Source organism: Archocentrus centrarchus, chromosome 9 (assembly GCF_007364275.1).
Source record: "Archocentrus centrarchus isolate MPI-CPG fArcCen1 chromosome 9, fArcCen1, whole genome shotgun sequence".
NCBI classification, from domain to species: domain Eukaryota; kingdom Metazoa; phylum Chordata; class Actinopteri; order Cichliformes; family Cichlidae; genus Archocentrus; species Archocentrus centrarchus.
The window spans coordinates 23,268,042-23,387,116 of NC_044354.1; the positions used below are offsets into that span (position 1 = coordinate 23,268,042).

Here is a 119,075-nt window from a genome sequence, read left to right on the forward strand (position 1 = left end):
GCTGTTGTGGGGCTATGGCAAAGTTGAGTCCTTTGGCTAGCACATTTTCTTCTGGTTTGGTGAGGACCCTGTCTGATAGGTTCTTCACCCACTTTCCTTGGTTTCCATTGCTTATCGTGTCGTCCTGTTTGTTAACAGATGAATGGTATGCCTTGGTTTGCAGAGTTTGAAATTTACGTAGTTGTCTTTCCTTGCCTTTGATGTGTTGTGCGAGCTGGGCTTTGTCCACAAATGTAAAAACTTCTTCTGCGATGGTAAGAGTGAACGTCTTCAAGAAACAAAAAGAAGTCCAGTCGCCTTTTTCAAGCTCCAGAGAGTAACAGAAGTAGTATTCCTGAAAACTAGGACGTCGGGGTAGACTGCCCTCAGTCCGCAGCAACGTAGGGATTATTCTGCCCTCGATAGTTGCTGTTCCTATATTCTGTGCACCAAATTAAACCATTTTTTTTTCTTTTACAGAACAGCTCATAACAACAACATTGGTAACAAGTGAAACTTTGGAGTAACAGTAACAGAAGTAGCATTCCTGAACACTAGAGGTAACCTGTGAGCCCTTACATAGACTGGAACCCTCCACCACTGGACTCGATTGTCTCTAAGCAGGGCTTCTTGGTGTGGAGTCAGAACTGATCCCAGGTAAAAAGCTTCTGTTAGGGAACTGGGTGACTGCACCTGATCCGATCGATCAGTGGACTGTGGTACGACTTGCAGATGCCTCCGGTTCCGTCGCAGCACAACTCCATTCTCTGTCTCCACCAAATAGGATTGTGCCTCCTTGCATTTGATGATGGCTCCAACCATTTTTTTTTTTTTTTTAACGTCACTCTTATATATACATAGCATTCCTGAACACTAGGACGTCGGGGTAGACTGCCCTCAGTCCGCAGCAACGTAGGGATTATTCTGCCCTCGATAGTTGCTGTCCCTATATTCTGTGCACCAAATTAAACCAATTAAAAGCCCTTAAAAAACAGCTCATAACAACAACATTGGTTAACAAGTGAAACTTTGGAGTAACAGTAACAGAAGTAGCATTCCTGAACACTAGGATGTCGGGGTAGACTGCCCTCAGTCCGCAGCAACGTAGGGATTATTCTGCCCTCGATAGTTGCTGTTCCTATATTCTGTGCACCAAATTAAACCATTTTATTTCTTTTACAGAACAGCTCATAACAACAACATTGGTAATAAGTGAAACTTTGGAGTAACAGTAACAGAAGTAGCATTCCTGAACACTAGGACGTTGGGGTAGACTGCCCTCAGTCCGCAGCAACGTAGGGATTATTCTGCCCTCGATAGTTGCTGTTCCTATATTCTGTGCACCAAATTAAAACAATTTTTTTCCTTTTAAAAAACAGCTCATAACAACAACATTGGTAACAAGTGAAACTTTGGAGTAACAGTAACAGAAGTAGCATTCCTGAACACTAGGACGTCGGGGTAGACTGCCCTCAGTCCGCAGCAACGTAGGGATTATTCTGCCCTCGATAGTTGCTGTTCCTATATTCTGTGCACCCAATTTAAAACAGTTTTTTTTTTCTTTTTACATAACAGGTCATAACAACAACATTGGTAATAAGTGAAACTTTGGAGTAACAGTAACAGAAGTAGCATTCCTGAACACTAGAGGTAACCTGTGAGCCCTTACATAGACTGGAACCCTCCACCACTGGACTCGATTGTCTCTAAGCAGGGCTTCTTGGTGTGGAGTCAGAACTGATCCCAGGTAAAAAGCTTCTGTTAGGGAACTGGGTGACTGCACCTGATCCGATCGATCAGTGGACTGTGGTACGACTTGCAGATGCCTCCGGTTCCGTCGCAGCACAGCTCCATTCTCTGTCTCCACCAAATAGGATTGTGCCTCCTTGCATTTGATGATGGCTCCAACCATTTTTTTTTTTTTTTTAACATCACTCTTATATATACATAGCATTCCTGAACACTAGGACGTCGGGGTAGACTGCCCTCAGTCCGCAGCAACGTAGGGATTATTCTGCCCTCGATAGTTGCTGTTCCTATATTCTATAAACCAATATAATCCACTGGGCCCATGCCTCTAAGTTCTCTTACCATCCTGGTATTGGTCAAACAGTCACACTTCTACAGCTTATGTTTTGGTGGCCCATGCTGCGGAAGGATATAATGGATATGTATCTGCCTGTGCTTCTTGTGCCCAGAAAAAGTCTTCAAGTTCACCGCCTCCTGGACTGCTGCATGGACGTCCAACTCCAGGGTGCCCCTGGTCTCACATCGCAGTGGACTTTGTTATTGGTCTCCCTCCATCATCAGGTAAATCAGTGGTGATGCAAGAAGGAAGCCTGAGAAGCCAGGAGGTCCTGATTTTCTGTGTGTGGCAAGTGAAATGTGCCACTGGCACACTGGCACTTGCCCACTCTGCCTCTTGAGCCTCCTGCACAGGTTTCAATGTAGATACTGCAACACAAACAAAATGCAGTGAGTCTTCTGAGACTTTTAAATACACCTCCAAGACAAGATGTGGAAATTTTGAATAAATTGACATTTGATATTAAAGTCATAGTGATTCTTCGGGACATGACAAGGTTCTGTACATCAGCTCTTCTGTTTTGGAGGACACTTGTTTTGTCATGGTGGCAAAATTTACAGTGTTTTAAACATCTGTAATAACGCTGACCTTCACCTGAAGGTCTGAGTATTACTATTAGTTTTATGTGAGAACTCTAAAACTTTAAGTATTTAAAAAAAGAAGTCAAATACCTTTAAAAGTCTTGTATTCATAAACTAACTGAAACCTAGCCACAGTTCTTACTTTGTTGTGTAACACAATCAGAGTCAAATACAATGCACTGTTACACATGCAGTTACCCAGTTATACATAATTACACAATAGTGATTTATTTTCAGTTGTGTATACAGTATATGTATGGTTTGATAACCGAACTATATTGCAGAGGGAAATATTGTACATTTAACAGCTGTTGCAACAGGTTACTCTGCAGATTAACGTTTTACATGGATTCCTGTTACAAACTAATGATATGATGCACTGTTGGAGATTAAATCATCCCAAAAGTGGATTAACATATGCTGTTGCATATGTACACTGTGTGACATATGCTGTTGCTTTACATATATTTTTCTGATAATACTGCTGCCCTTTTTGTTCAATTTTAAATTAAATTCTTGTATTTTTTTCATTTAATTTGTTAAAATGATGCAAATGGCTTCATTCACTGCTCTACCACACATCTCAAAGACTCAAACGGAACTTTCTACACTTTGTGTTCAGGTTGAAGGATACAGCAAACAGCCAGCCACAAGATTTTGGGATAATATTTGGGCATAACACAAATTGTGGGTTAAAAAACAAACGTAAATTACCATAAAACTATCATTTCAGTACTCACCAAATATTTTCAGTGATGGTTCTGTTCTTGTTTAACAAAATGTCGGTGTTTGCAGCTCCAAGAAGTTTGTGTTTGCACACTCAGGTTCCTTGGTGACATGAATCTTGTCAGCCTAAACAAAGTGCTTTCATGTGCCACGTTCTAGAATGCACTATGAAGCAGTTACATTGTGACATCAATTCTGAACATTCCATTCCACTCCTGTCTGTTTGAGCCTGTCCTCCTTCAAAAAACAACCTATTGGTTCGTTTCTGCAGGCGCGGTTTTACGACCAATACTTACGTTTTAAAATTAAGCGACCATTGTTGACACATCTCGCAACAGAAACAAGCAACCAGCTCTATGAAAACACGCTCAAAAAAAACAAAAAAAACAACTGGCAACCTACAGCACTGTGTAAAACTGGGACCGTTTGTTAAGTGTTGACATCGACTTCCGTTTCCGGGTCCAAACTATCACGTGATCAAAATGTCGCAATGCTGGGTCCCTGGTTGTTTTATACGGAAGCCGAGAGCGGCCATGGTACGTATAAACTTTTTTCTGATGGTTTTCTCGAGATAACGAGTTATTTAACTCGTTATCTCGAGACTTTGTTGTGTAACACAATCAGAGTCAAATACAATGGACTCGGACTGGTGTGACAGGCATTTGAAGAAAGGAATTTGAAGTAAGGAATCAGGTTTAACACACACCAATCATCCCGTTACAAAGTTCGTTTTCTCGAGAAAACCATCAGAAAATAGTTTATACGTACCATGGCCGCTCTCGGCTTCCGTAGTTTATACCGATCCAACCCGAGAAAAAAAAGAAAAAGAAATATTCAGCTGTCATTTTACTGATGAGAAAGAGAAGCGGAAACGGCTGCTGCAGTGAAACCTGTTTCTTAGCCTCATAGAAGAGAAGGGTGCACAGCTTATTTGTGTGTGTGTGCGCGCGTGTGCTTCTTGGCATTAGCATGTTGAATTAAATCAGCTTGGTGAGCACATATTTCACACTTGCAAAATCTGCAGAATGCCTTTGATACGTCTCCCATCAGGACCGCAGCTACTTTCTGAGGTGTATGCGAACACAATGTTATCCCCCATCTTGTGAGGCGCTCCTATGCATTGCATATAGTGCACCCACTTTTTGCGCCAGTCTCCCATCTGAGCTCGGATCCATTTTTTTAAGTGCGCTCTCTTTCTCCCACTCTTTATTATATATTTTTTTTCTATATTTTCCCCACTTACTGGAGCTCATTCTTATGCTGCCTCCTCATTCTGGGCTGTTATGAGAGTTTGTTTGGGTGTGCGCCCAATAGACATTATTACTTAGACGTCTGGTTGACTGGGTTGGCCCTCTGATGTGACGTAACTGTGTCCGCCATATTGGAGGAGGCAAAGCTGCGCTGTGAACTAATACAAATAGGATTTTAAAGCACACACACACACACACACTAAAGTTAATGGGAAACAGGTACCAAAAACAATGTATTAAAGCTTCTTAGTTTAGTACAATAACTTTATTGATCCCACACATCAATAATTCACGTTTCATCAGCTGTAAAGTAGTGCACAAAAAGAGTGTATATCACACTTTAATAATATATGAATAACAATAAATGTGGATTAACCCCCCTCCACACACAAGAAATAAACATCTTATTTTCATTAATTTTTTGGTATACATACACACAGGTTATGTACGCTATAGACACATCACACAACAGCTTCTTTAAAATTTGCCGAACCATCAACCCAGAGATGTAGACAAGGGCATTGTCAACAAGGGCACCAAAGCGAGTTGGGAGATAACTGTGGTCACGCACAATTGCAGAAGTGTTTGCAAAAGGGGATGGCAGCTCTTCGGTTTCTTCTGCTGTGGAGGAAGATGGTATTTCTAAAGCTGACAGAAACACAGTCGCATCCTGTACTGCCACATTTCCGGATGCACTTGGAGACACCCCACACCGCACCATCAGGCGACGGAAAATGGCTTGGAACTGGCCTACTGAAGGGTTATTGTTCCAGCCTCCTGAGAAAACATAAAAGCATAGACTCAGCACTTTCACATATTAACTAGTTGGACTTAACTTTATCTGTCTCAGTTGTTCTGATAGAAACAGGCTTAAGTGAACAACAAAAAAATATATATATTTTATCACATTACACAATGTGAAAATACAGTAAAGACCTGTTGTCGTTGTATCAATCTTTCAGACCACTCAGGTCTTCTGGTTCTAGTCTACTCTGCATCCCCATAACCAGAACCAAACATGGAGAAGCAGCTTTCAGTTTCTTTGCTCCTCTATCCATCCATCCATTTACTTCCGCTTATCCTGTTCAGAGTCGCGGGGGGCGCTGGAGCCTATCCCAGCTGACATAGGGCGATGGGCAGGGTACACCCTGTACAGGTCGCCAGCCTGTCGCAGGGCCAACACAGAAGGACAGACAACCTGTCCTTCTTTGCTCCTCTAATCTGGATCAAACTTCTAGAAAACTGAGTTCTATTAAATAAAGATTGAAAACCCATTTGTTTAGAGTTGCCTTTGATCAATAACAACTGGAACATATATTAATTCGGGTATGGATAACAAATTTTTTTAACTTCACTTTATTTTGCCACTGTAATGTAATGTTTTATTTTGTTTGTTGATTGTATTATATTTTTTATCATGTAAAGTACTTTGAATAGCCTTGTTGCTGAAATGTGCTATGCAAATAAAGTTAACTTGACATTACAAAATATAAAATCAATTCCTTCACCCTCAGAAAAGAAAATGTGGCATAGAATGGCATCTATTTATCTTCCAATCGGATTGGAGGTGATCTGGGAAACTGAAGACAGAGGGAACAGCCCAGTGGTGGCGCTGGGGGGGGTGCTATAGCTCCCCCTGGCAAAGTCACAGCACCCCCGTAGCACCCCTAAGAAGACAGCTTGTGTCTATGTGTGTTGAGAACTGAAAGAACAAATGATCCTTCATAGCACCCTCAGTAAAATGCTTAGCCCCCCGTAGCACGTGCAGAAAAATAGGCCTGAGGGGAACTTCCCAAAGTCTGACCTGCATTGACCCTCTGCTCAGCGTCCTCCTCAGTCATGCTGGTTTCCACGATTGCTGCAGAAGCCTGGACCCCCAAAGCTCGTTCATCATGCTGATGCTGCAACCTGTGACCTGCACGCTACGCAGCCAGGATAATTCCTACTGTAAATACATTTTTTTAAAAAACATGAAAAAAAACACGTCCATTAATTACTGGCAATCTATTTCTTAACAATCGTCATGACAAGTTAGCTTTTTATTATTATTCCCACAGAGGTGTCTGGTGTAAATATCTCATAAACAGCAAGAGAAAGACTGCAGTTTCAGCATAACCAAAGTCTCAGACATTTCTTTAAAACAAATCTACAGTAACAATACTGGTTAAAATGGTTGAAAACAGCAGCCCAACTGAACAAATGAATACAACTAGCAATGCCTGAATAAACACCTCACTGCAATTCTCATGGCAAGCCAAAGTTACCTACCCTCCAAACTCATTTTAATAACTTTGAAAAAATATGAATAACAAGACAGCAGCAGAGGAACATATAAAATGGAGACAGTCAACTGTAATCCAGGGTCCATCCCACTACAGACTTATACTGTACTCTGACTCACCACTGTCATGCACTGGGACTCTGCTAATGCTGTTTACTAGACTGTTAGCTGACTAGTGAGCTACCAGTATTTTACCAATCATAATACCTTTGGTTTACATACATCATTTTTTGCCCTCTGCCACCAGACTAATAAATCTTCTGTGGGGCATACCTGGTGTGAGTATGAACATGACCTCAGCTCTGACACAGACAGCAGGAATCATTAAACCAGAGATAAGTTATTAACTAGTTAGTAGTACTAATCGGAAGGTTGGCGGTTCGATTCCTGGTTGCTCTGGGCTGCAGGCAAGACACTGAATCCCAAGTTGCTCTTCGATGCAAGTGTTGGAGTGTTAATGTTAGACAGTAAGCACTTAGTTTAGATATACGTGGAAGTGTTTGTATGAATGGGTGAATGCAAACATGTATCGGGGCTTTGAGTGCTCGATTAGAGTAGAAAAGCACTATATAAGAACTAGTCCATTTACCATAGTTATCAAAATATTTCACTCTCTTGTGTGAATACTTCTGATATGCCAAACACAACATATATACAATAATATAGTGAGATAAGGTGGTGAGCTCTGTAATACGTGAGGGGCTCAGAGTAGAGCTGCTGCTACTCCACATCAAAAGCAGCCAGTTGCGGTGGTATCTGAATATGATTCCCCCTAAATGAGGTGTTTCAGGTATATTCTATTATATGCCTCGACCCTATTGAATTTTGTGGACTTTGCTTAAAAGTTGGGACTGTGCCAAGAAACAAACCGAATGAACTCAACCAATTCTGCAAAGAAGAGAGGTCAAATAGCTATTCAGGATTATGCAGTTTATTAACAGGGCAGGTACATATTTTCGCTGCACGGCACCATGCAGTTCAATTAAACAATATAATGCAATGTTTAAAGTTGTGCTTCATTTTAATGTTTTAGTTTAGTGTGTGTTCCCTGATCACACATGCACACATTTATATTTTACTTTACTGTTGCCTACTTGTATAATGTGGAAATTAGAAGCACTTGACATCGTGGAATATATTTTTTCAGTTGTTAATGAACTGGGATGTTTGCACACACTGTACACTCAACACAACTGATGACCACCTCCACGCATTCTGGCTCTGTCCACAATACAAAACTTCTGGAAATAAATAATATTCATGTTTGAGTGTAAATGCAGTTTTCAATAAATTCCCTGCTCAAAAGTTTTTGTCTCTTGCGCCGATTTCTTCTTTTAGCATTGTGACGCTCTACTTAGAACCTTCTTAAGATCCAATAGTGCAAAATGCAAATTCTTGCAATTTTTTAACTGGTCTTAAGATTTTGATCAGGAGTGTATATCACTGATATTTTTATCCAAGGTTCTTGAAAAAGTTGTTTTTAAGCAACTTCAAGCATTTTTAAGTGAACATGGAATGTGGGAAAAGTTTCAGTCAGGTTTTAGAATGCGTCACAGCACAGAGACGGCTCTTTTAAGAGTTTTTAACGATCTGCTTTTAACTGTGGACTCTGGTAGTCCTGCAGTTTTAGTACTTCTAGATCTGTCAGCTGCCTTTGACACTGTGGACCACGAGATCCTTCTATCCCACCTAGAACATGAAATTGGCATTAAAGGCACAGTTCTGACTTGGTTCAGATCTTATCTTACTGATAGAAGTTTCTCTGTCCATCTAGGAAACTGTTTTTCTACCACAGCAAAGCTTTCTTGTGGAGTGCCTCAGGGGTCCATTCTGGGCCCAATTCTTTTCTCATTGTATATGTTGCCTCTAGGGTCGATTTTTAGGAAACATAATATTTGTTTCCACTGTTTTGCTGACGACATCCAGGTGTATATGCCCATCAAACTGAACAGCAGAGATCCATGGGAACCCCTGCTGAACTGTCTAAGTGACATCAAGTCCTGGATGAGAAACAATTTCCTAAATCTTAATGAAAGCAAAACCGAGGTCATATGCTTTGGTAAATTTGACCCCTCAAGCTACTCCTCTGGCACTCCGAGTCATTTGGCTCCTCACTGTCGTGATGCTGTGAAAAATCTGGGTGTCATTTTAGATAGTAGTTTTAAAATGGAGAAGCAAGTAAGTGCTGTTACCAAAATCAGTTTTTACCAACTCAGAGTCATTGCCAAGGTAAAACCTTATCTCCCACAGCAGGACCTGGAAAAAGTTATTCATGCTTTTATTACTTCCTGCCTGGACTACTGTAATTCTCTGTACTTTGGCATAGATCAATCATCTGTGCGCCGCCTGCAGGTAGTCCAGAATGCGGCAGCTCGTCTTTTAACCGGTTTAAAAAAGCATGAACACATTACCCCAGTCCTGTCATCCATTCACTGGCTCCCTGTCCGTTTTAGAATCGATTTTAAGATTTTATTGCTTACTTTTAAAGCCTTAAACGGACTGGCACCTTTGTATCTGTCTGAGCTGCTTCACTGTCACACCCCTGTAAGAGCTCTGAGGTCATCGAACCAGCTGCTCTTACAGAGGCCTAAAACTAGACTAAAACAGAGAGGTGATCGAGCTTTTGCAGCAGCAGCACCAAAGCTATGGAATGATCTACCTCTCCATATCCGCACAGCTCAGACGATACACACATTTAAATCTCTATTAAAAACACATTTCTTTTCCTTGGCATTTGGCTGCAGTGCTACCTCCTTTTAGATGATTGTTTTATGGTATTTTTATGGTACTTGTTTTAAACGTTTTAATTTTTAATTTTCTTATGTTATTTATTGTTCTTAATGTTTTTATTTATTTATTTTTATTTTATTATTTTATTTATTTATTTATATATTTTTATTTTTATTTAGTATAGTCCTTGGGGTTACAGATCTTGTACAGCACTTTGGTCAACGTCGTTGTTTTAAATGTGCTTTATAAATAAACTTGACTTGACTTGACTTGACTTGATGGACAATGATCTGTACTGATCTCACTTTTACTGTAGAAACCTGTAAGGTGTGGCAGAAGAAAAATCAGAATGTGCACAAATAAGCTCAACAGAAGAGTGAAAGGAGGTCGGATACATGGTATACACCAGATATTCTATTTTCAGTATAACCAACTTTTTTAGACACAATTGAAACATGAGTGTACTATCAAAGTCACTGATATACATGGATGGACAATGACCTGTACTGACCCCACTTTTACAATAGAAATGGCAGAAGAGAAATAGAATAGTGAATAGTGAAAGGAGGTCAGATACAGTCACAGATGAGGGCTGATGCTTCTTCTTGATCATCTTCACAGCATCATGTTTAATGATCTTCCAGCAGGACAGAGACCATCTGCTGCAGATTGTGTGGTTTCATGGCTGCAGGAGTGTCTGGAACCTTCAGCCCATGCTTTAAAACCAACATCACTGACTCTTGGTCTCAGTAACCAGCTGCTTTGCCTTTTTTCCTTTCATCAGAATATGCAGAGATACAGCCGCCATCATCCTTCTCCACAGCATTAACTACATTGTAGAATTTTGTTATTTTATGTCTCTTAGCTTTAAGAACCTCAATTACATCCTGAAGGGCAAAGAGGAGAAGTGACGTAGATGGCAATAAGCCACAGAATTTATTGTATCATATAAATACAGTGAATACGTTACCTTTTCACTCCTGACTTCAAACTTTGCTTCATTTTGAGAGTCAACATAAACAACTTGAGTATCAATTGCCTCTTTAAGGCTCTTTCCAAACCAAAGGTGGTTCATGATGACCTTGGAGAGAAATAGAAAAAACAAAGCAATTTACAAGATGGGAAAATGATGATTTCGGGGTGGATTAGGGTGAAGACACTCATGAACAGAGAGGGCATCAGTCTGCATCAATTTGTGACAAAAAAAAAGTCTGCATCTTACAAAGACCTGTCAAAACAATAAAGAAACTACAGTTATCAGTGTATTATCACGTGCACTATTATGTTACTGTATAACAAGTCCTCCAATCCAAACAACAGTATCAGTCGTAACACCGTGCCTGCAGAAACGACCTATGAGATCATTTTTTTGAAGGTGGACAGGCTCTACTGTATGTTGCTGTACTTCTCCTACGAGTAAGGCTATTCCCTCTCCAGGCAAATCTTGGAAGGGCCACAGCTGCAGATGTCTCTATGGTAGAGCCCAGAATGAATGGAGAGTGTCCAGAGGTGAGCTCTGTATTGCTGTACACTGTCATAAACTATAACTATCAAATTAGGGGTGGGTGACATTTTGGCAAGCTGCAATGCATCTTGAGATATGATGTCTGCAGATGTCAAACCGCAGACGATGGGCGAACCATGAGGAGGATCACCCAGCTCAGTGAAGTCAAGTAATCAATGGGATATGAGACAAAAACTGGGTACAAGGCAATATTACCTCCAAAGTAAAATCACTGAGCATGATAATTTGGAAATTGAACCTTGAGACTTTTTTTATGGGTGTTTGAAACTTTTGAAAAATGCCAACAGTCCAAGTTAAGGCCTGTGGCTCAGGTGTTAGAGCAGGTCATCTACTTGGAAAGTTGGTGGTTCAAACCCTGGCTGCTCCAGTCTGCATGCCACAGTATCCTTGGGCAAGATACCGAACCCCAAGTTTATCTCCCATGTGCTCACTGGAGTGTGAATGTTTGGCAGAAAGACGGGTGTAGGTGCTTGTATGAATGGATGAATGAGGCATGTTGTGTAAAGTGCTTTGAGTGTTCAAGCACAGTCAAAAAGCGCTACAGTATATAAGAACCAATCTGTTTACAAGAACAAGAAGTATTTGCTCCTAATACAGAACAAGTAAAATCAATGCACATTGTTTTCCTAACTTAGCACAAAAAGTGAGGAAATTTGTGTTTGGTCAATTATTTATTTGCCAAACAGCTTATTCTGCTATAATACCTGTGTGGTGTGTTTGTTAGATTTGGATGACTGAAGTCTGAAGAAACAAGACATGTTGTCAATTTAACAATTAATTTAACAAACAGGGGCCTCAGCAGCATGTGGAAGAACCACACATAACAGCCTAGCACCTCCTCCTCATGCTGGTCACCAGTTTGGTTGCACACTGCTGTGAGGTGGCATCCCACACAGTCTTCCTCTCAGATTGTTTCATTCCAACCTTAATTTCATCCATGCTGTCTGCAAAGGAAGCACAGAAAATTGAAACCTGGTTTCTAATGGACTCTATTTTCCAAGATAAGATGTAGGTCACCTTTACAGATTCCCCTATAAGGGGACGTTAGGATTAACACAGCAGTAATGAAAGGATAGAATAAACACCAGTTCCCACAAAGTGTGCACTCAATCTGGTAGAAAATGAATCAAGTTACGTGATAATTTGTGTTCCCAACTTCCCTTACCCATCTCTCCTATTGAATACACACCTGAGACAGTTCAGACAGATGTGCTGATTACAGATAATTATGTTTGTTTCCTGAAACAAATAACTATTTAGCATTTTAAGCCAACCTGTTTCTTTCATGGGTGTTTGGGTTGTTTACATTCAGAGTTAATTGATCACATGCTCATTAAAGGAGACATCCATCACCTCCTCCTTTAAAAATCAAGTCTGCCAACTTTAACAAGACACTAGTTGAAACACAGAAGCATTTTTTATGAAGTAACCAGAAAAAAAATAATGCATTTAACTGAACTGATGAAAGATGTAAATCATTCACTTACTTTACACACTGTTACGCCACATGATGTTATATCTTCTTGGCATGGGCGACTTTAAGGTGTCACATGACCAGCAGGACTCCTCGATGCCTCATGAAAGCCCTGTTTGATAGAGAGCCCGTGGTTCATTAAACACGTATCTCCTTCCCTCCAACAACACCACCAAAAACTAAACACAACGCAGCAAATGAAGCATCCCCATACCATGGCAGAGTGAATTCTGGATATAGCCAAGGCCCTTTACAGTTGTGTAAATATTAGTGCTTCTGATCAGAAAGACCTCCCACAATGTTACAATACATCTGAAACTGATACCACTGACTGACCCCCACGCTCACCTGAGCTAAATCCAATAGAACACCTCTGGGAGATTATGTTTTGGTCCAGGTTGCACCTCAGACTGTTCAGGAGCTCAGTGATGCCCTGGTCCAGATCTGGGAGGAGATCTTCCATGATACCATCCATCATCTCATTAGGAGCATGCCCTGGTGTTGTCAGGCATGCATACAAGAACATGGGGGCCATACAAACTACCGAGTACCATTTTGAGTTGCTGCAATGAAATTTCAGCAAAATGAACTAGCCTACTGCATAATTTTTTTCACTTTGGTTTTCACGGTGGCTTTGAATTGAGGCCTCTGTAGGTTGATTTTTTTCATTTCCTTTTTAAAAATTTTTTTAGTATATGATTACCTTCCACAGTGTAACTCATTAGAAGAAGCTTCAGACATTTGGTTTCAATAAGCTAATTGGCATATTTTAAGTGGGTCAGGTTTATTAGGCACAACCTCTGGACCTTATAATTATTTAAAGTTTGTGTCACCACTCTGTGCAGTTTAGCACAAAAAAAAAAAAAAACTCAAAAGAATTCCTATATTTTTCTCTAAGGTTGCTGTAGTGGAAGCACCAGTTTACATATGAACTGCAAAAACAACTGTTTTCCGAACGAGATTCTCAGTGCCCTTAACTGGAGATGGCAACATTTTTTCAGAAAGATTTTTAATTTTTATGACAAATTTGCAGGCATCATTGAAAATGATGATGATGAAATAGATCAAATGATGAAAACAAGGCAGATTTTTTTTTTTTTAAATGATTCTACAAAAAAAATCAGCAGTTACAAAACAAAACATACCCAGCTGGATTCCTGGGCCCTATTCCAGGAAGCAGATTTAGCTAACAGCTCTGACTTTGTTGACCCTGCGATGAGAGAAACTCAAGGTTTTCTGTTCAACTCTGAGTCAGTTACCATGGTAACATACATTTTGAATGGTACAGTGTCTGAAATTCAGTCTGAGCCTCAACATATTTTCCACTAAAAATCACCTAAATCAGTCTCAGTGGGTCAACCCAGAACGGGATCTGCCCAGAGGTATCACAGGCTCCGTAACAGATCAGCAAACCATGTCCAAGCCCACTTGCAAGTGGGTTTGCTGCCCACTTGCACAACAGGATGGATGCAAAATAAATAAGGATCACAGATTCAGAATAGATCAGGCCTGGATCCAATTCAGCTCCAGTCATTTCCCAGGTAATCCCATCTGGATCTGTTTTGGATCGGTTCATGGCAGCATCTTTTGTCCCGACACAATCTTTATTCCTTATTTAAAATAGCTCATCCTTCCAAAACTATACTGAAATATCTAAAATCTAACTGATCAGCCTATAAACTAAGCATATAAATTACAGAAATTTGTGTTTGGTCAATTATTTCTTTGTTGTAACAATGCTTCATGGCAATAAATTTTACACAGCTGGAAAGCCTGTTTATTTTCCCTTAAATGGAGCCACATTTGTAAGGAAAATGCATTTGTGGGTTGAGCAGCAGAGTTGAGTATGTGGATTGCACCCACAAAAAACTTGCTAAATCTTCTCTGCCAATGCCAAACAGCTTATTCTCGCAACTCAGAGTTTATTTTTAAACTTAGAATTTGTTGAGCATGCTTCCTGGAATAGGGCCTTGGTGATCTATTCCTATAACTGTGACATGTAAAACAACCATAAACTGCAGCGGTCAGAAAACTGTTGCTCCATGACCTGCTTACCTGACTAACTTTTAACCTGAGCGCATCAGCAGAATCACACACACCGATTTAAGACAGTTACCTGCACTTTATGATAGAAGAATAAATTCAAGATAGCAGGACAGTTCATGGAGCACAAAATCTTATAAAATAAACAAAAAACATCAAATGGTAGAAAATGCTACAAATGAAAGTAAATACTGTATTACTCATTTAAAAAAAGACAACTGAAACATGACTGAAGTGTCAAAGTCACTGATGGACGTGGATAGACAATGACCTGTACTGACCCCACTTTTACAATAGAAATGGCAGAAGAGAAATAGAAGTCATGGAAACAGAACAGAAGAGTGAAAGGAGATCAGATATTGTCACAGATGAGGGCTGATGTTTCTTCTTGATCATCTTCACTGATAATCAGCATCACGTTTAATGATCTTCCAGCAGGACAGAGACCATCTGCTGCAGAGTTTGTGGTTTTGTGGCTGCAGGAGTGTCTGGAACCTTAAGGCCATGCTGTATAACTAACATCACTGACTCTTGGTCTCAGTAAGCCGCTGCTTTGCCTTTTTTTCTTTCATCAGACCATGCAGAAATACAGCTGCCATCCTTCTCCACAGCATTAACTACATTGTAGAATTTATCTGCTGTTTGACGATTGTGTCCCAGAGCGTCAAGAGCATCAATTAGGTCCTGAAGAGAGAAGGAATTAAGATGGAACAAAAGCAGCAGAATTTCTTATTTTATCGTATAAATACAGTGAATGTTACCTTTTCAAAGTTGGTTTCAAACTCTACTGCATTTTTTGAGTTGACAAAAACAACTGGAGTATCAATTGCCTCTTTAAGGCTCTTTCCAAACCAAAGGTGGTTCATGAGTGCCTTGGAGAGAAATAGAAAAATACAAAGCAATCATCAAGATGGGAAAGTGATGATTACAGGATGGATTAGGGTGAAGATGCTGGTGACTATAACAGTCTGCATAAATTTATTTTCTTTATTACTGAATGGCATTTTGCATGTTTACCATGGACACGTACCGTGGCCATTCCAGTTGTGATCATAGGTGAACCAGATCCTCCAATCACCAACGTGATTGACTGAGACTTCAGCACAGCTGGAGCTGTAGTGGAGGGAGGCTGCTCCCCTGAGAAATACAACAAAGCCTTGAGTGACAGGACAAAACTACAATCAGTCCCCATGAATATTCTATTCAATTTGTGATGAATAAAAGTGAAATGTCTGTTAAAATACAGCTGGGACTCTGGGATCCAACTGGGATTAAAGTCTGAATGTTCCAATGTGCTGGGAAAAAACAGAGTGATGTGTGCATTTATCCACATGGCACAGTGATGGTATCTTCATTAAAACAGGCACAGGTGATGATCTGAGAGTAAACTGGTGCCAGGCACAACCACCCCACCCCAGCAGATGTTTTATCTGATTTGAACATTGTCCTTCTCACAAATGTGTCACTTACATATGTCCAGTTATGAAAATACTCTTTGTGGCATTAGTTTTGAAAGAATCATCGCTGTGTTTCAGCATCTGCACAATGCTCTGCCCTGATTGCATATATTTAATACTAAATGTAAAAGCATCCTGCTGATCCCTTACCAGGAGAGATGCTATCAGGGCTTACACAGAAGTCAGACAGCTGGTTGTTGAGAATGATTCCAGTGCTTGGAGAGAAGACCTTGGAGCCAAAGCTATAAAGAACAAACATTAAAAGATTTTTTTTTTTAACTGGCTTTTGGAATATATCATTGTCATCTTGTATTTTTGCAATATCTATTTGATTTCGCCTATCTGAAAATGGCTAAGTGAGCAAGAAAACACAGGGGCACACATGCTGCTTGAAATTGCGACAAGTCAAAGCTAAAGGACAATATTGGAATATTTGAGTTCTCAAATCCAGCGAGGTCCCCGGAGTGGCATCAATTTTGGTGCAACCAAGTGAAACATGCTGTGTTTAAGTGAGAAACTTCAAGGTTTTGTGCTGCACATTTTAATGCATCTCCAGTATCAAACCTGCAGTACATAAAACATTCACAGACAACAAACCTGAAGGCTGCAAAAAAAAAAAGAAAAACTAAACTTGCTAGTCAAAAAAGCTCATCCAAACCTGGAAATGATGTCCAAAAATCCAGATACTCACATGTCATTGATGCTGCTGGTGACAGAAACCGCAGATCCATCTTCAGCCAGCACAGACACATGTGTGGTACCTGTGCTGTCCACATATGGGGTGAGGTTGTAATACTCATCATCATGAGTCTCGTTAGTGATCAAGCTCCGTATGTAGCCAGCAAAGCTGTCCTCTGTTATATTCTTTGCCTTCTGTATGACATACAGAGCATAAAAACAAATATATTACCAAAAGTACAAGATATTTAAGAAAAATACTTAGAGCTAAAAACTGACAGGATTTGGGTTCATCTGCTTTTAGAACTCTTGATTTGTTATTTATTTGTGTCAAATATTGCAGCACTTGTCAAAATTATGTTAAAATTAAAGTGCAAATTTACTGGGAAAGGTTTAGATTCAAAGAAAGTTTTCACAGGACTCTATGCAGACCTGTGAAAAACAAAGTGAACCCTTACTGCTTCCATAAGAATTTAGGGGGTAGGTCCTGATACTCAAATGTAGCTGATTAACTGATCATCAGCAAGTGTGAGCACCTCTATAAAAGCAGACATTAAGGCAGTTTGCTGGTATGGGAACGCCACAGTCAGTTCAGTTGTGTTAAATTTGGACTGCAGCATGGCGTGACATACATTTGCACAACCATTAGAAATGCAGAATGCATACAGTAATAATGAGTGGCTGCAAAAAAATAATTTAGTGGTGGCAGAGTGCAGCAGCCTGCACAACACAAAGTTTACTCAACCTAGAGGTAAGCCCATCGTATGCCACTTTCTCTGAAAAAGGATTTTAAATTTACAATTTCTCTGAAGAGTCAGACTTTTTTAACATTCCGATGGGCAGGCTAAAGCTATAAAACAAAATAGGTCCATTTAAGGTGGTGCAGTGGTTAGCACTGCTGCCTCACAGTTAGAATACCATCTGGAAGGCCTGGGTTCGATTCCACCTTGGCCCAGGCCTCTCCCTCTCTCTGTGTGGAGTTTGCATGTTCTCCCTGTGCTTGCGTGGGTTTCCTCCGGGTACTCCGGTTTCCTCCCATATTCCAAAGACATGCACTTACTGGGGTTAGGTTAATTGGCTAATCTAAATTGCCCATAGGTGTGACTGAGTGCGTGAATGTGAGTGTGAAAGGTTGTCTGTCACTCCGTGTTGGCCCTGCAACAGGCTGGCGACCTGTTCAGGGTGTACCCTGCCTCTCGCCCTATGACAGCTGGGATAGGCTCCAGCCCCCCTGCGACCCTTAACAGGTTAACAGTGCTAATAATAATAATATTCTCTTTTTGAAGCCCAGATCTTCACTAATATTTTACAGTATTTTTAGTGTTTTATGCTGTGGTATTGCTACTGTTACTCTAGTCGAGGATCTAAACACTTCTTCCACCATTTTTTGAGCCATAACTAAATTTAACAAATTCAAAGTAATTGAACTCTGTGGAACAAAATAAGGTGAAAATCTATGCAGGAATTTTCTTGGTAGTATTTGCTGATACTTACTTCATCTGAGTTGAACTTTGGATCTCGGATATATTTCTTTAATCCATTGGCAAATTTCAAAGCTTCAATATAACGGTGATAAAATAATGTCTTTTCATCAGCTGTCTTAGGTTCTGAATTCATTTTAAATCCTGAAAATATAAACAATTGTTATTTTTTTATCTTTAAAAAAAGTCCATTTTCAGTGTATCACGCTTGTAAAGATTGATTAGGATCCGTTTCGTCTATGAAACAGATGATAAATACATTCAGTTTAACATCTAAACCCATCCAACAAGCCTCATTTTGTGATTTCAAAGTGTAGGTGAGCAGCAGCTCTGCAGTCAATGTCTAACAGGAACCTTTCATGATGTTGAGGACGAGGCTAAGGATGGCTCCTCCTGAAGGGGGTGGGGGGAAGTACATCTGGTACTCTCCCAAAGGAACAGTCCACGCATCAGTCACTGTAACTTTATATGATGCCAAGTCCTGCAGTGTGTGTGTTCCTCCTGAGCAAAAACATTGAAACAAATGGTTTCAACACAAAACATTCCATAATCAAAATTTTAATGTATCCAGGCAGCTCACAGTGTAGCCTGTGAGGGATCATGGCAGAGCTTTGAAGAGCCAATTGATTTGTTCATTTGTAATTAGATCATTGTGTCTGGCAGACATAGAAAATGATCGGAAAAGAGAGCAGGATGAAACCTGTCTGATGATACCTGCTTGCTGTATGTCACGGATTAAATCTTCTGCTATGCTTCCGTTGTAAAACACATCTGGCCCCTGCTTTGCAATCATCTCCAAAGTATCAGCCAGTTTCTCAAATTTCACAATATCACCGATTTTAAGCAGGTTCCCGTTCTCATCTGAATATAACTTCCTAAAAGACAAACACAGTGAGAGAAAGCTGAAACATTCATTGTTTGCTCCTCATGTTTTTGAACTCACATTGTGGGTGTATTTCATACCGTAGTGATGTATTAGCAATGCGTGGGATATGTTGACCTTGAATGTAAGGAATAGGGAACCCTTCTCTGGCCAGTCGGATGGTCGGCTCAAACAGGATGTCCCACGGCAACTTCCCATAACGCCTGTGTGCCTCTGCATAACCTTGAATTTCCCCAGGAACCCCGATCCATCTGCTGTCTGGTGAGATAATTAATGGACAGTCAGTGCTGGAAAGTAAGACATGCATTACTCATGTTTGAGTATACTGCAATATGTTTACCTTTAATGCTCTGAGATTACATTTTTTTTATAATTTGGTGCTATATAATTAAAACTGATTTCTGATTTCTAGTCTACTACATTTCAGAGGGAAACTGTACTTTTTAAATGTTCTGTCCTTCTTATGTTAGAGATAATATTTTGCATGTTATACTTACCTTTGCTCTGTACATTTATTTATTTCACTATGTTTACATATTTACACTTTCCCTGGTTCAACAAAGTTTTCAGGATATCATATACACACTTCTGCAGGTCTACATTCATGGGTGTAGCACAAACCTCTGGACACTATACAGTAGCAGTCTCTGTGGCCCCCTTTCTTTCTTGATCCATATCTGTCACACATCTTCTGATTATTTCGACAAATAGTTGACCCAACTACTGTATACAACAATCTGTAGTGGACATACATGACATTTAATACAAATCTATGATTATGTCAATAAGCCTACATAGTTTGAAATTTCACCACATTTTAACCCTCATTGTTCAACATACTCCAGCCCACAGTTACTTTATAGTTTGAATTCTACTTTCAGACGTCAAACCATTTATCATTGCACATCATAACAACTGTCAATAATCTAATTATCTTTATTACTGTGAAATTTAAGTAACCGGCCAAAATTATTTTGTTTTTCTGTTCTTCTGACAAAGCAAGTTTTTTAACTTTGTGCTCTCATCTGATAAATTCAGTACTATGGAGCTCCTCAGACCTGTAACCAGTAAGCTAGTGCATGACATTAGATGGAGCAAGAAAAACAACGAAGGCTACATAGAAAAGAACTGGGGGAAAACAGAGGCAGACCTTTGAATAATGGTATTATGACAGAAAAGCAGCCTACCTTCCTCCCACTCCATGATCTTGGGACATGACTTAAGTAGGTCAGGGTTCACCCCTGCAGGCACAGTCTCTCTGGCGTTGATGATTGTCACGTAACCTTTGAAATGATGAGATATTATGAGTTGATTCCCCAGCAAGACTGAACTGCTGCATTAGAATAAGGAATGAGGTAGTTTGGTTACCAGAGCTGTCCATCACAGTGAACATGCACCCTCCTCCAATGCCCGCACTGTGTGGGTTGATGACGGAGGTGCACAGCAGCGCAGCAATGGCGCCATCTACTGCTGAGCCGCCCATCTTGAGAATGTCCCTGAAAGAGTTCATCATTGTCAGTTTAGGTGCCGCTGCACAATTAATCAAAGTTTAAATCTCAATCATAATTTTAGCATCCCACAATTAAACTAGAAGTGCACTCAGCACAGTACATACCTCCCCCACCCTAAATCTCTAAGTGCTAATAGTACACTGCAATAGAAATCCTACCCAACAGATACCCTTTATGTACCCTAATGGCATCCTCATAAAAAAAACTAAATGAAAAAAAGAAAACCAAACATTTGCTGAGATATGAATTATATATGTATATGTGATTTTTGTGTAGAGTTTGTAGTTTACTTTCCATCATTGTGAGTCAATTTAAAATAGAAAAATTCTCAAGAGTGATTGTTTATTCCTGACTACCAAATTTTATTGTGATGATGTGGCCACCCCACCCCCAACCACGCCGAAGAGGCTCAAGCCACTCAAAGCCACAACCCCCAAAGGGGTGGACCAACAACCATGCCACAATATCCAGCCATGTATACCCCGGAGCCAACAGGTACCCACATCCTGGAGAAGGTACCAACAACCAGTGAGGAGAAATAGGGAGGTGTGACCCCCACCCTCCACGACCATGTCTCACAGGGCCAAGGCTGATCAAGGCCTAGACCCAGGGCCAACTATGAAACCATACACACAAACACATATAGGCCACTCACACACACAAGGACATACAATGACACACTCATCCTCATCAATCCCTCCCACAAAGTGCGGGCAAGCGGGTACCTCCCCAGAGCCTGTGGCAACCCCAAGAGGCAGCTGACTCAGCCCCCGAACCACCAGCCAGCCCCAACCCTGGGCATGGTGTAGGGATCAGAGGTGTGGGAATACCTCCCCACCCCCTCCTCCCACTCAAAGTTTTCGGGGTGGGGATACATAAGACTGAAAGGTAGAAGACTACCTCCAGAAGGAGAGAGCCGGCTAAACAACTGGCTCAGTAAGCACCCCAGTTCCCCATATGGAACTGCAGTGCAGGGAAAGCAGGTCCAGGGCCCGCATTTACTACACCCCAGAGGACCACCACCCAAGGCCAGAATCCACTGCCACCACCGCAAAGAGTGGTTTCAAGAATGCAGGTTGGACCCAAGTTTGGGGTTGATTTTCCAGAATAAGCTGTTTGGCATTGGCTGAGAAGATTTGGCAATTTGTTCATGGTTGTAACCCACATACTCAACTTTGCTGCTCAACCCACAGATGCATTTTCCTTACAAATGTGGCACAATTAAGGGGAAATAAACAGCAGCAGAAGATTTATTGCCAAAGAGCACTGTTACAACAACGAAATAATCAACCATACACAGTTTTCCTTACTTTTTGTGCTAAGTTCACAATTCGTGAATCACCTTTTATTTTCTTCTTTCTGAAACATTATATAGGTATGTATACAGTATACACTATACTGTCAAAAGTATTCACTTGTCTGCCTTCACACACATATGAACTTGGGTGACATCCCATTGTTAATCCATAGGGTTTAATACAATGTTGGCCCACCCTTTGCAGATATAACAGCTTCAACACTATTGGGAAGACTTTCCACAAGGTTTAGGAGTGTTTATGGGAATTTTTGACCATTCTTCCTGAAGCACAGTTGTGAGACACTGATGTTGGACGAGAAGGCCTGGATCGCAGTTTTGTTGGGTTGAGGTCAGGACTGTGCAGGTCAGTCAAGTTCTTCCACACCAAACTAACTCATCTATGTTTTTATTGACCTTGCTTTGTGCACTGGTGCCCGTTGGAACAGCAAGGGGCCATCCCCAAACTGTTTCCACAAAGTTGGGAGCATGAAATTGCCCAAAATGTCTTGGTATGCTGAAGCATTAAGAGTTCCTTTCACTGGAAATAAGGGGCTGACTATAGCTCCTGAAAAACAGCCCCAAACATAATCCCCCGCCACCAAATGCAATGCAGACAAACAAGTAACAATCTCCTGACAATGGGCAAACCCAGACTTGTCCTTCAGATTGCCATACAGAAAAGTATGATTCATTACTCCAGAGGGCATGTCTCCAGTGCTCTAGAGTCCAATGGCAGTGTGCTTTACACCACTGCATTCGACACTTTATGTTGAGCTTGGTGATGTAAGGCTTGGATGCAGCTGCTCGGCCATGTAAACCCATTCCATGAAGTTCTCTATGCACTGTTTTTAAGATAATCTGAAAGCTAGATTAAGTTTGGAGGTCCGTAGTGATTGACTACAGAATGTTGGTGACCTCTGCGCACTATGTGCCTCAGCATCCACTGACCCCACTCTGTTATTTTATGTGGCCTATCACTTCTTGGCTGAGTTGCTTTCATTCCCAGTCACTTCCACTGTATTATAATGCCACTAAGAGCTAACTGTGATTGGAACATCTGAATTCAATGATTTTTTGATAGGTGAGTGAATACTTTTGGCAATGTATTTCACTGAAGCATATCTGCTAGAATTTAAATGAGTAATTGTCTTGTAAGCAGATGCAGCTGTAATAATAATAATAATAATAATAACAATAATAACTTAGATTAGTACAATGCCTTTCAAGAAAATCCAAGGACGCTTTACAAAAAAGAAAAAAACATAATCAAATACTGCTCTGATGATGAGGCTGGTTAAGGAGCTCCCAAAGATGTTTTAGTGTTAAACTTTGTTCTTAGAAAACTGTGTTATGTGATGCCTTTGTTAGTAAATACTGAGTAGAACAAACTGTGTCAGAAATTTAAAATGTCTCTCACCATCGAATCTTTGAATATTTTAGAGAGTCTGCAACCACCGTAGCTTTTATACTAGGGATGGGCAAATTTTTTGGCTCTGGAGCCACACTGACTTTTTGAAATTTGACAGACAGGCCACGCCAGCACCAGATGCATGCATATCCAACATAAACATAAAGAAGGCATTACAGTGTTAATACTTACATCTACTTTTAGTTGGAACAGTGTTGTTTTTGCCAGTGCATCGAAGTCTGGTGTTAGTTTTTTTTGTAGCAATTCTCATAATCCTTGACATAAGTCATAAATATGATATGATTTGATTTGGGCAATTCTGTACCAACCTTTTCTGGGCCAGATTTAAAAGACCAATGGGCTGGGTGTGAGCCCAGGGGTCGTAGTTTGCCCACCCTGCTTTAGGCACTTGGGTATCAGAAGTGCAACACACAAAATTATAACTAAGCAGAGCAATGTAATTTCTATAATGTACTTTAATTTCACAATGGGTGTTTCTTCTGTGTTACTGTCTCCAGAAGGTTACAAATGTATATGATCTGCAAGTGTACCAATTTTACAAATGCATGCATCAAACCCTGAAGAAATACTTGTGCACAATTTTTTTAATTTCAACTTTGCAAATCCAGTTTCACTTTCAAAGAGCTTCCTGTGCACAAATGTCTAAAGAGATTTGTGATTTCCTTTTTGCTCAATTGCAGACCATTATATAGGTGTGCACTGATGGCCTCATAGGCACAGGTTGCATCACTTGAGGTTTTGAGACTTCATGCAGACAGAATCTTAAATCAGTGGTGTTCAGGACAAGCAAGGCAAGCAGTGTTTGGCTAGTCAAATCTAAAAAGAAAATGCAATGTGTAAATGCTGAAAACTGAATGTTTTGAGTTGAATTGCTAAAATTGCTGAAATCTTAACTAAAATTGTTGAAGCTGCTGAAATGTACTGAACTGGTGTGCTAATAGCAAAGTTGCAGAATTGGAAAAGCACTCTTGACTTTGGGAACCACTGGATTAAGGAGTTCTCAAAGACATTTTAGTGCTAAAGTTTGCTCTTAGAAAACTGCATAATATACGTCATGTGAAGTCATTGTTAGCACCATACTGAACAGAACAAACTGTCAAGCTTAAAATGTCACTCACCGTCCAATCTCTGAACATTTCCCAGAGTCTGCGGCCACTGCAGCTTTTGAGCAAGTGCCATTATGAGGCCGAAATCGGCTTAGAAGAACCCCCAAAGTGACAACACGCGCAACCACAATTACAGCAAATACGATGACCAAAAACGAAAAGCACACCTTTTTAAACTCAGGCATGGCTGTTTCTTCTTTGTGTGACCATCGGTAGATTACTTCCTCTGAAATCTTACAACTTATTAATTTCCCAAACAGCACAGCCACGTATTGTCGATGCGTGTGTGCTGTATGGGTAGTGTGAGCCGCTACGAAGCGGAAACGTGGGTTTTCTCATTGGCAGGAGGAAGCTGCTACGCCTTCGTCTACCTCTCACCGCGCAAACTACACCGAGACGGGCCGCATGGATTCGGCTTGGTTGGATGTGGCTTGCTCATCGGCAAGACGTCGAGGTGACGTCCCTTGTCTCCGCTCCTCCGAAACTTTTTCCTCTGTGTGACCCCACTAGAGAGGGATTAGGTAGCGTGGACATCATTTTCCCACTGAAAAAAAAAATGTAGCATCTGCATCGCTGCTTTAGCGACTTCCTACTGCGCTCTGTGCAGTGTTTAGCCTTCCTCGTATTTGAATCCAAACCGTGGTCTAATATATGCTTTAAAACGCAGTGTTTTCCCACATGCTACCATTTACATCCGTGCTAATAATCTTTAAACATTAAGTGAATAAAGAAATATAACACATACTAATTCAGTTACATACTAAAATGCAATATTTTTTATTAAATGTGCAGGCTACTGCAAACGTGTTCAGTACTGAAAAATAATCTAGGCAAATTTATAACCTATATACATATAAAATATACATACATATACGGTACCCGGTGAACAGTTGTGTGGACGGCTGAAATAATGAAAGACAGGAGAAGCCGTTTCTGATTCTTCCTCAGCTATATTTATTAACACATCACATGTCATTCACTGTTAACACTGTCCACTTTAAGTATAAGTCGTATAAGGAGAAAAACAATATAATCCTCTTCTTCCGTGATTATCCGGGTTAAGATCCCAAAAGTGTTTTAGTGACTGCTAAACTTTGGTCACAGAAAACTGCATATTGTGTGTAACGGGAAGCCTTGTTTAGTACATACTGAACGGAACAGTTTGCGTCAAAAGTATCAAATGTCACTCACCGTCCAATCTCTGAGCATCTCCCAGAGTCTGCGGCCACTGCAGCTTTTGAGAAAGTGCCAGCTGGGCACTTGCGCCTCACAAGTACAACAACACACACAATTATAGCAACCACGCAGAGCAGCATCAGTGCGCAACAAGTGTACACCCTCGCCTTTGACCTCGCCATGCTGTTTCTTCTCTGACTGCAGCAGCTCCTCTGAAATTTTACAACTTCAGGTTGCTGCCCCACAAGTGAGACGTGCAGCGCAAGGCTCCACCTACCCGCTTCAAATGTTATCAGTCCATTAAATGAACGTTATTAGCAGTTCAATTAATGGACTGATAACAGCGGGTGGAACCTGCCTATGCCTGCACGGATAGGCTCCAGCCCTCCACCCCCACACTGACCATCAAATGTGGACAGACTAACTTCTTTTTTAGATTGTTCTAGAACGTTTGTTGCGATGTGTTAAGCAGTGTATTCATATTTAATTTTAAAAAATGAATCAATGATTTTCTATAAATTTGTGATGCATTTTTGATTACTGATTCCAAGATGGTGTAGTCGTCTTTAGAGAAATCCTGTTTGGGTTTTTAAATATTATTTCTGTTTTCTGTTTGCCAGCACAGGTCTGCAGTCACTGTCCAGGGGGGTCAGTAGGAGCAGAAGCCCTCTGCTAATGTACTGGGCTTTTCTGACCTCTTTTTGCAGGGTCAGACAACAAACCTTGTATTACTGTACATGTTTCTTTCTCAGGTGGACCGTGATATGATTGTGACCCGGGATGCCACCTTTGGTCTTGTGAGGAAGCAAAGCTCAGGAAGGAGTCCCTTCAGTCCTGTTCTTTTAGCTCCAAGCCTGCTCAGGTTAGCCATAGTTGTAGAACACAATAACAAGTGCAATAAATGAGGTATAAAAAGTTTGATTAGACAGATGGAAAAGAGAGACATGTCTTTTATTGTCTTTTAATGTCTTATATTTTAATCTTCGGTAACTTCAACATGCTGAGGTCACAAAAACAGGAGAAAAAACTGCCCTGATATTTGTCACCATTAGCCAAGAAGAGCACAATAAAGTAATGGCAAATGTGACTTTGGCAGCAGTTCTACAATAATAATTGACACAATAATAATCGTAATTGATTGTTCCCATAAAAAAAAATGCTTGGAATGGCATAAAAGTCTGCAAAAGCTTTTTTAGACACATGATGAGTGAAAAGTGGGAAGTGGAGAAAAAAGCTCAGTGCATCATGGGATGTTCCCAACAGCCTAGGCCTATTCAGGGTCACCTGATCCAGCCCTAATTAAAAGCTTTATCATAAAGGAAAGTTTTAAGTCTAATCTTAAAAACAGAGAGGGGGGTCTGTCTCCTGAATCTAGACTGGGAGCTGGTTCCACAGAAGATGGACCTGAAAGAAAATGATATCATTCCGTATTCATTCAGAATCAGGAGCTGCTACACCACCCAACATCTCACTGGCCACGATTATGAAATGCTGCCACCTGTCCTCTGATCTCCTGTCTGTTTGTTCTACTGTTGAAATGAAGATCTAAAGTTATCTAAATTTGAGCTCTAATGTTTAGTAATATAATATTCTTTACCTCTGCATGTGATTTTCTCCAACTAGCTTTAATCCCAGAGGAAGCAGCAGACGGTTTAAGGGGTTTGGGCTCACAGATGGTGACAGCATGGAGAGACTGTAGTCCTTCCCCTGAAGAACTGCAGGAGTCACAGAGGAGATGAGTCCATCTGGACTTCCTGACTGATGTTCTTCTGCACTGCAGGTGTAGCACAGCACTTACAGGCTGCTAACATCTGAATCTTTGAATACTGGTGCTGTGTTTTTGTAATAAATAGACTGAGACTGGACTTTTATACACACAATTAAACACAGCAACCAAGCAATACCTGTTACTGTTGTCTAATAAGTGTGTAACTCTTTAATCTTACCTGCTGCCCATCTTATAAGGAATGTTCTTACAAACATGGAGGAAAAAAATGGAAGAATCTGAGCTGAACTTCCTGTTTCCTGCTACAGATGCTGACTGTGACCTCAGAGGCCAGCTGGTCTGCAGAGTTATGGGCTCGACACACGGGGAGCGACAAACGACAGCGACGGATGGGTCGCATCGCCACTGGGGTGAAACCGAACACACGGGACGCGATAGCGACGGCAGCTTTGCGAATCGCGCTCTTACGTCACTCGTCTCCAAGAAATGTGATTGGTTATGAAACTGGAGGGATTTAGACATTTTCAAAGCAGTCCATGTCAGACACGGCAATAAAGATGAGGAGTCTGAAGATTTTATTGGAACTGACAGAAATCTTGCTGTTAAGTCTCCTCTACAAAAGAAAAAGACAACCTCGCGTTCATCCTATATTAGCACAAAAGTCCTCTCTATCCGTCTGTTTAACGTTAGTCTTGCACCAACACGTTCTCATATGGCTGCCTTTTATGTTTAACTCGATAATCACTGCGTGAAGTGTCATATAATATAGGAAAGTCAAACACAGCTAAAACGATGCTTTCCTTCCTGCTGAAAGTGGTTGCAGACTGCAGTGTGTAGCATACTCTTCGCTCATTGGTCAGTCAATGAAACTCTTGCTGATTGGTTTAGTGCCACGCGACAGCGACAAAAGTAGAACATTTTCCAACTTTGTTGTGTCGCGTCGCCTGGTCGCGTGTGCACGTCTACGTGTACGAGCTCGAAATTTCACATGCACGAACGTCGCCGGTCGCTTAGCTGGAGGAGGGCAAGCGATTGTCGCCTCATCGCACAAGCTCCATAGGAAATGAATGGAGAGCGAGCGACGTCGCTCCCCGTGTGTCGAGCCCCTTAGGGGCGACGGGGAGCGACGGGGAGCGACGTCGCTCGCTCTCCATTCATTTCCTATGGAGCTTGTGCGATGAGGCGACAATCGCTTGCCCTCCTCCAGCTAAGCGACCGGCGACATTCGTGCATGTGAAATTTCGAGCTCGTACACGTAGACGTGCACACGCGACCAGGCGACGCGACACAACAAAGTTGGAAAATGTTCTACTTTTGTCGCTGTCGCGTGGCACTAAACCAATCAGCAAGAGTTTCATTGACTGACCAATGAGCGAAGAGTATGCTACACACTGCAGTCTGCAACCACTTTCAGCAGGAAGGAAAGCATCGTTTTAGCTGTGTTTGACTTTCCTATATTATATGACACTTCACGCAGTGATTATCGAGTTAAACATAAAAGGCAGCCATATGAGAACGTGTTGGTGCAAGACTAACGTTAAACAGACGGATAGAGAGGACTTTTGTGCTAATATAGGATGAACGCGAGGTTGTCTTTTTCTTTTGTAGAGGAGACTTAACAGCAAGATTTCTGTCAGTTCCAATAAAATCTTCAGACTCCTCATCTTTATTGCCGTGTCTGACATGGACTGCTTTGAAAATGTCTAAATCCCTCCAGTTTCATAACCAATCACATTTCTTGGAGACGAGTGACGTAAGAGCGCGATTCGCAAAGCTGCCGTCGCTATCGCGTCCCGTGTGTTCGGTTTCACCCCAGTGGCGATGCGACCCATCCGTCGCTGTCGTTTGTCGCTCCCCGTGTGTCGAGCCCATTAGAAGTGAATCATGGCAGAGGGCAGTCTGCCTGCAGCTTAAAAGAAAACATCCAGGTAAAGTGATGTGGATAGTGGATAACCCTGTCTCCGGTTTTGAATGAGATCCTATTATTAGAGAGAGACAGTCTGAGCCGTTTTAGCCTCACAAGAAGGACAAAAATGAAAATCCAACTTTGACCATAATACAAACTAATCACTGCTGTGTGTTTTCAGACTCAGATGGGCAAGATCTCAGCATCAGACTGTCCAAAGAGGCACCAGCTTCAACAGCAGACTGAGACAGACAAAAGAAAACAGCAGCCTCAGTGGGCTCCACAGGTGAGCATGTTCCTGCACCAATCAGCATCTGTTCTTTGTCGGTCTGTGTGCTTTATAAATGTAGTATTGATAAGTACAGTAACCTAACCATAGTAACCATGCAACAGTCACTCGAAACATCTACTTTCTAACTGCCTGGCTGCTGCCTGCCACTCATTTTACAAACCATGTGGTAACAGGCCTGAACCTCTGCTTCCTTTATTCCCCTCAAGGTTAAAGGTGACGTTTCAAAGAGTCTTCAGAGAGAAGGGACTGATGTCATGTATCGACCCCAGCGATTATGAAGATGACAGAGAGAGCAGCTATGACTGTAAAAGTCTGACCACGACTGTTTTGCACTTGTTTTACAAACAAAATTCACCAAACTCAGTTTATTTCATTTTTACAGGCCACACTCACTGCAATTAAGAAAAGAATCATTTTAATCACTGATGACTCAATGACTTCATAAAAGCTTTAAGTAGTCCGGGTAGAGCCAGCTTTGAATGTTAACACTTACCAAATAGTACCTGTACAGAGTATTTATGTACGTGTATGATGTATGAGATGTTTTTCGTGTTGAAGTCATTTCCTGATTACTGTGAATGCTTGCAGCATTCACAGTATTGTTCTTGTATTCCAAAAACCTTCGGTCGCTAAAAACTCAAGCAGTGTTTGGGCTACAGATGCCGTTCTGGTACCAAAACGTTCAGCCTGTTCTGGAGATTTATGCTCTTACTTTTCTTTTTTGTAACCTGTATACTTTTTAAGATATTGAACTTTTTATAATCTTCATTTTTGTCATTCAAAATGAATGGGGAAGTTTCAAATCCTTTTCAAATCCTTTCAGACTTTAAAAGATAATACTTTCAGCTAGAAAAACCACTTAAGCTTTAAAATGAAGCCAAGCCTTTCAGCTATTCAGCTATTACTTGGTGTTTCAAAATCTTTTACGGTTTAAGCACAGTGAGCGTTTAAGTTTAAGGTGTTTTTTCAGCCGTTTCAGAGTTTATAATGGTTGTGTATTGTGTTTGCTAGAGTGGGAGCCTGATTAGTAGAGTGGGAGACTTCAAAACTTTCAGGTGGAAAATTTATTTTTAAACTGCCACTGTGTCCACACTCTTTGCGCTACAGCCATCATTTTATGCTCAAAATGTAGAGCTGCTTCTCTACTTTCAAACAATTTGTCTCTAAACCCTGTCAAATGTACACTTTTTAAACTGTAAGCATTCAAACAGAGGGAGTACCTTCCAGCTCCTTCATTAACCTCCATAGTAATTTCAGAGAGGTGATTTTCTCCAAAGCAGAAATGAGCACCTTATTTAAACTGCTCCCACGGCCACACTTTTGAGCCCAGGAAAATTAAAATTACACCACTGTCTAGAGCAGGTCCTTGTCACGCTCACAGTTTAAAAATGATTTTGATAGGAGCTACAGTTTTTGATTTAGAAGTTATTTGACAGGTGCACTGAGGCAAATTTGACAGAGTGCATGCATCCCATCAAGTAAGCAGTGCACTTGCCAGGTGTTTCCAATTAGCGCATTTACAAGCAGTCAGCTTGGCAGAGCTCTCCAATATGTATGCTTGCAAACCTCAGTGCTTGTGTGACACTACTGTTGGCTCAGTGGTAGAAAACAGGACCATGAATGCACAAGAAGCAAACAGAGCAGGTTCAAGTCCCACTTTACTCCGAACTTTAAAAATTTTCCATTGAGCATTCATTCACCAGCTTAAACTCTTTCAGCCAGATTTAAGCTCTTTGAAGCATTTCCTGGCATTTCAGCTAGAGAAACCATTTAGGCTTTAAAATAAAGCCAAGCCTTTAAGCTGTTCAGCTGTCCAGCAGTCCAGCTGTTCTTTGAAATGTAATAACTTCAGCATACCTTCAGCTAGAGACACCGTTTAAGCTTTAAAATAAAGCCAAGAGTGCATGCACCTCAGCAGGTAGGTAGTGCACCTGGCAGGTGTTTTCAGTTGGCGCATTTACAAGCATTCAGCTTGGCAGAGCTCTCCAATATGTATGCATGCAAACCTCACTGTTTGTGTGAGACTCCTGTTGGCTCAGTGGTAGAAACAGGGACCATGAATGCAGACAGAGCAGGTTCAAGTCCTGCTTTACTCCAGACTTAAAAGATTTTCCATTGAGTTTTGAACTTTAAATCTTTTCATATTCAATGATATTATACTCATTCTTTCCACAGTTTTCTGCACCTTCTTTCTCCTTCATGTTTAGGACAAAGTTTCAGTGTTTATTTCTTCAAGCCATTTTTGACTCTTTAAAACTTTTTATATCAACACTTGAGCAAACTTCAGTTGAATAAGAAAAAAAATTTTCTTGCTTTTTTTTTTTTTTTTTTTTTTTTTTGCTGATACTGCACTCACCCTAGTGGTTAACCAGAGAAGCAGCAGCTTTAATAACACAATGTCAACAGCATACTCAGGAAAAATGGCCCAAGGTCATCAGATGCCATAGCCATCTCACTCATGGTGGCCCATTTCACCCATTTCAATGTCTTTTATCGTTTTTCTTCAGCTACAGTAAAAATTTCTTTAGGCTGTTTTTCTTCCCTTTAAACAAATCGAGTTTAGTTAAGCTACTTTATTGACAGTTTCAGCTATTTTGTATTTCAACTTCATTTTCAGCATTTTTCAGCTGCTTTAACTCTTTCAGCCAATCAGAATTAAGCTCTGAAGCATTTCCTGGCATTTCAGCTCCAATCATTCAGCTTGCAGCATTCACAGTGCATTTTCTTCAGGAAATGCTTTTTCTAGTTTATTTTGTAATCTTTGTTGGTTTTCTCTTCTTTGGAACTGATTGTGATCCAGTGTGTAACCTCACCTGCTTCCCTTTGTTCCACATGACTAAGTTTTTTGTTTTCTGTTTATTTAAATTTCTGTTTCATTTTGATCTGTGTTGTGTGACCCTTGCAGACTGTTTTGTGGACTGCTTGCCTTGCTGTGTGTACCTACTGCCTGTTTTTGAGTAAAGATTTGGATTTTTGACTTTTACCCTGTCTCTGTGTGTCCTTCAAGTCCTCTTCCTCTGAGTGACGCACATACACATGTTTGAATTCAATAACTCAGCTTTGCCACTGTTTTCAGCTGTGGTCAGCAGCAGTGACTCACAGCGTGTTTGAGAAAGGAAATTCAGTTTTATAAAGTGATTATAGTTGGGACTGTTGGGACAATAACAGTGTTTTTATGCTTTTATTATTGAGTTATTGCCTTTCAAACATACATGAGGTCAAATTATAAAGTTCTGTATAAAGCAGGAGCTGTGAAAAATCCTTCTGGCTTCAGGACTGACATATGACATTAAGTATCAAATCTAATAAAATATTAGAAAAATGTGCTCTTGTGCTATTGATAATACTGTCAATCGAATCAAATTCATATACAATTTTTATTGTTTTTGCATATAAGTTAAACTGGATTGGAGGTGGTAACCATAAGCATACCAAAACAATGACAATTCACAATATAACATGAATTACTTGTGTAAGTCATCATAAATAATGAGCCTAATCCTCTCATCAGTGTCACATTGTTCTTCCAAGTCTTCACAATGTTAAACTTTTTGTTTGTATATATTTTCCCTTTTATTTTATAATCAAAACTGTGAACAAAACTACTCTCCTTCTCAAACTAATAATACTGGTAATCCAGGGCATCATTGTATGCTAAGCTAGGGTTAGGGTTAGCAATTCAGACTCTAAATGCCATCCACGTTACTCTTGCTGAATCTAACAGATATGTAGGAAATTGCATAAGAAGTGGATTTTTATTTAATATCCATATTGATTATCAGTCTTCATTTTAACCATTGATCCACGTAGGGTCTTGGTGGGAATGGGCTCTATCCTGGAATCCTTGGGTGAAAGGTGCACCCTGCAGGTCTCCAGCCCATCATAGTCATTTGGTTCAAAAATATAAAAGCAAACTAAACCCAAAGCAGGCTCCCTGTATGGAAATGATGAGCTGGCTGTGAGCATTCTTTGACTTTCACTCCACCTGCCCCATCAAACCACAGCAGTAAACGTCTATGAAGGAAGCAGGCTCAAAGCTGACACAGTAACAGTGAGCGCACTGTGCAGTCTAAACTCTGCTCTGATGAATTATATGAATGTAAAGGGAGTCATTCAGGATTGTGAAACGTCAGCTGCAGAGCCCCACCCACCCCCAGTATCCATCATCAGAGTTCTGCCACATTCAATTTTATAAACAATACTTCAGAGGTTTTAGTGAAGTCACACTGTGACAGTGACGAGCATATAGGTGTGTGTGTCATCAGTGGCTACAAAAGGCCTTTTCTTAAAGAATAACGTGGTGATGTAACTAGCAGTGAGTGAGGTGACATCATTGTGTGTGCATTTCACAGGGTAAAGGTATGCAAATCAGAGTCATTAAAATAGAAAAATGAGATAATTGAAATACAGTCCATCCATCATCATCTTCTGCTTATTTAATTTAGGACCACTGGGAGTTTGGAGCTTATCCCAGCTAGCACAGGGTAAAAGGCAGGGTCCACCCTGGACAGGCTGCCAAATTTATTGCAGGGCTAACACACTGTATGTGTTACAAAATCCACTATAATATTTATATTGAATGAAATTGTTTGAAAATATAAAGCTAATTATTAAGGATATCACTGTTTTGTCATATTACTAAACCATGTCCAAAAGTATGTCAAACACCCCAAATCACATATTTCCTAAAAAGCTTATGGCCTGTAGATTGGATATGGCATGGTTGATACTTGACCCAACCTCCTCAATGTCATGGACATAGTTTTACAATTTTTATCATATTGAAATACATTGTTTTTCAATGGGCTGAGACTGAAACAGCGATGCATCCCAAAATATTAATATTCATCTTCAACCTTGCAGCATTAACCCTTGTATTATGCTGAGAAAAAAATACGTTCATTATGTTGCTCTGAAATCTCTTCATCTACATCACTATCCCAGTTCATAAGCTGCGATAAAGCTTCTTCAGCTGTAAATCATCTGGAGCACATTTTTGGTGTATTTCTCAAAGAAAGGGAATGGACACAGTGACAAGGACAGGGGGGAGAAAGTCCTTCTTCCACACATACCTGGTTCTGAATGGCTATTCAGAGGCAGTCAAAATAAAGTATATCAAAGAAACATGTTTATTTGGGATTTAAGCAACTACTTTGTGTCTGGGTCAAAATGACCCGCAACATCATCTTTGTATACAAACTCTGTGCAGACACTCCACAGCACATCAAAGTGTCCAGATTTTACACAGCAGTTCATGACCCTAGATGAGGAAAAGTCATAAAATTTCATGGAAAAAAAAAGAATAACCTGCACTTTGAAATTGAAATGGGTCAAATTGTCCCGAAACATAATACAAAGGTTAATAACAGTTAGACTCAGGGGACAATGAAGGGGTATGGGGGGGGGGCAAATCAAATTTTGCTTGGGGCCCCTTCAAGGCTTTGGCCGGCTCTGCCTCCTGGGTCCTACATTCAGTGTTTTTAAGGCACAAAAACATTTGTCCCACTACTTTTTTCGCTTCTTTGTACAAACCGGAAATGCGGGGCAGGAAGGGTGTTTCTCAGGAGGTGCGCTTACATTATGGCATTTTTCTATAATGATGTAAGGGCTGCAGCTCCATCTGGTGGCAGATGGCTGCATAACATTTAGGACAAACATTTACCAGCACTGGGTTAATTAAAACCTTAATAATTAGGCTAACCGACTAGTAACAATAGCTACGATTAGTCATCTTGTCGAGTAATCGCGCACATCCCTATTTTATACTGGTACAAAATAATGACATTTCAGTTAATACAGGGAGGGAGAACAAGTCCATTGTTATGGGCAATAAAGACAATGAGCCCTGTGGATGACAGATGTGACATTTGTAAATGTTTAATTTATGGCAACAATGCTACAGAAACATACTCCCTACACAGACTTTCTCTACTTATCTTGACATTCACTTCACTTTTCTTTATACAAATACCAGCTGTCAAGTTTGTTTTGTCAGGTAGACTTTAATAATGGACACCAGAGCAAAAGGAGTGACTATGCTGGTGAGTGAGATAAATTTCAGAGGGGGGAGAGGGTGACAGCTGCAATTGCTTTTTTTTTTTTTTACATTACAGATACAGAGCATTACAAATTTAAGACCGCAATGTGGACTGCCGTCTTTCAATCGGTCATGCCGTTTTAGAAACTGTATGCACCACTTTTGCTTCTTGACTCAAAACTCCTAGCAGGTTCGTTGGACAAATGGGACAAAAAAAAGGCGCAATTTTCTTATAGGTGGCTTAACCCACAAAATTAATACGCTAGTGAGTTCTGTTGCCTTTCTCCAAACACATCTTCAGATTAAATGATGTATCATGGTATATTATAAATACATATACTCAAAATAAATCCGACCACGACGGTATTTAAGTGTTGCTGGAAAAATATATGTCCACAAAACCTCTGAACTATATTTTTAAGCGGGGTGATCTGTTCAACCTGGTACTGTTGTGTGTCCATTTTTTTACAGTGTGATTTCAATTTTGGCAACTAGATGTCAGCAAAGGTGCAGAGTAGACTGAGACTGTGGCTGCCTACTAACATATTTCACCCAGACTCTGATGGGGCCTCAAAGGTTGCTAGTTTATGAATCATCAGTATATGGCTAAACTGACCTTTCACCCCACAGCTCACTAGGAGGAAGAATCAGGGCCGGTGTTGTGCCAAAAAGTGATCGTCTGCCAGAAAGTGATTTTTGATGTTTCTATGTGCTTTTATGTGTAATGTATTTGCTCATATTGGTGAATAGAGTGTAGTCAATAGGATTTATGAAGGGCTTAGATATAAAATGAAGAAATGACCTGTTATTCATATAATGCACGTACATTATAATAAATCCAGTCCTCTTTGGTCACTGAAAATATCTTTATAGAGTGTAATGTCATATTTGTTCTGATTTCTGCTGCCCTCTTGGCCACATATCTCTTTAAAAATCTGGCCAATCGCAGTTTTTACCCTGATAAATAAAGAATATATAAAAGTCGCTGCCAAAAACTGATTGCAGCTTCTACCTTGTGACAGAAATGTTGTTTCTTACTCAAAATGACTTGACTGATAGTAATTTCCCTTTGGGATCAATAAAGTATTCTGACTGACTGACTGACTGACTGATATCATTCACGAGAGACATGTTTGACATATTTTTCACAGATTATAGGTCAGCAAGTCATTTACAACAGTTTAAATATGGGCAATCAATTTCTGGCAATCACTTTTTGGCAGACGATCACTTTTTGGCACAACACCGGCTTTTGCTGTGGGCAATGTGGGCGACTGCCCAGGGCGCAATCTATTTGAGGGCGCACGAGCGCCGTCAAAAAAAAAAAAAAAAACTCAAAACAAAACTTGCCAGTTTTGGGGCTTAGGTAGAGGGTTAGGGTTAGACTACCGCTCATTTCCATGTCAGATTAGTGGAGTGGGCGCTGGGGCGCCCTCACTGTCACGTCAACTTGCTGCGGAGTGAGAGTCATACAGGTTGTGTGTGTAAGAGGAGGCAAGGGGGAGGGGGGCGAGGCGAGGGGATAGACTGATCCCAGGCCACACAGCACAAACTGCTTTAAAATAAATTGTATTTCATTCCTAAAATTAACATAGACCCACATACCTTCATGTAATTAATTGGGTTAGCTATGTGAAAAATGTAAAAAAAAAAAAAAAAAAGTCATAGGCCACGTAAATTTGTTTACGTCACGTGACTTTGGTTGATTGACGGGTGAAGGGACTGTTGTGGAAAGGTAATATGGATCAAGGTAAAAAAGCAAAGAAGCCATCAGGTGCACAGTTTAGAAAAAGAAGAAAAGAAGAAGAGGAGAAACGGGCAAAGCATAAAGGTATGCAGATTTCTGTGAGTGACGTAATTGACATTAGGCGATAGGCTATTTATTAGCCTCTTACTAATATGGTGCTAATTAGTCACAGAGGGCGACTGTATTTGGTTTTTAGTTTTGCTGAATTAGAATTAGAATTGAGGCATCATGTCATGCAACTAATTTCACCCAGACAACTTAGTCTGGTTTATGTCCTGGCTGGATTTGTTTTTATTGCTATAGGCTATGCTAAATTGAATAACTTATAATATACATTGACATAACATTTTGTAAGCTACATGTCATATATCCTTTAAAATAAATTGTTATGTGTTGTGCTTAGTTAATAGGATGTTAACAAATGTTAATAAAGTGCATCATGGTCATTTTAAAACGGTAACTGATGCATGTGTGATGTAAGTGTCATCTAACTTATAATATTATCTTAATTGTAAATTCAGGGGCACTTCTCAAATATTTTGGAGCTGGAGCACCCACTGTCCAAAATGAGGAGTCAGATACTTCCACAGCAGCCACAGACATGGTCCTGGAGTCTGATGAGGGGCCATCTACTTCTGCAGCCACACAGGCCTCTTCAGGGATGGTCCTGGAGCCATCTACCGTCTCAGCCTCATGTGTGTGTGTGCGTGTGTGTGTTTTTGCATAAATTTTTACTTTTGTAAACACTATAAATGCTGTAAATAACATGTACTAATGACAATACCATTTTCTCTTTATTAGAAATGCCTCAACCTGAAATCCCACCAAATCCTGTCCCTGAGGATGAGCTTCTGTCTACTGACCCTGCTAATTGGCCTTCAGTTCTGACTGACAGAATTCAGACACAGCTGGTTTGCAGAGGACCAAGTGAGGTACCTGCTGACTTTGTTTTCCCCAGGAATGAGTTGAATGGAAGAAGTTGCCATCACCAGTATTTCAAGAAGACATTGGTTAATGGTGAAAAGAGTCCCAGAAGCTGGTTAGTCTATTCAGAGAAAAACAACAGCCTTTTCTGCTTCTGCTGCAAAGTCTTTTCTAAGAGGACAGTTAACTTAACAAGCTCAGTCCTGACAGATTGGAAACACTGGGACTCTAAGTATGGGACTTAGAGTCTCATAAGACGTGGACAAACTACCAAACAAAATGGCTTTATGAAGCATAATGACCATGTCATTCCAGGCTGTAGGGCTTACTTTATCAGCTGGCCTCACTGGTACTAGTACAAAGGAGTATTAGGTCCACATTGAGAAAAAAAAATTGTGCATTTTGAGAATAAATTCAAAATTTTGAGAAAAAAGTCAAAATGTGCAGATTAAAGTCGCTTCAGGTCAGACACCTGCCACAACACGTCTGTTAAACCCTCCAGAATGTCTTGTATTATGAGTTAGTGAAACTATACTTTAGAATCGGTTTTAGTAACAAGGAAATGATTTCTCTTTTAGTACACAAACACGATGTAGTGATAAGTATGAGGACGTTAAAGACAGAGTGCAGAAAGCTGCATCTGCTCAGAAGGAAAAACCACACAAACTGGCAAAGGTTAGATTCAAGGATGGCTGCACCTTCGTACAGTACAGAGGGGACATGTAGAACCACAAGACACAATAACACAGCTGATCAAGTTGTTTCTACACAAGGCGTTTTGTAGAGAGTATAGCAGCTGTGGCTGTTATTTGACTTGAAATGACGACTTTGACAATTTTGACTTTATTCTCAAAATAATTTTTTTTTTCTTAATGTGGCTCTCACACTCCTTCACATACTAGCAGAAGTGCAAAGTTTTATATATTTTATTGGTCGAAAACATTTAATAATGGTCAAAAATGCATTTATGTAGGTTGACTGGCAACAGAACTGGTTCTTTAATTAAACAACGTTCTGACATGAAGGAATCCTCACAGATAATGTAATTAAATTATTTACTTTTTAAGTTAAAAAAACAGCTATTAAAATATGCCTATTCAGTTTGAAACTCTAATCTAATAAATCAAAATAAATATCAATAAAAATAATAATAAGCAAAAGAAATAAATAAAAGTGATACCTCTCACATTTAATAGACAAGCTGTGTGCCTCTTTACAGCCCTGCATTTAGTAGATGGTAAGCACAGATTCATTGCCAGGCACTGATATAGTCGTTAAAAACTTGTGTTTTCATAGGATATTATTTCAAACACATAATAGTGAATATACACTGCTCAAAAATAATAAAGGGAACACTTAAACAACACAGTATAACTCCAAGTAAATTGAAACTGTCCACTTAGGAAGCAACACTGATTGACAATCAATTTCACATGCTGTTGTGCAAATGAAATAGACAACAAGTGGAAATTATTGGCAATTAGCAAGACACACTCAATAAAGGAGTGGTTCTGCAGGTGAGGACCACAGACCACTTCTCAGTACCTATACTTTCTGGCTGATGTTTTGGTCACTTTTGAATGTTGGTGGTGCTTTCACACTCGTGGTAGCATGAGACGGACTCTACAACCCACACAAGTGGCTCAGGTAGTGCAGCTCATCCAGGATGGCACATCAATGCGAGCTGTGGCAAGAAGGTTTTCTGTGTCTGTCAGCGTAGTGTCCAGAGGCTGGAGGCGCTACCAGGAGACAGACCAGTACACCAGGAGACGTGGAGGAGGCCGTAGGAGGGCAACAACCCAGCAGCAGGACCGCTACCTCCGCCTTTGTGCAAGGAGGAACAGGAGGAGCACTGCCAGAGCCCTGCAAAATGACCTCCAGCAGGCCACAAATGTGCATGTGTCTGCACAGACGGTTAGAAACCGACTCCATGAGGATGGTATGAGGGCCCCACGTCCACAGATGGGGGTTGTGCTCACAGCCCAACACTGTGCAGGATGCTTGGCATTTGCCAGAGAACACCAGGATTGGCAAATTCGCCACTGGTGCCCTGTGCTCTTCAGATGAAAGCAGGTTCACACTGAGCAAATGTGACAGATGTGACAGAGTCTGGAGACGCCATGGAGAGCGATCTGCTGCCTGCAACATCCTTCAGCATGACCGGTTTGGCAGTGGGTCAGTAATGGTGTGGGGTGGCATTTCGTTGGAGGGCCGCACAGCCCTCCATGTGCTCGCCAGAGGTAGCATGACTGCCATTAGGTACCGAGATGAGATCCTCAGACCCCTTGTGAGACCATATGCTGGTGCAGTTGGCCCTGGGTTCCTCCTAATGCAGGACAATGCTAGACCTCATGTGGCTGGAGTGTGTCAGCAGTTCCTACAAGATGAAGGCATTGAAGCTATGGACTGGCCCGCCCGTTCCCCAGACCTGAATCCGATTGAGCACATCTGGGACATCATGTCTCGCTCCATCCACCAACGTCACGTTGCACCACAGACTGTCCAGGAGTTGGCGGATGCTTTAGTCCAGGTCTGGGAGGAGATCCCTCAGGAGACCATCCGCCACCTCATCAGGAGCATGCCCAGGCTCTGTAGGGAGGTCATACAGGCACGTGGAGGCCACACACAATACTGAGCCTCATTTTGACTTGTTTTAAGGACATTACATCAAAGTTGGATCAGCCTGTAGTGTGTTTTTCCACTTTAATTTTGTGTGTGACTCCAAATCCAGGCCTCCATTGGTTAATAAATTTGATTTCCATTGATGATTTTTGTGTGATTTTGTTGTCAGCACATTCAACTTTGTACAGAACAAAGTATTCAATGAGAATATTTCATTCATTCAGATCTAGGATGTGTTATTTCAGTGTTCCCTTTATTTTTTTGAGCAGTGTATAATCCAATTTTCATTAACACAGAGAAGATAATTCATCAATATTTTCTCCAATTGTCTTTTTTTTTTAACAACGAGGTCCCGTGTGACAAAAGAGACATTATGGATTTTTTGATACAAAAAGTTATGTTTTGTGCTTTTGTTAAGTTTTGGTAAACATTCATGTTTTTGTCATATTTCAGAGGTGCTTTTTTTTATCATTCCAAATTTTTATGACTTTGTTAGTTTGGTCCTAATGATCTCACCTCATTGTTTTCTAACTCTGATTTGATTAATTCTTTTAAAAAAACACAAATGCACTGGGTTCCTTGGAGACCCCAGTCAAAGCACCCAATTCTGCCTATGCTGTTTTAGTAAATGGAGCTATTTATTCACTTAATGTTTGAAGTGGTTACTAAATTTAAACATCACACAATATCAAGGAGGGTACGGGACAGTCTGTCAGTGATGCTGAAGAAAGAAGACAGATACCATCAATGTCTTCATCACCTGGATGGCAGACACAGTTCCAGTCTGTTGTGGTAAAGATAGAACTGAGAATGAAAGCAACCTGTCAATTTATCGGTCAATCTACATTTCTGCCCTCACCTATGGTCACAAGCTGCAGGTAGCGACTGAAAGAATGAGATCGCAGATACAAGTGGTGAAAAATAGCTTTCTTTGAAGGGTGTAAAGGATTTCCCTTAAAGACCGGGTGAGGATTTCAGCCATTCAGGAGGAGCTCAAAGCTGCTCCTCCTCCACATCAAAAGGACCTGAGGTGGTACAGACATCTGACTAGGATGCCTCCAAGGTGAGGTGTTTCAGGCATGTTTTACAGGGAGGAGACCCAGGGGCAATACCACACTGGAGAGATTACAACTCTGGGCTGGTTGGTTTTCTTGGGGTCAAAATGATACTGAATGGTTTCAGCATATGAAAACATCACAAATAATGTGATACCAGAATCAAAGAAAGGTAAATAAGCTGTTAAGTAAAATTGTGGGTTGAATTTTAATATTTTTTATTAAAAATATGCAAATTATTTGTAGATTTGCAAAAAGAAATAATATCCACTGTTGTTTTCTTTATATGACATTAATTACATAACTGATAATGTTTTGAGAAGAAATAAGTTTTGCTATTATTATTATTGCTGTTGTTGTTATTTTGCTATTATATTTGCTTCTTACAGTAAATTATTCTTGAGGTCCATAGAGGCCAGTCAGTAATCCATGTATGTTGGTAGGATGAGCATTAAATTAATGCTGCAGCAATACTGTGTTTTTTATTTTTTAAAAGTAATTTAATAATTAACTTTAAAAATCATTAAACAATTACATTAACGGAGTCAATATTAATTTATGATTAATTATAACTCAACTGAATAAAGAAGGCCAACATTCAAAACCTTCTCTATGAACCTAAAAAGCTTCACATTTACAGTGTGATGTTTATTATTTATGAATGTCTGTTTAAAACAATATTTGCTGTGGCGTGCAGTCAGAGGTTTGTGCACACTTACTTACACTTACACATACGAATCAGTGAGTGCGTCCAGTCGTTTGACTGTATGTATTACATGCAATAAAGGTAATAAACAGAAATAATGCCAGTCATTTGTAAGGTCCTGTTACTAAGCTTGTTGTTGTGTTATGTAAATCACACTAAATTCCTTCATTTATGAAATGCATATGGGTATGTATACAGTACATTTCACAGAAGCATGATTTTTAGAATTTAAGTGTAAGTGCATGTAGAGGGGAAAAACAAAAACATAGATACTTCCATGATGATGAAGCCAGTTAATATTCATCATGTGGGGCCTTTGTTAGCTCCAAATTAAACAGAATAGTTTGTGTGAAAATGTTTAAAAGGTCACTCACAGTCTAGTCTTTGAAAGGACCATCTGGGCACGTGCCCCTCTGACATACAGTTTTACAACTAATTAATAAATAAATAGCAATGCAGAACGGTGCCAAACAAATGCATTGTAAGAGCTTTGATTTTGACATGGCTGTTCTTCTCTGTGTCACTGTTGTTAGGTTTTCCTCCTCTGAAATTTTACAGCTTAACTGCTTAAAAAATCTGTGGGCTGAGCAGTCATTCCTGATGTCTTCATTAAAATGAATTTTTTGTAGCAGCACAGTGATGCAGATTTGTTGGTGAAAAACAAATATTACAATTTGACTCTTTAAAAAAGTTGCTTACACAGTCAAGAATAGCCATCTGGGGTTTCATAACGTGCGGTAGGTTATTTCCAATAATCTGCTACTCATGTCTTTTTTTCTTTTTTTTTTTTAGCATAGAAGCTGATTTTTGTGTGATATCTTTACATTTATTAAATAAAGACCACAACCATTGCTGTGGATGAAATCGAGGTAAGCTGCAATGCATCTTGGGAAATGCTGTCTGCAGATTTGTCAAACAGCAGTCGATGGGCGCGCCATGAGACATGCGGAAGAGCTCCCAGCTCAGCGAAGTCAATCAAGAGGATACAAGGTATAACTTTCAAAATAAAATAACTGAGCAAGGTAAACCTGGAAACTGACTCTCAAGACCTTTTTAACGGTTCCCCCACTTACTACCTTTATTACAGTGGTAATCTGACAGTTTTTTAAACTTTGTGAAAAAAAAATATTGAAATATTACCTTACATACCAAAAAAAAAAAAAAAATCAAAATTTAATCCTACTTCAGAATAATTAACCAATTATGAAAATTGATGCATATTATTCTTCTAATATAAGAAAAGAAAGATTTGTTGTATTCAAGTTATAGGGGGGAAAGGGAGGGAAATTGTTCTTTTAAACATTCTCTGCATATGTAATGCCACAAGAAATGCCAGTAGATTTTTTTTAATCATCTCGCTCCTGGCTGACTCATTATCAGCCCCCGATATATCTAACTCCAGAACACATAATCTCATCAGGCAAAGCAACAGCAGCGTAACTGAGAAAGCAGGTTTAAGAAACCGTGAAGCTAAAACTAGTATCTTAGGCTTTCTGAAACTTTCCTAGGAAAACTATTACCGACAATGTGTGTATGAAACTAAAACAAAGTAAATATGTTTGGGGGAAATCTTTTTTTCACTTCTGAGTTTTGGGACAGTTTAATTGTAGCGCCTGTCCCATCCTGAGGACTAAAAGTCAGACCTCTTCCGCTATAATCTTTTAATAATATTTTATCTGACTCTTACAAATTCTCTAATTTGATGAACTTGAAGTATTTGAAATATGCTCCTGTCCAGATTAATGTGCTTCACTGATTTAAAATCTATTGATTTGTAGCGTGAAATCGCTCCATCATTGTCTTTCGCTGAGTTTGGAGTAAGTGGTATTTTTATTGCTTGTTGCTTCTCCCTATCGAGACTTTTATTTTGAAAGGTACAACGGGAAACATTGCTGGATATTCCTTTCCTTGCTGTAGGCTGGGTGGCTTCCCTGGTGGAGCTTTTAGTATTTACATCAATATTATCTGAAGCGTATCCGACGCTGCTGCCCAGCACAGACAGCCAGACAGGGAGTCCACCCGTCGGTAGGACAGCTTTTAATTTATTTTTTTCTGTTTTTTTCTGTTGTCGGTTCCAGTCACGACTTCTTTTGTGCATTTTGGAGCTGTTTCCTGTGATGCTGGCGAGTGATGTCCGTCTACCGTGTGCACTGCAGTGGTGCGCAGCTTCGCCTGGAGAAACACCTGTGCGCCGGTCCCTTCTACACTGGCCACAGAAATGAATGCTGAGTAGGTATGAATGCAAACCTGTGCACGAATCAGCGCCTCAAACATTCAAGTAAAGAGAAGGAAATATGACCTGGGCTCTGCCTTATGGAGCGCTACTGCTCATCAATATTTTGGGCATCAGTTTGTAGACAGCTTGGTCCCAGTGGCAGCATCTCTGAGCGGTCAGATTACATTCAAACAGTGGAGTATGTGGAAGAAAGGGGCACTGAGCGTTTTATATCGCTCTTCTGGGCAGGGTTTGGTGGTCATTGTGCTCTAAAAGCAGCGAGCGTGTGTGAGGGGGGGATGTGGGGGCGTCTTGACGGTGTCAGACAGGATGTAGGGGAGGATCTATTGGAGCAGGATTACCCGACCATTTTTGGTGAGAGCGCAGACTGGAGTTCTGATCACAGTTGACGCATTGCACTCCTCGCGTTCCGGCTGCCGGTCCATAATCATTATATAATCATTCTCATGTAATCCAGCCTTTTTTTAATACTTAGCATACGATTCCACAGACTACCCCCCCTTCCCCCCTATGATCCATTTATGCATCGCCTGCTGAGCAACCTATGAATGCCAATTTAGAAATGTGGGTGGGTATCAACACTGTTTACGTTTATATAATTCACTGTTCCGTGCGCGCGCGTGTGTGTGTGTGTGTGTGTGCCTGGTGCGCAGGAATACAAAAGGGGAAAGATTTCTATTAAATGCAGCAATGTACCCAATGACTCATGAGTTTATAGAGAGGAGAACAGGGGAGTGTGTGTGTGTGTGTGTGTGTGTGTGTGTGTGTGTGTGTGTGTGTGTGTGTGTGTGTGTGTGTGTGTGTGTGTGTGTGTGAGGCTGAATTCCAAATTGTGTTCACACTGTGTGTGTGTGCATATGCATGGGGTGCAGTCGTTTTGAAGTCCACAGTATGTGGGTGAGTGCCAGCAGGTGTGTTTAACGTGTGGTGAATACAGGATTGTAAGTTGGTGTCGAACTCTTGGGAGGCAGATATGTCTCACAGATACAAAGCAAAGTGTAACAAGTCCTGCATTAGAGGCGCACACACACACACACACACACACACACACACACTAACAGTAAACAGTTTGGAGTGCTGATGACACCGTCCTCCTGTTGTGAATTCTATACCCTCTTCTCTTCTTATTCCCCTTTCTCTTCCTTCTGTCTTTGTTTTCCAGAGAACAGATAACCCTAAGGCGTGGTGTCTGTCTGCATTTGTCTGAAAGAGGAGGAGAGGGAGCAGCAGAAATACCACACAGCCAGACATCATGCAACGCGAAACCTTCCCTCGCTGCAAAGTGCTGAGATGTTGGGCCTGAAGAGCGAGTGTGTCAGATCAAATCAGCAGACTGTTTACATCATGGAAGGGCGATAAGGGCTGCTTGACACTAGACCGAAGGCCCTGTGCGTGGTTTACGGCCCCTTTCAGTCACAATCAAGAAAAGACGCATTCACTGATCCTCTTCATCGCTTTGAATTTCCTCCGCTGTTCAGCAATCCAGAAACAGGCCAAATGGAGTGGTCACTAGAGAGTGTGAGGGAGATGGTGGCTGGAGGGATGCAGTCTATAAGGGAGTGTGAGATCTGTGCTTTTGCAATAGCCATGTGTGTGCTGCTGCTGTTTATGTGGTATTGTTACAGGGTGGGCCGGGAGCATGGCTCCAGTCCTCTGCGTGGGAGGTACCTAACCGGTCCTGGACGGATTGGAGGGGTTGTGGGGGGCTTCATGAGTTCAGACTGTCGTGGTAGGGGAAAAGGGAAGCATGGGTCCATGTCGGAGGAGCAGAACGGCTTCGCTTTCTGTCAGTCATCAGAGTGCTTCCGCTGTACCAGCGCTGGAGAGAGTCTGAACCAGAGGCTCTATCACAGCTTGCAGGAATATGCCAAGCGCTATACCTGGTCAGGTATGGGCAGGGTGCACAAAGGAGTTCGAGACCAAGGCCGGTACCTTAACAGCCGACCAACCATCCAGCGGCCGGAGGTATTCTTCCTCCCTGACCTGCCGTCAGCACCTTTCTTCTCCAGAGAAGTGCAGAGACACGACGTGGAGCTGCTTGAGCAGAGCTTCCCTGCCCTTCTGGCTGAGTTTGAGAGCATCTACCACCAGCCTCCAGGCCGCAGCGGCTCCTCCCTCCCGCCAGGGTGGAAGGCCAACGGTACTCCTCGTGGGCAGTGGTGGACCTACTACCTGGTCAACCAAGGCACCCCTCTGGTTCTAAATGTCAGGAGATGTCCACGAGCCTGGAGGGTGCTGGGCCAGCTGCGCACCTTCATCTCCAACAACGTGTTTGGCAACGCCTGCTTCTCTGTACTGACGCCTGGGGCGCTCATCACTGAGCATTACGGCCCAACAAATGTCAGGCTCCGATGCCACCTGGGTAAGAGAGTTCAGTGAACTAAAACTGATGAGGCTCAGTGCGAATTTTAACCCAACACAACAGCAGATCAGTGTATTTAGGAGGAGGAGGAGGAGGAGGAGGAGCAACGCAGTGAATCAGCTGCTCTTGAAAACCTGAATTCTCTTGAGTCATGGAGGCAAATGGCTAAAATGTTGTCTTATGCTAAAAAATGTTTTCAAGCAGCTGAGCTTTGATTCCCTTTCCATCTGTACCCGGCGAGATGGCTGTAAACAGTGATATTTATTGTTATGTATGCAGTACCTTTTGAAAGATCCTTTAGAACTGCATGTTGTAATCATACAGGGTGCTTTATGAACTGTGCATTTGGCCACCTGAGCCATTGAAAACAATCAAAAAAATGTTTAAGAGTGCATGCATTTTTGAATTCCTGCAATGACACATGGGGCTTGTTATTTTTCACTGACAGGTCTCAGAGTGCCCCCTTCCTGTGAACTTGTGGTTGGTGGAGAGCCACAGTGCTGGTCTGAGGGCAGCTGTTTGCTTTTCGACGACTCCTTCCTTCACAGGGCGTTCCACGAGGGTAAGAAGGGATTAAAACTAAGTCTTAGCTTAGGCCGTGTGATTTAATTTATTCTTAACAGCAGATTGACGTAAAAGTGGTTTAATCCAGTAGCTAAGGAAAATGGAGAGCCTTTTAGTGTGAGTCTGTTATGAATTTAAAGTGATAGTCAATTTCTTAAATTATTTTTTTTCCCGTTGCATTCTTTGTCCACGTAGGCGTTCCAGAGGACGGCCCAAGGGTGGTTTTCATGGTGGACCTGTGGCACCCCAACGTGGCCGCTGCTGAGCGACAAGCGTTGGACTACATTTTTACGCCAGGCCGTCTAGAGGACAGGGAGGGGAAATAGGTGTGAGTGAGAAACCATGTCCAAGCAAGAGACAGATGGCATTTAGGGAGGTGTCTGTAGGCTCGGGGAGCAACTCCTTGTTTTTTTGTTTTTTTTTCTGCCTTCAGACCAGCTCTCACATTCACTGTGTACATATTCTCCAGCTCATACAGTCTTGCTCTTAACGCCTCTTAGCAGATGACCAAACATTGGGCCTCTTTCATCAAGCACATTTTTGCCCGTCTAGTTGTATAAAATGCAGCCATACTTAAAAGTGCACACCTGCATTTTTTTATTTATTTATTTTTTTAGAACTTAGTAGGTGCACACTAGATCATGCATCCGTTTTTATTAATGTGTATTAGCACCGTAGCAGGGACCTTTCAGCTCATTTCTTGCTGTTTTTTGCTTTATTTTGAATCACTGAATGTTTATTTCCATATCGATGAATGACTTGACCCAACAGCAAAAATTGTGCCCAGCAATCACTTTCCAATAATCCATTTTCTCTAACAATCCTGGCGCAATCCTATGTCTTGGATTTTATGTTAAATTTATGTTATTTTAGTTGCTACTTAAAAAAAAAAAAATCCAACAGTATACTCTTTGCAAGCCAAGTAATAACCTGTCATTCTGTTTCAGATGTGTTTCACAGCACATGTGGGTCCATAGGTCAATCTGTTCTATTAACTACAAAAGAACTGAAGTCACTGTGTAAGAATTAAAGAGCCCTTACTTCCTTCTAGGCCTTAGGAAAGGCAAATGGTGACATCCAACATTAAAAGGAAACCTATTAGCTCATTTTTAACTCCATAATATTTTTCTGAAACTCCACTAGAGTAATCCTTCTATCCTTCTTTATCTTTTACAGTTCACACTCTGTCTGAAACAAGCCATTTTTAAGAGCCACAGTTCTGGCTGTGCCTGAGATGACCAAATAAGGAAAACTTTGCCGAGCTGATGTCAGTCGAGGAAAAGAGTGCAAAAAACTGTTGGAGGTGAAGCATTTAGAGCTGTGTGAATCCTGAGCCTCTGACCTAAAGGGATTACGTTTCCATACCTTTACCTCATTATTTAAACCTCTTTCCGTGTTTAATTTGGGAATCCAAATTTATATATATCCAGTTTATTAGGCACACCTATTTAGCATTTAGCATCATCTAGACATGGTTGTGAGAACCTGTTGGTGCTCAAACTGAGCATCAGCATGGGAAAGAAAAGTGATTTAAGTGACTTTGAACGTGGCATGGTTGTTGGTGCCAGTCAGGCTCATCTGAGTATTTCAGAAACTCTAGGGTCACGGTACTCAAATGGCCTCCACAGTCACCAGATCTCAGTCCAATAGAGCACCTTTGGGATGTGGTGGAACGGGAGATTCATGTAATGGATGTGCAGCTGACAAATCTGCAGCAGCTGTGATGCTATCATATCAGTATGGACCAAAATCTCTGAGGAATGCTTCCAGCACCTTGTTGAATCCATGCCATGAAGAATGAAGGCAGTTCTGAAGGCAACAGGGGATCCAACCTGGTGTATCCAATAAAGAGTGCGTGCGTGCGTGCGTGCGTGCGTGTGTGTCAGAAAAGCATAATCGCCCCCTTGAAGTTCTGCTGGGGCAGTTCAACTTGATATCACTCAGCATATCCAGTCATACTCTGGGCTCAAATATCAGAAACATGTAGGACAAACTTTAGTCTGTTTTACATGTTTTTTTGAATGGAAAACGAATACTTCTTAATGAATGTTAACATACTGTCATTGATTGTAATAATTTATATCAAACCGCCACACAGTTACAGATCAAGTAAAGGAATTTTTGCTTCCGTGTTTGTTGGTCTACTGTGCAAAATATTGTGATAAGCACATTGAGCCAGATTCAGCCATTTGTACAGAATGATTTAATAAGCAGTGCAGGTTCCTTCTTTAAATCTAATTTTGAGCTGGGTGCCGTGTTGGATTTCTGTGGTATTCCGACCTAACTGGCAGCTGTTATATAGACATGGAGACAAATTGGATTGCAGATAGAGGCGTAACAGAGTTATAACAGCTATAAAGAAACGTTCTTTTGCTTATCAGTAGCAGGTGAACAGACACATCCATGCGTGGTTTGCTAACTGAGGTCCAATGCCGATCATGACGTGAATGTTTACAGACACGGCTAATGTCTCTGTCACGGCTCCTGCCGGTGTGGTAGTCAATCGTGCTCCCCTTTGAAAATCAGTCCTGCTTTCACAAGACATGGTTGGGCAAGCACATTTTTAGGTCAGAGTGTGTGAGTCGACTCGTGCTGTACCACTGGAGATGAAGTGTTTTTGGTAAATTTACTAAACTCTTGTAATTTGGTTGCATTTGATATCAGGTTTGTATTTCTGTAAATAAGGTTGAGGTTTAAACTAAAAAAAAAACACAAAAAAATTGAATGGTCTGAGCTGTTTTGAAATGATTGTCTTTGATGCTTCAACTATTGTGTTGTCTTGATTTCTAGCTAAAGTGATTGCATTTCATTCTCGACTTCAAAGAGCCATCCATGAGATCATCATTTTGATAGATTAAAATAGTATATTCTGTAAAATGTTTATGAAGTACTAGCTCTGATGTTCTGTGATGTTTTTCTCTTTTTTTTTCTCCTCCTTTTAATCACTGTAATTTTGCGGCACTGTATCTGTTAACAAAGCCACAGTCTTAACTCTTTAACAGCACTTAATGGATCTATGTGCACAGTCTAAAAGGTAGTGAAAAAAATGAATCTTCAGCAGCTTTACTAGTCCACTGCAATTCAAGGTACCCATCAGTTCTAATGTTTACAAAGGCGTGATCATATCCGAGCTGTCAGCAGCATCGGATGACGCTGACACTCACATTGAGCTGTCCGTGATTAGGTTCAAATCAAGAGTGCTGTTAATCCAACTTAGAGTATGAAAACTGTCATTCCTAAAGCATATGCTTTCTATATGATGGGGCAACCATTTTGTTTACATTTGGACTGAGGGTTTGTTCTTTAGCACCTTCTTGTGTGAATTTTGAACAGTATTTCTGTACATTTAATAAATGGTCGAGTATCTTATTTAACCAGCTGGCGTCTGAATTCTCACTTACACACGGGCTCAATCAGAGGTAGACTCCACATTCAACTCTGCTGCACTTTACTTGAGAAAGATAAAGTCTTCTGTGGGAACTCCACTCTAGTATTGATTATTCAATTACAAGATGCAAGAATTTGTCCCCGTCTTTTCATCCAGATGTAGTTTTATGCTGTTGGCACAAGGAGGCATACCAGTGCAATGATGTCTGTGTTCTGGTTTCTCATTATGATGGCCAGAAACACTATGCAATAATACCAAAACATCAAATTAAAAAAATAAAGAGAAAGATATCTCATATATGGTGCTGTGCAAAAGTCTTGAGCCATCCTTCATTGTCTTTATATTTTAATTGCGAGGAGCCAGAATTTCTTGTAATTTTTTTAAAGTGGTTTTCATTCTCCAGGCTTTCTGAAGGCCTTTCAAATTTTTTCTTTGGATATTGGCTGCCTTTTTACTCATTTTCAGTCCATTCCTGGTGTCTGACCAGAGAGGCATTTAACCCAAGTACATAACAGACAACCAAGCAAAGAACCAAATTTTAAATTGTATCTTTAGGCACTTTGTTACTAGCAGATTGTCACAGAAACATGTAATTTGCTCCCTTTTTTTTTTTAAAGCTAAATCCACAAAAAATGCCAAAGATAGCACAGTTTGAAAGGATAAAATGGCATTTTGGCACCAACAAGATGATTCCCAAGGTGAGCTATTAGCAGAAAACTTGGCGGAGTGTGGAGGACAAAAGAAGAAGTGTTAGGCCTAAAAACGATCCACAGCAGATGAACAGTATCTGAAAGACATCCTTCAGGAATAGGAAAAAAAATCCAGGAAAGACCTTAGAGATGCATCTGACCCTTCAGTTGGTCCATCAAAGCTTCATCAGAAATGGTCTCAGTGGAAGGGTGTCTGTCAAGAAATCATTCTCAAGGAAGGAAAACAGGGAGAAAAGGCTGAGGTATGACACATTACACAAGAACTGGACTGAAAATCAGTGGCAACAGGTATTTGAACCAAATTTTAAAGTTTTGGTTCAAATTGTTGTCTATGTACCAAGGAAGTCAGGAGAGAGGTACAACAGTGAGTGTCTACAGCCATCTGTAAAACACAGTGGCGGCTCTGTCAGGGTTTGGGGCTGCATTTCAGCCGGTGGTGTTGGAGATCATCTCAAAATTGCTGGAATGATGAATACAGAAAAGTAGAGTCAGATTTTGATCCAAAAAGCCAAAAAGCATCTGATTGGCAACAGCTTCATTTTTCAGAATGGCAGTGATCCCAAACACACTGCCAATGCAGTAAAAGCGTACCTGGATAGAAAAACACACAATGGAACACCATCAGTCATGGACTGGCCTCCCCAGAGCCCGGATCTCAACATTATTGAAGCGGTGTGGGATCATCTTGACAGAGAATGGAACAAAAGGCAGCCAACATCCAAAGAAGAGCTTTGAATGTCCTTCAAGAAGCCTGGAGAACTGTTCCTGAAGACTAGTTAAAGCAATGACAGAAAGCTGCCTGTACATATTTGGCTTATTTACTGCATTTTCATGTATGTTTGCATGTTTCACTAAATTGCTACACCCATTTCCCATTTTCCTTGCAAAATATATAGAAATGAGGAGGAATTTTGCATAGTGCTATATATTAGTTTGTTTCACAGGGAAAGTACTTGTAGTACTTCTCTAAACTTTCATTAGTGTTTCCATATGTGAACTTTGTAGCTCTGACTGTTCAAGGCCTGATGCCACACTGCAGAGCAAGAGACAGTGGCTGTCTGAGCTGCATGCTTTATAGGCACAAAATTGTCATAGTAGACTATGCAGTGACAGTTAATGTTACTGGAAATAACATGAACTCAAAGTAAACCTGGGGCCTTTCCGTGTGGAGTTTGCATGTTCTTCCTGTACCTGCATGGGTTTCCTCTGGGTAATCTGCTCCCTCCCACAGTCCAGTTTTCCCATAGGGAGATAAATGAAGTGCTACATCCCCCATTGTGGGACAAATAAAGGGATTTCTATTCTATATGAACGTAAGGTTAAATATGGCTTGAAGTCTAAACTGCTTTGATTGGCGGTAAGACTAGAAAAGGTTTATAAAAATGCCACACCATTCCATTCAGCTCCATGTAGCGGTCACATTGAAGCAAAGTTTCAACAGCAAGGTAATATAGAAACGCACTCTTTTTAGAACTGTGTAAACATGTTTTATTTTACTATGTGGACATATACAAATACATATACGCTCTGGTCACGCCTTGATGGTGCAGAATAGTCACTTATTCAGTTGTGGGTGAATATTACCCAAAGGCACAATTCTGTAATTAATAAAGGCTTCAGTGTCCTCACACCTATTACATGTTTTTCTATCTATTGTGGATCAGCTCTGCAGTTTTTGGTTTCCTAATCCAATGAGCAAATTTTTTTTTATCTATATTCTCTCACTAAAAACTAGACCACTGTTTATTGGGCTACTACTGTCCACACCTACATCGCTGCCGATGCCACAAACAGACATTCACATCTATGAAAAGGTGACGTGCACCTACGTGTGCCCCTCTATTCCGCTGTCTGTGCGCGCTCCGGCAGCGCTGCCGCACAGCAATCAGGTGGTAGCTCAAGTTGAAGCGAGCAGGCTCAGCAGGAGAATATGTGTCGACAATGGAGAGAAAACAGCAAGTGATGTCGATGAGCAACCCACAGAGAAAGACTGGACCAGATTCGCCGCAATGAGCACCTCCTTTCCAAAATCTGATTCTACGACCTCCTTACTGAAATCGTCTTCGGCGGCGAAGAGACCGACACACCTCCCTGAGCACACAGCAGAAAGCCGGAGAAGTCAGCACCACCATCAGCACCACCAGCAGCATCAGCATCATAACCAGCGTCCCGCCGCGCTCCTGAGCAGCAGCAGCAGCAGCAAAGCCCAGGAATCCTTCTGGTCGGTCGAATGCGACATCAGTGCCCGGAGACCCCTGTGCCATCCCTCCCTCGTCAGCAGCCAGGACAGTAGTACTAATGCAGCCACTCGGGGCAAGTGCAAGTCACATGCTCCTCACAGCCAAGTTTCCGCTCCACCAGAACCAAACGGAGATGCAGGCCGAGGTGTGAGGGAGCGCTCCAGGACGTCCAAGCATCGTCACCACCATCGCAGGAAGCACAACCGAGAGGAGCGTCCGGCCGCAGCGGGGCCAGATGAACCTGAGCGTCCCCGTCGCTGTCACACGCACTCCCGCCCGGTCCCCAGGGTGCCCTCTCTGTCGGACAGCAATGACGACAGGGCTCCCCTCTGCGAGCCGAGGGACTGTAACGGGGCCAGTGTGGCCAATAGCGGCGGTCAGGTCAGCAGTCCATCCCCGTCCTCTTACTCCCTGGTCCCGCTGTCCAGCAGGTCTTCTCGTCGCTCTCGGAGGTCCAGTGCTGCTTCTTCTGCATCAGATATTAATTTACGCACGATCCTCAATTCACTCTTTGGGCAGGTAAGGCCCTGCAATATAGGAAAATGAAAACATTACTTTGGTCCAAATTAAAACACATCAGTTGTGTAAAACTCATTATAAGACATCTGCTGTGTGAAATATCTAACAAGCTGTGACAGGGACAACCCAAACCCAAATCCAAATTTATATGAAACTTAATGATTATTACATTTTACAAACCTATGGGAATAAGAGAACAACGGACTTAAGAGTAAATCTCCAGTGATTTCACTGAGGCTCCTATGCTGAAGGCCACTTTGTTATCAGTATTTTTATGCAGGTGCACACAGATATGAAGTGGCTAAGCATGTATATGGCTTCACTCAAGTCCTGTCTGTAATCAGTATTCCTCAGTCTGTCCTGTGATGCTGTCTGCAAACACTGACATTAGGAAAAAAGCTTATTTTAAACATCCATTTCTTATATAATTTGTGCAGTACTACCTCCTACAGATTTGCTCAATCAGGCAGCTCTTTCTTATTGAAGTGGTGGTGCTGGAACAAATAAAATGGTCCAGCATCAGAGAGGTGGAAATCTCTGATGTGTTGATGTGTATTTTGTTCAAAGGAAAAAATAAATACTCATTCATGTTACAGCATCATTCAATCAGGCACACTGCTGTGATTGTGTTTTGTGTTTGAAGGAAATCACATAGATGTTCCTGCTGATGATGGAGGATCTATTTTGAGAGAGAGAAATCTATTTATACAAAAGAAAGGAGTTGGATTCTTATCAGTCTTGTCAGTGCTGTTCGTTCGCTTACTTTGGGGTCTGTGAAAGCAGCCAGCATTCATTTTACACTGAAAATCCCAACAAAGCCCCAGTTTGCTGCTTAAACTGCTGATAATGTTTACTGAGAGCATTTTCTTCTTCTGTCTCTTCCACAAAAGTCAGAGTTTATCTGCTGCCTTGTTAGTGTTTGGATTTTAGTCAGATTATGAATCAGGGAGTGATTTACATATATTGCCAAAATAGGAAGCTCTCAGTCGTAAAATAAGCTCAGCATGGGAACATAGAGATCAACCTTTGGGGCTTCCAGAGAAACATCTTCTATTGCTTTATAGTACAAAAGCCATTTCTACAAATAACCTGTGAGTCAGTCTGTGAGCAGTTCTATGAAAACATTAGCATGACCTGAAAAGGGTCTTTGATGAGACAGCTACTGTAGATGGTGAGGAGCACAGTGATGGGCAGAGATGTAACGCATGGTTTGAGCAATACACAGGGTGCCTCTGGCATTTTTTTTCTCACAGTGCATACAAAGCAAGCTGGATTTTCACTGCACTGATTGCAAGTTGTTGTTTGAAAGGCCAGAAGAGAAATACACACAAAAAATAAATAAAATACACTTGCAGATATACATTTCACTGCAGCAGACAGCATTCCCACCTCTTTATATATGTCTCTCTTGTGCCATGTGGCTGCTGTAGGTCAGCGTGACCTTGCTCCTGCCCGCAGAGGGCAAAGGATGATAGGTGTGTTGTGGGGGTGGAAGGCAGAAAAAAAAATTCCACATTCAGAAAATAAAAAGTGCCATATATATGAATTCAAATGCAATTTCAAGCTTGGACATTGACAAACTGGTCTAGAGCGAGAGTGCATGTGAGGAGGACAACAAAGCTGCAAATAGGGCATCACAGAATGTTCCTCTAAACTTGCCTGCAACAGATTTTCCAACACCTCACGGGGTGCATGCAACCCTGATGTAAAGGTCTACTTGCCAGCTTTACATTTGTTAATAGTTTGTCATGTTTTGCTGTAAGAACATTTATCCCATTTCTCTTGTTTATTCTCGTGTTTGGTGTCTGTGGATCTGTTTGGAACTGTCTGTGCTGTTTATACAAGTTTGGTCAGTGTGGCAGTCAGGTGAAATATTGCTCACGTCTTCTTTTCCTTGCATAATTCTGTTTCCTTCTTTGGTCCATGCACTTCCCTCCTTCATTTATGTTCTTCCCCCCACCCCCAACCCTCTCTCACTCTTTCCATATCATTGCTGGTCTCGCTGTTGCTACACACCACACAGTGCAGAACAGTATACCTCACGGTTTCTCATTCAGCTGGTGGAACAGGTTAGCAGCCCAGTCTTCATGGGTCTTGTTGAAACCAGAGTTTATACTCCTCTCAAAGCCCCAAGTGCAGACTTAACGGAGGAAAGGCCCTCATGGTCCTTTTCAGTGCCTCTTCTTTCCTTTGGTATGGGAAACTGCTTAGACTGGCCTCTGAGGACGGTAAGCCTGTGCTGTTGCACCCTGTTTTTTCTCAACTTCTTTCATGGATCATGTGGTAGCTAGCACTTGCAAATGAAACTAGACTGTACTGTTCTCAGAGAGGTGGTTTATAATTTTTCATAGTTTTTGCCAGTTGTTTCTGTTTGTTTTGTTCCAAATGCTCATGGTACTGCAAAAAATGGGGGAGAAACTTATATTTTTATCATTTACATTTAAAGTGAAAAACATAGAATTTTATGTTTAACTCTAGAGATGCGCGCTGCACCGCACTGCTTGTAGGTGACTCTGGAGTGTAGCTTGTTAAACTCTTGTCAGATTAATGGCTTCAGAAACTTGCAGACCTTTGTGTCCATCAGGAACTCGTTTCCTGTAGAAGACTATGGCATCCTGAGGTCAGGCATGATGTCTGTCTGTGATCAGTATATGTGTAACCTCTTCCCTGGTGCTTTCACTTGCCCTTTCTCTGCTTCTGAGTGTGTTTACTGTTCCTGTGACAGTGTATAGGTGTGAGGTGCCAGTCTGTACAACGTGGCAAGTAAACTGTTATGAATGAAGAGTGGAAAGTTGGCAACATGCTGGTTTATTGATGTATTTACCTTTCAGTCTTGTCTTCATATTTTCCACATTGTTTCTATTACATACACACTTGCACCACATGCACATAATGCTTAGATAGTCCTATTCTGCTCTATGAAGCTCAGCTGTGTCATCTCTCAAAGAATATGGGAGGTCCACAGTGACTTTTTGATATCAGCTAACAAATCCCCTCTCAACTTGTATCTCTGTTCCATTCTGCTGTGTCTCTGCGCCCCTGTGGAAAGATGCTCCAGGATGCTGAGCGGAGAGTCAGAGTGGTGCTGTCCTGTGAGGAGATGGGCCAGTCTGGGTATCTTGGGTCTTATCAGGACTCCGTTGTTTCGATGACACAAAACTGCGTTCTCGTGAGCAACATACTTGGACAAACCTGTGTCTTCCTGAGTAAAGGCATGGCAAAGTGCAGGCAGGCTGTACGTAAGTCTGGACAAAAATTCTCTTTATTGACTCTTCCTGTCAGAGAAGCTGGAATTTCTATTATTATCAAACAAGCTGCAGTAACGACTTTACGGTACATCATTTCCATTCCTTGTTTTTGTGGTATTTTATCAGCTATGAGCCGGGATTGCACTGGTGAGGAAAAAGACTGAGCTTAAAGCTCAGAAAAAATAAATGCAATGCACATAACCCAACAACAGTCCAAACATGTGTCACAGGTGTCAGTGGATAAACTGCTGTAGCAATCCAGATACATCTTTTCCTTGTCTCTCTTTTTAGCTCTTAAACAGACAAAAACCTGCATTTTTGACAGTGAGCACACAAAACATTACAAAAGTGTTCTGACATACAACTCTGCTTATCAGGTTAATATGTTGCTGGAGCTAGGAATTACTTAGCTTAGTGCCAAGATTATAAAGAAGGGCAAACATCAGCCCTGCCCCAGTCCAAAGATAACGGTGTACGCCTACTAGCACCTCTAAGGCTTATGTTAAATAATGTGCTGTAGCTTGTTTGCTTAATCCATATGAAAAAGTGTATATATTCACCAGCCACTTTGTTAGGTACACCTTGCTAGCAGCAGGCTGGACTCAGTTTTGTCTTCTGAGCTGCTTTAATTCTTCCTGGCACAGATTCAACAAGATGCTAGAAACATTCCTCTGAGATTCTGGTCCATACTTACATGATAGCATCACACAGTTGCTGCAGATTTGTCCTGTTCCATCACATCCCAAAGGCGCCTTATTGGATTGAGATCTCGTGACTGTGGAGGTCATCTGAGTACAGTGAACTTAATGCCATAGTGAAGAAACCAGTTTGAGATGATTTGAGGTTTGTGAGATGGTGCCTTATCCTGCTGGAAGCAGCCATCAGGACATGGGTACACTGTGCTCATAAAGGGATGAATATGGTCAGCAACAATACACAGGTAGGCTGTGGTGATTAAAAAATGCTCATTTGATACTAAGAGGCACAAAGTGTGCCAGAAAATGTGAATGTCACAGCAGAAATCAAAACTCATCAGACCAGGCAACATTTTTGCAATCTTCTGTTGTCTGTTTGGTGAGCCTGTGTAGATTCTAGCCTCAGTTTCCTCTTTTTTAGTTGACGCGAGTGGCACCCAATGTGGCTTTCTACTTCTGCTGCTGTGGCCCATCAATTCAATTCAATTTTATTTATAAGGCGCCAAATCACAACAATCAGTTGCCTCAAGGTGCTTTATATCGTAAGGTAAAGAACATACAATAATTACACTGAAACCCCCAACAATCAAAACAACCTCCTATGAGCAAGCACTTGGCCACAGTGGGAAGGAATAACTCCCTTTTAACAGGAAGAAACCAGAACCAGGCTCATGGAGGGGCAGGTACCTGCCACGACTGGTTAAAAGTTTGGGAGGAAGACACACTGGCTAGAGCCAGAGATTAACTCTTCTGCATGCTTATGCTCCTCTGACCTCTGACACTGACAAGGCATTTTCGCCCAGGGAACTGCCTCTCACATGATATCTTCTCTCTTTCAGACCCTAGAGATGTTTGTGTGTGAAAATCCTAGTAGATTAGCCCAGATGGCATAAACAATCACGCCATGTTCAAAGTAACATAAAACATCCATCTTCCCCATTCTGATGCTCAGTTTGAACTTCAGCAAGTTGTCTTGGCCATATCTACATGTTAAATGCATTGAGTTGCTGGCATGTGATTGGTTGATTAGATATTTGCAATAACAAGTAGTTGAACTGCGTATGTAGAGGTAATTCCTGTGATCTGAAATGAGGTGCTGCAGGAAGGTAAATAAGGATTATTTTGAAGTGTGAGTTATTCACAACCATTCCAGTTGAGTCCAACAAAAATACAGAGTTGGACAGAGCATAGTAGGTCCCCCTTAAATGAGATTATTTCCTAGACTATTGTCGGAGCAGCTAGTGTACCTTAACCCACTGTAAAGAAAAAGGTATGACATGTTAGTTTGCGAGTTTTAGAGGGTGATAGATGGGATTTTGCTACCTTCAGACAGATTGAGGCTATCTGTTTCTGCCTGAATCAACATATTTTTCATACAGATATGAGAATGATATCACTGTACTTTATCTCTTGGCAAGAAAGAGAAAATGTTTTATTCCCCAAAACGTCAAAATGATCCCTGTTAGAACACATTCCCCATCAACAAAATCCACAACTCATGTATTTTCCTGTCTGCACTGTGGTTACTGGTCATGATGGTGATTTGCATAAAACAAATGAGCCTCACTGAAATGTTGTACTTTGATGTATTACACAGCTCAGCAAAGCAATACAGGTTTTTTTCTATAGTGTCAGCTTATTGGATAACTGATGGTGGTTGATGAGTTGGCGGTGACTGATTGACAGACGACGTTCTCATGGGACTGCACATGCCTTTGTGTTGTATGGCTGGTTCTTTGGGCTCATGTGCCTTTTCTGTTTTCTATGTCAGTGGTTCCAGCCTGACAGCTCTTCAGGCCTGATGTCAGCCCTCAGTGTTGTGTTTAGGCTTCACACTACTCTTGCTGTTAACCCCTGAGGACTCTGGGATATGTCTGCCTCTTTTTCTGCCCTTTAAAGGTTGCATTCATTGTAAGCAAGCAGTGAAAAATAACAGTCGCATTCTTCTGTGAACTCCGGGGTCCTTATTCCCGTTTATTCCCGATTGGGATCAGTCTGTTTATGCAAGATGTTTGGTCATCACGATATGAAATTGTTTCAATCTGCTGTTACCATCTTTTAATGTTAGGCATACTTTAGTGGAAGTTTTCTTGGAGGCTCTGGACTGTTGTGGAAAATATTGCAGATTTAGATTTGGGCATAACTCAAGTCACAACACTGTCAACAGTATCCCTGCGTATGCATATGCAGAAGAGTGACTGATATGATGATGACGATGAATGTTTTCTTCATGTGTGGTAATTTTAATTTTATGCTGACCGCTGATTGTCTTTTCTCTACAGGACAGAGAACTGAGGCCAGAAGAAATGGATGGTAAGTTTCCTTTCCCTTCCCATTAAGTTAGGGAACTAACATAAGTCTGAAATTACTCCCCGGATTTTTAACATGGAAACAACATGTAAATAAAAGGTCTTGAGTACAATAAAATGTAAAAAAAAAAACAAATGCAATGATTTGCAAATCTCATAAACCCATATTTTTTTCACAGTGGAATACAGAAAGCATATCAAATGATTAAACAAGGAGTTAGGACAAAGCCGTGTTTCCCGCTGTGTAGCATCCCCTCTTTAACAACAGTCCATAAATGTCTGAGAACTGAGGAGACCAGCTGCTGGACTTCTGGGAGAGGAATGTTGACCTGTTCTTGTCCGATATAAGATTCTAGCTGCTCAACAGTCCTGGGTCTTCTTTGCTGTATTTTTCATTTCATGATGCATCAAATGTTTTCAATTGCTGAAAAGCCTGGACTGCAGACAGGCCAGTTCAGCAACCGAATTCTTCTAAAATAGAACCATGCTGTTGTAATCGATGCAGTTTAGCACTGCCTTGGATAAATATGCAAAGCCAGCCCATTCAGACGATATCTGGATCAAGTGTTAATCTAAAGTCCACATATTCAATTCAATTCAATTTTATTTATATAGCGCCAAATCACAACAAACAGTCGCCTCAAGGCGTTTATATATATATATCTTTGAGTACTGATGGTGCTTTTTCATATGTGCAAGCTGCCAATTATATAGGTGCTAATGCACCCCCATACCATCAAAGATGCAGGTTTTTGAATTGAGCACTGATAAAATAAAAAAAAAAAGGATCATCCCTTACTTCTTCAGTTCAGAGAATGTGGTGTCCATGTTTTTAGGCTCAGAGTAGACGGCATTATTTCTGGATCAATTCACATATGGCTTCTTCTTTCCATGATCAAGCTCTAACCTGCATTTGTGGATGGCACGACAAACTGCATTCATATTCAGTGATTTCTGGAAAGTGAATTTGACCAGAAATCAAGGTCACTCCACATCATACTTTGTTTTATCTGCTTCAGATGGGACCACAATTTACAAAATGAACATCCTGTTATATTAAATGAGACCTAAAACTAGGATTTTCCAAAACAAGTGTTTACTGGGGTCATAAATCAAGTGAGGAATAGGATCCTTTTTCTCATAGAATTACATTGTTTTGCAACAGGATGAATCAGAGGACGGATGAATCACTCCTGCTGGCCATTAGAAAGAATGCAGATTTCAGACTTTCTTGCACTTCAGTTTCTGCTACACTTCTACAGTTACATCCCTCTTTTATACACTGCCAGGCAAAAGTTTGTGACTGGTGTGGTATATACAGTCTATAAAGTAATATAATTCAAAATACTAATATGATTTCTGTTACTGTTTTTTATAACAGAGCTACGAGATGCTTTCAAAGAGTTTGACAAAGACAAGGACGGTTTCATCAGCTGTAAAGATCTTGGAAACTGCATGAGGACCATGGGATACATGCCAACTGAAATGGAGCTGATAGAGCTAAGCCAACAGATAAACATGAACTGTAAGAAAAAACAGTCATCTATATGTCATACATATAACTGTATCCTCTGTGTGTTTGAAATTCTGTACCAAAATCTTTCTTTTCTAAGTGGGAGGTCATGTTGATTTTGAGGATTTCGTAGAGCTGATGGGCCCAAAACTCCTCGCTGAAACTGCGGATATGATTGGAATAAAGGAGTTAAAAGATGCATTTAGGGAGGTGAGACTGTCTGAATTCAAATTTTGATAACTGGTTTTATTATCAACTTTTCAGTTTTTAATACCCGACCTCTGCTTTTTTTGTTTTCAGTTTGACACTAATGGAGATGGTGCCATAAGCACGTCTGAGCTCAGAGATGCAATGAGAAAACTGTTGGGACAACAAGTAAGTTTCAGCTCAGAGAGAGAAAAGAGAAACTCATCTTTAATGAATAGTCTTTATTTATGTGCTTGTGCTTCACTCACTACTGCCATCCTACTTTTTTTTCCAGGTCGGTCTGAAGGAGGTAGAAGACATCCTAAGGGATGTGGACTTGAATGGCGATGGACTCGTTGACTTTGAAGGTAAAACAGCTTTCTCAAACAACCTATTTAAGGTGTAATGTAGAGTGAGGCTTAGTCGTAGTTGCAATGTCACGCTCCTTCTTCTCTCTTTTCACAGAGTTTGTGCGGATGATGTCTCGCTAAGATCATTAAAATGATCCGTCCTGAATGTGAAGCTACATCCTTCTCTACACTAGACCAACTACACCCAAAGGACACACTGAGAACTTCTGAGCCATCCAAATCTGAATGACACTGGAAATAAAACTCCTCGAATGTTACAGAGTGAGGAGTCACCTCACACTTTGAGTCAATAAGTGTTCTTCCTGAAACGTCTCCAGTTCAACTGAGGCAGAATTCGCTGTAGCCTAGCTGATGATTACCTAATTTATGTTTTTTTGCACTTTAATTCTCACTAAATAACTTCCTGTGTGGATAGATTGCTGGTGTCTTGTCTCAATCTTTACATGTTACAATTAAGCGTCTCACAAAACATCACCTTTGATGTAGAACGGCGTCAGCATGAGAGACTAAATGTTTGTAGAAAAGATGTTAAAGGTCACTGTACTGTTGAAAATTCCACTGTATATTCACCCAGTATGTGTTATATTAGAAACTGCAAGCGGAACGACCTTTGTGTGACATTGGTGCTCCACCGAGGAACCCGTGTGATGGCAGCATTACACCTGTATCCCACCTGTGTGACCATCTGTGGTTTTTCACTGTGCCAGTTAACATTTGATAAAATGCACCCCTCACTGACATCCAGTTCAGTAGACTCGGTAGCTCATAATAATGAGCTGCTGAATATAAATACATTTCATATATGTTATTCACTCGTCCAGGATTAAGGGCAGTTGAAACATTTACAGTACGATAAGATGCACCACTATTAAATCCATAGACCCAAAATGATACTCGTCTGCTGCAGTTTGCAGGAAAATGCATAATATTTTAATGCCCACAAATTTAAATTATTTACTTTGGAAACAAATAATGGTTGTTTTTTTTTTTTTTGTTTTTTTTAAGAACTACATCTTGCCCTGCCTGGGATTACACAGTAGAAATGACGTATGTGAAGTGCATTTACAGTGGATGTGATAATGTTGTAAATGTACTGTCTGTCTGTGTCTCAATTATTGTATTTGTGATAATGCTCCACACGTCAGTGCTGTCAAAAAATTCTATGCATGCCAAAGACATTTATTAAATTCAGTATGCACATTTGCATTTCTGTCTAACAAAGTCAACAAAATATTCCACCAAGCTAACTGTAGAAGAATAAAAGGTGTTTACATTTGAGCCCCTTTTATTGTGGTGATGTCGCCAAGGAAAATATTTTACTGTTCTTAGTTTGTTATTTTGATCAAAATGAAAACATAGACTGACAACAGCTTATTTTGGTGTGGACCATTTGTCTGTTTTTCTATAATGCATTCATTTTAAGAATGACTGTGAGAGTGCTGTCACTGCATGTCTTGAGGATAAACCTACACCCTCCTTATAATATCTATTATTCATTCACTGTGTAAAAGTCTTGAGCCACCCATCCTTTCCTTATATGAGGAGTGGCTCAACTTTATTCTTCTACACAGCCGGAACTCTCTGAGCCAAGTTTCTTGTAATTTCTCCAAGTAGTCTTCAGGAATAGTTCTCCAGGCTTCTTGAAAGACATTCAATGCTCTTCTTTGGGTATCGGCTGGTTTTTGTTTCGTTCTCTGTCAAGAACTGAACAACTGCTTCAGTAATGTTCAGGTCTGGGCTCTGGGAAGGTCAATCCATGACTGATGGTGTTCAATTGTATGTTTTTCCATCCAGGTTTGCATTGGCAGTGGCTTTGGGGTGAAAAAGTAGCCAATGTCTGAAGAAAAAAACCTTGAAGCCCTGCAGAACTATTGCTCAAGACTGCTTTAAAGAATTATTGCTATCCCTTTGAAGGTTTGTCTCCTTGGAAGCAAACTATAAAGAAATGAGGGGTGTCTCAACACTTTTGTACTGTACTGTGCACATCTATAAGACGGCTAGATGGGTATGTTTTACTATCTCTGTATAATCACCAAATGCTATTTGTGGATCTATAGAAAGCATATGGTAGGGTGCTAAAAGAGGAAGTGTGGTACTGCATGAGGAAGTCAGAAGTGGCAGTATGTGGGGGTGGTGCAGGGCATGCATCAGGACAGCAAGACAGTGGTGAGGTGTGTTAGGAGTCACAGATGGGTGCAAGGTGGGGTTGGGATTACGTCAGGGATCGACTGAGTCCGTTCTTGTTTGCAATGTCAGGCAGGAATGTCTGTGAACTATGATGTTTGCAGATGACATTGTGATCTGTAGTGAGAGTAGGGAGCAGGTGGAAGAGAGCCTGGAGAGGTGGAGGTATTTACTGGACAGAAGAGGAATGAAAGTCAGTAGAAGCAAGACAGAATACATGTGTTTGAATGAGAGGTGAAAAAGAGAGTTCTGGCACAGTGGAGTGGGTGGAGACAAGTTTCAGGGTGACAGAAGGATAGCAGCAATACTGAAAGGGAAGGTTTACGAGATGGTAGTGAGACCTGCTATGATGTATGGTTTGGAGATGCTGGCACTGACAAAAAGACAGTAGGCAGAGAAGATGTTAAGATTTTCACTGGAAGTGACCAGAATGGACGAGATTAGAAATGAGTACCTCAGAGGGACAGCTCAGGTTGAGCAATTTGGAGACAAAGTTAAAGAAGCAAGGCTGAGATGGTTTGGACATGTGCAGAGGAGGTTTAGTGGATACACTGGACAAAGGATATTGCATATGGAGCAGCTAGACATGATGTAGTGAAGGAGGACATGCAGAGAGTTGGTGTGACAGAAGGGGATGTTAGGGATTGAGTGAGATCGAGGCAGACGATCTGTTGTGGTAACCCCTAAAAGGAGCAGCTGAAAAAAGAAGAAAAATCACCAAATGTAAACAACCAAACTGTACTTTTTCCCCTGTGTGCCCTTTCAGAAATTTCTTTTTTTTTTTTTTTTAGTATATTAACATCATGTTTTGTAGAAGACTAAATAAAAGTTAAACAGAGAGATGTTAACTACTTTATTTGTACAGCTGTGAAAGTTGCACACAAATGAAGCTAAGCCAAACATACAGGATGTGCATCTACAGTTCAGTAATAACAGATTACATGTGATCTGGATTATGTAATCAGATTACAAATAATAAGTATAATTACACTGTCAGAAATGTGTGAAATTATATGATAGTTCTTTGCAAAGGATACTGATTACATTTTGATTGTGAATTTTGTACTTATGGGTAATTAGATCTGACCAACTGTAAATGTTGAATCTGCAAAATGCATTTAATTTGAAGTGAAAAATGAATATTTGTGGAACTTATATAATGTTGCAAATTTTATTTATAATATATCATTTTTGAGAAATCCAAAAGCATTCAGACTAGATGTTTTTATTAAGTTAGTAAAAATCCCCATGCAAGCCTATTCATTAACGACCATATTCAGAGTACTGTGACCCAACCCTATGCGCAGTATAAAAGCAAGCAAAAAAAAAAAAAACTTAAAAGGGCACATTTGTATAACACTTAGGCTGCATGTTCAGTGCCAGATAAAGTTTCATGCAAAAATAACCGAAGACTGAGGCAGGCAGTCCAACACCCACGGTGTAACTGCACAACTATCAAGTCTGTGATTGTCTTCTGGAGCAAAACATGTTGCCGAGACCTGCGTGCATGTGTAGCAGCAGTAAGCCGAAAGTAACAAAGTAACAAACGTTTAAGTACTTCATGGAGAAATTATGGCCCTGCAGGTGTGTGCTGCAACACTACATTCAATACTGGTCCAACTAGAGCAGAGGATATTTAGCAGGTTAAAAACAAACAAAAAAAGACAGTCGTGAAAAACCTGTCATCTGTGGCGATTGGCTGTTGCCATAGCAACTATCTTCATTCATCTCTTTCTGGTCAATTCTCAGGTGCGACGTGCGCGCGCAGAGGGCTCTGTGTGCGCGTTGCGTTGGACCTTCCCAATTGGCTGAGTCCGTACTGGGAAAACGGGGGCGTGACTTCTTAAAGAACACGTGTTGTATGAGACGATAGTTCAGTTCATAGGATTTTGTTTTTTTTAACTACAGTAATTACGTGTTGAATATTTCTTACCTTTTGCTCTTCAGAGTAAGTAGAGCTGTTAGATTTATTAACAGCAGTTACAGCCGCCCCTCGGGCGACTGAAGGTTAAACCGATGGCCAAAGAACACTTTAACAAAATGCAAACAGAGAATAAGAGAAGAAAGCCTGTCTTTAACATAATGGTAGTTTCATTAGCGTTAAGAAGGTTTAATATCCTTGTTTATGCGTCATGGTCACTTCCTCACACTCTTCTGAATATCAGTCTGGCTCAGTCATGTGAATGCGGCCGGGGTTGATAACCGTTTGGTACTCTGCTGCCTTAAGGCTTAACTCGGGGCATGAAATTTTCAAATCCCTAACTTGACGTGGAAAAAACGGTTACTCTGCCCGTTTTTGTTAAAGGTGCATAATTTTTCCAGCCCTCAAAAAGTCATTTCCTATCATATAAAAGTGAATTAATACCTTTGTGTGTGCGTGTGTGTTTAAACAAAGAAGGATGTGATTGGTCTGCGGTATATGAAACGTGTTTGACAGTCCGGGAAGCCGTTTAGCAGCAGGGTGATGTGATTGGACAGAGTGTTTGTCACTCACCGGAAATGTAAGGTTAGGTAGCGCTGCTCCGCCTCCTGCAAACTGCCAGCAGCTGCAGCTAGCTGCAGCAGCAGCGGCGGAGCAGCAAATGCTCATTCGGATGCACACATTGAATGAAAGTCGGTGTAGGAGGCTGGGGCCAGCAGCAAGTAACAATATCTGCACTAAGTGAAGTTATCGCACAGTGTAGACTATAGGCACCCGGTCACACAGCGCCAGCGGAGACGCGCTCATACGTTGACAAAACGCAGGTTGGAGATATTTGTGCCAGGGGAAGGTAAGCTTAGCTGGGCTCTCATTCACGAAGAATTTCTGGTTAGACAGGTTAGCTAGCTAGCTAGCCTCGCTAACTAACCAACGTTACTCCTTGCTGATTTCTTATTATCTTGTTTGGCCAGCGGATGCAGAGGTGGTATGTTATCAATATGTCACCGTGAAACAAGAATAATTGTTTACGACTTAATTGATATTTTCCGGATATGTGTACAAAAAAAAATGCTACTGCCGGTACTGTTAACGTTAGCATACTGGCTACCTTAAAGATATCGTGTTTCGTGTCATCGAGACGAACTCGCTACCTCCTGACACTGTCTATCCCTGCGCAGCTTAATGTTACTTGTGGATGGGTTCGTGCCACATGCGGGCAGATACCGACGCTGATTGTCTGTGTGTCCAGGAGCAGGCGGTGTGAGGTGATGCAGCGGGTCACGGCGCAGCTCGCCGCCGGGCTGGTCGCAGCGGTGCTGTTGCTGCTGTCCGAACAGTCCTGGGCAGATGGCGGGGGCCCCAGCCTCTCTGAACGGGTTATCTGGGCTGTAAATGCCGGGGGCGACGCGCATGTAGATGTACATGGGATTCACTACAAAAAGGACCCACTGGAAGGGAAAATTGGTAAAGGTGAGTGGACGTTATTAACTGTTAAGATACTGCGCTTCACCTTTTAAGGTGCTGCTGAGAGTGACATTGTGAAGGTAGAAGGTGCTCCTCGGAGGTAAAACGAGCATTTCCTGCAGAAACCTCTGCATGTTCTGGCTTCCGCAAGTAACTCCAAACTTATGAGGAGTCAGCATAGACGATTACAGCCCCGCCCCACTCGCTGTGTAGAGGAAGCAGGTACTGATGTGATAAGCGTGACTGGAGAAGCATTTTTGGTTCAATTTTGAGGCAAAAAATTTTGAATCTTGAATTTTTCGAGGCACAACAGTCCTGTTATGTCATTAAATGTAGAGAAAGCTTGTGGGATTTTGCAGTGTGCTCCTTTGGTTGACTTGCAGTATAATATTTCCAGCGTTGCTGCTGTCAAGCAGCTCAGGTTGTCGTGAGTGCACACTGAGCCTTATGTTTTTTTTGTTTTTTTTTTTGTTTTTTTATCCATTTGTAGCGTCTAATTATGGGATGCGCCTGCCAATACTGCGCTCCAATCAAGAAGACCAGATTTTGTACCAAACCGAGCGCTACAACGAAGACACCTTTGGATATGACGTCCCCATTCGTGAAGAAGGAGACTATATACTAGTTATGAAGTATGCAGAGGTTTACTTTGCTCAGTCACAGCAAAAGGTAATGCAGTTAAAGAGTCAGTCATATTATTTCATAATAATAAGTGCATTTAATAGAGAGAGATAATCCACACAGTAACCATTTTTATTAAAAAATAATAATAATGCTCATGTCTACTGTGTAAGGAACATCATAAACTCACCTTTAATCCACATTTTCCTGTACTCCATGAGTTGTCAGTGTCCTCTGTTAAAGGCATAGTGTGTGTGTGTGTGTGTGTGTGTGTGAGAGAGAGAGAGAGAGAGAGAGAGAGAACAGACGAGAATCAGCTGTTAATCATTACTGATTCAGGAATGTTTTCTAGGTGTTCGATGTTCGTCTAAATGGCCACGTGGTGGTGAAGGACCTGGATATTTTTGATCGAGTGGGTCACAGTACTGCCCATGATGAGATCGTCCCCTTCTCTATTAGACGAGGCAAGCTGAGCGTGCAGGGAGAGGTGTCCACCTTCAATGGCAAGCTCACTGTGGAGTTTGTAAAGGTGAGTTCTGTTCTGTTGAATTATCTGAGAAATTTCTCTTTGCCTTTTTTGTGCACACGTTTTCCTTTATTTCTGAGGTGACACAGATGCATTTAAAACTTCTTTTTTTTTTCCCTTGAGAATTTAGATATGATCAAGTTATTTGGAAGTCTTTATTTCATGAGCTTAAAATGCTTTTAACCCCCAAAGGGTGCCAAAAAAGTGGCAACCTAGCTTTTTATTATTTTTCTGTTTTTCTCATAGTGTTCATTATAAGACAGCAATAAGCTATGTGCAATAGTCAGAGGTTGGGAGAACAGCTAGTACTCATTTTTAATATTAAAATAACTTATACCAGTAGATCTATCCATAAACCTAACTACTTGTGTGTCATGGGTGCCAATACCCCTGACATAAAACTGAAAGAACATTTGCATAATGAACTCCTTTGTGAAAGTGTCTCTTGATAGCCAGTTGGTGTGTGGGCTCTGAAGCTGACTGATAACTATCAAATATCTTGTTGGCCTTTTTAGGGCCGAGTGAACTTAATGTGGCATATTTTTCTGTGCAGACTTTCCTACTCCAGAGAGTTCCCTAATATTTTGACCGTAAAAGCTAAATGAATTAGTGGTGGTGGTGGCTGGAGGGGGGGGGGGGGGGGCTCTGCTGAATGTGCTTGTCATTTGATACTGCAGGTTCTCCTGTCTCACTAACACGTACACAGTAAAGAAGCAGGTTGACGTGTAATATGACTTTACAACAACTATTAGAGCTGTGCAGCTAAAAAGCAAAACGCCCCTTGCTTCATTTAAGTTTGGTTGCTATCCCTTTCAAGGTTTGCTCACCTGCTCCCAAACAATGTTTATGGGTGGGGTAGCAGAACTTCTTGTTAAGAACTGAAAAGTGCAATCAAAGCCTTTGAAAAGAAGTCAACAGGTCGTTTTTTGTTTGTTTTTCCTTATCCCTGATTTCACTGCAGCTTGCTTAATAGACTAATATATTCTGTATATTAAACTATATATTACATTATGTTATCTATTGTCTTAGACCAATAATATGTTACAAGCAAACTAAAATGAAAGCTCTCTGTAGATCGCTGACAGTGATACCAGCAGGTGGTTAAATTCAAATTGGCAGCAGAAGAACAGTATTACTAACAGTGTGGCATGTCTGTGGTTTCCATTTGTTGATGTCATAAATGTAATGGCCCATTTCACATTTGTTTCCATGATTTTGAGTTGAGTCACTTCTAGATCCATTTTCCCACACGAGCTCTGGAAAAAGATCAGGAGAATAACATTGAGACATTATCTGAAGCCTTCCTTTCCAACATGTAGTGCACAACAGGACTGGTTTGTTTAGTTTAGGCCAGAGTGTTGTCTGAGTGGAGTATGCAGGATACAAGATGACCACTCATTGGCTGTGCATTCTTTGGACTTTACCCTGCAGGTATTCTCACATTGACCCAGTTGATCAGTTTTGCATTCTACATGTATCTCTGTGGGTAATGTCTCGGAAAGTTAGGGGTGTGAAAATGGCTAGATTTTTGTTTTGTTTTGTTTTTTTTAATTGTAACAGGAACAAATTTCACCAAGAAATTTGGTTTTCCATTTAGTTTGTTAAAAGGAAAACCAAATTTCACCAAGAAATTTGGTTTTCCTTTTAACAAATTTAAATGTCATGATTTAAAACAAAAAATTGTTGATGCTTTCCAGGTTCACATCTTGACTGTCATTAACTTCTGTCTCTTCCTGCCAGCTCAATAGGCTGCCATCAGTGACTGCACCTGGTGTTTTCGGCAGAGGATTGCTCTTATCACTCCTGACTTCACAAAGCTTGTTGCTTTCATTGGCACCATTTATACCCCCCCAAAACAGATTTGTCTACCCACAAAACATCTCCATAGTGTCTTTAAACTTTCCAAGCTTATTTTCTTCTGAATAGGTCAAGATGTGCACCTTGTACCATGTTTTGGGGGTTTTTTTGTTTGTTTTTTTTATATCTTAAATCTCTTTCATGCTCCTGTCAACAGTGGAATTTCACAGGGAATTTCCCCAGTAATGTGTTCCAATAAGTGTTTTTCATTGGGAAGATAAGTTTGCTGATGGCGTGACTAGAAGGCTTTAAAATGGTGGTTTAGTCAGCAGTCTTTTGTGTGTGTTGTGGGGGAGAGAGATAGCAAATTAGTGCTACTTAAGTAGGTCAAAATTTATTTATATATATATATTATATGAGAGAGAGAGAGAGGTAATTCTTCACCTTATTTTCACATTATTTTCACATTTTAATCTCATCAAGCATCCCCTCCATTGCGTATGCAGCAGCAGTATTGTTAGTAATGTTTGTCCTCATCATCCAGCATGCTCTTCTTCAGACTTTTAACATAAACTTGTATATCACACTGCAGTTTGCCTTCTCCTTGCTATTATTAAAGCACCATTTAATTTGACATTTCTTCTGTTAATAACAAATTATACATACAATAACTGACTGGCAAAACTGTAATGTGCAATTTGGGGAGGCGTGGCTACCTGACCAAAATTAAGTCAGTCAGGTTGTGGTTCTGTTGCTGTAGAATACTCTGTGCAGTGCCCTCATTTAAAATGTGCTTAGTTAGTTGCACTTTAAATTGGAATTGTCTTGTCACCATTTGACGCCACACTTATTAACTTGGCGTACAATTTCATCACAATTATACGCAGTTCAGTAGCTACTAGCAAATGTTGATCAACAGGCTGTAGCTATAGAGAAACTATAGCTTTAGGATTTTCCTTTAAGCTCTGAGGTCTAACGAATAAAAGCAAGCAGCCTGTTTGTAGGACATGCGACTGTATGCTAAATTTGTAAAGTGGCATACTTCAGAAAGTGTCTGCAGTGACCTCCATCTTCTTTTTTTGTGGACCACTGGCCCTCTTTGGATTTTTCCTATCTAAAAAAGATTTTCCCCAGATCAACTCTACTTGATCATAAAGTGTGATACATTTTACACCACAAACTAAGTTAGAAGGCAATATGGAAACTCAGACCTTTTGAGAGTAAATATGGTTACACATTTTGCTTACATTTGACTTTGTTGAATCTGCTGTTTCAGGGTTATTATGACAACCCCAAGGTCTGCGCTCTCTACGTAATGAAAGGGACACTAGAAGGTGAGTCCTGAGATTGTTAAACATATTGTTCAGCACTTTGCAATAAAACTAAGTATGCTTAGTGAATGATTTTGACTCAGGTGGGTCAGGATCCTTCTCTGTGTTGCTTGTGTGCTCTCCCTGAGCTTTCTCCTCCATCTTTAACAGATGTACCAAAGCTTCAGCCTCACCCCGGCTTAGAGAAGCATGAGGAGGAGGAGGAAGAAGAGGAAGATAGTGAAGGAGGCGAGGAAGGTGGGAAGAAAAAGGCCTCAAAAGGTTCTCATCACAGGGTCCAGTCAGGCCCCCGAACACCAAACCCATACGCAGCTGACAACAGCAGCCTAATGTTTCCCATCCTTGTTGCATTCGGGGTGTTCATCCCCACACTGTTCTGCCTCTGCCGGCTGTGAGCTAAAACTATCGGCGGGGGGAGACATCAGGAGGATAAGATGGATGTGGGACTGTGAAGAAAGAGAGGGGGAGGATGGAGGGGGGGAGGGGAAGGTGTTGAGGTAATAACAGCAGCACAGGTAAAAGCATACACAAAAGAGAGGGCTTGGAGAAAATCAGGACAAGGAAGGACAAAAAAAGACAACTTCTGGAAGAGGTATTGCAAGACGAAGCAGATGCCGTAAGAATGGCGGGGAAAAAAGGAGATGTAGGGAGTGTATGCCGTGCGCATCTCTGTGAATGTGTTTTGCATCCACCTCTGCTGACCCTTTGAACAGTGTTACCAATTCCAAGCCTGTCTTCACAGGCTGAAAACACATTTTCACAGCGAAGAGATGCTCAGGAGTGATTGGTCCGAGCCGATTTTTGTAAACTAAAAGCATTGCTTTTTATGGGGCGCAGCAAGAGGGCACTCCTGCTCAGCATCTGGCCAGATATATTACCTTCGAATTGGAAATGGTACTGCTCAGAAATTGATAAAATAGAACCGAAATCTTTAAGACAGTTGTCATCTGAGAGGCAACTGCCAAGATGGAAAATTTTTGTATCTTTCTGTTCTAGTTGGTCCTTTTTGTTGACGTGCCACCATCTACCTGCCATGTTGAAATATCGGGGAAATTCTTTGCAAACCGGCTCTGTGTCTGGTGGGCTCACTTGCTGTCTACGTCGCCTTGCCTTTACGTAAATATAGGTTGGGTTTCAGAAATGTGTCTACGTACAGTGATGAAAGTCTTTGGTATTGTTCCACCAAATACTAATTCAGGGCCATCAAAGTGTCCTCAACTATGATCACAAATTATAAGACCCTGTTGGATTTTGTTTCCCCCAAGGATGGATTCATTTTTAAGAGTCATACATTCAGCCTTTAAACAGTCGTTTGCTTCAGTGAGAGACGTCATATTCATATTTAGTGAGAGGCAAAGTTTATGCTGTGAAATTCTCGAGTCAGGATATCGCCGTATTTTGTGACATTTGCCTTTTTCTGTTCATTCACTAGTGCATGCCTGCCTTTTTTGTTTCACCAAAGAATGCTTTTTTTTTTTTTTTTTTTTTTTCTTTTTTTTCTAAATGTGTTGTTTTATTAGAAAACTACAAACATGGTGGCCTGTGTAATTTGAATTTTATATCGATGTCCAAAATTAACTTTAAAAAATGTGAGTTGTTGACTCTGAAGGAATCTTAAATGATCATAACAGGCCAGTATTTAATATTAGTATTCTAAATGATTAAAAATCAGTACCCCCTCTATACGCTTGTCATATGTCCTCCAAGTCGCTCTTTGTATACCAGATGTTTTGTCCTCTAAGAGGTGAGAAAGCACAACATTGATATCAGTAAAGAACCAACTGTGTACCAGATATTATATGTGAACCTTTATTCAGTTCTCCCAGTTTTCTCTTGTCTTTTTCCATTCTGTTGTATTCCAATGTTTCAATGTTGCCTGTACCTTTGTGTTATTACATTGTGAATTTTCCGTGGGGGTTACATATTCCGGTTCTTGAGTTGGGGACAAAATGACATCTGTGAGCCTTTTCCCCACCCCTGCATAGCCATGTTGTCAGCGTCCGCTTTGACTGTGGTCACAGCTTTTGGACAAAGATATTCTTCTTAGCTTTCCATACAGACTGAAAAGAAACTTTGTTCTTCTGTTTTGGTGGAGTTGTTGTGAAGTCTCCTGTTAATGTATCTCATTACTTCCCTTAAGTGCTTAGCTCTACTCTGAGGATGATTTTGTAACTTTGCCTGTTTCACTAATGCGTCTTAAATAACCCCCGCCACCCACTCATCCACCCACTCGCTCCTCCTTTTCCTTCATTGACCAGTATTGCTGTTGCCATAAGCAGTACTTGAAAAGCGGTTGATAATTCAGGCATTGTGGATGCTTCCTCACTCCTCGATTCTCCTTCCCATTGTGATTGATAGTGGTCAAGAATTTGGTGCCAGAAAATATTTTGTCAGTTGTTGGCAATTGTGGGTTCTTTTGTTTCTTTTAAATGTTGTAAACTCGACTCTTATTTCATACAGACTGGTGAGAAATGGAAGGACAAACCAGCAGAGTGTTTCAGTGTGCCTTGGCACTGATTCAGGTCTCTGAAGCTCTACCACTCTTTGAAAAGGTTATTCCTATTTTTGGTGCTTTGACGCTGATGATGGAGAGCGCTGAGATATATGTAAATTTGATAATTAGGCTGACATGTTTGTTTTCGCTTGCCGTTTTAAATCTTACTTGAAGTTTACTTGTTTCTTCACTTTATTTTGGTTAGGTTAGGTTAAGACAGCCAAACTACCTGGCTGGGTTTCCTAAGAGATTCGTGTTAATAACCTTCAAAAAATGGTCACGTCTTTAAGGAAGAGCCCAAACACCCTTCAAATGAAGCTCTTTTCCACTGTTTGTATCCACAGTCTCATTCTTTTGGTTGAGGTCATGGCCATAGGTGAGGCTGGAAACTTAGATCAACAGATAACTTGACAACTTTACTGTCCAGCTCTGTTTACCATGACAGATCAGTACAGTATCCACATAATTGCAGACGCTGCAGTGATGTGAGTCTCCCGCTCCCTCCTTTCCTCTCTCATGAACAAGAGCGCGATACTTAAGCTCCTTGTTGCAGATCCTCGTTCCAGACCAGGAGTAGGCACGCCACCCTTTTCCAACCATGGCCTCGGACTTGGAGGTGCTAATTTTCTTCCTAGCCATTTCACACTCAGCTCAAACTGTTCATTTTTCAGCAATTTATTACAGTTGTGCATTGTAGTGTAGTATTTGCATAGTCACAAAAAAAAAAGAACGAAGGGCACGAAGATGGCCACTCGGAGCCTTGCATTCACCTCTTGAAGGGGAGATATAACACCAGCTTCAGGGGGCCAAGTGGACACAAGCCATCCCATCCAAATGCCCCTCAAGTATAATAAAAAAAACAAACAAAAAAAAAAGGTATCTCTGTATATGTTGGGTTCAGCTATTTTTCCTTTCATTTGTCACCAATCTGTATAAGCGCCTTTCTTCTGAAAAGATGCAAAATGTTCATTTAATCCAGCACCAAAGTCACCATATTCTGCTCCTCTGCAAGTCTACACAGTCGCGTTTGTATATAAGGTACAAGATCACACTTCTTGTTGTGTGATGAGGGGTTTTTTTTGTTTGTTTGTTTTTTTGTTTTTCTAATTAATTTTTGGGGTTGTAGCTGAGGTGAGGGTTGTTTGTTTTGGTTTTTTTTCTTATGAAGAAGACTTTGTGGCCTTTCTTCTGGGGAGGAATGGTTTTTGGTACAGAATATAAAACTTCTAACAGGCAGCGAGATGAACTGTCTGTCAGACAAATGAGATTATCTCTGAATATATGGGATCTTCCATTGTGTTAGATGTAATTTAAATCAGAGTGGGGCTGACCTGGAGATATTTTATAATACGCTTGGATTTGTTTGAAATTTTAATTTTTTTTTCCTCAGGATCTGTTTTAGTTTGACTTTTTAAAACGTGATATTTTATTGGTGTGACATTTTGCACTGCCTCATGTATTTTAAAATGTCATTTTTGTGTGTCTGTGTGTGTGCGTGCGCATGTGTCTTTGTTGCCTTGAATTATTGAATACAAATGCGCTTTACCATCATTCGCCTTGAGGTGGCTCTTTTGTTGGCTTATGTCAAAATAGCCTTTTTTTTTTTTGTTTGTTTCCTTCTCTGTAAAACACTTTTTCAGGGCTAGATTTTCATTCCACAGGAAGGACACTTTTGGTGTAAGGGACATATGTCAGAAGAATTAAAATATGTATAAAGTCTGTCTTTAACCTCCACTCACCCTGGAGCAAAGCCAGTCCCCCCCAAAAAAGGAAAGGGTTGCAAAAAACTGTAATAAATGTATGGCCACAACTTGTTTCAAGCAGTCTGATCATATCCTCCTTTTCAGACCTCCTGTTGTAGGTCTCACAGTTAAATGAACTGTAGTGGAATGAAGACCTGCTCTGTTTTGTTTTTTTTCTTTTCCACATGAGAACCAAAGAATTGCAGTCATTCCATCCAATTTGTTAATCGGAGTCCTAACGGAACGCAAAATAATCACTTCTCCCTTCCTTTCTTTCACCTGGGGAAAAACAGTAATTAAACCAAGGTGCCATGTCTTGTCATCACATTTGTTGACACCATGCTATGATACCCGTCTTGTTTAAAAATACCAAGAGTCATTTGAATTGCTCTGTAACTATTGTAAAATTGTTTCTTGGCATGTTGTTTTCTTTCTTTGTTTTGTTGTTTTTAAACAACTGGACATGTGAGATCAATTTAAACTGAAACAAATTTGAACAGCAGAACATCAGCCAACTTGCCCCGTTGTCCAGGCACCAGCCCAGTAAATTTGAACAACAGAGTCTGCTGCCATGAATGTGTATGTGTGAGATAGGGAGTGTGCAAGTTCAATCTTATACACACGTTTGGTAAATAACTGCTCTTCTGAGGGTTGTAAGCAACAGCAGGTGGACTGAGAAACTGTATGTGAGACCCCTGATCTTCTGCCTCAGATGTGGCATATATGGGAACTGCTGATAAATGCTGTCTTTTTAATAAATGTGCTATTTTATCAGAATGTGTTGCTGCTGTTCTTCCACCCAAACATTGAGAGTTTGCGCATGATTTTTAAGGTTAGTTCTGTGTTAAGTTTAATTTGTTTTAGGACAAGTAATTTGCTTTTTTTTGTTTTAATTCCGAGACATCAAAAGTGTGAAGTATGTTGGAAATACAGTACTGTGGAAAAGTCCTGAGCCACCCCTCATTTCTTTATATTTTCCTTTCAAGGAGCCAGATCTATCTTTGTGTCTTTCATTTTGTGGGCTTGAGCAGTAGTTCTTGAGGGTTTCTGAAGGCATGTTTTTCTTTGGATATTCTGTTTTCCGTTTATTTTCAGAGGACTATATTCTATTAAGCTACTTAACACTGACCTATGAATCATTCAAGCATAAAGGTACCTAACTCAAAGCATCAACCAGTGTTGTCTACACATAAGACAACTTGGCTAAAAAAACCATCTTAAATGTTGTATTTAGGCACTTTGTTTTTGTAACAGGTTGCTAGTAACACATTTCTTCCCATTTCTTTGGGCAATTCTATGAAATGCCAAACATAAGTTTGGCATAAAATAGTATTTATGTAGTAACTGTGCACCAATGAGGTGATTCCCAGAAAGCTATTAACTGAAAACCTGGCATATTTCAGTCTGGTGTGCGGTGTGTTCTTAAACAAGTTGAGGAAACTGTACAAGTAGAGAACAAAAGAAATTGCTATCTACAACAGATGAAAGTCATGTGTAAGAAATCTAGTGAGCTCTTTGCTGAAAAGTCCAAAGACCTCACACAGAACCTGAGAGATCCATCTGGCCCTTTAGTTGATCTATCTACTGATCATAAATGGTCTCAGTAGAAAAAAGCCACTCTTAAGGGAAACTGGGAGAAAAGGCAGAGGTATGCCAAATTACACAAGAGCTAGACTGAAAATCTGTGGCAACCAGTCTGATGGAGTAATGAATCCCAATTTTACATTTTTGGTTCAAATTTCAGTAAGTGAGGAGAGAGGTACAACAGCGAGTGTCTACAGTCAACTCTAACCATGGTGGAGGCTCAGTCATGGTTTGGGGCTGCATTTCACTCAGTGGTGTTGGAGATCTTGTCAAAATTGACAGAATTGTGAATGTAGAAAAGTACCATCAGATTTTGATTATGCCGTACTGGGGTGAAAGTAGTTTTAAATTATTGCCGGAACTATGACAAAAACCGTGTGTGTGTATATATATATATATGTATGTATATATAATATATCAATATTTTACTTTACTGTTGCCTACTTGTATAAGGTAGAAATTAGAAGCACTTGACAATGTGGAATATATTTTTTTCAGTTGTTAAGGAATGTTTGCACACACTGTATACTCAACACAACTGATGACCACCTCCACGCATTCTGGCTCTGTTCACCAATACAAAACTTCTGGAAATAAATAATTATCAAACTTTCTCAAGCCTCAATCCCCTCGGCAGCCACTGTGTTTTGGAGGTAAATGCACTCTCGTGAAGCGTAAATGAAATCTCCGGTCATAAGCAGTGTTTTCACGCTGTGCTGTGTTGTTGAAATTGAGCAGAATAACATGAAACACAATTAGTTCATCTCTCTTTGCTTTTGATTGGGATATTTTGTAACAAGCAGACAGACATTAAACGTAGCGGTGAACGTTTTAAAGGCTGGCCGTTGACAAAATACTAGAGCCCTGAGGGGAGAGACACTAGAGGATTGAGGCTCCAGCATAGCATGAACAGTTCAGAAACATTTGAAATGAGAAAAAAGCTATTTAACTGATTAAGTCGTGTTTTTACTACTTATTGCTAGCGGATCTATTCTGACCCAAAGTACAGCCATGAGTGGTTTCTGAATGACGGCTTTGCAGCAGACAGCTGCCCCCCCCTCTTGCAGGTACTGCGTACCGGCTCAGAATCTTTTAGTGGTATGCAGTACCGGACCATACCAGCTTACTTTCACCCCCGGGTACCATCTGGAAAGCATCTGATTGGCAGCAGCTTCATATTTCAGCATGATGATGATCCCAAACACACTGCTAATACAGTAAAAGCATACAATGGAACATTATCGGTCACGGATTGGCCTCCCCAGAGCCCGGACCTCAACATTATTGAAGCAGTTTGGGATCATCTTGACAGAGAACAGAACAAAAGGCAGCCAACATCCAAAGAAGAGCTTGTTCTTCAAGAAGCCTGGAGAACTGTTCCTGAAGACTACTTAAAGAAATTACAAGAATGCTGCTTAAGAGAGTTCAGGCTGTGTTCAATAATAAAGGCAGTCATACCAAATATTAACTTTCAAGCTGAATAGAATCGTACAAACTGTTTTTGCCTTATATACTGTATTTCCGTGTAGTGTATGCTTGTACATGTTTCAATAAATCACTGCACCTATTTCCCATCTTCCCCACAAAATATATAGAAATGAGAGGTGACTCATGACTTTTGCACAGTATTGTATGTACCTTTGTTGATGCATGAATACCTTACAATATTATTATTATATAATTAATGGCCTATTACACATACACGGTCTGTATGTTATCTGATAGGTAACAGTGTAAAAACTTGCTATGGGAAAGGTCATCACATAACAGCTCCAAATCTGTATTATTATTATTAAACTCTGGCCAAGATGTGCAGTAGTACAGAAACATCAAAATTTAAAAGGGGGAAAGAAACAAATCTAGAAAGTCTAAAACATTGAATTCAATGCAGATGATAATTTAAAATTATCTTGACTTCATTTTGCAAGATCATTCCCTTTATAGTTGGCTGATTCTAAGCAGAAGCAGCCACATGTTTAAATTACCTTTGTTAAATTGCTTTAGGAAAGATAGAAGTATATGTAATGTATGTTCTATCGCTTAATTTGCTACATACCACAGGCTTTTAAGGTGGCAGTAATTTAACCATTACTTAAAAAGGCATCTCTTGACCAGCTGTCTTAACTAATTATAGGCCAATTTCCAAACTTCCTTTTTGAAAGAGTAGTTGTAAAACAGCTAACTGATCATCTGCAGAGGAACGGTTTATCTGAAGAGTTTCAGTCAGGTTTCAGAATTCATCACAGCATTAGTGAAGGTTACAAATGATCTTCTTACAGCCTCTGAAGTGGACTCATCTCTGTACTTGTTCTGTTGGACCTCAGTGCAGCTTTTGATACTGTTGACCATAACATTTTATTACAGAGATTAGAGCATGCAATAGGTATTAAAGGTACTGCACTGCAGTGGTTTGAATCACATCTATCTAATAGACTCCAATTCATTTGTGTAAACGGGGAGTCTTCTTCACACACTAAGGTTAATCATGGAGTTCCACAGGGTTCTGTACTAGGACCAATTCTTATACATAATTCCCTTAGGCAGTATTATTGGAAAGCATTGCATACATTTTCAGAGCTATGCACATGATGCCCGGCTTTATCTATCCATGAAGCCAGATGACACACACCAATTACTTAAACTGCAGGAATCTCTTGAAGACATAAAGGCCTGAATGATGTCTAATTTTGAGCTTCTAAATTCAGATAAAACTGGGGTTATTGTACTCTGCCCTAAAAATCTTAAAACCACAGTGTCTAACCAGATACTCACAATAACCCTGTGAGGAACCTTGAATTCATTTTTGAGCAGGATATGTCCTTCCATGCACATATCAAACAAATATGTACAACTGCTTTTTTGCATTTGCACAGTATTTCTAAAATTCAAAACATCCTGTCTCAGAGTGATGCTGAAAAGCTTGTTTATGCATTTATGCATGATGCACTGAGTGTTTCTTCTTCACTCACCTCTTTTCACTCTCTGTGTGATTATAGACCACTCTGCATTTAAACATTATTTACTATTAATCTCTGGCTCTCTTCCACGGTGTCTTTTATCCTGTCTCACCCCCCTCACCCCCAACCATCTGCCCCTCCCTGAGCCTGGTTCTTCTAGAGGTTTCTTCCTGTTAAAAGGGAGATTTTCCTTTCCACTGTCACCAAGTGCTTGCTCTCATAGGGGGTCATTTGATTTTTTTGCTCTGTATTATTGTAGGGTCTTTACCTTACAAGCATCTTGAGGCAATTGTTGTGATTTGGCACTATATCCTTCTGATATCCCACTGATTTTTGTCCTCTGTAGTGGACATTACATTTTCATGCACATCTTTTGAGTTTTTCAAGAAACTAAAATAAATCCAGTTGTACTCTAAAGAGGACATCCTGGGCTTTCTGGGAATATTTCTTGTGACAGGGTGGCATGTTGGGAACCTTATTTTTCAAAATGGCTGACCTTGCAGGAAGCACATTTTATGGAAAGAGGAGAAATAAGTTAAATATTGCTGCTTTTTTGTTATTTTCTTCATGGTTATCATATATGGTAAATGGTAAATGGACTAGTTCTTATATAGCGCTTTTCTTATCAGATATGAGCACTCAAAGCGCTTACACAACACGAGTTGTGTAAGCGCTTTATATGAGTTTGTTTGTAAAGATTTCAGGAAGAGTATTTTCCATTTTAAAAGCAGTTAAATCATTTATGTTTTGAAATGATGGGCTTTGAATAAATGTCAATTGTAATGGACATCAGGACCATCTTTATGCACTTTGATACCTAATCCTTGTAGGCAACAGGACAGAGGCAGAGGATTCTGCACAAGATAGTACAAAAGTACAAGATTTTGCACCATCCACTAGGGTTGCCTACTCATACTACAGGGGACTGTTTGCCTTCTGGTATACAGTCCACCAAATCAACCCCTATAAGGCCATCGCAAAGCCATCCTGGCAATTTCTGCAGTCCCAGCTGGAGGCAGGCAAATCTGCAGTTACCCTGGCAGCAATTGAGCCAGTCCATGTTGGTCATTCAGCACTCAGTAGGGATGAATCATCTCTGATCTCACAGTTTCTTAAAGGTACCCAAAGACTTACAGTGTGGACCCTCAGTTTCCCCCCACTGAACCCCATAGTCCTTGATGCTCTTTGCTCCCCTCAAGGATGCTGATTTGAAATTGGTTTCCCTCAAAACAGCTTTCCTGCCATAACATGTGCCACGAGCATTAGCGCATGTTGCATGCTCTTGTCAGTTCACAAGGGTTACTGCAGGGTTTTTTGCTGGAACGATTGAGGGTTATCCTTCAGCCTAACTCTGCTTTACTATCCAAGTTCCACCTGTCTCAATCTCTCAAGCTATGGTCACTTGCCACTAGTGGCTTAGACTAGAAGGAAGCTCTGCACCAGGCTTCTATGTGCCCTGGCTGGGTTTTGAGTGTATCAAGCGCACTCATACTTTTAGGAAGACAGACCTGCTTTTTGTCTGCTTTAACCCTGGTGTCTTTGGCAGACCCTTGTCATAGGCCATTCAGCAGGCGTATGCATTTTTGGGTACTCTCATCCCATCCAAAGTATGGGTTCCAATCAAACTTCAAGCAGGGACTTCACACCAGCACAGCTGTTTTATAGATAAGCTGTGGGGCTTAGCCCTGCAAGCCGGAATGCCTTAAATTAGTATCCACATGTCCTGACTAATAGGGGGTGCAAAATCCATCTAGAATACGATATCACACATTCTGTTGCCCTGTGGTTGTTTTTATTTTGTATTGTTGGTTAATGACCATAATTAGTTAAATCGTTCAATTCAGCTGTTTGTTTTGTATGAAGATCGTCTCGTTGTCCACTACAGTGGACATGCTGAAAAAAGGTAATTAAAAATAAATTTGAAAAAGTCTATATTGTGAGATGTTTCTTTGACCCCAAGGATGTAGGAAATTAGAAAAAGAAATTTGATGACACTTATTTTTCTTGGGTCCCAGGAGGATAGAATTAAATTGAACTGAACTGAATTGAATTGTGATTACAAATACTTTTTGAATGTTGCATGTACCTAAGTAAGGTAAAGAAACATCCATTTAAATAAAATATATTAGTGGATGAGCCTACAGCTGAGCAGACAGTAGTGTGGTGTCTTCACCTTAAGTTGCTCACTAATTTGCTAACTTCCCACCAATGTATTTGACTATGAACTGATCATTTTAACTTCTCAAGCAAGATCACTAATTTACTTTACACATAAAAATAATATGGGCCAGAAAATCAGTTTTTACTGCCTAAACATCAACATTGGCTTAAAGTCCAGTACCAGCCAGGCTGTAGCTTAAATATCTTAACCTTAAAGTGCCCGTGTTATTGTAACACTTAGTGCTTTGTTCAATGAAATAAAATTAAGAACAAGTTTTCCCTAGCATTGATATATTGACCTTAATTTACTACATTTACTTATTTATTGTTGTCTTGCATATGCAGTTTTTTAATCTTTTTAATTACTGCCGCAGAGAGGATGCTAAACTGCATTTCACTGTTTTAACATTGTTCTTAGCATTGTTTTTTTTAACAGTGACAATAAAAACACTATTCACTAAAACGCTATTCGCTATTACATTATAATTCAAAATATATATATTTCACAAATGATAATTGTCTCTCAGATAGTGATGGCTACTCACTGGCTAAAGCCTTTGGCCAGTTTATTGTTATTCAGATTAAAGGTAACAGCTTTTGAGTGTGCCTAACCCCCTACTGGCAAACTGACCCAGAGGGTACGTGGGGTTACATGCATTTAATGATACAAATCCTCAAAATAGTCTAAAGGCTAATGAATGAACAAATCTGAGACTGCATACCTCCACCAAGGCTGAAAATTCCAACCACACCAGGGACTTCTGAATCTGATTTAGACGGTCATATTCCTTCAGTATTTTTATTCAATTAGATATATATTTGGAGACAGTCCAAAAAAAAATCTTGGCTCCAGATCTGGATTGACCCCAAAAAATTAAGTTCCAAGCTGGGCAAAGCACCACTTCAGGTTTAAGTTGGCAGATGAACAAAGACAATACTATTGTCTACATTGTGTCTAGATTTTTATTAATGGCTGATATATTGTGTAGCCAATAAATTATTTTATGGTCAGTCCAACCACGTAAGCAAAGCACAGAAATAAAAATTTACAATGAGTCCTTTTTTTTTTATGTTTCTTCAGAAGTCATGTTCTGGGTAAACAGATGAAAAGCAAACACATAATTATCTTCTTTCAGTTTTTATCAGTTTCTGAAGTACTATAGAAAAGTGTTACAGGGACCAAGAGTCTAACGGTGTTTCCTCACAAATCAACAGAATAGTTACGGCTCAGTTCAGCCTGGTCGAAGAACATGTGCGAGCCCTTTGTTTGTCCAGGTGTTGTTTTTTTCTACTTTTTCCCACCAACTGTGAAAACTTCTTTAAATAGAAGCACAAAGCAGATTAATGTGTATCTAAAGGAGGACAGCAGCTGAACAAAGTAGACTGAGGGGACCGTACATTTTGTCATGAGCCACCGCTAGACTGCATTTTATAATCAGAAAATTACACAATAAACTTACAGTATGTCATATTTACAATTTACATATTTACATATATATATAGTTTGCAAAAGATTTAACCTATAAATTAATAATTTTGACATTGAAGTGCATCCTTTTGAGTTTTGTTTGTCATCAGCTGGTAAAACCAGTGGACAGATGAAATGTTACCATGCAAACACAGTCAGGTCTCATTGTTAACCTCATCCAAAGAAAAGAGCCATGAAAGGTGTGTGTGTGATGTGAACGCCACCAGCTTCACATGACACCTCAGTGCCAGCCTGACTACAACCCAGGACCAAGCCCAGGTCCAGAGGAGAAAGCGTGCTGGTGAGCCCACTCCCCAACACATTGGCATCGGTGTCCTTAGGAGCCATTCCAGTGGGGTTTTCACCCGGAGGATCTCCGTTGGAGAAAAGTACCGCACGCCGCATGTTTGTCAAGCTGGGGCCTCGTCCAGCACCACCCACCACCTCTTGCACACTGTGGAAAAGGAATAGCAGGTCCACTCTAAGGTCCACGGTGTCACCCCGTGACCCCAGACTGTACCTAAAGGTGGCAAGAGACAAAATGTGTCACAAATAAAGCCAGTGATTCCCAGTTCAGTGATATTATTGTGTCTTGGCTAAAATTGTGTGAAAACGCTGAAAGTAAATTTTTCAGTTTGAGCCTGTACCTCGTAGGAAGCTTGTGCTTCGCCATGGATGGAAGCACAGGGCGGATGTCCAGATGTCGCGGGTTGGAAAGCTGAAGGTGAAGCTCAGCTCGTGCAACTGTTAATGATAAAATCTCCCCAGTGAGGACAAACTCCGTGCCTGTATCTGGTGAGGCGGAGAAGAGGCAGTTAAGAGTCTGTCAGAGTCACGGTACAGCATTTCATGTCACAGAGAAGCACATTCACTCGTGTCAGGCTCCACCACAGAGGTGATGTTTTCACTCCTAATGCCCTGTTAATGAGCCAGCAGGATGTCTCAACAATTATTGAAGGGGACATTAAGCCAGCTAAGACTCATTTGTGTGCAGATAACATAGTCCTCCCTACAGCTACATTATTCAAGCCATTATCCTCCCCCAAACTGCCATTCTGTCTTTTCTTCACTGCTACTGAAAAGTGATATTTTCCAGGGGAAAAGCCTGCAGTGTCATTCTTTCAGTGTGCCTATTCTGTGTGTTGCTGATTTGTGTTATTCATCATGTTTCTCTTGCTTCATTTTCTGCTAAATTAGGTACTGATTCATCCTTATAATTTATTCGCTTATTTCATTTCTCATTAGATCCATTCAGAACGGTTTAATGAGCAAAGCTTCTCTTTTCCCCTGATTAATGTGCCACGCAACTTTTTAATGCCGGAAATATTAAAATGACTAAAATTCCAAATCTAACAAGCATGTTCAAAAAGGAATTTAAGTCTAAATCTTAAGTGTCGTGTGCTGGTTAGGGGGCCATCTTAAAAGCTGATGCTTACAGATGTGAAGCACCCGTTCCCGTGGTTACCACACAGCTAGTTTTGTAGAATTAACCACATGGATGATCTTTTTTTTTTTTTTTTCCTTTTCTCCAAACAGGATCAACCCACCTCAACAAATTTGGCTTTAACAGTTCAGACACTGAGTTAAAGTGACGACTTTAGATTGGATGCACTTTTTCTTACCTCCTCTCGTGCGCCCTTGAATTCCTTTCAGCCTTCTGCAGTTTACTCCTTCTTGACAGCAGCGGTAGACGCCTCGGATAAACTTGAAAAGAGCTTTTCCTGGGAAAACCAAACCACGCGAAGCTCTCGGAGAAAAGGACCGTATACGGAGCTGCAAAGGTATTCCACTATCCACATGGGCTTCTCGTGTGTTCTCCAGCCAAGGCGCTTCCAGTTCCGCGCACCTCTCCCGGTGCGTGTCCGCCATCCCGCGCCGCCACCGGCCCGCGCGTAAAGTTGCTTCATATGATTCATCTGCAGTTTTCGGCAACTGTGACAGAAGCTTCAGCGTGCCCACTGCGCGACCAAATACTCCACAGTAACTTATCGTCATTAAAAGAAGTAATGAAGTAATCCGCGTCCAGTTTGAAGAGGCCATGGTGAAATCCTAAATCCTGGCCTGTGGGTTTTCAGCGACGAGCAGGCAGTTCCTCCTGTGATGCCAACTCCCCAAACCCCGTGGCGAGTTTGGGCCCCTTGCTATATACCTCACTGACAATGGGGAGAACACACCACTTAGAATTTGAATCCTAGCCCTCCTCGTAGCCCCTGCCCCTCTTTTTGTCCGTGCCTTGCCCACCCATTTGACCCCCGCTGCCTTTTATTTAATGCGCCTGCATAATGAGGCGCCCCCAGAGCGCCGAGCAAACCCATTCAGATTCAGCTACTTAGCTAATTGCCCTAATGATCCCATAGTTGGATCATCAAAAACGACCTTATTTACAACACGTACAGCACAGAGACAGTCGGACATAACACAAGTAATAACATTTTACACACGTTTTTGGCACTTCGAAGTGTTCAGGGTTCACATTTGTTCAGGGTATTTTGAAAGGAGGCATTAAGCTTTAGGTAGAAAACAATCCGCTCCATGTTTCAGAGTCACATGCAGGTTAATGACGGCCCCTAAGAAGGTCAGGCAACCCCAAATAGTTTTGAACATGTAATGAGAAAATTAGCTCATAAGACGCAACTCAGCGGATCACATATTCATTTTTATTGTAAAACATACAGCAGTTCATCACAATAAGGCTCTTTTGAATACACACATTTTGTGCAAACGACACCAATAAAAACAAACTATAGTAGTAATAGTCAAATAGGTAAATAAAACTTTTTTGTTTGCAAAATTTTGAGCTGAAATACAAATTATTATAAAATGCTTTCAAATTTCTAGAGAAATATGAGTAATAAGCTAATTCATATGCATTAAAACGATAACAATATAATGTGGCTTCAGTCTAAATGCCTCCTTAAGTGCAAGAATGCAAGCAATAGGAACAAACAGTCACAGAGGCTGAGCTTTTTGAAACAGAACAAATAAAACTACTCATATAAACACAAGTAAATAAACAATCTACTCTACACCTATGTCACTGCAAATTTATAGTTATGATATAAATTTTTTTTTAAAAAGTTCTGCTGTGAATGCGAGATCCATAAAGGTTTTACAGCACAGTATATGGTAATACACAGCATGTTGTCGTACCACGTAAACTGCAGCTGCTGCAAAGGAAAGAAGATGTAATCCTATTGTAAAAATTTGCTGCAGTGGAGTTTGTTTTTAAGATTACTTACAGTATATTATAGTTCTTCAGATACTGAAATACAAGTCCGCTTGAACAGGCGACACGGTGCTGCTTCATCAGAGCAGGTTAACCCCATGCTTCAGCAGTCTGTGCCGGGCCTTGCTGGGCAGCGAGAACGCGCTGTCCTGGTGGTTAGGGATGCCCGAGTTCCTCAGTGATCCACCGTTCTGCTGGAAGTAAGTCTCCTGGGCCACGCTGCGGGTTCCATACACAGCAGTGCTGGCACTCCTGCAGTGAAAATGTCACACAGATTTGCATTTCAAGCATGTGGAAGGATGACATGCAATAAAGCACAACAAACAAACATAATAAAGAGGGTAAACAATGTAGTTTCTTTGCCAGTAAATATCAGCTGTCTGAATGTGATCCATGCAGATTAAGGATTTAGGAGCAGATCCAGCAGAGGCATGGACATGATCAACTGTCAAAAACACCTCATTGCCCTAACCTTTACTTGAGTAGAGAAAGAAATCCCCCCACCAGCTACATCATTGCCATGCTGACCTGATAATAGCCTCCTGCAGAGTCTCAGTGTTACAGAAATGAGAGTGAAGAAGTGATGTGGCTCTGACAAAAGGATGATCCCGGGCTCCCCCTAACTGGCCAGACAGGTTGGCTGCAGAGACACACAATAATGGAGGCACATTAACCTGCACAGGCATGGCTGCAGCTCAAAAGAATGCTGATTATAGTCCTTGAAATTAGCAGATAGCTCATGCAAAGACAATCTACCAAGCCCCACCACCACCACCACCCACACACACACACACACACACACACACTCTTTCCTGGGTAGAGATGCCAGGGCTTATACTCACTTCAGCAGAAAAGTGAAAGTTGGAAAACTGGAAGAGATAGAATGTTTGGAAATATCATATATGAAAAAAGATGAAAAGAGAAGCATGGGGAGTGCCAGTACTGAATGTACAGAGACAGCTGATTATATTTTAGAGGCAGCATTACTTGTGAGCGTGCTCTGAATGCAGTCAAAATGGGCAAAGGTATAGGGTCCCGGAGCTCCTTGGGCAGCTGGAGAGGCACCTGGAGAGATGGTCCTCAGATGAGCCTCCAGTCCATTGAGTGAAGCCAGGCTGCTGTGATACTGGAGCCAAAGCAACAATACCAGATATTAGCATGACAAAGGCAAAATAGTGCAAAACAGTGCTTGAATTTAAATTGAGCTACAGTTACAGAAAAACAGAACCCTCACCACTTCCTCCATAGAAGTGGCGTCACTCGTGAAGTGAGGCTCCGCCAGCAGAGCCAACACCAAGCCGTTCACTCGGTGCATGTACAGCGTCATGGGGATCAGTGGATTCTCCACTAAGGTGTCAGGGAGATGAGGGGGAGGAGGAGGATTGCTCTTCCCTGCTTTGTGGCCTGAAGCACTCACACAGGAGTCTCTCCTGTCTTCCTCCACCACCTTGTCATCAGGTAACTGCTCATTTCCAGACTCGGCCGCTCTAAAGTCAAATACCATCCCACAAGCTTCGTCCCCATCTCCTCCATTCATATGGAAGTTTTCTTCAAACACGGAGCCATCTCCTTCACTTTGTATCTGGGTGCGGCCACCTGTGCTGTTGTGAGAGCTGCCAGAAGGTCTCTCTTCTGCCTCACCTTCAAGAGAGTGTTCTCCATTTGAGAGAGAAGGTCTGAGCAACTGTGGAGATGGGTTGAGGGAATCAGCAGCACCATGTGATGGAGCTGGGCTGAACACATTTGATTCTGACAAATGAGGACTGAAAGACACCTTCTGGGGATGCTGGGAGGAACTTGGATTAGTTACATCTGAATCAGTAGAGGGAGTGTCAGATAAAGTCCGTGACAGGCGGGTCTTCTTTGAGGGAGTGTCTCTTTGTGGAGTAGAAGGGGAGCTGCGAGGTTTTAGACAGAATTGTGTGCAAATGGGATTCAGATATATTTTTTAAAATAAGTTTTGATGAATATTATCTGTAAAATAAATACGTATCAGGAAGGGGAGACTACCTGAAACCTTTGTTGACAGGAGCGAACTGCAGGTACTGGAGTTCAGGCATGGACAGGAACACAGTTGTGGAGCTGACAGTACCACTAAATGAGCTCGATGTGCTTGTTCCATTGGGCTTCTGGGCCTACATGGGAAAAAAAAATATTATTACTACTATAGCCGCCTGTTATACAGCAGCAAGACTTCACAACCAGGAGCAGCACTCCTTATTTCAGTGTATTTGTGCATAATGACAATAAAGGCTTTCTAAGAACACCTATGAGCGAGGGCTGCATCATCAGCCCACTTTAATTATCCACCAGCCCACATCCGCCGAGGGGACCTAACAGGTTCGGTAGCTCATGAGAACACCTAGAAACACACTGCAATTCTGCATGTGTCTTTGCATTAGCTGCTTGAATAGCTAAGCTCCCCCAGGGTCACACTGACAGCATAGAGAAGGATGAATCACTGCGTGTGCTGAGTTTAGTTATCAAGGTTTAGTCCACAGTCTTTTTTCCAAGGCTCTCTGCCTTTGCTGCACTGCAGCCACAACTGACAACCACGAGCACTGGGCCAAGTCGTGTGTACTGTATTTCCTCAAATACTAGCCAGGACCTCAACTGTAGATGGTAACAGGCTTTATTTAAAAAGCAGGCTTGTATTAGAGGGAGGGATTTATTTCTAATTCATTTGGTTTGATGAGGCTATTCAGTCATATTTCAGTATGAAGAATAGGGCTGTGCAAAAGTCTTGAGCCACCCCTCATTTCTTTTGCTAAGAAAATAGGAAATGGGTTATTATTGAAACATGCAAACATACATAGAAATACAGTATATAAGGCAGATGCTTTCTGGATGGTATTGCATGGTGGATCAAAATCTGATGGTACTTTAGAGACACTGCACACCGTGCTGAGATATGCCACAAGGGAATCACCTTGTGAAAAATATTATTTTATGTCTGTCAAACTGTGTTATCTTTGTCATTTTTGTAGATTCAACTAAAGAAATTTGACCAAATGACGTGTTTTTGCAACAGGCTGCTAGTAACAGTGTGCCTAAAGAGCCTCTGCTAAGCTGTCTGCTAAGTGCAGACACCACACTGGTTCATCCTTTGAGTTCAGTGCCTTTTTTATGCTCCAGTAATTCAGAGGTCAGCGTTAAGCGGCTGAACAAACAAACAAAAAAACATTCCTCTGAAAAGAAAGGAGCGGTACAAGGACTGGACTGAAAATGAGTCAAAAGCAGCCAATGTCACAAAAGCAAAATATAAATAAATGAGGAATGACTCAACACTTTTATATGGTACAACATGTACAGTGATATTAATAACCATGACACTGATCATAATAAACACATGATAATATGGTCCTGTTGTTATCATTTATTTTTCACAGACTATAAATACTTGAAGTTTTCTGCACCCTAGCATCAGGCTGAAAATATACCAATACTTCATTATTAGCCATTTTTACAATCCAGATATATACAAGCTGGTGTTTTAAACCTAAGCATTATTTGATTATTTATAGACCAGTAATACCCCATCCATGATCGATGGTCTGTACTTTAGCAGCAGGCCAATAATATACTGTACTTTTTTGTTACATTTTAGGTATTTAGAATTTAGGCATTTAGAATTACTATCATACTGAGGAGGAGAGTGACCCTGCATGGGTCTTGAAATCAATTTTTGCAGCCTGTCAAGTATAGATATTTGTTACAAATGCTAACTGCAGCTCCCCAAATCAGTCATGGTATCCTCACAGCGGTGGCCTGCTGGCAGCAAACCTTTAACTAGCTCTTAAAATAGCTCTGCATTAGTGTTAATGTACCCTCTAGCTTTCATCCAATATGCTAATGGTGTTAATGTGTATGTGTGTGAATAGAAGGGGTGGGGGGTGGGGGGTTGTAGAGTGTCCCTGGCCCATTTGCCTCGGTGCCAGTCTTTTCAGGCTCCTTTACTACTTTAACTCTTTCTACAACTTTACTACTGCTGATCTGGGAAAAAAAATATTTATGAAAATATCTGGACAAATTTTGATGTCCTGTCTTACCTTAGTGTATGTTTCACTCTCATGAACCATGACCTTCATTGTGAGCCCCGGAGACATCTGTGTGCTGACAACTCTTTGAAGCAGACGACCAAAAAAAAGAAGAAGAAGAAAAAGGAAGGAAAAATGATAAACCTGACGTTTTAAAAATTAAACTGTTGTGGATGCTCTCTCTTCAAATGTGAGCTCACCTTCCTCTGAAAAGAATACAGCCGGCTAACACTAGAGGGCAGCGCTGACAAGCCTGAAGAATGAGGGCCGCTTTAAGCAGGAGAAGGGGGTCAACCTGAGGAAATGAATCCAGTGAAATATTACCTGCAGTTCATACAGAAATAGAAAAAAACGGAAATGTGCAGCTTGTAATGCAATAGACTTGGCATGTATCAGCACGTGTTTTGCAAAAGCTATAAAAACTGCACCAGCAAAAGCCCACTGTGTACTCTGTTATTTATATGTATTCTGTAGGTACAATAAATAAGCAGAAATTAACCGCTGACAGTTTGCCGAGCCTTGCTGAGCTCTTACTCAAAACCACAGGACATTGTGACATATCCTGTCTTCTGAGCGGCAGCAGCAGTAGAGAGGCCGCTGCAGGCTGAAACCAGAACCCTGCACACAACGTTTAGTACGTACGTTAGTTGAGTCAATGGTCCTCAAGCAGCTGAAGATGTGACTAAGCTCTGAGAATCCTGACTGCAGGTGAGAGAGGTACCTTGCCCATTGGGCTGCCAGAGTTTCCTGACTGTTGAGCTAAAAAAAAAAAAAAAAAATGACAAAGAGCATTTAAAATTTTACAAGTTAAAAGAAAACCAAACATAAGGCGTCTCAGGAAAAGGGTGCAGGGCGCTGTTTAACACTATGGTCCAAAATTCCCCACTTTGGGGTGAGATCTGGTGACTGCCACAGCATATGATTCCCGTTGTTTCCATACTCATTGAACCATTGAGTCCTATGGATGGGGCACAGGAATCTCCTCCGGGAAGCGAGGATTGAAGTGTCTCACCATAAGATAAAGGTGATCACTCACAGCAACTTTGTACCAATTTGCACTGACCCTTCCCAGTAAACGCACCCAAAACCATTCCAGCAAAAAAGCTCAACAAAACACTGCAGTCTCTGAAAGCCATACATAGAGATCAATAATTAATTTTTTTTTTCATTTGGCCATTATTGTGTTTTTGGATATCATTATCTTTTTGTGACTGTGATGTAAATTTTCCTTAAACCTTTGTGGATCACAGCAGACTTAAAAAAATAAAAGACTAAAGTAGAGGTATTTATGCAGCTGCACACTGCACCTGATAGCTCTGACGGACAGGGCCGTTGTAGAAACAAAAAAGGTCTATCAGCTGGTCCAGGAATTCACACATACTGACAGTAGGGACATCCACCGAGCAGCCCAGCGCCTGGGAGAGAAAAGAAAACACATCCCCCAGAATAACAATCAAAAAATATCTCAAGAAGTTGCTGCTGAAACCACCTGTGAACCCCGCTCACCCAGAAGAAGTCGTCTTTCATGCGGATGGCAAACTTGTTGCGTCGCAGACGGAGCGTGCGCGCAGGAGAGGAGGAGAGCTCGGAGACGCAGCGGCCCACGCCGGCAAGCTGCCCGCAGAGCAGCTCCTGTTTGTCTAAAGGGGTCTGACAGAGATACGTGATGTCTTTACAGACTTTTCTAAAATTAAGCTTAGAATGTAAACACACAAAAGCAAGTGCTGGGATATCACGATCACGATCACACTCTCTCTCTCTCACAAACACACACACACACACACACGCTTTGCAGCAGCTGGTGACAGCCAGACCTCTTCGGGGTAGAAGTAGCAGATTCCTTCTCTTGTAGGGTCAGCCTCTCCTCTGACCTTGGAGCCATCATATAGGAAGAAATAATTACACCTGCAAAATAAGGACACACAAGTGGCTTAAATAGCAATAAAGCAAAGGCAGCTAGTGGCATATGTTCGGCTTAGCTTTACTCCTGTTATTTACAAGCAAAGCCACATTTCAGCATTGCATTACGTGCTGAAAGCAAGCAATGAACGCCAGCCCATCTATAATGCCATCCCCGTGTCAGTGTAGTGACTGCAGAATATGAAACGGTCAGAGTAGCAAAGCCGTGTATGTTTCCATCCTGCACGCTCAAGCTGGTGTCTGTAGTAAATCTGGGTCTCAGCAGGTCTTACATTCTTGAGTCTGGCGGCAGAAGCTCAGCCATGACCGACACGAAGGCCCCCAAATGCCCCTCAGTCATCAGTTATCTTGTATCCATCCACTCCAGCAGGCTGATGATGCACTCTGACACGCACACAGACACAAACAAACAAAAAGTGGAACTGATGTTTTAGCCGCGAACTCGGATCTTAGAAATTCTTCCTCACACCGGAGACGCTCAGCTGTTTGCTACAGATCACACAAAACACAGCGACGGAGCGAGATTTCACGCCATGTTTAAGGAAGGATGAACCACTTCTACAGAGGAAATGTTGCCACTTGAGGAATGCAGGGCAGTCACACGCTGTGGAAGTCATGTGAAAGGACGGCGAGCGCACAGGGACAAACCATTAGACCACAGACTGAAATGTGAACAAGCCGCGCACAAAAAACAGAAAATGTCAGTGCGTTATATGACCGTATTACTCATGTACAAGAGAGAGTGAATACCTGCTCTGCAGTGGAGGTCAGGTACATCTTCTGAAAGTATACAGCATGCACGGCAAAGAAAGAAGTATGAGGAGACCTGTCTGCAAGACTGTTACTGTCGCACACTTTACTTTGAATATAATCCCATTGTCAGGGCTTTTACTCCAAATCCTTGTAAAAATCCATCCATCCTTTCCCGCGTATCTTTTTATTGGTAAATAGTAACCAGGCCTGATGAAGGGGTTATATATCAAATAAAGGCTCCTCATGATTCTGCATTATTGCATCTACTCTGTGTTCTACATTATGATCAATCCAGTCCTTTTATTCCACTTCAAATATCTTTATATAACTGTTATGTTATATTTGTTGCAGTTTCTGCTGCCCTCTTGGCTACATCGCTCTTAAAAAATACATTTTTAATCGCAATGCGTCTTTTCACTAATAAAAGATATATAAAAGTTACTTTACCAAAAACTGATCGCGGCTTTAACCTTCTATTTACAGGAAGGTTCAAAATGACTTGATATCATTCATGAGAGATTTGTTTGACAGATTATCGACCAGCAAGTCATTTACTATACTTTAAACATCGGCAATCTTTTTTTTTTTTTTTTTCTTTTTGGCAGACGATCATTTTTTTGCCTCCACATGGAAATGGTTGCGTCAAGGCGTTAAACAGAACTAGAAAAATAAGAAATGACGCACAAGTTTTTTGTTTTTTTTGTTTTTTTTTTTAATCAAACAGCTGGCACATGACAGGGCCCGATTTTGTGTGTTTATTGCACCTTAAGATCTCGCCTGCTCTTCATCCTGGAGGATGCTTGCTGGAAGCGCCAGAGGCTTTTGCAGGACTGTTTGTCTCACTCTCGCTCACGCTGTTAAAGGCGGAGCTTGGATTTAAAACGGTAAAATAAGAACACATTTGTAATGAGTTTCTCCTTAGATTATAGGCTACCTCTCCATCAAGTTTCATGAAAAAGTGGTTCGGCAGGCTTTGCGTAGTTCTGCCACATATTTCTGCGACTTCCACAAACTTCAAGATCAAGAGGCAGGAAAACACAGCCGGAGGGGTTGTATCCGGGTGGGATCATGCGTGCTTACACTGGGATTGGGACCCTATCAGCAAGCTTATAAATGCTCTGTACTCCACATCGGCTTTTGACTACACATTTCCCCCCTGGAGCCATGACAGATCCGTTTCTCAGTTCTCGATTAAGGATGGCTTCACGCGTCGACCGTGAACGCGCACTCCCCGCCAGCCCATGGCTGCAGGAAAGCACGATTAAACTGGAATCAGCTGCTCATCAGGAGAGAGACATTTACGGACAAAACTAGTCATAAGTAGGGATTCGAGTTGAATATTTGTGGAGGAAGTGGTGCATTTCCGTTCCCGTCCAAGCCTTTGAGGGCGAACAGCCGCTGGACAATGTCGACGCCTATCAGCGGACCCTGGACCCGCAAACAAGTGCGCAGTGCACTGTGGGAATCAAGAGGACACACCTGCCTCTGTGGAGAAGTCTTCAGAACCCATTCTGTCCTATACCACACTCAGCAGGGATGATCTTTAGTAATAATAGTTACACAAAGCAACACATCAGTCACACTTTTACCAAAACTCATTTAATCAACATAAATGATTAAAAGATTTTATTTTTCCTTTCTTAACATCATGATTTTTAGATCATTCTTTGGAGAGAAATGACAGAGTCAGAGCTGTTTGGAGAGCGAGCAAACTCTGAAGTTCATATGTTTAAAAATCAGACAGACCTCCAGCCATAACACAACAGTTAGCACCATTTCTAACACAGAGAACAGAGAGGTCTGTGTGCTGCTGGCTGAAATCAACTGCAGATGCTTGTGACTTCACATTACCAGAGCTGTCACACCCATTTTCCAGGTATTTCAACAAAGTGACTGAGGTGTTGGCCCAGTGTGTCCAAATCATACAAGCAAAAAACAACAAAAAAAAAAAACCTTGGCATGAAAACAGGCCAGGAAGTTACTGGTTACAGACAACATTAGAAGGTTTCCAAACTAAGCAAAGTGACTAGGATGTATCTGCATGGCAGCCATAACAAGAGCTGGTGAAATTCTCTAAATACTACAGCAAAGATGATCGTGAGTGGACAACAGGGTGAGTGGCATTTCATAGTGCAATCATTCTAAATGGTAAGCATTATTCTTTTTTAAATTCAAAGTCTTGGTAAATTAGGGTTATAAACAAACAAAAATAGTAAACGGTAAATACGGTGAGAACACGGGGGCAAAGTGCTTTTTGTAGTCCATCCTCTGAACACTGTAGTTTCCAGACAGCAACACACACAACTTCTCTCCAAAGTCCTTAATTATTCAAAGACCTCAGCCTGCACACAGTTTAAAAACAAAAAATCTAAGCACAAGATTCGGATCATTTGTCAATTTAGAAAAATTGCAGAAATAACTCTTTAAAAAATAAAAATAAAAAATCTGTTACTAAACTCTCTTCTAAAACTAAAGCCATTAAATCCATGTTGTTGCATTCATTCATTCATTCAAATCCACTGTGGTGGAATACAGTGAACATGGTGCTATAAGTGCTTGCTGCTCTCAGGGGCTCCACTTATATGCTACTCTAAACCCTGTCATAGAGATGCTGCCTTCCATCAGTGCGGTTCAAATGCTCTCATAGTCCGAGTATCGGTGTATAGTAGTGTGAGCACTGTTGCATAAGTTGTGTGATGCAATACTGCAAAAAGAAAAGCAGGGAAGAAAAAGGTACCGACACATATCATTACAACCTTGACCGGCCAGTGAGAGTTACTGCTGCCTACAGCTGCAGTTATAACTACAACCTACACACCCCTCTGTCGAGTGTGCCGTGGTAAAAGGCAACATGTCAGGCCAGCTAATAAATAGGACTGGAGGAATTTATTCATTTCCTGGCCTTAACTAATTGTTGTTGTTTTTTTACATAAAAGGATAAAAATATTTTTTTTTCTCACAATCACATCAGCTGCTTATCAAGTAATAAGATTTCTTTCTCCAGCTTCCTCATTTTAAGCGCTCTGTATGCCATCTCTTGGTCCCGGTTCTCGATCTCCTTCTTTAGGTAGGAGCAGTAAAGAGACCTGAGGTCTTCTGTCTGCTTCTGTGAAAGACATTACACCACACACACGAGCTCTTATTGTTTTGGTTCTTTGTCATTAGCATAGTACAGCTCTGACAAATAAGCCTCACCTCTCCACTTCTGCCACCAGTTGTAGCACCTGCTGAGTTGGCACCCTCCTGCAAGCCGCTAGTGTGCACATCCTATTAAAAGAGCAATCAAGTCCTTACGCTGAGTATTCACAGGCAAAGTCTCCAGGAGATGCATGTGTAGGAGTACTTACCCCCTCAAACTGAGTGTCACTAATGTCTGTCTCGTCGCTGCTAAGGCTCTCTGGTTCAGTCTTTGTTACAGGCAGGAGGAGGACAGGGTGGCCCGACACTGCAGCGATGGAGCGACATTTAACTAAGCCAAGGTGGAAATTCCAGAGGGATTTTTGTGAAGGGATGAATTTCACCTACCGCTCATGAAAGAGCTATCAGACACAGTCGCCGTGTCAATACAGGCACCTCCAGGGAGAACCTCCACTCTCAGCCCGTTGTCTTTGTGATGCAGCCCGTCGTCCTCGCCGGAGTTCAGTGACGGGGTTGCTGAACCTCCCTCGTTCCTCATCATTGCAACCCTTTTCCTTTTTGCTGCACAGGGATGGATTTGACAGGTACATAACTCACATGGACATTACAGACTTTGAGCCAGTGCAAGAGAAGTAACCCTTTACTGAAGGGAATAATGACTGAAGACAAAAATGAATCCTATCCAGCTGCATCATACTGGTGCATGCATGCATGCCTTATAAAGCATTTTAATATGATAGAGTTCATAGGCTCATGGATCATAATTCAACTTTATGTTTTGCAGAAAACTGCGAAGAAAAGCATCTTTTACAAACTACTGACTTACTGAGGCCAAAACTAAGGCACAATGTTTACACAACTTGAGTTGGTGTTTGCACCTGTTTGCACTATGTTCTTGTGTTTGACTTTCACTTGCTGCCATGTCCTTTTGTAGCCACTGTCCGAGACCCTGTGAACCAGGAAGAATGAGGATGGTGTGTCAGCACAGAGTACAGGGGTCAAATAATAATATGAATATAAGTCACATTAACCACACACACGCGTGTGTTTAAGTCTTCTTACGCATTTATTTTATCAGCAATTCTCTGCCAGGCTTCCTCTCTGAGCTTGGAGGCACTGGTGGTGTTGGATTTAGCTGTTAGGATCTCTCTCTCTTCTTCATACAATTTCAAAATGAGCTCCTGCTCTTTGGAGCTGAAAAAATGCGCCCTCTCCTGTTTCCTCATTATCTGAAAATCTACTGAAAAACACACAGATATTTGACCATAAATGTGCATTTATGGGAGTCAAAAACCACATCTGATGATTGTATTTTTTTTCTTTTCTTTTCTTTTCTTTTCTTTTGGATAGTTTATGGCATGTGGTCTTGAACAAAGTCTCCTCACCTCCGTCAGCGTTCATGGATTTGGATCCGGGTTTCGGCGTGCGACTGATCTTCCCTTCGTGGAGAAGCGGGTGCGCGCAGTTATCCGAGATGTTTCAATGCTAGATTTAGTAATCAAATCGTAACCCTCGGTCGCGAAACGGAATAAAGCCGAGCTTAATCGATGCCACAGTTAGTTACATCGCGCGTCCCATTATCAATTATACTCGAAGAAACCGGAAGCGGGGAAAGGTAACCCGTGTCATTGAGCTGTCTATCAGCGAGCTTTGTTAACCCTGGATTTTCTAATTCGGCTTAAAGCGCGTTCACGTGAAAGAGGTGGAGTCTGTAACAAAGGGGGAGTCACGTGCGCGAAACGTCGCATCATCGCCGGTAACGTTAATGATTGTTGGGTGAGGATGCGCTCCTACAGGGACACAGGTGAACCGGGGGAAATGGGTGAGGGCGCGGCCACGCGTTTAACGGGCATTAGTGGGTGTAGGACAAAGAGACCGTGAACGCAGTATAGCTGCTGCAGCTCTGGTGTTCGAGGTGCTCACTCATTACAAACCTTTCACTGGGAAATCTGAGAGAACGTTTGTGTCATTAGCTGCACCAGTACTGCTCAGTGTCTACTATGATGAAGGCCTTTTTTTTAAAAAATCTATATTAAACTAGAAGCACTCAGAGAGCGCAAACCTCCGCCAAGGCCATAGGGTCACTGACGCTGTAATACGTGTATTTAAATACTGTGAAATAATCTTTCATCTTTCCCAGACAACAATAACCCCCTATCCCGCAATAGTGAAGAATCCTTAAAAGAAATTCCTGGATCCAGATCACCGCCAAATCAATCACTTCTTCCTCTTGTCATTTCCAACCATTCCACAAAATTTCATCGAAATCCGCTCATAACTTTTGGAGTAATCCTGCTGACAAACAACCAACGCGACCGAAAACATAACCTCCTCGGCGGAGGTAACAATGGTACCTGCATACGGTAGTGGATTACACAGGTACTTAACAAGTTAAAAAAAAAAAAAAAAAAAAAAAAAAAAAATATATATATATATATTTTTTTTTTTTTTTTAATATATATATATATATATGGTTTGATCCGAGGAGACAAATCCCTTTGGGGTTGTGTCAGAAAGAGTATCTGGTGTTCTCTTAAAAAAAAAAAAAAAAAAAAAAAAAAAAAAAAACTGTCAAATCAAACATGCTCTGCAGTGACCTGTTTTGACTAAGCAAGCAGCTGAAAGTAGCTTTATATTTAAGAATGGTAACAATTTACTAAATGTATCTCCTGTGTTTTTCAATAAAATTGCTTTGCAGTTTTAAATTGGGCTGCCTTTCACAAATATTTAAAAACCTAGCACATGAATTTGCATACACAGGTATTTTCATGTATTCTTGACAATTAACCCGATGATGAAACTGTCAACTTGATCAAGTGGACTCTTCAAACATCTGGGCGAGCTTGTTAGTCCTATAGTACAGTTCTGCTTCTGCTGCTTTAAGTACCCAGGAGCAGAAAAAATAAATAAATTTTAAAAAAAATTAGCTACTGAAGGATTAGTTTCATTAGTTACACCTGTGCATTTCCTGCTGTTACAATGCAGAACATCAACCTACAAAGAAGGCCCATATCTTTAAATAACTGAAAATAAAATGTGTCACATCACAAGAACACACAAACAACATGAACTGAGGTAATAGAAGTTACTTTATTTATTGTTAATTCAGATTAAGCAGACATTTCGTGTAATGGTCCAGAAACAAAGGAACTATTGGTTCAGGTGCTTCATGTTGAGAGCACAGAGGTAACACAATCAAAATGGAAAGAGTAAACTGTGAATAGGAGTGTGGTCCATTAACAACTGCTGAAGGAGGACCGCTCCAGCTGAGAGATCTGGAGGGTTTTACTCATGGCCCTCGTAACCATCAGGAAGAGGATTCACATGTGAGTTGTGGAAAAGGGTTTTGTTGCCATCACCCCAGGGGAAACGCTATAAGGGAAAAAAAGAATAAGAAAACATAATTAAGTCAAAAATTATGGTTTTTAAAAAAAAAAAAAAAAGTACATTAAAATTCCTATTCTCATAAAGTCAGACCTTGCTGCGAATGCGAAGGTGGGAGTAAGGGATAAACTCTGGTTGTTCGTGGCTGTGGTGCTTCTCTTTCAAGAATGTGTTCAACATGCAAACTCCAACACCAGGAAGGGCAACCACAAAGCTGAGGATCTTCCAGGTCTTACCTGGGGATGAGAAATCAGAAATACTTAAATGAATAATCGGCAAGGACATTTAAAGTAAATATTTACGCTAGCATGCTGACATCTGGCACTGTTAGATCATATGAATGACATCTGAGGAAGTTCACAGAGCATGCCCTTGACCAGAGCTGAGGCCGAGGGAAGACAACCAGCTCAAATCATAGTTGCATTCAAGTTTGGTCCAAAAAACACCATCTAAAAAGGACCCACTCTGCTAAAGTTAGTTTTAGCTTTAAGATCTCTGTTAGATATTCTGATTATGTAAGACGTGGCCTCACTAACTGGACCCTTTTAGTTAAACCACTTTCTCTCTTAGAGGCATGTCAAAGTGAACAGAAAAACTAGCTGTGCATCTACAAAAACAGTTTAATTTCCTTGCATCTCCATAATTACTCGGCTCCTGTTAATTCAGTTTCAAACTGCCCTTCTCCCTCCTGCTCTAAACGCATGGCTACCCCTTTATCTTAAACTGCTGTCCTTTCTTCCGTGTATTGAAACATTTTTGTCTTACTTGATAAACTGCAGGACAACCGATAAATCAGGTATTTTTATGACACCGTGGTTGCTCTTTAGCCTGTAAGACGTGCTGTTCGTGACACTGCCCCACTTTCGAGTCATGTTATAACAAACTACGCTACTTTTAAAACGGGGTCTGCTGTTTATGTGAGCCACAGAGTCCAACAAAAGCCAGAAAAGCTCAGGTTTCGGGCAGCGACTACGTGCTGTCCGCTCAAGGATGCATCACTGTTGCTAATGCTAAAGCAGCTAACGCTAGCTCAGCAAGGTCACTGTTCAAACATAACAAGCTGCCTTAAAGATAAATGTAATTAAATACAACAACTGGTGAAAAATGGAGTGTTTCAATTACCTGCCTGCTCGCCATGTCCGGAGGCGGCGGCAGCAGCAAGCTGACGCCGGGTCTGGACCAAAGAAGACCTCAACAACACTTGAGAGAAACGTCCAAACGCCGCCATTTTCCTCTCTGGCAGATGAAGAGACCGGAAGGGATTTGTACGCATTTGCGACGTGAAGGCCGAACAGCTGCGAGCGCTGCTGCGCCACCAAGCGATGAGAGGAAGAACTGCACGCTGAAGCGAGGTTTGCAGCCACTGTGTCTGAAGAAGTGCTGCAGCTGCATCTAACATTAAAACGTGGAAAATTACAAAACAGCACACCTGTAACTGGGAGCTGTTTTATCTGATGTCAGCAGATGTGAAACTATATACAGTACTGTGAGAAAGTCTTGAGCCACCCTTCATTTCTTGATAATTTGCTATGAAAATAGGTCCAGCAGTTTATGTAGCATGCAAGTATAAATGGAAATAGAGCACATAAGGCAAAACAGGATTTAATTCTCACAAGTCTGAAAGTCAGTATTTAGTATGACCACCTTTTATTCTTCAACACAGCCTGAAGTCTCTTTGGCAGCTTTCTTGTAACTTCTTTAACTAGTTTTTAGGAATACTCAGTCTTCCAGAAAGACATCCAAAAGCTCTTTTTTGGATGTTGTCTGTTACACTGCTTCAGTTATGTTTAGGTTCACTGTGACATTGCAAATGAGAACTTTTCCAGATGACATTGATTTGTGGATCAATTCCCATGAATTTTGACAAGATCTCCAACACCACTGTCTGAGATGCAGCCCAAAACCACCGTGTTTTATAGTTGGCTGTAGACACTCACTGTTGTGTGTGTGTGTGTGTGTGTGTGTACATGTATATGTATATTGGGCAGACCTAAATGATTAATGATTCATGAGTCACTGTTAAGTTCAAAACAATACTATGTTGGGAAAAAGTGTTAAGGACACGACTTTCAGAAACTATTCATCTGCTGTACATAGTTTTTTGTGTTTGTTTGTTTGTTTGTTTGTTTGTTTGTTTTTTAGGCCTGCCACCACTGTTGTCTGTCTCTCTGTGTTGGCCCTGCGACAGGCTGGCGACCTGTACAGAGTGTACCCTTCCTCTCACCCTATATCAGCTGGGATAGGCTCCAACCCCCCCGCGACCCTGAACAGCAGAACTGAATGGGTGGATGGATAAAACACTTTACAAGGAGAAAATCATACCTGAATAAACAACCCCAAATTAAAGAATAGAAAGAACTGTTACAGCCCCTAAATTTTCCCAACTTCACCCCAAGAGATTGACTCATAAAGCCCGAATAACTATAGGCACATTAAAAACGCTTCCTGTAACTGGGATGTGTTTCTCTTTAAAAAGGGGAGGATTTTCTGGGGCTGCATGGTCAGAGTCCAGCCAGAGATATTCAGATCATCTGGCTGATTAAAGTAAGTTTTATTAGTTGTTTTTTCTTGATATGGCTTTCCAGGCTTACTGGCAACATGTATCATAATTAATAACTGTGTAGACATGTCAGGCTCCAGCCCACCATAACCCTGAATTGGATCAGCAGAAGAAAATGGATGGATGGATGGATGCAAACATGTACATTAATCAGTGTTTCTCATGCGCACTTGTATGACACAAGGGGCTACAAACCTAATAGTCTGAATATTAATGAATACAACAGATGTTTACTAATTTAAATGTAGTAAAGTGTTTTGTTAAAACGGCTGCATACCTTTGAACGTGTTTGCATATCGTCTATGTAAAGGCAGACATCTATTTATCGAGCCATTAATAGTTAACATATGAGGCCTAAAAGCAAACAAGGACGATTTGGTTGACCTCTTGCAGTCTGGTTGTGTCTCTGGGTAATTGTGCTTTGAATGCCTGAGCACAAGTTTTCCACTACATACTGATTTCTTTCAGCAATGGAGTCCCAGTATCACCAGTTTGGATCATCAGATAGCAGCTCTGTCCATGAAGAACCCAAAATCCTCTCACAGACAGGTAAACATTTTCATGTCATTTGGTTTTAATCAAGTAATTTCATCTTATACAGCGATTAAACGTTGGTCATTGTTTGTAGGTATGAAGAGGATAGTGATTTTTGTGCTTTATGGCCTCCTGGTGCTGCTGCTGCTGATTCTGCTGATGGTGACTGGGATCAAATGTACGACTTTAGTCCAAATTGGCCACAATCTAGTAAAGCTCCTTCATTCATATATTATTTTATAACTGTATAAAAATATATTTTCTTTTTATTGTTTCCTCATTTCAAAGTCTCCCATTTAAGCAAGGAAATCACTGATATCAAACAGCATCTTGATAAAATGAACCATGGAGGAACAACATCAGCGCTCAGTTCAGGTTGGGAAAAAAAAACAGTAATAATATCTGGACTGAATATGATGATAAACTCAAAGACCTTTTAGTCCTCTTCACAAGCTGCTGTCGTTCTTTTGTGGCTTTCCATATTTAAGGTGAAACAACAGTGACCGATGTCTTCTTAGAGGAACTCAGCCCAGTTAGAGGTATTAAACTGAATGCTTTAAAATCATCCATATGAGAATTTTATTTTTACAGTCAAAATGTGTCAATCCTCCTCATAACAGGAACATGTGCCGAAGGCTGGGTGTCTTACCAGAGTCACTGTTACCTGCTAGCCACCACCAGTGTAACCTGGAGCAAAGCAGAGGATCTGTGCAAAGCACACGGAGGACACCTGCTGGTTCTGAACAATGTGGAGGAACTGGTGAGTTCCACATCATGTCATCTTGCTGTGAATGTCCCAATTAGGAAGCACACATAGTCTTAAATAAAGGGTTTAAGAAATAATTATTCTTTAAAATTCTAGGACTACATTTCAAAAATTATTCCAGTCCGACATAACTACTGGATCGGACTCGTGGAACGACAGCATGAGGGACAGTGGAGCTGGGTGGATGGAACTGACTTAAGATCAACCCCAATGTAAGAGAAATATGAAAGAAATATAAAAACAGATGAAGGGCAGAAACAAATGCTGGAGGAAGGAAGTCGGCATTATGTGTGATATATTTCTCCTCTGGTTGTGTTTAGGTTCTGGGATAAAGGTCAGCCAGACGACTGGGACTACAGAGAGAACGGAGAGGACTGCGGGCAGCTTCATGGTTCTGAAAGACGCAAACGCAAACTGCTGAATGATGCTGAGTGTACGCAGTCATACCGATATATCTGTGAAAAAAGGGCATGAAAAACCCCCTTCCCCACACACTCACACACACCTAGTATGGCAGACCCAGTATAGCGCGGTGAAGTCTAGAATGATGGAAATGGATGTTACTGATTCTGGTGTGTCATAAAAATGGATGAAATATGCATTCACATGTTTTAGGCTTTTCTTGAAAATAAATCTATAGCTATGGAAACAATAGCACTCGTATTCAATCATTGTATTATTGAAATTTTTTTTTCTTTTTTAATGACGAGATGTCCTCTTCAGTTCACTTGCAGCGGTCACTGGGAACGTTAACATTCTCTGGACTGTATTGGGCATTGGCGAAACACATGGCTGCGTTCCTGTCACACTCGCAGATGAACGTCTCGCAAGGATTGTTGTCACCTAAATGACAAAGACAGAGGAGAGCTGCAGTTGAGCGAATGCTTATTAAGATGAATTGCTGAATTTTAAATAACAAGGTCCAAACAGTGAGAAAATCTAACTGCTTGTTGTGAACACAGTAGATAGTAGAATTGCTGCTGCTGTTGTTGTGAACACTCACTCAGGCAGGTGACAGTTCTGCTGGCCTTATCACAGTGATAACTGTATATTTCAGTGTAGGGGTTGTCCAGGATGGGCCAGCATTCATCATGCTGCATGGCATCATTATAGCACTGATCGTGGATCTGACAGCACCTACAGCAAACACGTGGTACAATCAGGCCATTAAAGCACCATTTTAAATTTACTAGAGGGTTGCAACTAACTTTCATTAGTGTATAATTTGCCTCCCAGTAGAGTAAGGTATAAATGTGAACTGATGGCTGATATGGGTGTTGAATCGATTGGTTAATTTGGCAGGAAATATTCTCTGTGGGTTACAGAGCTCTATGCTGTTTTTGAGGAAGTTCAGCTAGAATACCTGTACAATAATTACACAATATCCAGTGTGAATATAATGAGAATAAAATGTTTTGATATATTTGAAGGCAAATAAATGAAAGATATTTTGCTAAAGTCAAAATTATGAACATGTATCGAAATTAATCAGTCACACTAGAGTAAAAATAGGATAGCAACCTCTTTATGACTCATAAAATCTGCAGTTACCCAGTGATAACACTGATTTTTTTATTTTTTTTTTGCATTTGAGTGATGATTGCAAGCAGTTGCAGTAACCAACTGGTTGCCCAGAGGTTGAGTGTGCAATACCCTCATCTCTGGGCAACCAAGTCGAAGGTTTGCAAAAATATTTTGCCATCGCATTTATAAAAGCAGACATATTGCAAACATGTTGCAAGCAATCTGAATCAGATTGTGCAAGCAACACATCGACTCAACTGGTTGTCGTTACATTCCCATGTAAAAGTACAGTTGCCAAGGGCCTTCGCCACTTTGCAGTTAAATTGTCCTCCAACAGCATCAATTTCTGTTTCAGATCTGTGAGCTTCTGGCTGGACTCTGAATGTAAGTAGTTAGTGTGAATTTCTGTTTGATGTGAATTTCTGTGTGTGCGGACAGCAGCAAATGAGAAATAAAGTAATGATCCTGCAGCTATGCAGTGTGTGGGATGTAGCATAGTGCAAGAAATTAGCTTTCCTCACATTCAACATTAGCACTGCATAAAGCACTCTAAAAAAAAAACACTATTTTTTTTTAAAGCACTCTTTAAAAAAAATCCTTTTTTGTTATATTTTCTGAGATGATGTGCTCTTCTTAGGTTATATAAACTAAAGTGTATTAAGGGCAGTTAACTGAAAATGAAATATAGCTCCTTTACTTTGGCACAGAATTTTATTTATGTGACCAATCTTTGTCTGTACAGCTCAACTTAAGAATTATACTCAACATAAACAAGTTCTTCTTTACATGCTCACTATCTTAAATTAACATTACTCAACCTTTCCAAGCCAGTTATTTGCATACCTTTTAAAGTAAAACCGACTTACATTTTTTTCAAAGTACTCCTGCTAAGTTTGTGTAAACACTTTGACCTGCACAAGCAATACACCACAGTGACTGTGGGGAAACTCAGGGACAGATATATCCCAACCTTCAGAAGACAGAACATCACAGACAAAGTGAGTAGTACAACTCCAGTTGTCTTACCTGTCAAGCTCATCAAGAGGTGCACCAGAGCCTCCGAAACCGCAGTAGCAGCCATAGTCAGCATAGTCCAGCGCAGGCCAGCTATCAGGTACGGTGCACAGGATCATGGACCTGAACTGCCACACAGCTCGATAACCCAGCACTATGAGACACAACAGAGACATCTAGTAGGTTAATGTCCCAGAAGAATCTGGCATTGTGTTAGACAAAATAGAAATGCCTCCTGGGAGATTTTTTTTTTGTCAAAATTATGTGATATCAAATTCACTGAACGAGAGCTATCATTGCAGAGACTTTTGAACTCACAGGCTGGGAGGCCGAGGAGCACAATGAGCAGAGAATGAGTCAGATGCATCTTGCTGGAGAAGTGCCTCAAGGACCTTGAGTGTAAAGCTGATGCTTTATATTGACTGTGAAGCTGAGAGGTGGTCCTTTTTGACCAGTTGCTGTAACTCATCCAGCCCCTTACTCAATACCTTATCAAACATGTATGCATGCACGTGGATTGCACATACACAATAGACAATTGTGCATGCAAAATCATATATAAAGAAAACACACCAACGTGTTTTATATCCGTCCGTCCATCTATTTAATCTGCTTTTTGGGGGCCGGGGTCGCACTTTTTATATTTGCTTTATCATTTTTTGCTGTCTTGTATCATGTGTAGTTTCCTTTGATGTCACATGCACACACCCAACAGAAGTAAGGTGCAATTGAAGGTCATGGGAACTGCTAAAAGCTAGTTATTTACACAGCTGCCTGTTCAGATTTTAAGTTTCCAACCAATGCAGTACAGAGTGAGTAGAAAAGGCACAAATACATTATAGAGTTTAATCAATTTGTTGTGTCTTTGTCTGCCACATGCCTGCAAAACCTTATATTGTCAAAGGTGCACTGTTGCCCAGTGACTGATGCAGCTTATGACAACAATCCAGAGTGCTGACCTTGGTGTGAACTCTCAAGGGTACTTGGAAGACATCAGTGTAGCAGGAACCTCTTGAGATGAAGCGGACACTTTGAAAGCAATTATTTTTGAAAAGGGAGGTACTTGAGATCAGTGATCAGCCATAGCACTAAAACTAATGATAGAATAGTATTATTACTCACATAACCTAAGAAAAAATGTTCCAGTGCTTTGAGCAGCACAAACAAAATTCCACAGCCTTCACACATAAACCTGAAACTATCTGCATGTCACGACACCTCGAGAGGCACAGTAAGTCTGAAAAGGAGGTTGTTTTGAGGGCTGGGTTAGGGGACTTACAGAGCACCACAGGCAATCTCAACAGACACCCTAAAGAAGCTCAGCCGTGTTGCCTTTCACAATCATCAACAGGTGTGCCAAAGTCTCCCAGCCTGCAGTAGCAGCCGCTGTTCAAATTCAATAAAATGAGAGCTGTCATTAGAGAGACTTCCCAGTTAAACATGTTATGTCCCCAGAATGCTCTCAGAACACCTCTGATGGTGCCAAAGATGTTAATGAAAGATCAAAATGTGGAGTTCTTTAAAGGGTAGGGGCGTGTTATTTGTTGGACATTTGGGAAATGTGGTGGGAAAAAGTTAAGGGGAACTATAATACAAAATATTCCCTCTGGGTCTCTAGGTCCCTATGGTCTAACCTCATCATAGGGAGGCTGTTATACCTCCTTATGATGAGATACAGTAGTCAGTGTGCAGCAGTAACACTTTAAACCAGGAGCGAGTGCAGGTAAGCTGGGGGAGTGCAGGGACATCAGGGCAGGGACTGGAATAACAAGAAAAGTAAGTACGTGGAAATAAAACAGGAGACTGGAAAATATGCACATTTTTACATGCTTTGTAGCACAAACTGTAGCAGGTTGCATATAGTACATAGTGCATATAGCTATAAATATATATGTCCATGCTGAGCTCAGTGCACTACAGAGCTAAAGAGGCCACACTGGCCACATGCACATTATACCTGCTACTAATGTCTATATGGCTGATACCACAGGACACCTTCAGAGTTCTCTTCAAGGCTGAGTTGCTCTGCTGTGGCTGCTTGGATTACAGTGAGTTATAATAAAAGGAAAGAAACTGCAGAAAGGAGAAAAATAACATTAATCAATACTCATACATTACAAACAGTTGAGGCTCGTCATTACACTAAGATAAACAAATATCAGCTTGGTAAAAGCAAACTGCGCAGTAGAAAAAAAAATCAAGTCTAATTAAAAAGGACTCAAAAGACCTACAGAGGTGGGAACATTTTCTTTTTTTCCCCAGGTGTCCTCTTTGTGGTTTGTCAGCAGTCCTGAAGGAGAAGTTTCTATGTGACTCAGCACAGGACGCTGATCTCTCCTAATGCAGTCTTTGTCATTCTGTCAGTCATATAACAAACCTTAAAATGCACCACTTTAATTAAAAAAAACAACAACAAAAAACACATTCCTCAATGTTCTGTGAAGGTCCAGAACATTCATCTTTTTACTCTGTTTTCTTTTGTGTCAACACTAAAACATACCCATTTAAAACACCCCACCTGAGAAGTGTGCAGTGGAAAGTTGTGGGAACTGTGGCAAGTGCTAGTTATTTACACAGCTGTGTGTTGAGAAGTTATTTTTTAGCTAAATTCCAATAATTCAAGGAAATATACAGTGACCAGGGAGAAACGAACAACCATATATTAGAGGAAAGTAGAAAAGAAAAGCTCTGATAGAAGTATTAAAATGCTGTATCAAAATGTCCCCCAATTAAAGCGTACATAAAGTATAAAGATAACACATGATGATGAAAAATTTATAATTCCTTTTATGGCCTGAAAATATTCTAATCTAATCTGTCTTTCAGTTTCTTCTTTCCAGCGGTGCACTTCAAACCTGACTCTGGGGCCTGATCTTACTCGCTCTCACTCTCGCCAAGTTCACTGTCCTCACTGAGGGGACGACCCTAACTGTCCAATCACATTTTTATGTTCAATAAAAAGCTCTTTTGCCCCTTTCCTGTAGGTTAGTACAAGTTCATCTAGGGTTAGACTTATTATATATCCCAGCTCCTGATGAGCCCGATCCCTGCTACAACACACCTGATTTAAATGGTCAGCTGGTTATCATATTCTGCAGCTGCCTGATAATAACATAATCATTTGAATCAAGTATTTTGGAGCAGGGAAATGCCTAAAATAATCAGTGCCCATTACAGCAGAGTTGAGAACAACTGCTTTAGCTTTTACCGAAAGAAAAGTGCATAATGTTGTCCCGAGGCACTGAAGCAAACAAAGCTGTTTTAGTAAATTAATACAATCAAAATCTATCTTTAAACTACTAAATATATTTCTTTGCATATTCACGCACATGTACATATTTTTAGGTAATTTCAATTTAAAGATGATAAAAAACAATAAAAATTGTAAGTCATTAACCGCTGGCACTGAAGCCCATGCAGCTTTGGTTCCTGAAAGGTAAGGGTCCACCCCAAGGTCAAAGGTCAAACCCTCTTCTACCCCTCATTTTACTGAACAGTGGTATGTCTTGTGTCATTCAAGTAATTATTTAATTTATTTTAAGGGGCAGTGTAATAACCAAACTGTAGTTTGCTGCCTGAGGTCAGGACCATGCCATAGCCTTTGCAGGATAGTGAACAAATTCACAATAAATCAGAGCCAAATAGTGTCAATGTAGTGTTTTTTTTTTTTTTTTCTTATCTGGCACCTAAAAAAACCAGTGCCTGGCTCTATTCCAAAACTCTTAGCTAATTGCAAGATATGTTGCACTGAAATGAGTATTTTTGCATATTTTGAATTGGGAAATTCGTGGTCAGTTATAAAAAGCATGTAATGTGGGCATCAGTTCAAGTGCATGAACAGCTGGACAAAACAAATATCCAACACAGAACACACATAAAGTCAACTTTGACCAGCAGTGAAAATGAGTGAAATATTTAACAAAATGAATGGATGAAATGAAATCCCATACAGCTAAACTCAAAACCACATTTTTGTCAATGATATTAAAAAAGGAGAAATGAAGTTTGTGGGGTTGTGCAATGCTTGAGATGAGAAAAATGAATGAAACATTCATTTTCAGCTTCCTCTCAGTAGGATTTTGATTGTTCACCTCTGGATTGTTACTTCAGATCAGATCTTTAGACAGTTTTGTGCTTTTTTTGTGCTTTCCACATGTGGTTGCCATAAAAAATACTGAAGCGAGATTTAGTGCCTTAAATTTATATGCTACAGAGTAAATGCCGTTTCATTCTATCAATGAAATACAGTATAAAAATAAAATGCCCTGGCTTAACAGAGTCTGATATTAAATGTTAGTCTTGAGCGGTATCTCCTTATTTAAACCTCCCACCCACCCCCTCCCATCTTGTGCTATAAAAGCAGGCTGTAGCAAATTTCAGGTTCCTGTAACTGTAATCATGAAACTAACCGCTCCTCCTCTGCTGCTGCTTCTCACTGGTAAGATTGAAAAGATTTTAAGTATGTTGTATAAAAGTTTTAGCTTTTTTTTTTTTTTTAATCTACAAGAGATTTTTTTTTTTAACTAATTTTCTCCTAATCCATGTCCGAACAGCTTGTGTGGTCAGTGGTGCACTGCTGCCCAAGGCCTTATGGCAGTTTGGGAAGATGATCGACTGTGCCCAGCCTGGGGTTAACCCTCTAATGTACAACAATTACGGTTGCTGGTGCGGCTTCGGGGGTACGGGAACCCCCCGAGATGAAGTGGACATGTAGGAAGCAGACATTATTCAACACTTGTTTTCAGTTTCTGAAATCTAAGGGAGCCTGAGATTCTCTCAAACATGCCCTCTCCTCTGATCCATTTTTAGGTGCTGCAAAATTCACGATAAATGCTATCAGGCGTGCAGAAAGATTCCTGAATGCACTGCTATTGCCGACCTTCCTTATATTCTTGTTTATGATCATACCTGCGAAAATCAAAAAGTGACCTGCTCAGGTAACACTCTCACTGGGACTGACTAAAGAGGCTTACACACCTCTTTGTATGTAACCAAACTATCTTTGTCATTTTGAAATGTGTTGCATGCTTAGCCATTACTGTGCAGTTGTGTATGTGCTGACACAGCTCTTTCTCCACAGCTACCAACAATAAGTGCCAGGCCGCTGTGTGCGAGTGTGATCGTGCTGCAGCTCACTGCTTTGCGCAGAATACATACAACCCAGAAAACAAGAACCTGGATCCCAAAGTTCACTGTGTCGACTGAGTCACACAAACCACCACAACAGAAAGTGTGATTTGTCACTTGTCACTTTCTCTGTCTTTCTTATTTTTATAGATCTCATCAAATTGGTGTTTGATTTTTTTAAAGTATCAATTTGATCATTGATCCACAAGTTTGATCTCAGTTAACAGAAACTTTCAATATCATTAGAAAATGTAAAATAAATAAACTGGCATCAGGATGATACTTAGGTCCAGTTTCAGCAAAGCAACCACACAACAACCAGTGAGTTTTTATTTCAGAATAAGAGCATGGATCACACCTCTGTCTGTAGAGGCTTGTATAGAAAAGTGGTCACTTTTTTTAGGAGTGATCGTGGGAACTGCTGCAAGTGCTAGTGTTTTACTCAGCTGAGTGTTGGAAAGCGCCAAGGGTGGCCTGGGGTGGTTAATTAGAGTTGAAGACGCCAGGATCCTATTAATTCACACAATCTCCAGTTGCTGTATATTAATTTACAAACTGCATTAATAAAGACAGCTGTAATGTAAAAAAAAATCAAACTGCACAGGTGCTCCTTGATGGTCGTCTCTTTTCAGTTTTCAGAATGTGTGCGCTTGTGTAATTAAAACAAATGAACTTAAATAAATAGTGTCATCTCTAGTCTTTGCCTTGGCAGAGGGCAGAAATACAGAGAGTTACTGGACTGGTAGCTATTATTTTTAATCACCCCATTTTAGGTCTTTTAACTGTTAAGTATCAGAAAGTCATGTACGAACATCTGGACTGATGAGACCGTGTATTTTAAAGGCTGCTTTTTCTCACCAGCACAAGGACCAAAAGATTCACAGAAAGGCTAAATGGAGAAACTAGTCCGATAGTTAATCCCATCGTTATTAGGAAAAGGAATGCAGCGAGGAAATGGAAGTGAAACGATTTCATGGTCCTTGGTTTTGGACCCAGGGATTTCTCTTATGGACTTTGAATTCTTGTTACCATTTAACACGCCTTTTGGTTCTTAGTTTGATCAATATTGTTTATTCTTGATCGTCACTTTTAAAGGATTTTGAGTCTTAGTTCTTTGTTTCAGTTTCTGGTTTGGTTGTTTCCTCTAGCTCCATCACCTTTTGTTTTTATTGTTTCCCCTTGTCCGTTGTAGAGTCATCCCACATAGCTGTGTTTCCTTGTCCTGGTTCCTCTATGCTTCCTAGTGTTTCCTGCATGTTTGCATTCCCTGAGTTTCCTGTGTTATTATAATAATGTCTCCTGTTTATTTGCATTCCCTGGCTTAACTTTCCATTTTTTGGATTGTGTTTATCTTTGGACTATCCAGCATTAAATGCTCACCTTATGTTTACTTATGTCTCCTATATCTGAGTCTGTAGTAAAACTATCTTCATTCCACACAGCTGACTGTGACAGAAAGAGTGGAATCACTATTTTAAATGTCAGGGGAAAAAAATATCTGTATTACTAATTAGATTTTTTAAACTATTTACTTATTTCTTTTTTAAATTGTATTTTAAAACTATTTTGAATTTTTTTTAAAATTAGGTTGTTTTTAATGAGGCCTTTGATGTTTTTTTTTCTGTAAATCCCTTTACCATTTGAAGTATCTATTATTGGATTAATAATTAATTTAGAAATATAAGTGCTTATTTTATTGGCTATTCAATTATCAAATAATTAATTACTTTATTAATTTCTAAAAAAAGTATTTTACTGCTGCCTTCTTAAAAAGTAAATGAATTCAATAATGCATATTTTATTGCACAATTCATTATTAATTCATGAAATGCTTTGTTTAATTGTCTTCGACTCTCCTGGCCTTTGATCGGTTGGACCTCCATTTGCCTTCAGAACTGCTTTAATTCTTCATGGCACAGATTCAATAAGATGCTGGAAACATTCCTCAGTGATTTTGGTCCATATTGACATGATAGCCTCAAACAATTGCTGCAGATTTGTCAAATCTCCAGTTCCACCATATCCCAAAGGTGCTCAACTGGATTAAGATCTGGTGACTGTGGAGGAAATTTGAGTAAAATTAACTCATTGTCATGTTCAAGAAACCAGTTTGAAATGATCTGAGATTTGTGACATGGTGCATTAAGAAGCCATCAGAGGATGGGTACACTGTAGTCATAAAGGGATAGACATGGTCAGCAACAATACTCAAGCAGGCTATGGTTTTTAAACGATGCTCATTTATTACTAAAGGGCCTGAAAAACTGATTTTGAAGAGCCTATGCAAATTCTAGCTCAAGCTTCCTCTTCTTAGCTAATAGGAGTGGTAACTGGTGTGGTCTTCTTTGTGCTGGAGCAATCAACAAGCCATTTCCACCCAGAGAACTGCAGCTCACTGGATATTTGTTCTTTTTCAGACCATTGTCTCTAAACCCTAGAAATGGTTGTGTGTGACAATCCCAGTAGATAAATTTACTTTAATCAAAATTCACATTAAAATAATCAGAAATCAACAGGAGTATTTTAAAATCAACATTCAAAAATAACCTGGGTTCTCTGACCTTTACACATTGTGTCTGATTAATGCCTGCACATCCTATTGCTATTGATCTTTGCTAATCAAATAAATCTACAGACAATTTCTCCCAGTGCTTGATGCTGACCCTTCCTTTGTTTTACTGCAAAATGCCCTAGTCTTTGAACTTGTCGCCTCATTGCAGTCTTCCAGGTGCTTGATCTCTTCTTGTCACTCAGTAACACATGTAATTCATACTCCACCTATTGATTTTGACCCTGTCTCATGCTTTGTCAGTGGCTCGTACCTTCCCAGAGTCGGTAAGCCCTCAATATGCTGGAATACTCAAACACACCATCGCAGCAAACTCTTGGGAAACGGACTTGTGATTTCTCATGATTTCTTAATATTATCTTAATGTGGCTTGCACAATTATTTAATGGGTTGGTTTGTCATTTTTAACCTTACATAATTTTACATTACAAGGCTGACCAATTACTTCTGATTCAGTGCACTTTGTCAGTGTTTGTTTGGAACCACCAAGGCTGAAATATTGCTGCTCTCCATGTTTATGTGGATGTCTTCCAAGACTTTACCTGAGCTGTGGTTGAAATCTGACAGAGGACACTTGCTGACTGTTTTCACAGGGTCTGATGCATGTAGCTAAGATTGTTGTGGAAAAATAAATTGAGCCCTGAAACCAAACTGATTTTATGATGACTTATTGAAAGTAAGGATATAACCTTTGCAAAGGGATCAATACAACACGAACAGTCTTCGCATCAGCATTGACCGAAGAGCAAAATAACCACAGTTCCTTTATAGTCATTGTGTTGATACCGTTTTGTTCTGTTATCTGTGGGGAGTTCAGTTTCCCACCACCATGTAACTTCAGCCTGATAATAAGTGTGTCATGGCCTTGGACACAACCTAGAAAGAAATTTGTTTCCTACTTTGCACACTTGGTCTTCTGTGTACTAGAAAATTACAATTACATACCAAAGAAGTACACAGAAGTTATTTGAGTTGAAAAACAAATTTTCCATTGCAGTAGCTACAGTTACTGCACGCCTTAACCCTTTCGTGCATAGTGGTCACTACAGTAGACAACTATTCAAAAGCTGTGGGCTATTCCAGGAAGCAGGTTTAGTCAACAACTCTGGGTTTGTTAACCCTAAAATGGGGGAAACTCAGGTTTCCAATTCCAGAAAGAGAGCTTACTCCAACTCTGAGTCAGTTACAGACTCTGTGACCCTAACCTGCTCGCTGGCAGGTTTTATCCAACAAACTCTGAGTGTCTGTCTGATTCCTCCCCTCCTGCTGCACTTGAACCACCTGTCTGACACTCCAATTCATTTCCTCATTCATAAAGTCGCTGCAAAGCGATCAGAGGAGTGAATTCATCTGCAGACATTTATGTTTTTAAAAGCACTGAAATCTCAATTAGATGTTAGCTCGTTATTTTTGTACGTAACATGAAGCTTTTACAGTTGTTCACAGGCCGTCAGGACGGAGACAGCGATGATGTCACGGTTTTATAATGAGCGCAGCTGTCAGACTGTCAGTCAGTTCCTCTGAAACATTTACTGTACTTACTGTAGCATCACTGTTACACTGATCTGGATGAAGCTTTAGACACAGAACACACTGTGGATGAAAAAATGTCTGGATCAGAAGATGATGTGAATGTTTGAGTGAAGATGTCTGTCATTCAGAGTATGTATCTCGACATATTTTCCATTGAAAATTACCTAAATTGGTGATCATTGGCTCTATAACGGATCCGCAAACTGTGTCAGAGTCCACCTGATTTCTCCATTAAAAGAATGAATAAGGTGATATTCCATCAATAGATTCCATTTTCACTGTATGATTATTTAAACAGGTCATAAACTGAACTGTCATAAACTGCAGCAAAAACAGTTTTTATTAAGTAACAAACTGACCTGAGGTCAGCTCTGCCCCGGGTTCTGCTGCTGTCTCAGTCACTAACACACAGGTCGTTCAGTAAACTGAGCTGTTTCTCCACATTCTTCACTTTCTGTCTCCTGCATTTTGTCCCTCAGGCTACAGCTGAATAATTAGACTTTTTAAATTAAATGTAAAATTAGGATTCAGCTTCATCTGATGGTAATTCAAGTTGTGTGAATAATGACAGCAGATATTATAAAATAAATTATATATTTTATAACAAAATTTTATTCAAATTGTGCGAGTACAGACACCCTGTACGTTTGTTGAAAACCAGTTTTTACGATTCCTGTACAGCTCAGCATCTTCTGTTGAAGGGCACTTAATAGGAATATAACATCCATCAATACAGCCAATTACTCCCAGAAAGTTCCCATATTCATAGAACTGTAGCTTGTAGGTTGTCTGATCAACAGCAGCTGGGAACTTGATGTAATCCTTTCTCAGTTCACATAGAGCTTTGCAGACTTTGTGCACTATTTTGCAGACAGTTGATTCACTCACACCACACAAATCTGCTGTTTCACAGTGGAAAGTTCCACATGCCAAAAATCTCAGAGTGATAAACACTTGTAAGGAAGAAGGTATAGGAGTTCCTCTTACTGAGTCACATGAAATCTTTGTCTGAAGCAAACAAATTATTTCAGCTGCAGCGTTTTTATATGTATGAAAAATCTGTATCATCAAATTCATTCAGCGGGTTACTTCTGTCTCTGAGGAATCTTCTTTCTGGTCTTGGTGGTGGCCTTCCCGCATCATTGATGTAGTCAAGATAATCCATTTTGCCCATCCACAGTGGAGCATATAGCCTTTACCCTGAAGTAAAGTACCTGCCTCTGGCCAGGTTTAATTTAAGTCTTCATTTTGACCTGGATTAGCTCTAGTCTTCCTTCAAGACAGAAGATTATTTAACTCAAGACTAGGACAAGTCTGGGACTACTATAATCCATATCTGAGCAAGCTGTTGCAATAAGTCCTGGTTTAAAATGTGATTTAATCTAAAACTGGGCCTATATGTCTACTGCTGATCTCAGTAAAGGAACCTCCTCCTTCCCTGTCCAAAGATTTGGGTAAAAAAAAAAGGGTGATATGCTTAATCCTGCCAGCTGAAGAGGGAAACAAGAGGCTGGGAATATTGGGCATACTAATTTAAGAAAAATGCATTTGACTAGGTGTAGGTACTGTAGGGGCGGTGAATGCTTAATGATTTATTGCAATATACTGAACATTACTTAGATTCAACATACTGCTGAGGCCAGGGTTTGATAAATTCATGCAATCTACAGCCGTTTTTATATTAATTTACAA

General features: G+C 40.8%; 11 protein-coding genes and 1 long non-coding RNA gene across 25 annotated transcripts; 6 read left to right on the plus strand and 6 right to left on the minus strand.

Moving 5' to 3' along the window:
• Positions 1 to 13,689: 13,689 nt before the first annotated feature.
• Positions 13,690 to 25,875, minus strand: LOC115785819 (glutathione hydrolase 5 proenzyme-like). 2 transcript variants are annotated; one of them, XM_030737711.1, is made up of 12 exons: positions 24,530 to 24,764; positions 20,543 to 20,670; positions 20,362 to 20,457; positions 19,255 to 19,432; positions 19,006 to 19,166; positions 18,646 to 18,792; positions 18,305 to 18,435; positions 16,824 to 17,005; positions 16,283 to 16,374; positions 15,706 to 15,812; positions 15,437 to 15,547; positions 13,690 to 15,359 (listed from the first exon to the last, which is right to left on the minus strand). In XM_030737711.1, the coding sequence occupies exons 1-12, from the start codon at positions 24,700 to 24,702 to the stop codon at positions 15,213 to 15,215; spliced, it is 1,653 nt and encodes a 550-aa protein (XP_030593571.1). In that variant the 5' UTR covers positions 24,703 to 24,764; the 3' UTR covers positions 13,690 to 15,212. The 2 variants fall into 2 exon arrangements, with proteins under 2 accessions (XP_030593571.1, XP_030593572.1); XM_030737712.1 differs by lacking the exon at positions 24,530 to 24,764 and adding an exon at positions 25,709 to 25,875 and having other exon boundaries at positions 15,213 to 15,359.
• On the plus strand, positions 24,888 to 27,403 carry LOC115785821 (uncharacterized). The gene is made up of 3 exons (XR_004020384.1): positions 24,888 to 24,971; positions 26,446 to 26,555; positions 27,317 to 27,403. It is a non-coding gene; the product is annotated as an uncharacterized LOC115785821 (long non-coding RNA).
• A 17,222-nt stretch (positions 27,404 to 44,625) lies between these two features.
• asphd2 (aspartate beta-hydroxylase domain containing 2) lies at positions 44,626 to 49,479 on the plus strand. Of its 4 annotated transcripts, none has more exons than XM_030736953.1 (5): positions 44,626 to 44,733; positions 44,814 to 44,941; positions 46,107 to 47,306; positions 47,755 to 47,868; positions 48,066 to 49,479. In XM_030736953.1, exons 3-5 carry the CDS (start codon positions 46,442 to 46,444, stop codon positions 48,194 to 48,196), a joined length of 1,110 nt encoding a protein of 369 aa, XP_030592813.1. In that variant the 5' UTR covers positions 44,626 to 44,733; positions 44,814 to 44,941; positions 46,107 to 46,441; the 3' UTR covers positions 48,197 to 49,479. The 4 variants fall into 4 exon arrangements, with proteins under 4 accessions (XP_030592813.1, XP_030592814.1, XP_030592811.1 ...); XM_030736954.1 differs by having other exon boundaries at positions 44,639 to 44,941; positions 48,066 to 48,196; positions 49,047 to 49,479; XM_030736951.1 differs by having other exon boundaries at positions 44,639 to 44,941.
• A 4,262-nt stretch (positions 49,480 to 53,741) lies between these two features.
• On the plus strand, positions 53,742 to 64,350 carry cabp1a (calcium binding protein 1a). 2 transcript variants are annotated; one of them, XM_030737680.1, is made up of 7 exons: positions 53,742 to 54,727; positions 60,953 to 60,983; positions 62,361 to 62,504; positions 62,593 to 62,702; positions 62,793 to 62,867; positions 62,974 to 63,046; positions 63,144 to 64,350. In XM_030737680.1, the coding sequence occupies exons 1-7, from the start codon at positions 53,750 to 53,752 to the stop codon at positions 63,167 to 63,169; spliced, it is 1,437 nt and encodes a 478-aa protein (XP_030593540.1). In that variant the 5' UTR covers positions 53,742 to 53,749; the 3' UTR covers positions 63,170 to 64,350. The 2 variants fall into 2 exon arrangements, with proteins under 2 accessions (XP_030593540.1, XP_030593541.1); XM_030737681.1 differs by lacking the exon at positions 53,742 to 54,727 and adding an exon at positions 56,846 to 56,955.
• A 3,382-nt stretch (positions 64,351 to 67,732) lies between these two features.
• On the plus strand, positions 67,733 to 77,900 carry mlec (malectin). Of its 3 annotated transcripts, none has more exons than XM_030738082.1 (6): positions 67,733 to 68,004; positions 68,333 to 68,624; positions 69,109 to 69,287; positions 69,592 to 69,768; positions 72,839 to 72,896; positions 73,044 to 77,900. In XM_030738082.1, the coding sequence occupies exons 2-6, from the start codon at positions 68,423 to 68,425 to the stop codon at positions 73,286 to 73,288; spliced, it is 861 nt and encodes a 286-aa protein (XP_030593942.1). In that variant the 5' UTR covers positions 67,733 to 68,004; positions 68,333 to 68,422; the 3' UTR covers positions 73,289 to 77,900. The 3 variants fall into 3 exon arrangements, with proteins under 3 accessions (XP_030593942.1, XP_030593941.1, XP_030593943.1); XM_030738081.1 differs by having other exon boundaries at positions 67,735 to 68,004; positions 68,404 to 68,624; XM_030738083.1 differs by lacking the exons at positions 67,733 to 68,004; positions 68,333 to 68,624 and adding an exon at positions 68,777 to 68,840.
• Positions 77,901 to 85,354: 7,454 nt separating this feature from the next.
• LOC115786360 (uncharacterized) lies at positions 85,355 to 87,396 on the minus strand. The gene is made up of 3 exons (XM_030738483.1): positions 86,921 to 87,396; positions 85,946 to 86,090; positions 85,355 to 85,818 (listed from the first exon to the last, which is right to left on the minus strand). The coding sequence occupies exons 1-3, from the start codon at positions 87,336 to 87,338 to the stop codon at positions 85,473 to 85,475; spliced, it is 909 nt and encodes a 302-aa protein (XP_030594343.1). The 5' UTR covers positions 87,339 to 87,396; the 3' UTR covers positions 85,355 to 85,472.
• A 551-nt stretch (positions 87,397 to 87,947) lies between these two features.
• On the minus strand, positions 87,948 to 96,073 carry hps4 (HPS4 biogenesis of lysosomal organelles complex 3 subunit 2). 4 transcript variants are annotated; one of them, XM_030737506.1, is made up of 13 exons: positions 95,999 to 96,073; positions 94,754 to 94,865; positions 94,376 to 94,466; positions 94,068 to 94,211; positions 93,869 to 93,976; positions 93,204 to 93,320; positions 92,762 to 92,856; positions 92,574 to 92,646; positions 90,535 to 90,659; positions 89,759 to 90,422; positions 89,512 to 89,650; positions 89,053 to 89,164; positions 87,948 to 88,776 (listed from the first exon to the last, which is right to left on the minus strand). In XM_030737506.1, the coding sequence occupies exons 2-13, from the start codon at positions 94,819 to 94,821 to the stop codon at positions 88,605 to 88,607; spliced, it is 1,908 nt and encodes a 635-aa protein (XP_030593366.1). In that variant the 5' UTR covers positions 94,822 to 94,865; positions 95,999 to 96,073; the 3' UTR covers positions 87,948 to 88,604. The 4 variants fall into 4 exon arrangements, with proteins under 4 accessions (XP_030593366.1, XP_030593365.1, XP_030593367.1 ...); XM_030737505.1 differs by lacking the exon at positions 95,999 to 96,073 and having other exon boundaries at positions 94,754 to 95,079; XM_030737509.1 differs by lacking the exons at positions 87,948 to 88,776; positions 95,999 to 96,073 and adding an exon at positions 89,367 to 89,393 and having other exon boundaries at positions 94,754 to 95,079.
• An 801-nt stretch (positions 96,074 to 96,874) lies between these two features.
• LOC115786042 (uncharacterized) lies at positions 96,875 to 100,044 on the minus strand. 2 transcript variants are annotated; one of them, XM_030738050.1, is made up of 7 exons: positions 99,758 to 100,044; positions 99,435 to 99,609; positions 99,251 to 99,321; positions 98,760 to 98,933; positions 98,582 to 98,679; positions 98,430 to 98,501; positions 96,875 to 98,340 (listed from the first exon to the last, which is right to left on the minus strand). In XM_030738050.1, the coding sequence occupies exons 1-7, from the start codon at positions 99,771 to 99,773 to the stop codon at positions 98,197 to 98,199; spliced, it is 750 nt and encodes a 249-aa protein (XP_030593910.1). In that variant the 5' UTR covers positions 99,774 to 100,044; the 3' UTR covers positions 96,875 to 98,196. The 2 variants fall into 2 exon arrangements, with proteins under 2 accessions (XP_030593910.1, XP_030593909.1); XM_030738049.1 differs by having other exon boundaries at positions 99,435 to 99,612.
• Positions 100,045 to 101,443: 1,399 nt separating this feature from the next.
• On the minus strand, positions 101,444 to 103,034 carry cox6a1 (cytochrome c oxidase subunit 6A1). The gene is made up of 3 exons (XM_030737688.1): positions 102,879 to 103,034; positions 101,850 to 101,992; positions 101,444 to 101,744 (listed from the first exon to the last, which is right to left on the minus strand). The coding sequence occupies exons 1-3, from the start codon at positions 103,027 to 103,029 to the stop codon at positions 101,658 to 101,660; spliced, it is 381 nt and encodes a 126-aa protein (XP_030593548.1). The 5' UTR covers positions 103,030 to 103,034; the 3' UTR covers positions 101,444 to 101,657.
• A 1,183-nt stretch (positions 103,035 to 104,217) lies between these two features.
• Positions 104,218 to 106,298, plus strand: LOC115786353 (C-type lectin domain family 4 member E-like). 3 transcript variants are annotated; one of them, XM_030738477.1, is made up of 8 exons: positions 104,218 to 104,300; positions 104,785 to 104,865; positions 104,945 to 105,028; positions 105,139 to 105,225; positions 105,339 to 105,389; positions 105,471 to 105,610; positions 105,713 to 105,828; positions 105,937 to 106,298. In XM_030738477.1, exons 2-8 carry the CDS (start codon positions 104,787 to 104,789, stop codon positions 106,088 to 106,090), a joined length of 711 nt encoding a protein of 236 aa, XP_030594337.1. In that variant the 5' UTR covers positions 104,218 to 104,300; positions 104,785 to 104,786; the 3' UTR covers positions 106,091 to 106,298. The 3 variants fall into 3 exon arrangements, with proteins under 3 accessions (XP_030594337.1, XP_030594335.1, XP_030594336.1); XM_030738475.1 differs by lacking the exon at positions 104,218 to 104,300 and adding an exon at positions 104,433 to 104,457; XM_030738476.1 differs by lacking the exon at positions 104,218 to 104,300 and having other exon boundaries at positions 104,691 to 104,865; positions 105,937 to 106,297.
• Positions 104,796 to 108,581, minus strand: pla2g1b (phospholipase A2, group IB (pancreas)). Its single transcript, XM_030738478.1, has 4 exons — positions 108,473 to 108,581; positions 108,167 to 108,308; positions 106,620 to 106,753; positions 104,796 to 106,459 (listed from the first exon to the last, which is right to left on the minus strand). The coding sequence occupies exons 1-4, from the start codon at positions 108,519 to 108,521 to the stop codon at positions 106,341 to 106,343; spliced, it is 444 nt and encodes a 147-aa protein (XP_030594338.1). The 5' UTR covers positions 108,522 to 108,581; the 3' UTR covers positions 104,796 to 106,340.
• Positions 108,582 to 112,519: 3,938 nt separating this feature from the next.
• LOC115786355 (phospholipase A2, minor isoenzyme-like) lies at positions 112,520 to 114,671 on the plus strand. The gene is made up of 4 exons (XM_030738479.1): positions 112,520 to 112,592; positions 112,708 to 112,864; positions 112,964 to 113,091; positions 113,235 to 114,671. Exons 1-4 carry the CDS (start codon positions 112,553 to 112,555, stop codon positions 113,357 to 113,359), a joined length of 450 nt encoding a protein of 149 aa, XP_030594339.1. The 5' UTR covers positions 112,520 to 112,552; the 3' UTR covers positions 113,360 to 114,671.
• The last annotated feature ends 4,404 nt before the right edge of the window (positions 114,672 to 119,075 follow it).

Excerpts from the sequence above, each read along its gene's own strand:
- LOC115785819 (XM_030737711.1), bottom strand. The coding sequence starts at position 24,702 with ATGCCTGAGTTTAAAAAGGTGTGCTTTTCGTTTTTGGTCATCGTATTT. Across the intron at positions 20,458-20,542 it reads CACTGTGATGGACAGCTCTG|GTTACGTGACAATCATCAAC; the intron begins GTAACCAAACTA and ends ATCATTTCAAAG. Across the intron at positions 16,375-16,823 it reads ACCAGCAGCATCAATGACAT|CTTTGGCTCCAAGGTCTTCT; the intron begins GTGAGTATCTGG and ends TGTTCTTTATAG.
- asphd2 (XM_030736953.1), top strand. The coding sequence starts at position 46,442 with ATGGAGTGGTCACTAGAGAGTGTGAGGGAGATGGTGGCTGGAGGGATG. Across the intron at positions 47,307-47,754 it reads CAGGCTCCGATGCCACCTGG|GTCTCAGAGTGCCCCCTTCC; the intron begins GTAAGAGAGTTC and ends TTTCACTGACAG. Across the intron at positions 47,869-48,065 it reads TCACAGGGCGTTCCACGAGG|GCGTTCCAGAGGACGGCCCA; the intron begins GTAAGAAGGGAT and ends TTGTCCACGTAG.
- cabp1a (XM_030737680.1), top strand. The coding sequence starts at position 53,750 with ATGCCACAAACAGACATTCACATCTATGAAAAGGTGACGTGCACCTAC. Across the intron at positions 62,703-62,792 it reads TAAAAGATGCATTTAGGGAG|TTTGACACTAATGGAGATGG; the intron begins GTGAGACTGTCT and ends TTTTGTTTTCAG. Across the intron at positions 63,047-63,143 it reads TGGACTCGTTGACTTTGAAG|AGTTTGTGCGGATGATGTCT; the intron begins GTAAAACAGCTT and ends CTCTTTTCACAG.
- mlec (XM_030738082.1), top strand. The coding sequence starts at position 68,423 with ATGCAGCGGGTCACGGCGCAGCTCGCCGCCGGGCTGGTCGCAGCGGTG. Across the intron at positions 69,288-69,591 it reads TTGCTCAGTCACAGCAAAAG|GTGTTCGATGTTCGTCTAAA; the intron begins GTAATGCAGTTA and ends AATGTTTTCTAG. Across the intron at positions 69,769-72,838 it reads TCACTGTGGAGTTTGTAAAG|GGTTATTATGACAACCCCAA; the intron begins GTGAGTTCTGTT and ends CTGCTGTTTCAG.
- LOC115786360 (XM_030738483.1), bottom strand. The coding sequence starts at position 87,338 with ATGGCCTCTTCAAACTGGACGCGGATTACTTCATTACTTCTTTTAATG. Across the intron at positions 86,091-86,920 it reads TCAAGGGCGCACGAGAGGAG|ATACAGGCACGGAGTTTGTC; the intron begins GTAAGAAAAAGT and ends CCGCCTCACCAG. Across the intron at positions 85,819-85,945 it reads AAGCACAAGCTTCCTACGAG|GTACAGTCTGGGGTCACGGG; the intron begins GTACAGGCTCAA and ends TGCCACCTTTAG.
- hps4 (XM_030737506.1), bottom strand. The coding sequence starts at position 94,821 with ATGACTGAGGGGCATTTGGGGGCCTTCGTGTCGGTCATGGCTGAGCTT. Across the intron at positions 94,467-94,753 it reads CTGCCGCCAGACTCAAGAAT|GTGTAATTATTTCTTCCTAT; the intron begins GTAAGACCTGCT and ends CTTATTTTGCAG. Across the intron at positions 88,777-89,052 it reads CTGCAGGAGGCTATTATCAG|GAGTGCCAGCACTGCTGTGT; the intron begins GTCAGCATGGCA and ends TTTTCACTGCAG.
- LOC115786042 (XM_030738049.1), bottom strand. Across the intron at positions 98,502-98,581 it reads GTGACACTCAGTTTGAGGGG|GATGTGCACACTAGCGGCTT; the intron begins GTAAGTACTCCT and ends CTCTTTTAATAG. Across the intron at positions 98,341-98,429 it reads CTGGTGGCAGAAGTGGAGAG|AAGCAGACAGAAGACCTCAG; the intron begins GTGAGGCTTATT and ends TGTCTTTCACAG.
- cox6a1 (XM_030737688.1), bottom strand. The coding sequence starts at position 103,029 with ATGCGTACAAATCCCTTCCGGTCTCTTCATCTGCCAGAGAGGAAAATG. Across the intron at positions 101,993-102,878 it reads CGGACATGGCGAGCAGGCAG|GTAAGACCTGGAAGATCCTC; the intron begins GTAATTGAAACA and ends TCTCATCCCCAG. Across the intron at positions 101,745-101,849 it reads ACCTTCGCATTCGCAGCAAG|CGTTTCCCCTGGGGTGATGG; the intron begins GTCTGACTTTAT and ends TTTCCCTTATAG.
- LOC115786353 (XM_030738475.1), top strand. The coding sequence starts at position 104,436 with ATGGATGGATGGATGCAAACAT. Across the intron at positions 104,458-104,784 it reads GGATGGATGGATGCAAACAT|CAATGGAGTCCCAGTATCAC; the intron begins GTACATTAATCA and ends GATTTCTTTCAG. Across the intron at positions 105,029-105,138 it reads GATGGTGACTGGGATCAAAT|TCTCCCATTTAAGCAAGGAA; the intron begins GTACGACTTTAG and ends CTCATTTCAAAG.
- pla2g1b (XM_030738478.1), bottom strand. The coding sequence starts at position 108,521 with ATGCATCTGACTCATTCTCTGCTCATTGTGCTCCTCGGCCTCCCAGCC. Across the intron at positions 108,309-108,472 it reads GCTCCTCGGCCTCCCAGCCT|TGCTGGGTTATCGAGCTGTG; the intron begins GTGAGTTCAAAA and ends TGTGTCTCATAG. Across the intron at positions 106,460-106,619 it reads CAGAACTGTCACCTGCCTGA|GTGACAACAATCCTTGCGAG; the intron begins GTGAGTGTTCAC and ends TTTGTCATTTAG.
- LOC115786355 (XM_030738479.1), top strand. The coding sequence starts at position 112,553 with ATGAAACTAACCGCTCCTCCTCTGCTGCTGCTTCTCACTG. Across the intron at positions 112,865-112,963 it reads CCCCGAGATGAAGTGGACAT|GTGCTGCAAAATTCACGATA; the intron begins GTAGGAAGCAGA and ends ATCCATTTTTAG. Across the intron at positions 113,092-113,234 it reads TCAAAAAGTGACCTGCTCAG|CTACCAACAATAAGTGCCAG; the intron begins GTAACACTCTCA and ends CTTTCTCCACAG.